At 37.6% G+C, this 144,179-nt stretch overlaps 1 protein-coding gene across 5 annotated transcripts; it reads left to right on the top strand.

The window, feature by feature from the left end:
• Positions 1–33,634: 33,634 nt before the first annotated feature.
• LRCH2 (leucine rich repeats and calponin homology domain containing 2) lies at positions 33,635–112,578 on the top strand. 5 transcript variants are annotated; one of them, XM_074278069.1, is made up of 22 exons: positions 33,635–34,179; positions 55,659–55,803; positions 59,421–59,547; positions 63,869–63,974; positions 64,056–64,192; positions 75,241–75,374; positions 75,954–76,041; positions 78,112–78,223; positions 78,395–78,492; positions 78,616–78,674; positions 82,606–82,713; positions 88,274–88,351; positions 90,401–90,469; positions 94,579–94,627; positions 94,707–94,823; positions 103,282–103,326; positions 104,963–105,013; positions 106,714–106,771; positions 107,589–107,701; positions 107,904–108,041; positions 108,222–108,299; positions 112,251–112,578. In XM_074278069.1, exons 1-22 carry the CDS (start codon positions 33,864–33,866, stop codon positions 112,368–112,370), a joined length of 2,346 nt encoding a protein of 781 aa, XP_074134170.1. In that variant the 5' UTR covers positions 33,635–33,863; the 3' UTR covers positions 112,371–112,578. The 5 variants fall into 5 exon arrangements, with proteins under 5 accessions (XP_074134170.1, XP_074134172.1, XP_074134171.1 ...); XM_074278071.1 differs by lacking the exon at positions 88,274–88,351; XM_074278070.1 differs by lacking the exon at positions 104,963–105,013.
• Positions 112,579–144,179: the final 31,601 nt, after the last annotated feature.

The raw sequence follows: 144,179 nt of genomic DNA, 5'->3' as shown, positions 1-144,179 counted from the left end.
GAAATGGGCGGCAGAGGGAAAGGAAGAGGGAGAATTGGTTGTTATAAGGAAGCATTTGAAAATAAGCATTTGAAAAAATGTAACAACTATAGTACAACTTTCAGGTAAAAATTAAAAGTAATGAAAGGAGGGGAGAGTAGGAAGCGAAGAGGGAGACTTGGTTGTTGTAAGGAAGCATTTGAAAAAATGTTCCAACCACAGGACAACTTTCAAGTACAAAGTTAAAAGTAATGAAATGGGGGGCAGAGGGAAAGGAAGAGGGACACTTGCATGTTGTATACAAGAACCTGAAATTAATCAATTTTTAAAAAAAGGTTCCAACCATATGACAACTTTCAGGTAAAAATTAAAAGTAATGAAATGAGCTGATGAAGGGAAAGGAAGAGGCAGACTTGGATGTTGTAAGGAAGCATTTGGAAAGAGAAATTGAAAAAATGTTCCAACCATAGGATAACTTTTAGGTAAAGAATTAAAAGTAATGAAATGGGGGGCAGAGGGAAAGGAAGAGGGACATTTGGATGTTGTATACAAGAACCTGAAATTAAGCAATTTTTAAAAAAGGTTTAAACCATAGGACAACTTTCAGGTAAAAATTAAAAGTAATGAAATGAGCTGATGAAGGGAAAGGAAGAGGCAGACTTGGTTGTTGTAAGGAAGCATTTGGAAAAGGGAATTTGAAAAAATGTTCCAACCATAGGACAACTTTCAGGTACAAAGTTAAAAGTAATGAAATGAGCTGATGAAGGGAAAGGAAGAGGGACACTTGGATGTTGTATACAAGAACATGAAATTAAGCAATTTTATTTTATTTTATTTTTTATTAATTTTTATAATTATAACATTTTCTTTGACAGTAAATATGCATAGGTAATTTTTTTACATTATCCCTTGTACTCCCTTCTGTTCAAAGTTTTTCCCCTCCTTCCCTCCACCCTCTCCCCTAGATGGCAGGCATTCCCATACATATTAAATATCTTATAGTATATCCTAGGTAAATATATATGTGCAGAACCGGATTTTGTTGTTGTTGTTGTTGCAAAGGAAGAATTGTATTCGGAAGGTAAAAATAATCTGGGAAGAAAAACAAAACAAAACAAAACAACCAAAAAAAAAAACATAAACAGTGCTCTCAGTTGACACTCATTTCCCAGTGTTCCTTTTCTGGATGTAGCTGATTCTGTCCATCATTGATCAATTGGAATTGGATTAGCTCTTCTCTATGTTGAAGATATCCACTTCCATCAGCATACATCCTCATACAGTATCATTGTTGAAGTGTATAATGATCTCCTGATTCTGCTCATTTCACTCAGCATCAATTGATGCAAGTCTCTCCAAGCCTCTCTGTATTCCTCCTGCTGGTCATTTCTTACAGAACAATAATATTCCATAACCTTCATATACCATAATTTACCCAGCCATTCTCCAATTGATGGACATCCATTCAACTTCCAGTTTCTAGCCACTACAAAAAGAGCTGCCACAAACATTTTGGCACAGACAGCTCCCTTTCCCTTCTTTAGCATTTCCTTGGGATATAAGCCCAGTAGTAGTACAGCTGGGTCAAAGGGTATGCACAGTTTGATCACTTTTTGGGCATAATTCCAGATTGCTCTCCAGAATGGTTGGATTCTTTCACAACTCCACCAACAATGCATTAGTGTCCCAGTTTTCCCACAGCCCCTCCAACATTCATCATTATTTGTTCCTGTCATCTTAGCCAATCTGACAGGTGTGTAATGATATCTCAGAGCTGTCTTAGAAATTAAGCAATTAAAAAAAGGTCCCAACCATATGACAATTTTCAGGTAAAAATTAAAAGTAATGAAATAAGCTGATGAAGGGAAAGGAAGAGGGAGTCTTGGATGTTGTAAGGAAGCATTTGGAAAGAGAAATTTGAAAAAATGTTCCAACCATAGGACAACTTTCAGGTAAAAATTAAAAGTAATGAAATGGGGGGCAGAGGGAAAGGAAGAGGCAGACTTGGATGTTGTATACAAGAACCTGAAATTAAGCAATTTTAAAAAAAGGTTCCAACCATAGGACAACTTTCAGGTACAAAGTTAAAAGTAATGAAATAAGCTGATGAAGGGAAAGGAAGAGGGAGTCTTGGATGTTGTCAGGAAGCATTTGGAAAAGGGAATTTGAAAAAATGTTCCAACCATAGAACAACTTTCATGTAAAGAATTAAAAGTAATGAAATGGGGGGCAGAGGGAAAGGAAGAGGGAGACTTGGATGTTGTATACAAGAACCTGAAATTAAGCAATTTTTAAAAAAGGTTCCAACCATAGAACAACTTTCAGGTAAAAATTAAAAGTAATGAAATAAGCTGATGAAGGGAAATGAAGAGGGAGTCTTGGATGTTGTAAGGAAGCATTTGGAAAGAGAAATTTTAAAAAAAGGTTCCAACCATAGGACAACTTTCAGGTAAAAATTAAAAGTAATGAAATGGGGGGCAGAGGGAAAGGAAGAGGCAGACTTGGATGTTGTATACAAGAACCTGAAATTAAGCAATTTTAAAAAAAGGTTCCAACCATATGACAACTTTCAGGTAAAAATTAAAAGTAATGAAATGGGGGGCAGAGGGAAAGGAAGAGGGCGACTTGGATGTTTCAAGGAACCATTTGAAAATAAGCATTTGAAAACATGATAACTTTTAGGTAAAGAATTAAAAGTAATGAAATGGGGGGCAGAGGGAAAGGAAGATTGTGTGTTGGATGTTGTAAGGAAGCATTTTTTAAAATGTTCCAACCATAGGACAACTTTCAGGTACAAAGTTAAAAGTAAGGAAATAAGCTGATGAAGGGAAAGGAAGAGGGAGACTTGGATGTTGTAAGGAAGCATTTGAAAATAAGCATTTGAAAAAATGTTCCAACCACATGACAACTTTCAGCTACAAAATTAAGTCATGAAATGGGGACAGAGGCAAAGGAAGAGGGAGACTTGGTTGTTGTAAATTTGAACAATCTTTATGAATTTTTTTATGGATACCTGACAGTAAACAATCATAATTTACCATCAACCCCCTATCAAAATCATACCCATTGACCCAACAATTTAACCACTAGAGATATATATTCCTTGAAAGTTTTATCAGGAAGCAAAGCAATGAAAGATCTGCAAATTCAAAACTTTTTAAATAGAATTATTGTTTATAATAGCAATGCCCAGGAAGAAACTTTAATATTTAACATTGATGGGAATAATTGAATAAGTTCTGAAAAAGTGAGTGGGAATGAACCAAGAACCCTGCTAGAGACATCAAAAAGTTAAGTTATTTATGGGGTAAAAATTCTTTTCTTTAAATTGAGTCTCAATTATATCTAAATGCTGTATGGATGCTTAATAGTAAAATCTCCATAATTCATTTAATGGAAAGAGGAACTAACAACATTCTGAAGCTTCCCCACTTCCTGCCCTGGTGACTTGTATATGGTTTGGATTTGTTATCTTGTGCTGAAAGGGGGCAGAAAAGAAACCACCTGCTGTGATTTCTCCTGTGTTTTCTCATCATTGCTCACATTAGCACTTATTTGAGATAATCATTGGAGGGGACAAGTAGGCCTCTTTGCCTTTTGGTGCTCTCCTAACTTGTCCACTCTCCCCAAAAGATTTTTAATGGAACATATAAGTTGATGATTCAGACTACTCTCTCCCTGGGCCCTTGAGAAGTTAAGAATCATCCCTTTTCTATCCCCATCCTCTGCATGGATTTCAGGTCTAAGGAAGCTCATCTACCTTTTTTAGGATGGTTCTTATTTCTTTCTATAGCCCTTGGCTTAAAGGACATTTGCCCAAAGCCTTCTTCTTGATGGAGATTGATTATTTGCTGCTTCATGCTTTTATAAGCAAGGAGTTGACAAGAGCTTGGGACAAGAGAGAGCCCCTGGACTTCTGGCTTTTAGCCTCCATAAGAGACTTAGGTTCTGATTCTTCTCAGGTCCCTGAAGGGAAACACTGAGAAGAAGCCCAAATGGAAGGGGCCAGCACCGTATCTCGGCTTTCTACATTAGACTTAAGGGGACTCACGGAACTGTCAGGTATGTTCCGTTCTGTATCCCTCTTCTGATTTCTGTTTATCGTGGACTTGGATAAATGGATAATTTGCTTCTCAGTCCAGGTGTTCATTTTTGAATTGGCATTTGTTGGGAAAGAAAGAAATAAGCATTTATTAAATGCTAAGCCTTTTACAAATACTATCTCATCTTATCCTTACAACAGCTCTGGGAAGTAGGTGCTATTATTATCACTAGTTTACAGTTGAGGAAACTGAGGCAGATAGCCCAGGTTCATGTAGAGAATATCTGAGGCCTTCCTCTGGGAATCCTTGGATCTATACTTTGGGGCACTCTTTCTTCACTAAGAGGAAGCAATCAGGAGCTCAGCCAGAGCCTGGAAATTATCTTCCATAGACTAAAAATATTTGGGAGTTTGGCTGGAGTAGAGAAATATGATTACAACCCAGTGTAATTTATCTGAGGAGAAAGGAGGCCTTTGGCCCCATCTCCTGCTTCCCTTTGTCACAGTAATAAAAGTCTCCCTTGGAGAACTGTGAGCAGAGGCTAAAGAGAACTAGTCATAATTCACTGCAAATTTCATCTAGTTCTAAACAGACTCATTTGGACACCCATAACCTATAGCAGACATGTTGCACATTGCAGATTTATGGTGAGAGTGTTGGACCTGGAGGCAGGAACATCTGACTGCAAATTTGGCCTCAGACCCTTAATAGCCGTGTAATCCTGGACAAGTCACTTGACTGCGGCCCACCCTCAGTTTCCCCATCTGTAAAATGGGGACAACAACCCAACTCCCAGAGGGGTTGTGAGGATCAAATGGGATCATATTTTTAAGTGCTTAGCATAGTAGTATGCTGATACATAGTAGGCTGTCATTGTCCAGTCATTTGTTTCCAGCCTATATCCCCTCTGAGTTTTGTTCTGTTTAATTTTGCAAATTTTTGTTGATTGACTAGTAAAAATTCTGGTAATGATTATTGAATTCTCCATAAATATTGGTATTGGGGGCAGCTAGGTGGCGCAGTGGATAGAGCACCAGCCCTGAATTCAGGAGGACCTGAGTTCAAATCTAGTCTCAACCACTTAACACTTCCTAGCTGTGTGACCTTGGGCAAGTCACTTAACCCCAGCCTCCAAAAAAAAATATATATATATATATATGTATTGAATTTAGCATAAGAAGGCTGTAATTGTAGTCATTTGTTTCCATTTTGTTGATTGACTAGTAAAAACACTGGTAATGATTATTGAATTCTCCATAAATATTGGTATTGAATTTAGCATAAGAAGGCTGTAATTGTACAGTCATTTGTTTCCATTTTGTTGATTGACTAGTAAAAATACTGATAATTATTATTGAATTCTCCATAAATATTGGCATTGAATTTGGCATGAGAAGGCTGTAATTATACAATCATTTTTTGTATTTTTTATTTTATTTTATTTTTTGCTGAGGCCATTGGAGTTGTGACTTGCCCAGGGTCACACAGCTAGGAAGTGTTAAGTGTGTGAGGTCAGATTTGAACTCAGGTCTCCTGATTTCAGGACTGGTACTCTAACCACTGTACTAGTTACCCCTATTCAGTCATTTTTTCCCCCAACATATATTCCTTCTATATTTTGTTCTGTTTATTTAATTTTGCAAATTTTTGTTGATTGGTTACTAAAAATCCTGATTATTATTGAATTCTCCATAAATATTGGTATTACGTTTAGTGTGAGAAATCTAGATCTTAAATCAGTAGAATGCTGCTACCTAGTAGAAATGTTTATATTTTTCTTTTTCATTTAAACAGAGCTAGACTACAGGTCTTTTTGTGAGAACAAAGTGCCTTATAATTTCTCACTCCCTCTAGCTCCTGTTCCACCCATTAAGACAAGCAATAGGATTCCCATTATACATGGGAAGTTATACAAAGCATATTTCCATATTACCATGTTGGAGGTTTCTCTTTTTATTTTTATTTGTTTTTTTTTTAAATTTTATTATAGCTTTTTATTTACAAAACATATGCATGGGTAATTTTTCAACACTGACCCTTGCAAAACTTTCTGTTCCAAATTATCCCCTCCCCCCCAATGGCAAGTAGCCTAATACATGTTAAATATGTTAACTCTATGTTAAATACAATATATGTATACATAGTTGTCCAGTTATCTTGCTGCATTGTATGTTTCTTTTAAAAGAAGAAAAATAAAGTGGGAAAACTATGATTCCTTCTACAGCCAGAATTTCTCATTTCTCTCTCTGCGGTCTTTTGGATCTTCTTCAGGATCATATTGATCAGAGTAGCTAAATCTTTCAGAGTTGATTATTATTTCAATATTGCCATTACATTCTTGATTCTGCTCACTTTGCTTTGCATCAGTTCTTCTAAGTCCAGGTTTCTTTGGAATCATTTCCTTCATCATTTCTTATAGCACAATAGCCTTCGATTATAATTGTATGCCATATGTTCAGGTGTTCCCTGTGTGATGGACGTCCCTTCAGTTTCCAGTTCTTTGCCTTCCCAAAGAAAGAGGCTACACGTATTTTAGAACTTTTGCGTTCTTTTCCTTTTCCCCCCGATCATCTTGGGAAACAGACCTAAAAGTGGCTCTGCTGAGTCAAAGGGTATATACCGTTTTCTAACTGGGCATAATTTCAAATTACTCTTCAAAATTGTTGGATCAGTTCAGAGTTTTAACAATTAATGAATGGATCCTGACTTTTTCACATCCCCTCCAACATTTGTCATTTTCCTCTTCTATCACTTTAGTTAATCTGTTGTTAAATGGGAGACGCTATCTCAACATGACATTTCTTTAATCAATAATGCTTTAGCATTTTTTCATAGGACTATATACAGCTTTGATTTCTTCATCTAAAAACTGCCTCTTTACATATTTTGACCTGGTCTCCAATAAGGGGTAGTAAAAATATGTGCTCAGTAGATGATGAATCATATCTTTATTCTCCACATACAAAAGAAATACCCAAAGACTCGGTGTGAACTGGCAGAATGACCTAAATGGGACCCAGCAATTTGATTTCTAACTTATGTTCTACCAGGAAGTTACTGAATCACAAACATCCCAACATCAGGTTGTGGACCTGATGAAGAAGCACGGTCATATTTCACCTCTTTTCGTCACTGTCAGTACAGTTCCCAGAATCCTCTCCCCAGGGGTCATCTTCTTGGATGAAGAAACTTTGCTTAGAGTTTATCAGCTTCATCTAAGGGAATTCATAACAACACCTGCTAGCCTGGATGTGTTTCTCTGGAAAACACTGTTTAGTCAGTTTAGTCAGTTAGATCAGATGGCCTGGGTGAGTCCGTGCTGAAGTGGACAGAACGTGGGAGAGAAGAAGGAAGAAAAATAGCCAGAGACTGAGTCTACTTGGAAACTTATACTCTCCCTGCTATGTATGGGAAGGCTCCAGGGACCACCCAGAATTTGCTACACTCATACCAAACAAACTTCTAAGGTTTTTCAGCAGGAGCAGGATAAAGTATTGGCCAGAAGAGGCTTCTAATCCTCAAAACACTAAGAGCCCTGAGCACTGAGTCACAAACATGGTCAGCCAGAAGTAGGATACCTGCTCAACCTTCTTCTTATTATAGGCCTTTGATATATAGATAGATAGATATAGTTTTGTGAGTTTACAATTCCTCTTAAGCACCTTTTAAATTCTGACAAGTAAGTCAACTTAATACTTATATATCTATATCTATATCTATCTATCTATATATATAGATATAGATAGATCGATATAGATAGATATCTATATCTATCTATCTATCTATCTATATCTATATCTATCTATCTATATCTATCTATCTATCTATCTATATATATATATATATATATATATATATATATATATATATATGGAGAGAGAGAGATACACACACACACACACACACACACACACACACACACACACACACAAACCATCTCCTGTTAATATATCTTTGACTAAACCATTCCCCACCCCCCCCACCTATGGATCCTTTCTTGGGTTTCCCTCTTACAATCCCTACTAGCTGCCTTCAAGGAGTTTCTGGGACTTCCTACATGAAGCATTTCCTGATGCTCCCAGTTGTTAGTACTCTCTTGTATTTATCTGTGTCCATTATGTATTTCCCTCTCCACCAACCCCCCCACCCCAAATAAAATGTAATAAATAGACACCTGGGTCCTGTGTTTTGAAGCAGTTAGACCAAATCCCCCCCCCCAGACTGCTTTGGTTTCCCTTTTTATCCCCATGGACTAGCACTGCACCCTGTACACAGTAAGCGATTAATAAATGTTTGTTGAATCTAATTAAATGAAGAAAAACGGTTTACTGAAGTAACAGGGAATTTTAAAATGAAATTAATGAAAACCTTTCAAGTTAAAAATAGTTTGTTCTTTTTCTAGTTATTACTTCTTGACTTGCTTTAAAAATTAGTTTCCTTATTACTGATCCAGGAATATAATTTTCTCTAATTGCACAGACTGCATTGATCGGTCTATAAATAGATCGGTTTCTGAATCTAGGCTTTGACATCAACGTGAAATTTTGAAATTCAGATTTCACCACTGTAGCTGGCATCTTTCTAAGCCTTAAGGTTTTCAGTGGGAGCTAGGGAACATGATTATCTATTGGTATAAGTATTTTGTGATTTTCACTATTAATTAGAGAAATGGAAATTAAAACACCTGTCAGATTGGCTAATATGGCAGAAAAGGAAAATGATAAGTGGTGGAGAGGATACAGGAAAATTGAAACACTAACGCATTGTTGGTGGAGTTGTGAAGTGATCCAACCATTCTGGAGAGCAACATGGAACTATGCCCAAAGGGGTGGAAAACTGCATACTCTCTGAACCAGCAATACCTCTACTAGGCTTGTATCCCAAAGAGATCATAAAGATGGAAAAGGATCCACATTTACAAAAATATTTGTAGCAGTTCTCTTTGTGGTGGCAAAGAATTGGAAATTGAGGGGATGCTCATCATTTGGGGAATGGTTAAATAAATTGGGGCATATAAATGTATTGGAATACTGTTGTTTCATAAGAAATAATGGGGCAGCTAGTGGACCTGAATTCAAATCTGATCTCACACACTTCCTAGCTATGTGACCCCAATTGCCTCAGCAAAAAAAAAAAAAAAAAAAAAAAAAAAAAGAAAGAAAGAGCAGGCAGGTTTCAGAAAAATCTGGCAAGACTTACATGAACTGATGCTGAGCAAAGTGAGCAGAAGCAGTACACGTAACAGCAAGACTGTGTGATGATCAACTTTGATCCACTTGGCTCTTCTCAGCAATACAATGATCTAAGACAAATCCAAAAGATCCATGATGGAAATGCTATCCACATCCCAGAGAAAGAACTATGGAGTCTGAATGCAGAATAAAGCAGACTATTCTGGCTTTCTTTTCCTTTCTTGTGGTTTTTCCCTTTTGTTCCAATTCTTCTTTCACAACATGACTAATGTGGGAATGTGTTTAATGGGATTGTACATGTATAAGCTATGTCAGATTGCCCTCTTGGGAGGAAAGAGAGAGGAAGGGAGAAAATGGCAATCAAAATCTCATAAAAGTAAATGTCAAAAACTAATAAATAAGTTTTAAAAAGAGTTTTGTGATTTTACAATTCCTCTTAAGCACCTTTTAAATTTTGACAAGTAAGTTAACTCAACAAACACTTATTAAGTGCTTACTACAGCCCATAGAGGGTGCAGCTGAATTAGAAGTGCATGGAGGGAGGAGAAGAATAGGAAAGATGTAGGAAGGGACTGGGGTGACTCGAAGAGGATTTTATATTCGATTACCAGAGCTAAGGGGAAGCCACTGGAGCAACTATTTTATGGGGAAGCAGTGTGTGACATGGTCAAATTTACTGGTTAAAAAAAGCCATCTGCCAGTTGAGCGTGCAGTGGACCACGGCAGAAAGACAAGGCAGGGAAAATAATTTTGTGGTTATTGCCGTAGTCTAGGGGAGAGGTGACAGGGGTCTGAACTCTGGTAGCGGTTTTGCCAATGGAGAAAAGGGAACATTATAGAGGCGTGAAATAAGATTTGGCTGAAGAAATGCTGTGTGGGACAAGTGAAAGGGGAGGGTGGTCACAGATGACACTGAGCTTGGGAGTCTAGGAGGATGGCAATTGGGAAATTCAAAAGTGGGAGGTTTGGGAGGGGAAGAGAATGACTTTTACTCTGGACACGGTAAGTTTCAGGTGTCTATGGGACATCGGGACGTACAAAACTCAACGGGTGATGTGGAAGTAGGGTAAGAGGTTAGTGCTTCATAGCTACATCTGGGAATCATCTACATAGAGGTGCTAACTGAGCCCGTGGGAGCTGGTCAGAGAAGTGAGAGTGAGTGTAGAGAAAAGAGGAAGACTTTTTGGGGACATGCATGGTGAGCAAGCGTGGCACACGGAGGGAAATGCCACAAAGGAGACACAGAGAAGCAGTGATCAGACAGGTAGAAAACTCAGGAGATCATAGTGTTATTAAAACTTAGAGAGAAAAATATCCAGGCAAAGGTGGTCTGAGAAATGAACAAAAGATAGATCTCGGGGCAGCTAGGTGGCACAGCGTATAGAGCATCAGCTCTGAAGTCAGGAGGATCTGAATTCAAAAGTGGCCTCAGACACTTCACACTTCCTGGCTGTGTGACCCTGGGCAAGTCACTTAACCCCAATGGTCTCAGAAAAAAAAAATAGAATTTCCGCCATGCTATCTCACTCCCAAAGAGTTCATCTACTTCTGGGGATTCTTGAACCCGTTGGAATCTGTAGAACTTTTCCAACTTCTATTTACTGCTGACTTAAATAGCTGATGTCCCTTGTATAACTAGCCTTTGGTAGGAAGGAGCTTGTTAACAAACTAAAGATTATTCTCCCTTGAAAGCATCTGGATGTTTATCTGGGCTCTAAAGTGTCTTGTACCTAAGTTATCAACATTTGAAGGGTGGTAGATAAATGGAATTGATTTCAATACTTCCCTTTGACTAATCAGTTAGGCAAAGAGCAAGTTCCTAGCTCCCACCCTCCTCCTGTTCTCCCAAAAGGCAGAAATTTCCAAAATACTGCAGCCCAGATAAGATAAGGTTGACTTTCTGCAGATAAGGAAATTGAGCCTGCTAGGTAAGAGAAAGAGAAGTGCTACATAGCTAATAAATGATAGTCAGGATTTGATCCCCAATTGTCTGGGCAGCAGGCCAGAGGGCTATTCAGTACACATGCAGGATTTTCTTAATCAGTGCCTTGTAGCAAAGGAGTTTGTTTGGTAAAGAGATTTTTTTTTTTTTTTAGGAAATCAGGGTTAAGGGACTTGCCCAGGGTCTCACAGCTAGGAAGTGTTAAGTGTCTGAGGTCATATTTGAACTCAGGTCCTTCTGAATTCAGGGCTGGTGCTCCATCCACTGCACTACCTCGCTGCCCCAAGAGAATTTTTTAAGTGCTGCTAAATAAGAAATAGATAAAACGATTCCCATGAAGAAGTGCCAGTCATCAGATACTGTCTCATCTTATTCCCTAACTCAACCTATATTGAAAAGGATAGATTTTAAAAGTGTGGTTTTAGGAGCAACTAGGTGGTGCAGTGGATAGAGCACCAGCCCTGAATTCAGGAGGACCTGAGTTCAAATCTGGTCTCAGACACTTAACGCTTCCTAGCTGTGTGACCCTGGGCAAGTCACTTAACCCCAGCCTTAGGGGGAAAATCAAGTGTGGTTTTATTAGACCATCACTAAGGAAGAAGCTGGGTATATTGAAATGGCATATATAGCTGAGAGAAGGCTTTACCTGGAGTTCAGATTCTTCCCTAGGCACTTTTTAATGCTGTGATCCTGAGCAAGCACTTTCCTTTCTCTGAGACTCAGTTTCCCCATCTGTAAAATGAAGATTTCACCTCTCAGGATTGTTGTGAGTATCAAATTAGATAGTGTCTGTAAAGCTTAATGCAAATGTCAGTTATTGCTGTTTTGTTTCAGGAGGGGAAAAAAAAAGAACATTTTTGTAGTCAGATTTGGTTACTCTGACTCTTAAGTTGTTAGGTCAGCCGACAGATGTGATGCTTTTCTCCCTTTAATCTGATGTAAGAAATAAAAAAATGCTCTCCCTTTTGGCATCAGTAAGGCTGGCTATGGACTTCGAATCATCTTAAGTACTGACTTGGCTTCAGATGTCATAATGGATCTTATCCAGAGGGAGTGACCGATATATTCAGTGAATGGTGAAATCAAAGAAACTTTAAAACCTTTTAGGCTCTCGTGCCCTTGCAAACCAAATTATAGCGGACTGTTTTCTAGACAGTGAAAATCAGCCTAGAAAGATTTGCCCAAAAAACAAAAATGTGACTTTAGGATTTTTTTCATAGAATACTTTAAAAGTAATTTTTAAAATTTAAATTCAATTTAATTTAAAAGTAAAATTTGAAATTGTCAGTAGACCACAGAAACTTCCTTTGCAGCCAAGCTACTGTCAGTCTTTCCTAGTAAAACCTGTTCAGTGGGAGCACTTGGGTAATTAGAGATTCTGTCTTTCCATTTGGATTGAGTAGCCCCAAACAAAATATGGATCTTTCCCCTTAAATCAGAACTTTCAAATCATAGCAGAAGGAATCTTCTCAATAGTCTAAATCTAGCTGCCCAGCCTCTGGGAAACTGAGTTTGGACATGGGAAAGGCCTTGACCAGAGTTCTTTCCAGTTAGGACTGGATTGGGGTGATTTGGGACTAGAACTCACAGCTTTGGTACAGAGCTCTTTGCATTTGCTGATGCTGCTACAATGATCAAATGGCCTTTCTGAGCACAGGGGCAAGAGAAATTGGGCTCAGACTCCACAAACCAGGTTTTGATGGTCTTACTAACCAGCATGGGGGACACATGTAATATATAACACAGTTTTCGCTTCTTGATCCAAGCCCTTATCTGTTCCCAAACAAACGGGAGGAGAAAAGCAACGTCATAGTTTTATTTCTGGAAAATTATTTGGAAAAATGCTTCTTCCTTTTAAAAAATGTTTCATTACATATACTTAACATGTATGGGCCTCCCTGCCATCTAGAGGAGGGGGTGGGGAGAAAGGGGAAAACTTGGAACAGAAGATTTTGCAAGGGTCAGTGCTGAAAAGTTACCCACACATATGTTTTGTATATAAAAAGCTATAATAAAAAAAACAAAAGATATTTCATTAAAAATTGAACCCTAAACTAAAGCAACTAAACTTGCTTTGCAACTATCGTGTATAAAACATTCTAGTTATTGTGTAGGCATTGCTTCTTAGGCTTTATGAGGATTCTTTGTCTAATCATTCTTATTCACTTTTCTTCTTGTATGATCATCATAATATGAACTCTACTTTTCATTTTTGGCTTTAAAAACAAAAACAAAAAAAAAAAAAAAAAAAAAACTTTGCTTATTTCCTAAAAGTGTTTCCAGATTTCTTCACATTTATCAACTTGTTGATCTTAATGACATTGTAATATTCAACGATGTTAACGGGTTGCTCTTTATTGAATTGTAGCCCATATAAAAACTGGGGTCCTTCTCTGAACTTTCCTTCAGGCTGATGAGTTAGGTCCCTCACGGCAAGGCTACATCTCCCTTCAGGGTTCTAGGGGTACCTTGAAGAATTGAGAGATATTTTTAATAAGGTTAGAAGTAGTATTATATTAATTCTGTTATTATATTAATATACTGACTGTATATTAATACTGTCAAGTTCCTGTTCTCTCCACTAATCACAAGTGATTAGCACCCCATTTGCACTTAACCAATTACTATGTCTTGGCTTTCACCAAGGAACATTTATTGGGTAGATACAGTAAGAATAGAAGTACAAATCATACCCCAATGCACAGAGCAGTTATGTCCCCTCTATCATCTCAGTCTCTGGGGAGAATGGACTTGGTCTTAAAGCAGTTGCTGCAAAGCATTCACACTAATAACTTCACTTTATCAATGTGACATAGCCAGCAGATTAATCGCCGTTGCTTGCCCTTAGTTGCCTTGGTGCTGCGCTAAGTCTAAGAGGTTATTTGGGCCTTCACTTCTTTCTGGGTTCAGCTGTCCTCAAAATCTGGTTTTCCCCTAAGCTCCTAAATCTCTGGTAGCTGGTCCTCCTGCCCTTTTGAAGCTCACTGAGTCATGGCCTGATGGGATAATTCTTCATTTAAGAGCAAGAAAGAGCAAATGCAAAGTGGTGAAAACCAGAAATATTTACATTCTAAATGTGGGAAGGGCCTGTGTGGGAGGCGGAGACTCTTGCCAATAATTCCAGAGCCTTGGGAATAAATGTAGTAAAAAGGAAAGTATTAACTTTCTAAAGAAAGGACACTCTGAATACCAGAGGTAGTGTCAACAGAGATGTGTACGTGTGTGTTCAGGAAAGCAGATGATATTGGCCCTAACTGCAAACTTCCTATATCTTGTCTTGTAAATCAAATTGTTGGTGACAGCTAAAGTACATCCTGATTAAAACTTAAAAGTTATGGAAACCTCTGGACTAGAAGGGAAGAGGTCATTGCCAAACAATCTGGTGAGACACGTCATGAAAAACATTGCTTTCTTTGCTTTGGGGCTGGGGTAGATTTCTGCCTATAGACCCTTTGCATCTGCTGGTTCTCAGGAGGTCAGGATATCTTGGGCCCAGGTAGCAGGGCCATATAATACCCCAATCATTTGCATCCCCGGTAATTGGAGTAGGTAACCCTTCACAAATAAAAACACTAATCACAAAAGTCAGAAACAACAGAAATGCTAAAAGAAACAGCCAGCCATATGAATTTAGCAACAGATAGATAACTAGGCCAAATATTCACTTATCCACTTATTTAAGCTATAATGACCACGTATTTTCAGATTGAAAACTGCAAGATCTTACATATTTAAATGGCGGTCATATCTTTTACTGACTACTTATTCTGATTATAGAAATCTGCTACAAAAGAACAGGGACGTGATTATAATGACATTAAAATTGGTCCTTTGGGCCTCATCCTGAGAGCCCGTCCATGACAGTATAAAGCATCCTTAGCTCAGTTTGACTTCAGATAATTATCACAGTTTTAAACCAGTAAACAATTCCATCTTATAGCCAGACTCAGAAATAATCAGGTGGGTTCCTATTCAAAGAAACACCAAGGGGAGACTGAGTCAGGATGCTCCCACCTTAAGCAGAGGTCAAGGTTGTCCTCCCACCTCTTGTCTAGCTACAAACCTCCACCCGTAACCGTTCAGAATCACCTTCCGCTGAGTAACTTGTTACATATTTCTCTCAGATGGTGGGCCACTGGCTTGATGATCCAGCAGACAATTCTACCTGAATTCAAAACTCCAAATAATATAAGCCCCAATCCCAGGAAATTTTCTCTCCAAAGCAAGTCTCATTAACCAAAGCTCCAGGTGAATTTGGCTCTCAAGAATTGCATATCCTAAATACGTATTGACTATAATCTTATGCTGATATCAGTAAGACATTCATCCTAGAAAGTTCACAGTTTATCTTTCATATCTAAGTAGTTGGTTTTAAGTTCAATATTACCACAAATCATTTTGCTTTTAAGATGCTCAATAACCAATGACCACAGACTGAAGTTTGAGAAATAAACAATCCTAAATTTCATATTGTCTTTGGCAAAAACATGTTTGGTCATTTAACCGTGTTCGAAGGGACAAAGGTGTAGACTCCTATTTTCAGAATACCTTTAAATAATGGATATAGCTTTAAGATGGCTCAATACAACCAACTAAACAAACTTTACTAAACCATACCTACATAAGAGCATTCACTTGACATCTTGGACTTCCTCCCCTTCTTTTTCATTTCCTTTCTTGAGCTTAAATTCATTCTGGTCTTAGAGGTAAGCAATCCAAAATCATTTCCATATAACAAACTTGTAGATTATCAAGAAACCCACTCCTTGTTTGGAGATTGTGAAACCCAAACACATTCCTTTCCCAGGGATGATAAGATGATTTCAAGAAACAGAGTAATCTTTTAAATGAGGGGCATCAATAGGGTGTTCAAGAAGAAGGACTGAACTGGATGCTCTTGCCTGTCTACCCAGCTCTCCTCCAAACACAATTTATCCCCTCTCCCATTAAAATATTAATTTCCCTGGTGCAAAGTCAATTTTAGAGGTTATAAACTGTCCTTAAAAATCCTTTCTTGAGATTCCTTCCCAGCTCCTTTAGCCCAGATTACACCAGGGCTAAAGGTAATGATTACACTCATTACATGAGTCTTCTCAGCCTCCGGACCTCGGTCTCACTTGTCAGTAACATCTGACACTGAGCCTTCCAGGACTTAAAAGACACCCAGTCTTCTGGAATTACAAACCCCAAAGGTGTCATCTAGACCGGCAGTCCTTGTTTCCCAAGGACTGAAAAGGATAAGAACCCTGCTGGGATATAATTCTTTACAAACTTATTCTTTGTTTCAAAACAAGGTATTTCCCTTTCCCTCCTTTATAAGGTTAACTAGACAACAACATCTCCTATGGGGAAAGCTCCAGATGTCTTCTGGGAGCAGTTCTAATTCTATAACAAAGCAGAAAGCAACCATTTGGTCCAAGGGAATTTAGTATCTGATATCATTTAGTGTCTTAAGAGTCTGATTCATTCTTTTCACTTTCCTTGATGAGGGCAGATGCAGTCAATTCGCAACGCCCAGCACTGATTTCTTATAAAACCTTAGAAGTAAAGAATGATTTCTTATCATAACTCAATAGTCCCTGTCAATCCATATCTAGTTCTAATTTATTCCAGCGTTATTTTACTACTAACCCCTCTTGAGGTAGCAGAGCTGGGGAGGGGAACATCTACCTGTCCTATCAGATGGTCCACTATAATCACAATTCCTCAGTTTCCCTACTAGTGTCATTTCAGTAAAATCTGCCTCAAATATTCCCTCTGGAGGGGCACCTCCTCGATACTTTCTGATTTGTCATTAGACACATGGAATACCTTTCCAATATTTGTGTTGCAAATGAATATATCCCAATCCAGCCAGATTTTCTCAAAAAGCCATCACATGTTGCTGGAGCACTCCTATGGCTTCCTTAATACAACACAGTTAAAATTTCCCCACTCAAGGCCTCATTTAACATTTTCCTCCCATCAGGTAATTGCCAATATCCTTCGGGGAGTTTTTATTGCTCTGGTATCTTCCAACCTCTTCTCCTCCTCTTTCAAACATATTGGAGCTGCCTCTATTTTAGACAGAGTGGGATAAAGACAAACATCTGTTCCCCACTCCTCCCTCTACAGAGCCACTTCCTTTAAACATTTTCCTCCTCACTTAAACAGTTCCCCACTACCTTATTCTCTTCTGATGCTCTATAACATGTTGCTAAAATTTTTCCTGCCCCAAGGTCTTGTATTAATCCGTAAGTCTCATGTGATATTTAAGGGGGCAAAATAGGGGTGTCGGAAAGGCACATGCAAAGTTCTAGTAGTCCATTCCTTCACAAGGCCGCAATCTTATTAATTTTTGCTGAGGCAATTGGGGTTAAGTGACTTGCCCAGAGTCATACAGTTAGGATGCGTTAAGTGTCTGAGGTCACATTTGAACTCAGATCCTCATGACTTCTTATTTTTCCCTCCATTGATACAGAGTATTGTTTAACACCCATACCATATCATCTGGATTTTTCAGGTTGATTTTAAGTGGGGAATTTTTAAACCTCCCCTGTTTCTGCCATATTTTAAATACAAATTAAATAAATTTTAAATAAACACCTTTAATTTCAATCCCCATGGTATAATCCAGTCTCTGCCTAAGACATCATTCCCCACCTGTGGGATTTACCTCTACCCTTTAAGTTTTCCCATGTACAGGAGTGACTTCTCTAATACACAGAAATCTTTTCCTTTACTCCCATTCCTTACCAATCCCTGAAATTCCCTGACTAACTTATAAAGCCAGGATCGCTCCACTCCAGTAACTACTGCATCTTCTCCTTTTTTCCTCTTGTTTTACACACACAGTAATTACCAACTGCAGGTTTGAACATAATGGATAATATTAGGATTTTCATAAGTAACAACCCAATGGTCTTAGCTCAATTTCCTCAACTCACAAGCAAAGGCAGAAATACTCAATCTCCTAAATGACATTTACTGAGTTAGCGAGGCTCATAATAACAACAGATTCTTGAACACATTTTCCACCTCCTGTTAGTTTTTCAGTTTATATTCTACTAACGTTCAGGGTACTCGATAACAAACCCAATCTGGGTTCTACAATCTCAGAAAGAACTCATTACTTCTCAGTTCAGGTAGAACAGAATCGATCACAATCAATTAGGTTTTTAATTTTATTTTATTTTAATCTATTTTATGAAAGCTTTTTATTTTTCAAAACATATGCGTGGACAATTTTTTCAACATGAACCCTTGCAAAACCTTATGTCCTAATCCCCCTCTTTTCCCCGCCACCTCCCGTAGATGGCAAGTAGTCCAATATATGTTAAACATGGGAGAAATATACGTTAAATCCATTACATGCATGCATATTTATACAATTATCGTGCTGCACGAGAAAAACCCAATCAATAGGTTTCCAATTTTAACACATATACCAATTTAAAGATAATTTTAAAATGAACCAATATTTGAGTTTGTGAGCTTCCCAAAATCTACCTAGATGTTCCATTCCAGCAAAATTACCTTTTAGTTGTTGTCCCATTTAAACCTGCTTCTCTTTTTGTAAGCCAGAAAGCGAAATGCCCAATTTTGCCTGATAGGGCTTTTCCCCTTGAGATTCTTCCTGGAATGGTTCTGGAAACTGAGTTTTGATAACAAAGTTACAAGCTCTTGGCTTGCAGGAGTTTTTAAAGTGGTAGCATACTGCTTTTCCCTTTGCCCCAGAGTTCCTGAGCTCTCTAATCCTTTTCGGTCTATGCTCTTCTCATTGCGACATGCTTCAACTTTCTCATTTACCTTTCTATATATGTCTCATTTCTTTCTCACTCTGATTACCCCCTTCCACTTGCTTTTACCATGTTTACTGTATTTTTTACATATATATATATATATATATATATATATATATATATATATATATATATATATATATATATATATATATACATGTGTATGTATGTATGTGTATCTATGTATGTGTTGTATATGTATATGTGTGTTGTGTGTGTCTCTCTGTGTGTGTGTCTGTGTGTGTGTGTGTGTGTGTGTGTGTGTGTGTGTGTGTATGTTTTTTCTCCTTCTCTTCCCCTGTTCTGCAAAGCTGCTGCAATCAGCCAGGGACAGAGAAAGAGAACATAATTCTCTTTGCTCGCACTATCCCACTTCCTAAGGAGCCCAGAATTAGCTGCCAAATGACCTTACCATGATCAAAGACCACTGCACTCACCCATCTAAAATGACTTCAGTTTCATATAGTCTACAGTCAGCTTTCTGTTTCAATTGAAGCAGAAGCTCAAAGTTGTCTCTCTGTGGGAAAAGATCCCCTCTCCTTCCATGAAATGGGAGAGACGCCCAACCTGCTCATTCTTATCCCCTCTCCTTCCATGAAACAGGAGAGACACCCAACCTGCTCATTCTTACACTAAAAGAGCAGGCTCCCCTTCCCAGAGTTATCTGACATTCCCATCAATTCTGCTACATTCCCTTGCTCTCCTGCATTTCCCAAAGTTAGGGGGGTTTCCAATTTAAAGGGAATTCAGAAAGTCACACAAAGTTTGCTGAGGAGGAATTTAGGACCCTGAGTCAAGGATCAGGAGCCCTATCACTGGAGCCACTGGATGGTCTGAAAGGTCTTCTCCATGAAAAATAAAAGATCTTACCAGGAGCCACTCTGAAAGAATGACCTCTCTGAAATAAGCCCCCCCGCCCCCCGTTCAGCCTGATATTTCTCCAAGCCAGCAACACAGAGGCTGAATTCTGATCTCTCACAAACTTGCTAATTTGAAATATGGAACACACAGTGCAAAGTAGACAGACACACACAGACACACACGCAGATTTAAGCCTGATGGACCCAGTTACTCCTGGGAGCATCCTCCCATTTTCTTCCCTTTATATTTTGGTACTTCATCTCAATCACTAAGTTTGAACCCCAAAGGGCTACCAGCTTGTTCTTCTGGTAACAATTCATTTTCCCTCAACTTTAAATTACCTTTCCAATTCCTTACAGACTCTAACTACTTAGGAGGGCCTCCTTATGAACTCTAACCACTTAGGAGGGCCACCTTATGGACTCTAACCACTTAGGAGGGCCTCCTTATGAACTCTAACCACTTAGGAGGGCCACCTTATGGACTCTAACCACTTAGGAGGGCCTCCTTATGGACTAACTGCTCAGGTTGACTCACTAGACACCTTAGAGAAAGGGGGTTCCATTTTACTACCCTGAGATCTTTTCTTTTTGGGTTTTTCTCTCTTTCAAGGGAGAGTCCCAAATCCCAGGCCAAAACATGAAAGCCACCAGGAGTTCTGGCATGGTGCCTACTTTTGGATTCCAGTCGGGGGACCCCCAAGGATGGAGTCGAAAATCCCAGAGAAGCCCTCAGCTATGTGGGACACAAAGACCTTTACCAGTAATTCCAGAACTTCAGGGTAAGTGTAGTACAAAAGAAAATTTATTAGCTTTCTAGGGAAAGGACGCTCTCCAAACCCCAAACAGAAAAGTGAGCATGTATATTCAGCAAAGCAGATAATATAGACCCTAACCACAAATTCCCCTTCCCTTCTTCCCCTTTAACCCATCTGCTGTGTCTCAGGAGCTACAATCTATTCATGGAAATCTACCCAGAGTAAAAGCAAAGAAAACAATGTTTTTCATAACGTCTCACCAGATGGTGAAGGACGACCCCTTCCCTTCTAGTCTAGAGGTTTCCATAAATTTTTAGTTTTGGTCAGGATGTACTTTAGTTGTCACAAACAATTTGATTTACAAGGCAAGATACAGGATATTCTGGATCCTTCAGGATGAGATACTTTCCTAGCATAAACATGTCTATAACCTTGGGAGGACTTCATTATCGCAGGCTCAAGGCCTCTCCCAACCCAGAGGCTGGAATCTCCTTTTCCTCATGGAAAAAGCAGTCAACAAGCCTAGAAGAGAAAGAGAGGGGAATTAATTATCCAGCCAGTCCTTTTGGTAAACATTCCCCCTTTGGCTCAATAGCCAATGGAAATATTCTTGTTTTTCGCATGGCAAGCAGACCAAAAACTTTACCTGTGCATCCAAGTCCATATGGATATTGTATCAGCAGAACACACTACATATATGTTCCTAAAGCCTAGGCCCATGGTCACTTTTCCCTTTAGACAACAAATCCTCTTTTGTTGGGTAGATAATTTCTAGGGATTTTTTTTTTTAGTTACTTATGATTGTGAAAACTTTCTACAGATAATTCTTTCTGGTTGTTTTTGATAGCACTTTCATGGCATAGTACAAAAAATTGTGTGGGAGAAACAATATTAATACTAATACAGAATTTGGCATTTTTAGGGCCAGGTCTACAGGGAATACTGTTTATTTGATTCATCAATACTATATATATATATATATATATATATATATATATATATATATATATATATATATATATATATATATATATATGCATATTCAATGGGGAACTGAGTGTGGATCACAATACAGCCTTTTCACTCTCTTTGTTGTTTGCTCGCATTTTGTTTTCTCTCATTTTTTGTGCTTCCACAACTCCCCTTCTATAAAAATGTAAAGCATCATCTATATTAATTCTGAGATCTGTTTTGGATCTGCCATTCAATAGCAAGATAACATTACAAAATATAGAGTTCTCTGCTTTACTTATTTTTATTGTTGTTCAATCATATCCAATTCTTTGTAACCCCATTTGAAGTTTTCTTAGCAAATACTATTACATATGTATACGTATATATATGTAGGTCTAATGTTATAAATATACTAGAGCAGTTTGTAATTTCCTTCTCCAGCTCATTTTGCAGATGAGGAGGAAACTGAGGTAAGCAAGATGGAAGTGACTTGCTCAGGGTCACTCATAGGAAGTGACCTTTGAAAGATGAGTTTTCCTGATTCTACCCTCAGGGCTCTATCTACTGGACCTCATATAGAGCTGCTCCTTTGAATGCAGCAAAATAGTAAGATGCCAAGTTTTATCCTAAATGCAATACAAAGTATACCCAGTGACATAACAGGATTATGGCATTACCTTGATTTGGTATATAGAAAGTAGTGCAATGGGTAGCGACAAACACAGTAGTCAAATGTGCAGTGAGTTACAGCCATCATCTGTAACAATAGCCAGGAGATTGTACAACTTAAGAAAGCTGTTTAGGGACTCCGTGGTCTAGTTAAAGACAATTGGAACTTTCTCCTGCTCCTGAGTGGGTAATCTGATCTCTTTAGTCATAGCCCTTCAAACATAGATATTCTGAGTCTAGATGCTGATTCTTCCCATAGATCTCTGGTCCTCATCTGGAGAGTGACATCACTTCCTGCCATTACATCTGTAGCTCCAAAATTTGCTCACCCTGCAATCGGACAGTTGGGAAGATAGGTTGGTCGGCTCACTCATTTCCTGTTCCATACCAGCTATTTGTCTTTATTCCAAGAAGTCTTACTCTAAACTGACTCTGTTCCTCTGGGGGTTTGAGTTTTCATACATCATCCTGGACTCTTTTATGGTCATTCCCAAGACATTCTGAGATTGTACTTCTGAAAAATCCCTCTGCTTCATTCAGTCTGTGAAAACACAAAGATCCCCAAGTTTATTCTTTACTGGGAGTTCTGATTTTGCTTTTTACTCTTAAAAAACCAGTGAAGAAGTGAGAAGGAGGGGGCTGAAAAGTCAAGAGAATGGCAGGGATGAGGAGTGGGAGATGGCGGAGAATGGTGTCTGTAGACAATCACAAGAGGCTATATTAGATCCCGTTGCAGACATCCTCTGATAAATGTTTAACCATCCCAAAGGGAAGATGAGGATCATTTGACCGGGTCAAGGCAGTTGTTTGGTTTTTCTATGATTTGATAGCTTTTCCAACTTCCTCAAGTCTGCTCCCCTGTTTACCAAATTAAATTGGATACTTTGCCAAATCCACAGAATCCACAGTGGAATACTTGAGATAGTCATTAACTTCTGGAAGAGCTGAGGAAACCTTGGGACTATATCATAGTCCTAATTCCTAAAACAGAATCTGATCAAGGAGGATCAAACTTCCAAGTGTCGCCAACAACCGCTGCCAAGGAATGACATTCTAGGCACCCTTCTCACATTAACCACGCTTCTAGCCAGTGATTTCCCAGAATCACCTTGTTGAAACTTATAAATCACACGAACATAAAACCTCAGGGACTTAAAAGAACACTTACTGGCATTCAAATAACAGGAATCCAGTTGAATGATTCTCCAGATCAGCTACATGAAAAAAAAAAAAAACCCTCCAATTCAGCTACCAATTTGGGCATTCTACACCAGTTGTATTCAGAAGCCATTTTAGAGTAGATTTCACTTTTTATTCTCAGTTACAAAAGGGTGGCAACCAGCAATTAATATTCAAGGCACAGATCAAATAGGCAGGGAAAATGAATTGTCCCCCAATTAATTTATCAAGCCCAATGTAAGTTTGGAGGGAATAAGCATTTATTAGGCACCTATTACATGCCATTTTACATACGTTATCCATCTTGGAAGGTAGGCGCCATTTTATAGTTGAGAAAACTGAGGTAGAGATGAACTGACTTGTCTAAGGTCACATAACTAGTAAATGTCTGACGCTAGATTTCAAGTCAGACCCTAGGCCCAGTGCCCTATCCACTAGCTGCCTCATGATGAAAGACAGCTACATGATTCTTCCTATTTTTCCACACCCACAAGGATAGCAAAATCTGTGAAGTTAACTTTGGAAATCATTAGCAAAAACTAACTCCAATTCTCTGAAGAGGAAAATAAACATTTTCTCAAATACAGTTTTACAGTATTGCAGGCAGGACAATCTTTCCCCAGCTTGCTACTTCTCTGTTTATTTCAATGGTGTTAAAAAGTTCCTTAAACTTCCATTGCTGCCTCTTCTTTCTTCTCTTCTTCTTCCTCCTCCTCTTTTTTCTCTTTCCCCATCTATTTCTCTTTCTCTATGTCTGTCTCTGCCTCTGTTTATCTTTCTGCCTCTCTGTCTTTATGTGTCTCTGTCTTTGTCTCTGGCTATGTGTCTGTCTCTGTCTCTCTCTCTGTCTCTGTCTCCTCTCTTTCTGAACTGGTTTTTGTTAGCGGTTATAACAGTTAGCAAAAAAAGTCCTTATTTAAGTGAAAAAAAAATTACCACTATTTTCTTGCTCTTGTGGAATCAGAAACTGAAGTCACTCCTCAGGACTCTAGGGTATACGGAGTTGCATTTTTTTCTTTGAAGAGAACCTCCATATACTTCTTATTGCCTTTTACTAGAACTTCAGTCAATACTGTATCAGTGTAAACTATCTTGAATTTTCTGTAGTTCTTTTTTTTTTTTTTTTCCATTTACTGACCCTGACAATTCTAAACTGATCTCTTCTTTTTTTTTGGCATTTAAACCTTTTTAATTCATTTTTAATACTTTTGATTTTCAAAACACATGCATAGTTTTCAACATTTACCCCTTTTTATTTTAATAGTTTTTATTTATCAGATATATGCAGGGGTAATTTTACAACATTGACAACTGCCAAACCTTTTGTTCTCCTCCTCCCTCCCCCCCAAGATGGCAGGTTGACCAATACGTGTTAAATACACTTACCCTTGCAAAACCTTATGCTCCAAATTTTTTTTCTCCCTCCCTTCCTGTCACCCCCTCTCTTAGATGGCAAATGTAGCTTAATCATGTCTTTATTTTTCCACAATTATGCTGCACAAGAAAAATCAGATCAAAAAGGGGAAAAAAGAAAGAAAACAAAAAGCAAGCAAACAATAACAAAGGTAAAAATACTATGGTGTGATCCACCCTCAGTCCCCACAGTCCTCTCTCTGGGTGCAGAAGACTCTCCATCCCAAGTCTTTTGGAACTGGCCTGAATCACCTTATTGATGAAAAGAGCCATGTCCATCAGAGTTGATCATCACATCATCTTGCTGTTGCCATGTACAATATTTTCTTGTTTCTATTCACTTCACTTAGCATCAGTTCAATGTTTTTATAAGTAAAATGAGATTGCTAGTGGAAAGAATGGAAAAGAAGGCAAAGTGGAAAGAAAAAGAGTTCATTAAGCATCTCCTGGGGGAAAAAAACAACCCAAAATAAAAATGCTCAGTAACATCATAGCCAAAATCCAGAGCTTCCAGGTTTGAAGTATGAAGGAGCCACATCAGAATCACATTCAGTTTAGCAGAGAGCTTGGGATAGGATATTCCAGAAGACAAAGAATATAGGTTTACAGCTAATAATAATTTAAGCAGAAAACTAAGTATAATGCTATAGGTCAAAAAGTGGGTTTTAATGAAATGAAGGACTTCCAAATGTTCCTAAAGAAAAGACAAGAGCTATGTAGGAACTTTGAAGTTCAAGCACAGAAGCTAAGAGATGTTAAAAAAAAAAAAAAAAAAAAAAAAAAAAAAAAGCTAAAAAGGAAGAACAATGATAATGAGGGACGAAGCTCTGGGAATGGTTCTATTTTGTCATGATTATCTTAAAAGAAAAATGGAGGGGGCAGCAAGGTGGCGCAGTGGATAGAGCACCAGCACTGAATTCAGGAGGACCTGAGTTCAAATCTAATCTCAGACACTTTAACACATCCTAGCTGTGTGACCCTGGGCAAGTCACTTAACCCCAGCCACAAAGGGGGAACAAAATGGAAAGGGAAGATAAATTATTTTACATAATTGAGGTATGCAAGTAGAAAATTAGACAAAAAAAGGAATCAGGAATCAAGGGGAGGAGCTGATACTTGAACCTCATACTCATAGGTAAAAGGAAGGAAGAATACATAGATACACACAGAGTTCCTTTAATAGGGAAATAGGAGGGGGAGATCCAGGCATCTCTAATTGTCCTGATCTGTATCTTGCCACTGGAGTGGGATGGCTCCAGAGGAGAGAGTGAGGTTTCTGATAAAGGTCTCCTTTCCAAAAAATAGAGAGAAATGAATCAAATTTATAAGAATACAAGTCATTCTCCAAATGATAAATGGTCAAATAAAGTTTTCAAATAAAGAAATCAGAGCTATCTATAGGCCGAAGAATAAGCATTCTAAATAACTTTTGATTAGAGAAATGCAAATTAAAACAAATTAAAACCACCTCACACCTTTCAGATTGGCTAATATGACAGAAAAGGAAACTGATCAAGGTTGAATGTAGATCGAAGCAGACTATTTTCACTTTTTTTTTTCTTGTGGTTTTTCCCTTTTGTTCTGATTTTTCTTTCACAACATGACTAATGTGGAACTATGTTTAATATAATTGTACATGTCTAACTTATATAAGATTGCTTGCTCTCTGGGGCAGGGATAAGGGGAGGAAGGGAAAAATTGAAATCGAAATCTTATAAATGTTGAAAACTAAAAAAATGAAAAAAGAATTGGAAAAAAAAACCTCAAAGAAGCCTACTTGAGGCGGAACAAGCTATATTGTGATATACATAGTCCCTTTAAGCAACAAGTTGATGGTAATAATGGAAACTTTGAGATGATTGTCAAGTTTCTCAAGTACCAAGCTCATGTAAGAATAATCAAAAAGCAATAATAAATTCTAATGTCATGGAACAAAAAAAAAATTCCCCAAGTCATAAACATAGAGAAAAATGGTCTCAGGCAGAACTCTCACCTGATAAGTCTCCATCCTGCTATTGAGCCTGCTTTGTGAGCTCTTTAGCAAGATTCTGAAAAATGACTAGGCCATTTAGTCAAATGAACATGATATATTAGCAGACATCCTTGGATATGACAACATTTACTCATCTCTCTCTACGTGTTGTTGTTTGTGGGTCAGTTTACTTCATGGAGTTTATTATTCCATTTCCTGTGGGTAGTTAGATCCTCCAGATGTTCTTCTTTATGGATTCTGTACATATGTGATAATTGCATTGAACCCCACCCTCTCCCACCATTCCTATTGGATCATCTCTGTGATTTTCATATTCATTCAGAACTAATTTTCTTTCTTTCTTTCTTTCTTTTTTTTTTTTTTTTTTTTTGAGGCTGGGGTTAAGTGACTTGCCCAGGGTCACACAGCTAGGAAGCATTAAGTGTCTGAGACCAGATTTGAACTCGGGTCCTCCTGAATTCAAGGCTGGTGCTCTATCCACTGCGCCACCTAGCTGCCCCCCAGAACTAATTTTCTATACAGGAAAAATCAATATAGAATATTCATAACCCAGATTAGGACACAAAACTGAATGAATTGTCCATTCAATTAGACTACGTGTTTTAGACAAGTACCGCATATACCTAGTGAGCTGCTTTCTCAGCTGAAGAGGAAGAGGCAAATGAACGTGTTACGTCAGATCGGGAATTGCTTTGTTTGTAGCTTTGTCCCGTATTTAATATAGGGCCCTGCCTATAGTTTATGTCCACTAAATGTTGAATTCAAGTTAAATGAATGGAAGGTGGGCTGAATAGTATATAGGGAAATTTAGTGATGCAAGTTACTCCCTGCTATTAGAAGTTATTTTTCTACACCCGTATTCTCTCGGTGATGTTATATGATTGACAATCATAGAATATCAGGATGTCTGAAAAATCAACATTAGAAATAACCTAAAGGGCACTAGAGAAGGGCAAAGTGAGCTTAAATAGACTATATCCCTTAATAGTAATGATGTGTAGAAGTAGTGAGAAAGCGATCATCAGAGACAAGCATGACTGCAATAGGAGATGGGTCGCATATGGTCCTGCTGGCTGGCAGATTCACTACTGAGAATGCCCTCTTTATACCTCCCACCTCTTTTAGCCTTTTCTCCTGCTGTGGCTGCTCGTATGATTTGGATAAGAGAGGATTTACTAGCCCTTCCTGTGAGATGAAGGGCCACCAGTTCTTAGCATTTACCCCATCACTGCCTCCTAAAGTCCTCCAAGCCTTCCCAACCTGACTCCATGGCCTTCAGCTCCCTGGCGCTGTCATCTGACCCAAAGGCATAAGGTAAGGATCCTTTGGACCTTTTCAATCTAGCACTTCCAGATTTTATCATTCATCTTCCCTGCATCAGAATTCTCTTTTATATGTTATGTCCCCCAAGTAAAATGTGAACTCCTCAAAAGCAGGGACTGCTCTATTTTTTTCTCTTGTATTTCCAGTGCTTGGCATATAATAAGCATTTAATAAGTGGGGTTTTTCCACTCATTTACTCATAAATTGCAGCAAGGCATGATAGATTGAAGTGCTACACTGCTACCTTGTGTTTATGGAAGGCCATGGACAAGAATGACAAAGGAGAAAAAGGCATTAATAGGTTGAGATCTGTGAGATCAAGAATCCATCAAAGCAGTGTGTGCTAATCCTGTAGCAAATATGGGGGATAATCAATGGATGGTCCAACTGTTGTACCCATAGTTCAGAACTTCATGGATCTGGGGATCACATTTTTTTTTCATAATAGCTTTTTATTTTTCTAAATACATGCAAAGATAGTTTTTGACATTCACCTTTTCAACATTTTATGTTCTAATTTTTTCTCCCTCCCTGGAGACAGCAAGTAATCCAATATAGGTTAAATATGTACAATTCTTCTAAATATATTTCCGTATTCATCAAGCTGCACAAAAACAAAACAAAACAAACAAAAAGACCAGATCAAAATGTAGGAAAGAAAACAAGAAAGACAAAAATTCAAACAAACAAAAACAACAAAAAGGTGAAATACCATGCTTTGGTCTACATTCAGTCTCCATAGGTCCTCTCTCTGGACGTGGATGGTGTTTGCCATCCCATGTCCATTAGAATTGCCTTGAATCCATCTTCTTGTTGAAAAGAATCAAGTCAGGGCAGCTAGGTAGGTGGCTCAGTGGATAGAACACCAGTCTTGAAGTCAGGAGGACCCGAGTTCAAATTTGACCTCAGACACTTAACACTTCCTAGTTCTACGACCCTAGGTAAGTCACTTAACCCCAATTGCCTCAGAAAATAAAAAAAAGAGTCAAGTCTAGGGATCCCACTGATGGGAACACTCTCTCTCTCCATTACTTCTAGCTATCAGTCATCTACTTTTCCTTATTTAGTGGAAGTTGTGTCCATGTTTCTCTGTGGATACTCCACAAGAGTTTCACAAAGAGTGTTCATGAGCTGTTAGAATAATCTAACACTCTGATTAGATCTGCTGTGGATTACACTAATTTTTTTCCCTTTTTAATTTTAATTTTAATTTTAATTTTTTTATTATTTATTTTTTAATAATATTATCCCTTGTATTCATTTTTCCAAATTATCCCCTCCCTCCCTCCACTCCCTCCCCCCGATGGCAGGCAATCCCATACATTTTACATGTGTTACAATATAACCTAGATACAATATATGTGTGTAAATCCCATTTTCTTGTTGCACATTAAGTATTAGCTTCCGAAGGTATAAGTAACCTGGGTAGATAGACATACACTAATTTTTTAAAAATTTTTTTGAATAATATTTTTCCAATTATATCTAAAACTAATTTTAATATTTATTTTTTCAAGTCTTGAAAACTAAATTGTCTTCCTCTCTTCCCCTTCCTCATTCCGTGAGATGGTATGCAATTTTATAAACTTATACATTTAAAAAATGCAAACATATTTCTGGATTACATTATTGAGATCACAGATCCTTTGAACTGTCAAAGAACTGTAGAGAGCAGTGAACTTGGGTTCTGAAAATGTGTAGTTTTAATATTTTAATAAGTGCATTTCAGTATCATTGATATTCTTCAGAATCATGTATTTTATGCATTTAAAAACTTTATTCTGAGAAAGGGTCCCCAGACTTCCCCAGGCTGCCTTCCCAAAGGGTCCCACACAATACAAAAAAGGAGGAAGATGCTCTGCTTTGGAGACATCTCCTTTTGCACAAAAGACAGATGGCTTAAAAATGACTTGATTTTTTTTGGGAGGATGGCAAAAGGAAACACATCTTAAAAACACTAAGGAAACTCATTAAAGGGACTTTCTGGTAAATCGATTTACGAAGCCAGAATTATTGTACAGTGAAAATATTTCCTAATTTGTTGGTTTTGTAAGTGCTGATCTCCCCATGTTGGATCAGGTTTTCTTAAAGCAAGATTCACCTGTAGTGTATGAGTTTTTCTGCTTAAGTGTAATGACTCCCTCCCACATCCCCACCCCGGGACCTTTTCTTCTTCTCTCTCCATGCTTGTTTTACGTGCAGACTTCAGCTCTCACATTAATTTATTATCTCTATGATACATATTCATCCTTAGTCTTTCTCCCAGTCACTAATCCCCTCCGGCTGATGGGATATTTCAATCTGGATGTCCTACAGACATCTTAAACTCATTCTAGATACAAAACTAAACTTAGAATTCCTCCTTCCATTACTCTTGAGAGCATCATCACCCTCCCAGTCCCTCAGATTCACAACCTGGGTGTTATTCTGGGCTCCTCAGCATCTCTCACCCTCTATGTCCAATTGGTTGTCAAAGTTACCGATTTGACCTTTGCACCATCTCTCAAATACTCCCCCCCTTTTCTCTTCTGACATCGTCCCCATCCTGGTGCTGGTCATCTTCACCTCTCTCATGGCCTATTGCAATAAGTGCTGGAGACGTGGGCCTGACTCAAGTCTCTCCCCAGTCCAAACCATCCTCCACTCAGTTGCCAGAGATTATCCTAAATACAGATTCTACCATGTCACCCTCCCCTACTCCGTACACTCCAATGGCTCCCTATTCTTCCAGGATTAAATAATGACAGCTAACATTTATGTGGCACCTTCTGCATGCCAGGCACAACAGTAAGTGCTTTACAAAGAGAATTCCTTTTTTTTTTTTTTTTTTTTTTTTTTTTTTTTTACAAAGATAATTTCACTGGTTCCTCACAAGTACCTGGGAGGTAGGTGATCCTATTATACCCACTTTCCAAATGAGGAAACTGAGGCAAATAGCCATTAAGTGAATTGCCTAGAGTGAAATAACTAGTAGGTATCTGAGGCCAAATTTGAATACAGGGTCTTCCTCACTCCAGGCCAGGGGCTCTACCCACTGTGCCACCCAGCTCCCCTAAATCTAAAGTCCTTTGGCTTGTAATGCCCTTTCTAAGCTACCCCCTTCCTCCATTTACAACCTTTTTACTCCCTCTTTGCCCCCTGGATTCTTGCTGACTTCCTTGCTGTTCTATCTCCTGACTCTGCCTTTTTCATGGGCAATTCCCCTGCCCAGGATGTCCGCCCTTTGCCCGCTCTCCTTCCATTTACCTGCCCATGTGACTTTGGGAAACCCATCAGGGAAGTAAACGGTGAAGGTGGTGTGTGAAAAACAACGCCCCCCCCCAACCCTAACATAGAGCTATTTGCCACTTCTGCCAATGAGCCAGCTTCTCTGGGACCTCTGGGCCGGCTCAGGGAAGAGAGATCTTGCTGGCTCCATTGCTCTGGCCCCCTTTTCGCTAGATCTAATTTGCCCACGCTAATAGTACGCTACAGGCCGGCCGTGTCTACGGGAGTCCCCCTGGGCTGTGGGGCCTTGTTCCTTAAGGTCGGTGACTCAGGGGCCCCTCGGCCGCCTGCCTGTGGCAGAATCACTAAGACCCCGGCAAGCACCTCGGACATCCGACCGGGCAAATCCCATTTTCGAGCTATTCCTACATAAGTGCCAGTCCATGAAGGATGCCTTATTTGTTAAACACATCCCCTGGCCCAAGGAAGGGCCGGGAATCCCTTCTAGGCCTCGTTCTGTTTGCTTGGAGGCATCTGCACTTTGGACCACGCTTGGGAGGCCTTCCGGCGCTATTCAAATCAGCCCAAGAAGCAGAAGGAAAAGTCCTGTGCCTCCGTGGCTCGGGCTCTCGGTAGGTAGCATTCCATTAAATGTATGTAATGTAGCGAAAGGCGGTTTCCCGTTGCATTTCAGCCGGCCAGCTCCGTGACAGATTCTATAGATTTAGGTCACTGGCTCCGCATTTCGCCTCCATTGACCAAGACTATTATGCTTTCCTCACTCCGGGAAAAGCCCCACAGACACTGGGGGGAGGCAGGCAGACAGCTGGCAGACGGCCTCATTGCCGGCCTGAGGGCTATAAAAAGCAATTCGCCAAATCTGTCTTGCCCCACTTCATTTCACATCATTTTTTTCAAGACTTCTCCCTTTGCCCTCAGGATTTCAGCCCGTCTGCTGACGAGAGAGCAGCCGAAATGGCTCATTCGTCACCATCTATTTGCATATTCTTTGGCAGGGCTTTTGGCCACTGGCTTCTTAACACTTTGGAGGGGTCTTTCTCTACAGTCGCCCCCCTCCCCTTCCTCCCCCCCCTCTCTCCATATAGTTTCAAGCGAGACGGGAGGATCAGAGATAGAAGGGACTTCAAGGAGAGTGTCTCCTAGGCCACCTCCTCCTCCAAGTTACGGAGGGAGAAACGGAAGCGCCGGGATTTAACATCTTTGCTAAGAACTCGCCTAAGGTCACGCCCGAAGTCCTCTCCTTCGGAAGGCCGGGCCTCTCTCCCGGGTACCAAAAGGCCTCCGCCGGCACTTTCCCTTTAAACGTGCCGCGTGCGGCTTGATTAATTGGCTCCGGAGTGAGGGAAGGAGGGATAATGGGATTCCGAGTAGCCTCAGTAAAAGGGGGGAGGAGGCAGGGGAGGGGGGATTACAAAAGGAAGGGAACGGGCATATTCATGTGCTAGGTGCCAGGCACCGTGCCGTTGCCAACAGCCCGTTGCAAACGGGGACTCTCTCCTCCGCGGCTCTTGCCATAGACGGCATCTCTGTGCCCACAATAGAGAACGACTCGCTGGGATCCGGGCTGGTCCCGGTCCAAGGCGTGCTCGGGGAGGGTGGGGAGTGCGGCCCCGGGACGCTGAACTTTCCGTGGGAACGCAGCTCGGGGGGGGGGGGGGGGGGCAGGGCAAGAGGAGACAGACGCCTTTCTTTCTCGGGGCCGTCGAGCAGACGGTGCCAGGGGGCAGCAGGTGCCGGGGCCCCCACACTTGGCAGCGAGCTCTTGCTTTCATCAGCCGGACGAGTCGGCAGTTTGAGAGAGGAGAGAAGGCGACTTGGGAGGGGGCGACCGGATCAGTTGGCCGCGGCGATCAGGGCTTTTCTGGCCGCGCTGCGCTTTTTGCCTTTCCCCTTCCCCGAGCCCCCCCCCGCCCCCGCTTTAGACCTCCGGCTCGCAGCTGTCATTTGCCTTTCCTGCCTGGGCCTCCCCCTCGAGCTTCCCCCGCTACCAGCGGCCAGAAGTGGGCCGGAGGGCGCAGCTCCCCCCCGCGGCGCCAGGAGCCTGCCGCCGCTCCCTCTGCCTGATGGGGGTCGGTGCCCACCTCGAGCCGCCGTGCCCAGCCTTCGAATCCCTCCCCGCAGGAGCCCCGACCTGCCCGCACCGAGGCGGGTTCCTCCGGGGCACCCTCCCCTTCCCCTCCCGTGCCCGGCCACAGGAACGGCCCCGCCCCCTCAGCCCTGCTCCCCACGGCCCCCTCCCCTCGGCCTCTCTCCTGCTGCGCTCCGCCCCGCCTCTCGCGCCCCCCGCCCGCCGGCTCCCATTCGGCGCATGCGCACCCCCCGCGCTCCACACCCCACAGCCCCCGCTCGGCCAGGAGTATTGTAGCGGGGTCTTGTCGCTGTCGCCCCGTGTCTCTCTGTTTCTCTCTTCCCTTTCTTTCTCTGCTGTCTGTCCGTCGGTCTGTCTGTCTCTTTCTTTGCTCTCTCGCTCTCGCTCTCTCGCTCTCTCCCCACTCCCCACACAGGCACGCACACACACGGGCGACACTCGCCCGCTCGCTCCCAGGAACATGGCGGCGAGTCAGGGCAGCGGCGGCGGCGGCGGCAGCGGCGGCGGTGGCGGCGGGGGTAGTCCGGCTCCGGGGCCCGCGGGGTCGGGGGCGGGCCCGGGGGCGGGCCCGGGCCCGGGCCCGACGCTCTTCAGCCAGCCCTTCTCGGGCGGGCCGCAGTGGCCCCCGGGGAGTCTGCAGCCCCCGCCGGCCGCCGGCCGAAGCCTGGACCGGGCCCTGGAAGAGGCGGGCACGTCGGGCATCCTGAGCCTCAGCGGCCGCAAGCTCCGCGACTTCCCGGGCTGCGGCTACGACCTCACGGACACCACGCAAGCAGGTGCCAGGGGCCGGCCCGGGGGCGGAGAGGCGGCCGGGCGCCCTGGGCGTGGCGGGGGCCCGAGATGCGGGCGGGGCGCGGCTGCGGATTCCGGGAGGGGGTCCCCAGGCTGGCACTTAGGTGCCAAAGTCCGCTCCTGCCGTCCCCTTCCCCTCTGTGCCGGGGCAGGCCGGCACCCGCGCCCCGGGCAGGGCACAGCCCTTTGCTTTTCGCCAGTTGCCCCGGATTTCGTTTGTTAGCCCGGGATGAAGCGGGGGACGGTTTCTTCATTGTCCCGGGAGCGGAGGGGGTGCTGGGAGCTAGTGGGACTGCGAGGTCGGATCCTGGGGAGCTTGCTTATTTGGGGTTAAACCGGAACCTTACGATTAAACCAAAGCAAACCTGGCAAAATTTCTAAGGGAAAAACTGCTTCCCCCCCCCAAAAAAAAGTTACCCTGGAATCAGATTACAAATAGGATGTTAAATCTCTCAGGCAATATTGTTTAAGTGAGTGCCTACTGTGTGTCAGGCCCGTTGCTAATTGTTTTCCCGACCTCAAATTGAGGCTCTAAATATTAGGTATATGATTATCACTTTGACTGAGAAAGTGGTCATTATGTTGTTCCCAGTTAGCAGTGCCCACCCAGTGTCCTTCGAATTCCTCAAATACTTATTTTCTGCTAACCTCTGTGGTGTATTGCATTTTCTCTTATGAGCACATCCCTCCCCCCCCCCCCCCCTTCTTTCTTCCCGGCTAGGGTTGATTATTTTTGAGTGTGTGATGAAAAGGTCATTTTGCTTGTTCTTTAATTCTGTGCTCTCTTCCATTTTCTATGGGGAGTTAAATCACAGATGAAATTGCTTTAATTGTTTTGAAATAGATCTGGTGATTCTAAAGCTTTTAGGCTTCGCTGTGAATTTGATGTTAATGAGAGAGAATAAAAGACCATTTATATGTAGAGCAAGATTTCTGCAAGCTGAATTTGCAGCAAAAACAAAAACCGGGGTGTAATATTAGCTTACCTTCTCTTGCCTTTACATTTTGTCTTCCAGACATAGACAGATAGCAAGAGAGCCATTTCCCTGATTTTACAGAGGCCCAGGAACCTTATTTTTGTCCAAAGTTATGTTAGGATTTGAATCCGGATCAGTGGAGATAGAATATGGGGACCAGCCTTAGATACTTACAGGCCATGTGACCCTGGCTATGTCACTTTACCCTGTTGGAGTCAGTTTCCTCATCTGTGAATGAGTTGGAGCAGGAAATGGCAAACCACTCCAGTATCTCGGCCAAGAAACCCCCACCCCTCAAAGGGATCCCAAAGATGACTTAACTAGAACTTTTGAGTTCAAGTCCACAGCTATTGCTGCTCCATGATGGTGCAGACGTGGTCATTATGGAGAGAAAACAAAGCAGAAGTGACCTTTTTTTTTTTTTTTTTTTTTTTTCCTTTTTAGCCCTTTAATTTGTGATTAATCTCCTTTCAAATACAGGCTACTTTGAATTCATTCTTGGAACAAACATTTGTGATTGAAAGGTCCCCCTGTGCAATACATCCTAAGTTCTGGTTCCAGCTCTCAGTGATCCTAAAACCTAATGGATATCAGAAGATATGTACACAGATATAACACAGATTGGATTAATTAGAGATATATAAGGAAAAGAAAAAGTCCTTTGAGCTCACATAAGGAAAGATACTTTCAAACGTGGGGGAATCAGGGAATCTGCCTTCAACAAATGTTTGTTGTTAAATTGCTATTTCGGTATGAATATGTAATTTGTGAAGGTTGCTAAATGTTCTTTCTCTCGCGATAACTATGTCGCCAAAACAACACAAACAGATATTTAAGCAACTTTTTTGTTAGAATGTTCTTTGTATTTGCTTCTCTCTTAAGGATGTTTGTGAAAGGGATTGTTCTGTACTCCTTTGTTACACAGAATTGAAAGTATTTATTCTTGATTAACTTTCAGTGGTTCCCCATTTACCTATATGATAAAAGTCAAACTTAGCCTGCTTATCATGGACCTGAACATTGCAGGCTTATCTTCCTTAATTGGGCCTCTCTAGAAAATTGTTCTCTTTTCTGTTCCTCCCTATTGTCCATGTATTTTATTTGTTCACACATTTGACCAAATTTAGCTTGTTTGTGAAATCATTCTTGAGCATTCTGGCCCATAGTGAACTTTTCCTCATTTGGTCTCTTGTATCGTTTTATATTATTTCTTTTTTGCTTTTTTATTTTACATAAAGTCACAGAATCGAGGTCTTTTAGCTCTAGAAGAGAACTCAGAGATCAGCTAATACTGGCTTTTGTGTTTGGTTCCCTTGACTAGGTTGCCTAGTCCCTGAAAAGTACTTAATCTTCCACTTGATATTCCCCCCCCTTGCCCAGAACCTAGTGCTGTCCTTTGCTCACAATAGGCAGTAGATAAATATTTATGCAGTGATTGGCCCGACGTGTGTTCATTTAGGAATTCCTGGAGTTATACATACATTTAGTAAACCAGTTTACTATTTCAAATTGAGGAGCTTCCAAGATCCTGTTGTGGACTCCTTTCCAGGTAGTCATTTCCCTAGATTTATCAGAGAATTTAAAAAGTCAAAATTAGGGATAGTAAACTTTAACTCTAGTCCAACCATCCTTGGAAGCTATTGGCCACTCTGAAACATCTAATACAAAGCCATTTGAATCTGCTTGAAGACCCCTATGGAAAGGGAAACAAATTCTCTTTCAAGATACTTGGGAACAGCTCTGAGAGTTTACAAATTTTTTCTCCAGCCATCAAGCTCAAATTGATCCTTTATAACTGCCCTCCACCCCCCAGTTTCTCTTGGTTCTAATGTCTGCTGCCAAACAGAACAAATTGAGTTCTAGCCCCTCTGATATTTGAATCTCAGGTAACTCTTTTTTTCCTTCTCTTCTTCTGGAAATATATCCCTAGTTCCTGGAGATGCTTCTCCTGCACCATGGATACCTTCTTCTGGATGTTCTTTAGCTTTTCGATATCTTTCTTAATCTGTGGTATCCCCAAATTGCCCAGATGAGGTCTAAAGGCAGAAATCCTCTGAAATTCTTCTCTTCGTTAATTTGATTTTAAATTTTGGTTAATGTAAATCTTTAATATTACACAAGAAGTATTTTGTTGCTGATATTTTTCTTCTCTCTTGAACTTTCTAAAACTCTTAGACTGTTGCCTATCCCCTTGAGCTACGGCTCTCTCCTGGTTCTCTTAGCTGTCTGGTCTCAAGACACTGGGCTTTTGTGACCCAGGAAAATCATTTAACCCCTGTTTGCCTCAGTTTCCTCATCAGAATGGGGGTACTAACAACACTTACCTCCCAAGGTTATTGTAAGGCTCAGTGAGATAGATGTAAAGTATAAATGTTAATTATTATTATTGTTATTGTTGCTGCTGCTGCTACTACTAAACACCAATGTCCTAAGTTCTGTCCTACCCTCTCACCCTCCAGCTCTTCTCTTCTCTCCCTACATTGTCTCCCATTGCACTTCCATCTATGCCCAGGACTGTGATTACCACACTATTTAGATGGATCCCAAATTCCAGCCTGAACTTTAACCTGAACGTCCACTTCCACATTTTTACCTGCCTGCTTCAAACATGTCCAAAACATTCTCTTCCCCTAACACTATTCCTTCCTTTCATCTTCCTAATTTCTCTTGACAGCTGCTCTCCCATCCTTCCTGCCACCTCTGCTTCAAGTCTCTGGATCATCTCCAACTCTTTCCTTCATGTCCTGCATCCTGTGATTATTTGACTGACTGTCTATCCTTTCTCCCCAATTTCTCTCCCATCTTTCTGCTTTCCACCTATTTCCAGAGTTTCTAGCCCCATTTCAGACCTTTTCCCCTTTTCTTCAACTGTCTTCTTGCTCTATCGTCCTTAACAAAACTACCAAAATCATGCTAGTAGTGCACAAATCAGACCATAACACTCAGCTGCCCCAAACACTTCAGTGATTTCCTTTCATGTCTAGGATAGATAAAATACAAATTCAGCCTGGCTTTTAATGCCCTTCACAAATTTATTCTGCTATAACCTCCCAGCTTACTTTCACACTAGATCTTTTTTTGTGTTTTAGCCATTATCTGATCTTGTCTTTAGGGATGGCCATTCCCCATACCTTGAACATATGCTTTCTGCTTCCTTGCCTAGAAAATAAGCTTCCTTCAAGGCCCAACAAGTTAGCATCTCTTTCTCAAGCCTTCCCTTATCTCAACTGAATTGGATCTTCCCATTTTCAGATTTTCAAAGCTGTTACATTGCCTTGAATTGTGCTGCTTTGTATATCTCTTATCTCCTCCCTTATATTTCATTCAATTTTGTTTTATTTTTTTCAGTTCTGAATTCTAACCTACCCTCTTCCCCAACCTATTGAGAAGGTCCTTCCTTCTTTCCTTCCTTCCTTCCTTCCTTCCTTCCTTCCTTCCTTCCTTCCTTCCTTCCTTCCTTCCTTCCTTCCTTCCTTCCTTCCTACCTTCTTTTCCTTCCTTCCTTCCTTTTTTCCTTCCTTCCTTCCATCTTTCCGCCTTTCCTCCTTCCTTCCCTTTTTCCCTCCTTCCTCCCTCCCTCCTGCCCTTGTTCCTTCTCACCCTCCTTCTCTCCTTCCTTCCCTTTTTCTTTCTTTCCTTCTTCCCTCCCTTCCTCTCTCCCTCCTTCCTTTCCCATTGATAGACCTAATTATGGTACTTTGACCTACTGTTTTTTTCTGACTTGACTAGGTTCGCCCCCATTTAAGCAGTCTGGTAACCTTACTGAATTGTTAGTATTAGGGTTGGACTTTAAAATGCTCTACATATATTATCTCATTTAACCCTCAAAACAACTCTGTGATGGAAGTATTCTCCCCATTTTACAGACAAAGAACTGAGGCTTAGAGGCAAAGTCTTTTAGGGTCTCACAGAATTAATGGTTGTCAAAATGTAGAATTTGAGATCAGTTCCTTCCTGATTCAGATCTAATCCTCTGTTATACTACTCTATAAAAAATTCTCAGATAAGATTTAAAAGCCTACTTCAATTTTCTGTAATTTTTTGTGTATTATATTCTCAAGTAGTTCTGCCTTATACCCAACTTCTTTTTTTGCTATAATTTAAAACTCTTTTCTCTAGTTTGGGCATGCACACATCCTGCGCAAGTCATTTATAGCCTTCATATATTTGGCTATAGTTAATTTGCTCCACAATTTGCCTTGAGAATAAATAGATCTGATTTTTTAAGCTGTTTTTACAGGACTTGTTTTCAAATCCATTATTCTCTTCTAGACCACTTGTTCTGAAGATATGCTTACCAAAGTGTTAATTGAATGGTGTAATAAAACAACTGAGATCAATTCTAAAGATAAGCAAGGAAGAATGATTTTGATAGAATGTCAAAATCTTGCCCAGATCTCCTTGGCTTAGATTTTAACTTGTGGTTTCCTGTTACCTCCCCAGCTCTTTTATGATATACTTACCTCAGTTGTGTTGCCTTTAATTTATTTTTATTCAACTCTACTATTTTTTACATTGTTCTTTTAGCTTATGTGCCTTTTTGTAGGCCATCTGTCTAAATTATTGGAGCTGTTTTCAATTTGAAATTTTTGCAGTTCTTTCTTTTAGTAATCTCCTTAACCCCTCCACCCACATCCCCAATTCTCCCCCAAGGACGAACAATATTCCATCAGCAAAGGTACTCATTGCAATGTCACTCTGGCAAAACTCAGGAAATTCTGACATTGCACTGTTCATCCTTCCAGTTTAACAACCGGCATTGTAGTCGGGGAACCCCCTCTACTTATCAGCCAATGAAATGTAATTGTATTTAGGCCATGTCTTCTCATCTTTTTTTCAAAATAATATTAATGTAGGGCACAGAGTAGGGCCTCAGATATTTTTGACTTGGATTGAAGCAGCCAGTTTGCCTGTGAATTATAATTCTCCTCTTCCTCTCAACTGATAAATTCCCTTTACCTAACAAATGCTCTCTTGTCTCTTTTCCCCATCCATTACAGCAGCTTGCTCACTTCTTATATTGAGCCAAAATCTACCTCCCTGTAACTTCTTCACACTGATCCCATTGGGTAAAGTGAATCCTATTCACTTGACAGCACTTCCCCTATGTGAAGACACGATCATGTCCCCTTCCAACTTTCCTTGTTTGTATAAATGGAACAATAATAGTAACTAACATTTGAGTAGGGCGTACATTTGCATGCTTTATTTCATTTGATCTTCACAACAGCCTTGTGAGATTAGATAATACAAATTTTATTATTCCCATTTGACAAATTAAGAAACTGAAGCACATTCAAAGTAAGTGATTCATAGAGCTGGAAGTTGGTGATAGACTGGTTAGTCTCTCTCACACTGCATGTGCATCCTGTTACTTCAGCATTGTCTCATATGAAATGGTTTTGAGTCGCCTTAACCATCCTGCTGGCTTTTCTCAGGATATGTTTCAGCTTGTCAGCATCCCCCTTAAAATGTGGCTTGTAAGTCCTGCCTTTGACACCACGGACTGTGTGATGCTGGACATGTCACTTCAACTTTCTTTGCTGAAGACTACTCTCTTATGGCTACAAATTGCAGAACAGATAGCAATCTGTATTGGTAGGGGGAAGATTCCCTACCAGGAAGTTCCTACACCTAAATCACAGGTCCAGACAAAAAGAAAAAACCCTTAGGGTGAAATTAACATTTCTGGCTGATTCACATGGCTGATTAATAATTCATCTATAGTTACTACAGCTATATATCTATGTCTGTCTGTCTGTCTACTTATCTACACATACATACACACATCTCATTTCTCCTTTGGGGATAAAAAATTTGAGAATGTACGTCAGCATATAACATGTATATATTTAATAAGAATAGCCAGCAATTGCAGCATTTTGTAAAGCATTTTACAGATATCATCTGTATACAGTTTGACTGTTTTAAGATACCTGTTCTTTTTGCTTTTGCTGACTTTGGTAGCCTATATATATATATATATATATATATATATATATAGTTAGTTAGTTAGTTAGTTAGTTCATGTGAGAGATTCATTCTTTTTTTTTTTTCCAGTTTTCTATAGTTTTTGTTCCAGGGTATAGAAATTAATTGAATTTTATTTGATGTCTACTTTGTTAACAATATTTGTGATGATGACCAAAATATACTTTTGAAGATTTTTTTATTTGTATGTTGTCAGTGCAAAAGAATTTTTGCTAAAAAAATTGGCTTTTGATTTCTTTTGTGTATATGTATATGTATTTTAAAGAACTAATTGTTACTTCTTGTTCACTTCTTTACTTGGCCTTAATTTTATGTGTATATGTGCCTTTGACATGTAGCATGATCAGGATGACAGGAGGTTTATGTGACCAGGATCAGAAATCATAGTCATCCTTTATTTCAGGGTGGGGGTGAGGGTGTTGACCAGTTGGAGCCTGCAAGCTGTGACTGGAGGGCCAAAAACATGTGGCAACAACTTTTGGTGACTAAGAATAGTTTTTATATTTTTTACAATAAAACTTGATTTTAAAATGTAAAAACTCTTTTTACCTCTAGAGACAAACAAAAACAGGTGGTGTCTAGACATATTTTGCTGACCCCTCCTCTACATAAAAGAAAAAAAAATAAGATTTCAGCCCAATAAGTGCAAATAAGCTACAGACAGGATAAATTTGAAATAATCAGTAGTGGGAAGATGCTAAGGGCTTGGATCTCTCCTTCCAACTCACCAAAGGAGGACTTTTCAGGGGAGGGGGGGTCAGACAGTTAAGTAACCATATGATTTAGTGAACCAGTCCAACATGAATGAATGAATGAATGAATAAAACATGTATTGAGCATTTTTTCTTTTCAGAAATCACTGTACTAAGAACTGGGGCTACAAACAGAAGTCTGCCAGTCCCCGCTTTCAAGAACACATGGGGAAGGTTTCTGCCGCCAGGCAGATGGAAATCGAGGTCCCTCTTTGTTTGTACAACTAATTCTATTCCCTCACTTGAGTGACTACAATTGTCTAGATTTGGATGTTCATTGACACAAATAGGCATCTCTTTTTGAGCCTTTCCATCCACCTGATGGCCTTGCTAGGAAAGAATGTCACTAGAAGTTGTTGGACAGCTTAGTGCCAATTTGGGAACACTATATGTTTCCCATCCCTTAAATGATTTATGTGAATGAATTATTCAGAGATAATTTTCCTTGAGACTGATAACCTTCAAAATTTTACCATTTTTCATAAAGAATTGTGTGGTTTTTAAAAACCCAATGTGAAATGATAGTTGTTAAAAATTATTTGAGAAAAGGAGTACTACATAAATGGCGCGAGGGGTGTCTGTGTGCAGAGTGTTCATGTTCTCCAGAAGCAAGAGCAGTGGACTGGGAATCTGGCCTCATGTTCCCACTCAAGTAGCTTACTTTGTCCCTCTGAGTTGCATGGCCTCCTTGGAGGAAGGGTAAAGGACTTAGATGAGGTTCTCTCCAAGGGACATTTTTATAGTTCCTGACTCTGCCCCACTCCTGCTTGGCACTTGGGTTGCATAGTCGATAGTGAGTTAGGAAGATCTAAGTTCAAATCCTGCTTTAGCTGGCTGTCAAGCTGGCTAACCTGAGCAAATCACAGAATCTCTATCAACCTGTGTTTTCTCATCTGTAAAATGAGGGGATCGACTTTGACGTCCTCTACAGTCGCTTCTAGCTTTAAATCTATGATCCCCCTTCTAGCCATTTTAGGAATTCCTCCTTTTTAGGAGCTTTCTAGTTGACTGTATTCCCTAACCCTACAAAATTGAGTGTGACTTAGAACATTTTGTCTTCCTGCTGTACCTTCTTGCTGCATTCCCATCATTTTGGATGGTGTGATCCTTGTACTATCCTCCCAAGTCTGAAATTGGGAATGCTTTTTGATAACTCATCTTTCTTCCCTAGAGGGCCCAGACAATTGGCTGCTTCTTGTCAGTTCTGGATAACATATTTTAACGGTATTCCAGTTGTCAGCCATTCTGGAATCTCCTGTATATTGCAACGAAAATAATTTCTTAATGTCCACTATTTCATTTAGTTAGATTAGAGTTCTCTAATTCAGGGAACTTAGTTATTTAGTCTCCTAGCTAGAGGCAGCCAGTAGGCACAGGGAATAAAGTGTTATACTTAGTTAGGAAGAAAGACGTGAATTCACATTTGGCCCCAGACACCAACTTTGGCCCTAGATGCTTACAAACTGCGTGTGAGATCAAGTACATTGCTTAACCTCTGTTTGCTTCAGCTTTCTCAACTGTGAAATGGGGATGAGAATAGCACCTGCCTTCTAGGGTTATGATGAGGTGACATGATATTTATAAAGTGCTTAGCACCATGTGCAGCAAATAGTAAGTACTTAATAAATAAATCCTGCCCCTTTTCCTTGCCTGTCCTTACATTCATCTTATTAGAAAGAATATGTTAAGAGAGCAAGTAGTTGCTAGAGAGAGGTCCTCCAGCACCATAAAGCAATGCCAGCTGCTGGGAGAGGCCTAGAAGTTCCAAAACAAGCTCCTGATAAAAGGCCCCAGTCTTAACTCTTTGGGGTCACTTTGCATACAAGTAGCCAGTTTTACATTCCTCCATAGGGCATCACAACATGGTAATCAGGATTTAGAATTATTGAGAGTCATCAAGCAGAGGCTAAATTGATTGGTATAGTCAGTTTTCCTATTTGTAAAATGTCTCCAAATGGAAGCACAGAAAGTTAGACTTGACTTAAATAACTAATAATACGCACTGAGAATGTTAAACATCATTCCTAACTAGTGCTACAGAACTAAGCAGAAAAGACTCCCCTAGAGAGTTCCCCCTTAGGAGCCAGGGTTTCATGTCCCTAACTGAGCTTTCACCTTCCTATCCCCCACCAACCCCACTCTTATCCCCCAGGCTCAGCAAACTCCAATCCATCCTTGCTTGAGTCAGGAACACTTACAAAGGGGCTTCCTGGTAGCAGGAATTCTTGGTCTGTTATCCTTGAATTTGTTTTTTAAAAATATTTTGAGGACTGTATAGGAATGTAACTTGCTTTCCAAAATATTCATGCACATGATTATTATCTATTGTAATGTATAACACGTATACATGTGTATATAAATATGTTGAATATGCACATGTGTGTATACATATACATATGCACAAATACATGCAGACGTGGGGATTCTGAATAGGACTCCAAAAGCTTCACCTTTAAGTTAAGGGGAAGTATCAGCAGCTCATGGCATGCAAGGCAAAGTTATTTCAATGTAAATAACTGTTCCAGGGTATGCCATTGTTCATTTCAGGCAGAATAATGAGGTCTTGAAGTCTTTTTGCTTTCCTGTGCCCTTATTCCCTTTCTTCTTTTGTTTTCTCCTGGATTCACCTCCAGTTTTCCAGAATTCTTTATCATCACCCTTCATCCAAGCTTGCCTTCTTCATGTTCCCCAGTCATAAATCCCATGTCCTCCACTGAATGACAGAAAAAGGCAGTCCGATTATGCCATTTAAAGGGTTTCACATCTGTGCCTCTTGCCTTTGCCCTGCACTTTTTCCTTCCCCACCAGGACAGAAGAACGGGAAGCAACAAATTGGCACCACACCAATTTCTGAAAGATTGCTTAATCCTTGTGGAAAGGTGTCTTTTGGACCGCCTTCAGCCAAATGTCCTCGAAAGCAGAGTCTTATGCATCTGGTCATTATCTTGTGCTGATTTATTGACCTCACATCCAGGCTCATCCAGCAAGCATTTATTAAGTGCTTATTACTATGGTCAAGGGTATCATGCTAAATGCTGGGGATACAAAAACAAAACACAGTATAGCTCCTTCCCTCAAATAATTTATACTCTCTTAGGGCAAAAGCTCTTAGCCTGATAGCCATGAATAGATTTTAAGGGCTCCATGAACTTGAATCAGAAAAAAAAGTAACCTCTTTATTTTTATTCATTTCTAACTAAAATTTAACAATACTGTCAATTATGAACAGCATTAATAAATCACAGGAGAATTGACAGCTGTTGATTATGTCACCAGTTGAAGTGGCAGATATTTTCATATTGCATTATAGTTGTAATATATACCTCCTAATGCTGGAATCACTGCAGTTGTTAGCCTTTCAGCTGGATTGCATGTGGTCCCAGTCTTCCTCCCCTCAGACAGCTTCTGGAATGGAGCTGGCCACTTTTGGGAATCCCCAAGTTTTATTTGATTGCTAAAGAGATCCCTGACACCAAAAAGGTTAAGAACAAGAACCATTGTCTTAGGAGGGTAAATATATATATATATATATCCACACAATTTAAGAATGGGGCAGGGTCAGAAAAGACACATGATGTGAGACTTTATGCTAGGGAGAGGTGGAAATGAGGAGTGGGGCCACACCCAGATGGGAGAAGGAATGCTGCATCTAGGGAATAGCTAACTGGTAGGCAGATTTGGCCAGAGCATCGAGTGTTTGAAGGAAAATAATTTGTGTGGGCTAAGTCTGGAAAGATTGACTGGACCAGATCAGAAAGGGCTTCAAAAGGGAAGCTGAAAAGTTTGCATTTTCTTTTAGAGGCGGTAAGAAACCAATAATGGCTCTTAAACAGGGAAGCGATATGGTCAGACTTGTGCTTCAGGAACAATCAATTTGGCAGCTGTGCTGGAATCCAGTCCAGTTAGGAATTCCTTGTAATAGTATAAGCCAGACGTCTTAATGGCCCAAACTTAGCGATGGCCATCTGATCAGAGAGAAGGGCAAGAGATACTGTGGAGGCACATTTGACCAAACTGCAACTGATTTGATATGGGGCTGGGGGACAGGAAAGATTGAAGGGTGTTTTTAAGGTTGTCTCCTTTGGTGACTAAAAGGATAGTAGCATTCTCAATAGAGTTAGGAATACTCTGAGGGGAAAATGGGGCTGGGGGGAAGATAATGAAGTGTATTTGGAGATGCCCAACAAGACATTGGGCAGCGTGGTGGTGAGGTGTTCCAGAAAAGAACATGTCCACTTGGTGGGGAGGAGGAAATCCTACCCTGGGATTTAGCAAATTTTAAAAAAAAATATTGTGAATAACTAAACTTCAATATAATTTTTATATAATTCATTGTAATTTGTTTTATGAATTTAAAATATTCTGAGAAAGACCCACTAGGCTTTGCCAACCTGTCAGGGGCGTCTCTGACATACAGAAAGTTAAGAACTCTTAATAGAGAACAGTTGTAGAGTTTGGGGTCCTAAGCTATTCTATGCAGTGGTCCCAAATTGGTACAGTTCTCTTGGTGTCACCTCAGGCTCCTTAAAGCATTTCCATATAGTTCTACTTTTTAGTCTCAATCTTGTTGTAGGCCTTCATGAACTACATGTTTTCTTGTTAAAAATATAAAAAAAAAGCAAGCCAGTGTTTTTTTCCTACGTGTGTTGGCTTACCTCTACATATGTGGGTCATGTATGCATTTGATCAGTAAGTCAAGGCAGCAGAGACCCAACGGTTGACCTATGTCCTCTGAAACCTAAGTCCATCTAGTATATGATTTGGTCACATGACCTATCTGTCCCTTCCCCAGCCTCAGCATTAGGAAGAGCTACCACCACAGAAAGGTGAGTTTGGTTTGCGGATGGTGAGGGTGTCTGTCAGTGCTCTGAGCTGATTTATTAGGGTTTCGAGGTGGAAAGGAAAAGCTGCCGGAATTGCTGACAGACAGTTGTCAGGCCTCGGACAACCAGGTTCTGCATCTTTTTTCCTCAATGTAGAGATCCCTCCTTTGATGGAGCCTGATGGCTACAAGACCATTCATACTGCTAGATAATCCTCTTCATCTACATTCAAAGTTGGGCCTTTTGCTTTTAATGTCAGTTTGTGTTTTTGTTTTATTTTTTTGCTATTCAGGCCGTTTTTGTTTTCTCAAAATGGGCACCCCATCATCCATCGCTACAATTCAGAGAGATCTTTTCATTTTATTTTTTTTATAGTTTTTTATTTACAAGATATATGCATGGGTAATTTTTCAGCATTGACAATTGCAAAACCTTCTGTTCCAACTTTTCCCCTCCTTCCCCCAAATGGCAGGTTGACCAATATATGTTAAAGTATAAGTGAAATACAATATATTTATATATGCCCAAACAGTTGTTTTGCTGAACAAAAAGAATCGGACTTTGAAATAGTGCATAATTAGCCTGTGAAGGAAATCCAAAATGCAGGTGGACAAAAACAGAGGAATTGGGAATTCTATGTAGTGGTTCATAGTCATCTCCCAGAGTTCTTTCACTGAGCGTAGCTGGTTCAGGTCATTACTGCTCTATAGGAACTGATTTGGTTCATCTCATTGCTGGAAAGAGCCTCGTCCATCAGAAGTGATCACCATATAGTATTGTTTGTTGAAGTATATAATGATCTTCTGGTCCTGCAGAGAGGTCTTTTTGCTGTTGCTTTCCATAATTGGTAGTTGTACCACTTATTTCAGCGTGCAATGGGAAAGTTTCTTTACTCCATGATGTCTCCATCATTGATTAAGTTCTTTGGGAGTATCTTAGAAATTTGGTGACTATGCATTTTATTTATTCCTATGAGCCTTCAGTGTCATGGACTGACTTTATTCATTTGTCCTGATTGATAGTATCATGATTTCTTGAGAGTACTTAGTTCAGAAGTCACCTGTCCATATAGGGCATCTGTTGAAAGCAGATGCCAAAGCCATGAGATTGTCATTTCCCATCAGGCTCCAGCACCAGTCGTCATTCCTTCAAAGATAATCTCAATCTCAACGGCAGTATCCATAACTCTAGCTACTGTCTCCTCTTTGCTGTTCCTCTTGATAGTTCTTTTAGATGGGAAAATATAGAAGGAAGTAAGACTTGAGAGGATATTAATTATATACAGTAACTGCTTTATATTGTCAAGTCTTATAAGACTTTTTTTTTAATTTTGACACTGAAGAGCTGAACATGTGCTGAGGGCTAAGTTACGTCTTTTCTTAAATATTTTATAAAATGTATATAAAATTCTAATGATACATACACAAGACCATACTGTATACAGTCCTGTTTAATAAACAAAACCATTGTCCTTGTCATGAGAACAAAGCATACATTTTTCTAGCATTTTTAAAAATTATGTATGTGGTGATAATCCATTTCTTGGATTGTTGTTATGTTTTTTCCTGGTACAAAGTTCAGAATGTTTCATAGCTAGTTTCCAACATCCTAGAATGGTATTAGTGAGAATAGGGAAGATGGTAATAATCATAACATGTTCAAAATTTAATAACTAGCGATGGAGACAAAATTGGGATTTAAGTATATACTTCAATGCTTCATTCATCTGCTAGGCCAGAATTTCCCACATGTTATCAGTCAATACCTAAGAACTTTTGGAAACAGGCCCATGAGAAGAGAGTGTTAAAAATGCCATTCTCTTGATAAGTTGTTTAATGCTAGATTAAAAATGTTAACTAATCTTAGAATTTCACTAGAGCCATGCATGTACTCAATGGCATTGTTTTTCAAACATTTTTCTCCCCCTTTTGTTGGTGTGATTCATCTAGGTTGGGGTACTAAGGAGGGGAAGAAACTAGGGTTACTCTAGAATTGGAAAGACAGGCACAAGGTCTTGGGAAATTTGGGAGTGACACTTGAGGAGTTTTTGCTGGAATTCGAATTCGCTTATGTACCTTCTAGTCTCTAAATGTATCTAAAGAGGAAGGCTTTTTTTGGAGTTTACAATCCAGTCTCTGCGTCAGATTGCCTATCTTTCTTGAGCCAGATCACCAAATTGTAGATCCCAAGGATTTGTTGAAGGATAGTTGTTGATCACAATACTTAACCATGTAATGGCTTAATTTTTTTCTTCCTTACTGCATACTATCATTAATTACATATAATCTTCTTTAACTACATATTATTTTTGTGATATTCAGAATCAGTTAAATATAATCAATAGAGGAAAGACACTGGCATTAAGTAGGGAATCAGGAAAAGTTTCTTGTAGAAGGTGGGATTTTACCTGGGACTTGAAGAAAATCCGAAGGCATAGATGAGGAGAAAGAGGATTCCAGTCCTGGATGAGAGATCAGAATGTCTTGTTCACGGAACCAGAAGCGTTGATATGGTCAGCGGGAGTGAGTGAGGTATGAGGAGACTGATAAGGTATGAGGGGGCCAGAGGAGAAAGGGTTCAAACCCAAATGACAGACTTTATATTTAATCCTGAAGGTGGTGAGAAGCCACTGAAATTTATTGGGGGGGGGTGGCAGGAAATATGGCCAGATCTGTACTTTATGAGGAATAATCTGATACCTGAGTGGAGAATGGGCTGCAGTGGGAAGAAAGGCAGACAGACCCACCAGCAGACTATTGTAGTAGTCCAGTTGTGACATGATGAGGACTTCCCCAAAGATGGCAGCAGTGTCATAGGTGAGGAGTATATGTGAAAGATGTTACAAAGGTAAAATGAATAGAACTATTTGGATGTGCCTTATGAGAATAAAGAGTCAGGAATCCCACCTGCATTGTGAGCCTGGGTAATTGGGAGGACAGAGATGTTCTTGAATAAGAGAGAAATTAGGAAGAGGGTTTTGGAGAAAAGATAATTCAGTTTTGGGCAGGTTGAGAGATGTCTCTGGAATATCAGTTTGAGATATCCATTAGGCAATTGAAGTACATCAGGACATAGGTCAGGGCTGAATAAATAGCTCTGAGAATCATGAGTAGAAAAATAATTGAATCTATGGGAGGTGATGAGATTACCAGATGAAATAATGTGGGGGGAAAAGAGAAGAGGAAATGGGACAGAATCCTGTGGGACATCTACTATTAATTGAAATGATCTAGACTAGGGATTCTTAAACTTTCTCCTCTCACAACCCATTTCTGCCTGACCCTGGGTATATAAGTATATACAAGAGGGATACAGATCAAACTTTTACTGAGAATACATTTTAATTTTGGGATCCCCACATTCAGTTATAGAACCCCATAGGGGGTTGCATCCCAGAATTCAGGAAGCTAGACTAAATAAAGTCTAGCAAAAGAGGCTGAGAAGCAGTCGGATAGGAGGAGGACCGGGCTAGAGGAGTGTGTGGAAAGATTAGAGACAAGAATATCAAGGAGAAAAGGCTGATTGACAGTGTCAAAGCCTACAGAGGTTGGAAGCATGAAGACAATACAGTGATGTTAAAAATCTTTGATAACCTTTGGAGAGAGCAGAGTCAGTTGAATGATATTAGAAGAGTTAAGAAGACTGAGAGGTGGGGCAGCTAGGTGGTGCAATGGCTAGAGTACCAGTCCTGGAGTCAGGAGGACTTGAGTTCAAATGTGTTCTCAGACACTTAACGCTTCCTGGCTGTGTGACTCTGGGCAAGTCACTTAACACCAATTGCTGCCGCCCCCCCCCCCCAAAAAAAAAAAAGAAAGAAAGAAAGGATAGGAAAGGAAAGAAAGAAAAAGAAGAGTAAGAGGAAAAGAATTAAGAGATTCCATTGTAGATGATCTTCTCAAGGAGTTTAATCTAAAGAGGAAAAATACGGAATGATAGCTAGTGAGGAGGTTTTTTTTTAAAGATGGGGGACACATGGGCACATTTGGAGTTGGCAGAGAAGCAGCCATTAGACAGGGAAAGACTGAAGATGAGTGGAAATGATAAAGGGGAAAATCTATTGGTGAAGAAAGGAATGGAATGAGATGATTTGTGCATGTGAAGGAGTTTGCCCTGGCAAGGAGATGATCTACCTCATTATGTGAGACAGGGAATATAACATGAGGAAGGGAGAAGAGGGAGCCCCCAGCTAATGGCCCTCAATTCTTTTCAATGAAATATGAGACTAGTTTCCTAGCTGAAAGTATGGAAAGTTTGAGGAGGGATAAAAAGATTAGAACCGTTTCTATGGTCAATGGGCTAGTGAATTAATTCGGACGGTATAAAAGGATTACCTTGTGGCACTGAGGGCCCACTTGAGCTTGTATAACACAGATTTGTAGCAGACCCAATCCGCAGGAATTTGTAACTTTTTCTCCATTTTTGTTGAGCAGCAGGTATGTAGAAGTGACGGCAGAGAGTAGTGGTTGAGGGAGTTTGCCCTACACCAGTGAAATCATACATTTGGATCATAATAGTATAAGATAGTTTTATTTGTGATAAAACGTCAGTTACAAATCCTGATTTTTTTGTTCATTTAAAATCGGAAAATATGGTTCTTCTGGCAAACTTGGAACTTTATTGTAAGATATAAAGATAATTCAGGAAGCATAGCAGCAGTTCATTCTATAGAAACACAAAAAGAGGTACAAATAAATATGGCTAAATATTTAAATCCTAATTTTAAAAAATTGAATATGATAGAAAACAAAATATTCATCATAATATCAACTTAATGAATAGAAGGAACCCATAATGCCTTGAGATAAAAATCTGTACCACAGCTTTTAAAGCAATCAATTAGTAAGTATTAAGTGCCTTTCTTGTGCCAGAAACTGGTCCTGGCAATCCAGATACAGAAAAGAAAATGAGCTCTATTGTCAAGGTGCTTGCATCCTGTTGGGGGAGATAACATCTAATTACATAAAGAAGAGGGATTATGTGAGCTTATAGTCTATCCCAGAGGCAGTAGGGATACACTGGAGTTTAGTGTATAGAGAACTAATGTGGTCATATCAGCAATTAGGGAAATTCCCTTTGATGGCTGTATGCCAGATAGATTAGAGTGAGGAGACACCTATTAGGATGTCATGACAATAGGCCAGGTGAGAGTGGTGAGGGCTTGCACTTCAACAGATGGTCTGTATCTGACTCATGCATGCCACACATTGTTCTTCTTGTTGACATCTTCCTCATTTTCTAGGTTTTGAAGCTCTAAGTGGTGTAAAGCAAAACTTGTACCAAATTGCTTTAAATTATTCATCTAGTATCAATCCAAGCAAGCTTTCAGCAGTTTCACACACTTTTTATTTTATTTTTTAAATCTCTGTTTCTTTTTTTATTAAAGCTTTTTTTTTATTTTCAAAATATATACATGAATAGATTTCAGCATACACCCTTACAAAATCTTGTGTTCTAAATGTTTTTTCCTTCCCCTAGATGGCAAGTAATCTAATCTATGTTAAATGTGCAGTTCTTCTATACGTATTTCCATAAATCAGATCAAGAAAGAAAACAAAAAGCAAGCAAATAATAACAAAAAGAGTGAAAATGCTATGTTGTGATTTCTACTCAGTCCCCACAGCCCTCTCTCTGGGGGCAGATGGCTCTCTTCATCACAAGACCATTGGAAGTAGCCTGAATCATCTCACTGTTGAAAAGAGCCATGTCCATCAGAAGTGATCATTGTAGTCTTGTTGCCATGTACAATGATTTCCTGGTTCTGCTCATTTCACTTACCATCAATTCATGTAAGTCTCTTTAGGCCTCTCTGAAATCATCCTGCTGATTGTTTCTTATAAAATACTAATATTTCATAACCTTCATATATCATAATTTGTTTAGCTATTCCCCAACTGATGGGCATCCACTCAGTTTCCAGCTTCTGGCCACTACAAAAAGGGTTTCCACAAACACTTGTGTACATGTGAGTCAGACCCACTTTTTGGAAGAAAAAGTAGATAGCAATATATTTCTTGTCAGTCCACTGCTCACATTGTTTCTAGTGATTTATGAAGATTTTTTTTTAGTACTGTTGTGTTAAGGAAGAAGCATTATTTCTGATGGAGTCATGGAAATAGCTTTTACTACTCAGAAAGTACAATGAAATTAAACATTTAAGGAATGTTGCAAAGATTAATTTATTAATCCTCAGACCAAACTCTTGGAAAAATGTGGTTTACTTGAGCATCTCTTCCTGCATGAAAAGCAGCCTCATATACATGGTACCCACTTTAATGTGGTCACGGTCCAGTTAGATACCAAAATCTTATTTTTTTTTAATTTCAAATTTCAAGTCAGCTTTTACACTCCTCTTTTATTCTTATCAAGAGACTTCTTAATTCTTCTTCATTTAGATATATTTGGTTGCTGAGACTATGCACAAAATCTTTTTAGTTGTAATCCACTGTGGCAACTTTTGAGAATTCAGGCTCACCTCCCCAGAGCAATGAGGAAGGCAGCTTTGGTGGAAAAACATGTAAAAGTTTATTATTGGGTTTTTTTGAGAGGGAGAACACAGTTGGTGGGCATAAGGTGACAGTATTGTGAAATATTTCAAGAATGTGAGCAAATAAGTCTGTTTGCTGCTTTCTCACCTCCCCTTATTCTGTGGATCTACTTTCTTGCTCTTCTTTTAGCAGATTTAGTTGTGCTCCACAAAGGATGTTTTTGCTCTTTCAAAATCTGAGGAAAATTGGAAGTAGACTTTGTTAATTAGAGGGTTGGTAATTAGCTAGTATTTTTATTTTGACTATAATATGTATTATCTTCTTTGGCTCCACGAAATTAGACTAATTCTGCAATTTTAAAGTCATGTTTACAAAGTAAATAGAAAACCTCCTGCAGAATTTGGTTGAGCACATTCATTAGGTGGCCTGGTGAAGCCTGGAAGCAGCAAAATCTGAAGGAAGTTGCAAAATTCTTTTGGATGAGATAATGAAATGCACTTTTTGGTGAGGCTGTTCCAGAGAGGGATAAGGACTTGCTTGGGCTTTTCATCCTCCTTCAGTATAGGACAGTGAAGGGTAGACCTTTTGTCCCACTGACAGACTTGGAGTATTGCCTGGGTACTGACAGGGGAAGTGACTTGCTCAGAGGGTCATATAGCCTATAGCCTCTATGTTTATGTACATACTGTTTATGGACATACATGCAGACGTATATGTCCACATGCATGGTGTATATACAGTGCAGTTTGTTTATCATAATGCATATTTGTATGTGTATACTGTGCATATCTGTGTGTATGTACTTATGTGTCAGGTAAGTCTTCCTGGTCCTGAAGGCCATTCTCTTTATACTTCCAAATGCTAACTCTGATTGACAAAAGTTGATATTTTCATAAACAATGCTTTATATGTTTTTGTTTATTAAAATATCCATTCCCCACTGTCAATATCATTGTAATAAGAATGACAATAAGAGCTTTTTAGGTAGTGATTTTAAGGTTTTTGTTGTTCAATATTTTTCAGTCGTTTCCCACTCTCTAACCCCATTGAGGTTTTCTTTGCAAAGGTACTGTTGTGGTTTGCCACTTTTTTTCTCCAACTGATTTTACAGGTAAGGACACTGAGGCAAACAGGCTGAAGGGACTTAACCAGGGTCACACAGCCAGTAAGTCTGAAGTTGGACTTGAATTCTTGCCTCTTTCTTCTATTCCTGCACAGCTGCCTCAGAGATTTACAAATGAAGGGGACCTCAGTCCAATCCCCTTGGATTATATTTGGATTAATGATGAAGCAACTGAAGTCTCCTTTCTACTTGCATTGGGCATACATTTGGAAATGGGGTGACTCATATTAAGGAGGACTCTGCAGCAAAGGAACTTAGCTTTGACTGATGACCTAGTTGAGTGGATGGAATCTGGGATGTGAAGTTAGAAGAATATATGACCTTGAATCAGTCAGTGCCTCTTTGAACCTCAGATTCTTCATCTTTGAAATGATGGTCACCAATGACCCTTCAACTCCAAATTGGTTTTCCAGGAGGGATAGTTTATGTTCAAAGTAGTGACGAGGAGAAAAAGGAATATAGATGGAGGGTTCAGCTTGAGAAGCCATTGAAATAAATCAGGGTTGAGAGGAAAGTCTGAAAGAGGAAGATAGCAGTAAGAGTAGAGACTAAAGGATGGACAATGAAGAGGAAATTACAGCAATGATTAGGAGCCTAATCTAAACGAAATGGATGAATACTTACAAAAAAGTAAAAATTAACCAAAGAGGAGGTGAATTACTTAAATAGTCCCATTTTTATAAAAAGAAATTGAACAAGTCTATGGAGTAGATCTTGGAGATATTTTGAAGGAAGTTGACCCCATTTCATTGGATTCGGAGATATTGGCTGTTCAAGTAGTACCAAATGAGATATGTCTGCCTTGACTGTCTCCTCCTTTCTCCACCCAAAAATGAACTTGCATTTTGCATATTTCCACTTGGCTTGGCTCTTTGCATTTTTTCTTTGTCTTCTTCATCATCGTTATTTAAATAATTGTCCCTTTCCCTGTTACACTCTGAAAGCATGCTCTGTCCTATACAAACTTTTTTGTTCCTGTTATCTAGCACATTCAGTACTTTGTACATAATAAGCACGTAGCACAAGCAAGAATGTTTCATCTATCTTATTTATTTGACGCACGCTGGAATGCAATACTCATATCAAATCCAGAATGCCAATAAAAATTCCTCTCCTGAGTGTGGTTTGGAAAGTTATTTTTTTTTCTTGTCTTCTAGGTCACAGTGGAATGTTTTATATTTCATGTGTCTATGAATAACTTTGAACATTCTTATTCTACATGACTCATTACATATGAAAACAATACTGTTGATTACCAAAGCTATAGGTTCTTGGTTCTAACATTCAAATAAAGACAAATTTTCATTTTCAGATCTTTCAAGAAACCGATTTACAGAGATTCCTTCTGATGTCTGGTTATTTGCACCACTCGAGACCTTAAATTTATATCATAATTGCATCAAAGCTATTCCTGAAACCATAAAAAACCTGCAGATGTTAACGTACCTTAACATTAGGTAAGCACACCTTTTTTTCCCCCATGGTTCTCAGATTGTTATCCATTATACTAGCTAGGGAATGTTTGGTTCCAGTTGACACAGAATTTTGCTTATGTTCTATGTATTTTTTCTGGTTTTCCTTATTAATAATGATAAAAGAAGGATCGAGTTGGGAATTGGAGGGTGGCAATTTGACAAACCCTAATGGGTTAATCTTGAACCTATCCAAGGAAAATAGATCACATTGCTGCTATAATTTAATGGTTCTAGTGTGAATACCTCTTAGAATTTATTTCTTGTTGGGTTAATTTAAGTTTGGGATAGCCATTTTCCTTCTAATTATTTCATTTATTTAGCTGGAATTCAGGCAATGTGATCGGTACCATTTTTCCTTTTAGTGTGATCTCTCAGTTGTTATACACAAGTTCTTACTCAGAAGTATTTTTGAATGAATTATCCTTTGCTGTGTTTTTGAACAAGAAAGTAATGCTCACAAAAGCAAAAAGCAAAACAAAACAACCACAAAAAAACCCCAAGAGTAAATGTAGCAGCTGATGCCTGAGTTTTGTACTTGAACCTCATATTACATGATTAGACAGTCCAAAGTGGAGAACCTTTGAGTTTGATCTTTAATCCTCATTAACTTCTTTGTCTCTTTTTCCATTCCACATGGTATAGGTCATGTTGGCAAGAAGTTCTGACAGAATCTTTATGTTTTTTTTGAATTTAGAATATTAATTCAATTTCTACTCTGGATCTAAGATTTATTTAAGAAAAGGGAAGTTTAATATTAAAAGCTTTCTGGTTATAAGATAGAATCTTTTTATAATTAGGATTGGCAGAGCTCTTTTTGCTACTTTTTTTTTGAGTAAAAGAAAATTCCAAGGAGAACTTTCCCCATCAGAGTGGTAGTAGTTTGGACATATTAAATTGTCACATTTTATGTTGGAAATTTTAGTTTGTGTTGCCTATGGGCCCTGTAATGTTGGCCCTTAGGTTTAAGTTGTAGGGACTTTTATGACTTGTTCAAGATCACATGGCTAGGAGGTATAGGAGCCAGGATTTGAACCTAGCTCCTTGACTATAAATCTATTATTCATTGAATAGCATCAAGACAATTAAATAATGTATTCTGAAACAACTTATAAAGTACCTGGAAAATGAAGTAAACCTACAGTCTTCTCTCTCAGTAAAGAAGGCAGGACCAAGGTCTTCCTGGAGTTGAACAGGGAAATGGTGAAGAACTTCACCTACATGGCATCTACGTCTCTGGGAAGATCATTCATTAGTTACTGTTTGGATATTTGTCTATGTCCAGTTTCAGTCAGACTGCTTCCCAGCCTTCCTAACCTTTTTAACCAGATAATGCATTTTAGTCCCCCAAATCTTAAATCTTTACATTTCTCAAGCACAAAGTTACTATAATCATTTGCTACTCTGTATTGTTGGTCTAATTTGTTCCACTGATCCAGTTTTCTCTTTCTTAGCCAGTACCAGATAGTTTTGATAATCATTGCCATGTAGTGTGCTTTTAAGATCTGGTACTTCTAAACCTCCTTCCTTTACATTTTTTCATTCATTCCTTTGATATTCTTGATCTTTTGTTCTTCCAAATGAATGTGTTTTTATTTTGTTTTAGTTCAGTAAAATAAATTTTTGGTAATTTAATTGAAAAGGCATTGAATACATTAGTTTAGGTAAAACTGACATTTTTATTATATTGGCTTTACCTTCTCATGAATAATTAATATTTCTCAAATTATTTATTATATCTGACTTTATTTGTATTAAATGTTTTATAATTATGTTCATGTAGTTCCTGATGTTGTTTTGGTAACTATACTCCCAAATATTTTATATTGTCTACAGTTATTTTAAATGGTATATCTCTATTTCTTCTTGTAGGGTTTTATTGGTAATATATAAAAATGCTGATCATTTATGTGACATTATTTTATATCCTGCTAAAATTATCGTTTCAACTAACTAGTTGAACTTCTAGGATATTACAAGTATATCATATCAGCAAAAAGAGATAGTTTTATTACCTCATTGCCTATTCCGATTCCTTCATTTTTTTTTCTTATTGCTTTTCCTAGTATGAATAATATTGATGATAATGGGCATTCTTGTTTTACTACTGCTCTTATTGGGAAAGCTTTAAGTTCATCTTCATTACAAATAATGTTTGCTAGTGGTTTTAGGTAGATGCTTATTATCATTTTAAGGAAAAATCCATTCATATCTATGATTTCAAGGGTTTTTAATAGAAATGAGTGTTGTATTTTATCAAAGCTATTTCTGCATCTACTGATATAATCATATGAATTTTTATTACTTTTGTTATTGATATAATCCAATTATGTTAATAGTTTTCCTTGTACCATCCTTGCTTTCCCAGTGTAAATCCCACTTGATCACATTATATAGTATTGTTGTAGCCTCCTAACTAGTATTTTATTCAGTTTTTTTTATATTTCTTAAGATGCATTATTTATAACTATTGTAGAAACTAAATAGTTGACTAGTAAGTCTCTACCAAATATTTCTTTAAATTTCTAAAACTTGATCTCTGGTTTTCATTTCAGATTTTTGGAACATATTAAAGAATGTCATCTAGTTCTGATTTTTTTTACCAGTTTCCCAAGTATACAGTGAAAAGAAGTGGTCAAATATATTTTCCTTTTTGTGTATAGGCAACTTTAGTAAAGGAGGTTAACGATCCTAGATTCCATGATCTGTTTACAAAGAGAAAGGCTTGATAAATCATTAGAATGGAACATGACTCGAGTATTGGCACTCATATCTTATTTATCATGTGGCCTACAGATTTAATCTGTTCATCTTTGTATGAGTTTTTATATACCACAGGTAGATTTTCACTAGTCTGAAAATTATATAGAAAGTAATTAATACAGTCAGATCATATCAAAAGAAGATGAGGAAGAGAGAAAAAAAAAACATTGCCTTTCCTTTCGTGAAATGGATAGAAGGAAATTGTTGCTTCCTCCTAAGAAGAAGGAAGTTTAACAGAGTTTTCTGCTAGGGTTTTTGACATTTTCAGAGAGAGAAGATGGGCAGGCTGCACCAAGATTGCTAAAGATGCTGAGTATATTGCCTTCTGAAATCCAAACTAGTACTTCCAATGAGATCAAGAACAGCTCGACAAGCCAAGAATAGGGGGCAACAGATACCAACAGGGGCAGTTTTCCAAACAATGATACTGAGATTGTCTATTTTGAAAGCTTCAGATTCCTCACTCCTTACCTGCCATGGTGGTTGCAGAGAGAAAAAGACACAGCTCTGACAAAGCTATTAGTCTTTTGGATGAATTCATTTCTCAGGCTGTTATTCATAGGCACAGAGAGTGGACAGATACTTTTTGGCCTGGGGAAGGTGTACTGATATTATTTTTGTTGCCTTATTTATTTTTGTACTGCTTAAATATCTTATATAAAAAATATAATGGATTTTGATACCTAGCTTGGGAGACTCATGCTAGGTATTTGAGAATCAGTAGTTCATCTTCTTTGTCAGAGTTATGCTATTGACTTCTAAAGTGAAATGCTTTTTCCTTGGCAACGTCATGTATCGTTTCAGAGACATTTCTGACAATTTTTCTGTTTTTTTTTCAGTCGAAATCTTTTATCAACATTGCCAAAATATCTGTTTGATCTACCGCTAAAAGTTTTGGTTGTCAGTAATAATAAACTGGTATCCATTCCTGAAGAAATAGGGAAATTAAAAGACTTGATGGAATTGGTGAGTAAATAATTGCTCATTATATTTCATGTGAACAATATATTCTATCAGTTATATAGTTATCCCTTCTTAAGGCATAGACAGGATCTCAGGATAATGCAATTTTTAACAAAATTGCCTTGACATATATTCTTTTGTTTATTTTAATGGCATTTTGAGGTTGGCTTTTCCTGGTATCTAATAATCACCAAAGTAGGAAGAAATCTGATAAGGAGTCACTCTCCTTTAATAATCCCAAACTGACTTTTAAGGTGAGAAAGCTTATGAAAAGACCTAAGATGCTATCATATGTTTTAAACATAAATAATAGAGATCCAGCAGAATTTCCAAGTTATATTCCCTAGTAGGTTGTAGCTTTAAAATTGTGGAGCTAATGAAAGTTGCAAAGAATACAAGATCAGCTGTATTTATTGCTATTTATAATAGCACTTCATTTGATCAAGTAAAATGCCACCTTGTAGGTGTTCTTTCAACAATGGGGCTCTTATCCATATATCAAAATAATTTAAGATTCCTTGAAAGATAAAATAACAGAGGTTACCTTAGTCTTTGCACTGGGCATAAATTTGAATTGAAACATGTGTTTGGGAGATGCTTGTTGTGTTTACCATCATCATGGAAGAAATCTAGCATAAAGCCCAGTTTGAAGGAGTATTTGCTGTGGCTGGCCAGGTCCTTCAGATGCTTCTTTTATGTGGATGAAATGGTTTTCTTTGCATCCTTTTGGAACAGTGCTAAGCCTCTTAGAAGAGATGTAGATTACCTTCTAAGAGTTCGGAAAAACTAAATAGCTGCATAATAAAGTCTATTATCAACATTATGATATGTGCTCAGATGACACAGAATTCATTAGTATATTATCTTCAATGGTTAATGAAAATGGACAAGTTAGTCCCAGCATGAAACTGCAAGAGGAGGTTCACAAGCTAGATTGCCTTCAGAATATTGTAAAGCTTCTTCAGTGATTCCAAACATCTCCCAGAAATAAAGGCCTATTTAAAAAATAACATCCAATCAGTGTACATTTATTAAGTACTTACTGTGTGCCAGCACTGGGTTTACAAAGAAAAAAAAATCTCTTCCTTCAAGGAACTTCTATTCTAATAGGAGAGACAGCAGAAATCAGAATAGTTGGAAGATAATCCTAGAGGTGATGGAACTAGTAGCTAGGGGAACCAGGCAAAGGCTTTTGGCAGAGTTGGCTTTTGGTCTGAGTCTTAAAGGAAACCAAATATTATGAGAGCTAGAGGTTAAGAAAGAGAACATCCTAAATATGAGGAACATTAAGTATGGGGACAGTGGTGTTTTTGTGAGGCAAGACCTTGGAGTACATAGGAGCTTGGACAATGTAAGAAGGTTGGAAAGGTAGGAATGGGCCAGTGCATTTCTACTTGGTTCTGGAGGTAATAGGGAGCCACTGGGATTTACTGAAGTGGGAAAGATGAAATGATGTGTTGTCAGCAAAATACTTTGGCTGCTACATGGAGGATGGCTTGGAGAGATTGGAATCAAGGAAACCAGTGAGATGACTGCTGAAATAGCTGAAGTGAATGATAATAAAAACGTGGACTAGGGTGGTGTCTGTGTCAAGAGAAGAGGGGACATTTGTGCTATTGTAGAGAAAGGAATTATAAGCCTTAACAGCAGATTGGCTATGTGCAGTGGAAGGAGTGTGAGGAGTTGAGGGGGACATTAGGTGATAGTAGTCCCCTTGAAGTTGGTAGAAGTTCAGGAGAAGGGAGTTGGGGGGGAAAGATTAGTTTTGTTTTGAACAGTGAGTATGAGTTGATTTTGGATTTCTGTGGAACATCAAGTTGGAAATGTCCAACAAGCCGTTGTTGATGTGAGCTTAGAGTTCGGGAGATAGACTAAGGCTATATAAGGAGATTTAGGTACCATCTATGGGAGGAAATGAGATCAGCAAGCAAGAGTACAGAGGGAAAAGACAAGAGGGACGGGGTAGACCTTTGGGAAACATACACAAGAGAATAATCTGAATGAAGATCCATCAGGAGTGACTAAAACAAGAGGAAGAACCAAGGGGGCAATCATGAAAATTCAAAGAGAATTTGGTATGTAGGAGAAAAAGGTATTTTTCAGATACAAATGTTGGGTGGTACAGAAAAGTCAAGAAGGATGAGGATTCAGAAGAGGTCATTTGATTGGGCAAAAAAGAGCTTATTGAAGAGTGCAGTTTCAATTGAATGAGATTGGAAGTTAATTTGGGAAAGTTTAAAAGACAAACTGGTGACATTGACGATTTTTTCAAATTTAAGAAGCTGAGGAGAGGTATAAGACTAGCTGGCAAGCTTGGGAGAATCTAAGTGTGGGAGACTGTGGTGTTTGTAGGCAGCAAGGAAGGAGCTAGTATATAGGGGAAGGGCTGAAGATTAGAGAGACAATGGGGGTGATGGTGAGAGTGTGCTGGAGAAGACAGGAGGGGGTGGTAGCTCGAGTGGTTGTAAAAGGATTGGCCTGAGCAAAGGCCACTTTCGCATCAGAGGCTTTAGGAAGGAGGAGATAATAAGAGGAAGATCTACATCAGGCATGAGAGATGAAGAGGAGGTGGCAGAAGAGAGGGCTCTTGGTGAATAGCCTATGTTTCAGTTAAAGAGGGGGGAAAGGAGGCATTCTACCCACATTATTATGTGACCTCCATCCTCTGGGTTGGGGTAGATGTAGCTCCTGAAGTGCCTTGTACTGTTTCCTTGTCATTTCTACCTGCTGCTTCTCATTATGTGCTCTGGCCTTGACTTTGCAGATATTGGAAGACAAACTTCATCCTGTCTTATTCCCCACACACTCAACACACACACACACACACACACACACACACACACACACACACAAAATTTTCTTCCTTATGCTAAACCTCCCCAGGTGTGTGTGTGTGTGTGTGTGTGTGTGCGCGCAGTATAAAGTCACCTCCACTGATCTCCATACTTCGAATTTTAAACACATGTGAATGTTAAAACTCTTAGTTTTTTTGTTAGTCGTTTTTAGGCAAGTATTAGGCATGTGAAAAAACATGAAAAAAAAAAACTCTTGTTAGTATCATCACTGATTTTCTTATGGTTCCATTCCATCTCTTACCTTCAGGCCTTTGCACAGTGTCCCCGGGAAGGGGATTGTTCTCCTTCCTCAGCTCTGCCTCTTGGAATTCTTAGCTCCACTTTGGGCACAGCTCATGTGCCACCTCCTACATGATCATGTTTTTTCTTATTTCCTTAAGTGTTAATGCTTCTCCACCAATTATTTATTTACCACATTGCTTTTGGTGAACTTAGCTGTGACATGTTGATTCCCTCAAGTAGAACATCTGCTCTTGGCCGACAAGAACCGTTTTCATTTGTCTTTTTCTGTATTGTCTAGCACAGTACTGGACACATAGGAGCCACTTAATCAGTTCTTGTTAAATGCTGTTAAATTAAATATTGACAATTAGCTTGACATTAGTTTTAATCTTTTCATGACTCTTTTTATTCATGGGTAAATTATATGTAAGTACGAAGGAGAGAGCTGGCTAAGCCCTTTTCTTTATTCAGCTGTTATGTAAAGCCATGTATAGTAAGTTATATGTGGTAACTAACTAAGCTTAGAGAAATTTCCAGGTCAATGCCTTGGAAGAGCAGGCTGGGGATGTGAACCCTCAAACCGAACATCCTCTAATTTCCAACATAGTCACTTCTTTTGGACAAAGAGAGATGTATTACCTTCCTATTAATAGGGTCATAGATTTAGAGATGGAAGGGACATGTAGAAGTCGTGTAGCCCACCTCATCCATTTTAAAGATGTGGAAACTGAAGTAGAGAAAGGATAACTGACTTGCTCAATATCCAAACCCAGGTCATGTGATCCCAAAGCCTGTCCTCTTTGCATTACACAAGCTGCTCAGACCTTTTCTCCACTTTCCCCTTTTCTCCTAGTCCTCTTCACGGCCTCAATTTTTCTGCCTTCCTTCAGTAAGTACCCCATCATAGCTGTCATTAGGGACTTAAAGGTTCCCAGTGTTTATTATTTTCTTTTACTTCTGGCTAGGCAGCAACTGTATTTTGGGCATTGCTTATTTTCCTGCATTGCCGGGTTAATAGTGAATGTTCAATTGAAGTTTGCAAGCAGGACACATGAACTTCTCTATGAAAAGCCTTTTGGTCAAGCATCATGATATGGTAACAGATAAATAGATTTTTTTTTAGAGAAATCACATTATCAGGATGTAATATTTTCTTGGGTAAGTAATCAGGTGCTATGTGAATAATTTAGTTGTGATATTTCCCAATTTGATAAAATTACTAATTCTGTTTTGTGTTTTTCATATAGGATATTAGCTGCAATGAAATTCAAGTCCTTCCCCAACAAATAGGCAAATTACATTCACTTAGAGAACTAAATATAAGAAGAAACAATCTTCATATATTGCCAGATGGTAAGAAGCTCAATGTTCTTTACTTAACATGAACAACAGATTAAAGAGGTTTAAAATTTAACTATTTTTCTCTCTTGACAGAATTGGGAGATCTTCCCCTAGTTAAGCTGGATTTTTCTTGTAACAAAGTGACAGAAATTCCAGTTTGTTATAGAAAACTCCGCAATTTACAAGTGATAATTTTGGATAACAATCCAATGCAGATACCACCAGCACAGGTTTGTATCAGAAATTTAATCTTTCTTTCTGGCCTCCCATATCCAGTTGCTTCTGTCTCTCTTACTTCTTAAGAAACAACTGAATGGGAGCTAAATTTGTTGTATATCTGTATCTGAATATCATTGGCTTCCTTCTTTGCCTGGGAGGGAAATTGTTGGCTTTATGAAGAAACCCCAGCTCAGGTAGCCAGGTAGAGGCTCATCCTTCACTTGTCCATGAAATTGGTATGGGTAAGCAGGGTCCTTCCATGCCTTGTAATCACTAATTTACTAATTAGTATTCCAATATTATCTTCACTGAGATAATTGTAAAGCATTTAGTACAGTATCTGAAATATAGTAAGCACTATATAAATGTTATGTATTATTATTGTTGTCATTATTAACCCAAAGGCTTTCATTTTCATTTCATTTCCCTCCCAAATGCATATAGTTTTTCAGTGCAGTGATTGATTAGATCCAGCGTCCTGTGGTGTAATTGGGACAGAGAGGGAATTTTTTCCTTTTTCACTTGATATTTTTCTTTCATGTAGTCACTTTTTCTGTAGATTAGTATCATACATGTTGTTTCTATAGAAACACAGGATATGAACACTGGTAGCTAGATTCCAGATATTTCCTTGAACTCTTAAATAGAAAAATCAACAAGTACTTATTGGGAAGCCTTTTGAGATTGCTATTGAAGTTAGCATTTTCTCCTACTGAGGATTGTTACTATACCAGATCATGCATATTTAAAAAATAGCTTATATATATATATATATATATATATATATATATATATATATATATATATATATATATATATATATATATACATATATATATATATGTGTGTGTGTGTATATATATATATATATATATATATATATATATATATATATATATATATATATATACACACACTCTCTCAGGTAGTGGGGATACAGAGATGAAAAAGAGCATAGGCCTTGCTATCAAGAAGCTTATGATCTAGTAGGGAAGGTAAGGCAGACCCAGCTAGCACATGACACATGTAGACCGGAAAGTTCTGTACTGTTGAATATTTTTATCACTGATACAGAGAACATTGTAGATAAATTAATTACCAAGCCTTTATGAAGTCCATGACATGTTCCAGGTACTGTGCTTTGTGCTGGAGTATGTGTTCTCTTGGGAGACACTAAGTATATACAAAGAAAAGAAAGTAATTTTGGGACGAAGAGGCTGAGGGAGATCAGCAAGGTTTATCAACTTAATGTAAAAACTAATAGTGAATTGTGAATATCTAATACTGAATTGCTAAGAATGACTTAATTTTACATGCCAGTTACAGGATTGGGGCTGCTTCTGTTAGAAAGTTATTTTACTTATATTCAATCCCATATTATATGATATGCTTATAAAATTTTCTGAGATGCAAATATGGGGGGCAGCTAGGTGGCGCAGTGGATAGAGCACCAGCCCTGAATTCAGGAGAACCCGAGTTCAAATCTGGTCTCAGATACTTAACACTTCCTAGCTGTGTGACCCTGGGCAAGTCACTTAACCCCAGCCTCAAAAAAAAAAAAAAAAAAAAAAAAAAAAAAAAAGGAAAGAAAGAAAGAAAGAGAGATGCAAATCTGGGAGGGACAATTTTTGTCAGATTTTGGAGTCAGGATCCAAAAGAGATTTTGATGCACTAGACCATTGGACCAAACATTAGAAAATTTACCATAAAGAGGAGAAATGTCTTATACTTGGATTCATCAAGAGGTAGGAGGAAGGCAGCACAAGAGGACATCTTGTTTGAAAAATCTCAAGGGCTAGGTTTTAATGAACTTCCAGGAGCCACGAAGTAACCTGCTCAAGCTCATCCAGGCCATTGAGCATGGCAAAGCTGGGATCCCAACCGAGGCATCTGACTTTCTCCAGAATTTCCTTGAGTCACCTGGGTAAGAGCATATGCAGGGTACACCTGAGAGTTCTTTTCAGGTATTGAAGAGAAATTGCACTTGTTTTTGCCTGACCCTGGAGGGCAGAGCCAGAAGCAATGAATCAGTAGAATTTATAGAGAGATGACAATTTAGGCTGGATATTAGGGGGAAATTTCCTAATCATGAGAAGGGACTGACTCAAGAGCTAGTTTTTAAAAATAGTACTTTTTCAGCACTTCCTTTGATTTTCACAATAATCCTGAGAGGGAAGGGAGGGAAAGAGAAAGCTGAACTGGGCAGAAGTTAAATGACTTACCTAGAAGCACAGAGGCTTTTCCTGACTCCAAGGCTCACACTTTGTCTACCCAGTAGCCTTTAGATAGATGTTTCCTTTCACTCCATGTCCTTTGGCAAAACCTGGATGCCTACTTGTCCGTGTCGGTATATGTATATGTAGATAGCACTTTCAGACAGAGATTGGATGTTTCCAGCTTTGTTCTTTGTAATTCTGAAGTTTTCTGTTTCTGAATCTGCTCAGTTATAGCTTTGCTGCTCATTGTTACATCCTCAGGAATGCTGTTCAACCATTCTGAGTGTCTCAGAATCACAGAAAAGGTGAATGTTGGAGGCAGGGAGATTTAGGCCTGATGTAAAGAAAGCTCAGGTTCCTTATTTGTAAATGACTCCTAAGATTAGATGACATTTGCCACCCCTTTTAGCTTTTAATCCTATGATCTGACATCACATTACAAGTTTAGGAAATTAGTAAATACCTAGGAGAGTTCTGAGTGACCTTATATTGTGGGTGAAAGATGAAATGACTGAGAAAACAAAGATCTGAGCTTCTGAGCATTTCATTTTATTTAGCAATGAATGCATGCCAGTTACCCAGCAAACTGGGACCAGACTTCCTCAGTTTAGGTCTGGCCCCTAAATACATATGGAAACAGGTTTTTATGTATTAAAAACAATTAATATTTTGGTGTATATGGGGATTTCATTATTAATGGCCTCCTTTAGGTTCCTGATCTCTGGGTTGTATGAACATTTATTCACTTTATTCACATAATTACAGATTGCTTTTCAAAGTGGCTTAACTGATTTATAGCTTCACCAACTATTCACTTGCCACATCTGTTGCCCCCCATTTTCTCTTTGGAGAGGATGGAAATGAGTTTAATTTTTTGTCCTTTGGAGCAAGACTGGTCATTGTAATGACTTAAAGAGAAGATTTTGTGAGGATACGCTTGACCCACATGCATTTGTTAGAGTATAAGGAAGGAGACAGTATATAAAGAAAGACTGAAGTGGAGGAAGGGAGGGATATAGACGAGAGATAGATAAAGACAGAGAAACAGGGAGAGACAGACACAGAAGATGGAAGAGGAGAAAGAAGGAGGTTTGAATCAAAGTATTTGAAGTTTGGGAAGGGTAGGAGAAGATTGTGGAACTTCAAGGTTTAGGACTCAATGGAATTCCCAGATTATAATGCCAGCAGGTTTAATAAAAGAAGGATTGACTTCTATTGAAGTCCTGTGCTCTCCTCTCGCTTAGGAAAGTCAGTGCCATGGAGCTCTTTCCATATTCCCATTCAGTCTATCACATTGAACTCCTTCTCACCACTTGATTATTTAATAGAAGGTTCGGTACTCAGTCCCCTTGCCTAGAAGAAGCATCCAAGACAGGCAGAGCTCTGAATTTGTTGTGCTTCAGCTAAGGTAAAAAAGACAAGCCTAACAGTTATGATCTCCAAAGAGAAAATAGATTGTCTTGAGTAAAATTCAACAAAAGATAGACTGAGGCATATTCTCTCCTAGCAAAATAACATTTTTATTAACAAGGACACTATAACCACAGACCTTAAATAGGGACTCAGCTCCTTTTTTATAAACATTGAATAAAGATCAGAATAGGGTAGGTGAGGTAATAATAAACTTGTTTATAGGTTGGTAACATCATGGGAATGATGAATCATATTGATTATGTAGATGAGGTGTGGGAAATTTATGTATGATTTGCTGGAAGTTGGAAATGAGGGGTTAGCAATAACTTTCTCTTTCCCTCCTGTGACTAAGAAATAAATATTCATTGTTTGAGTCCATCTGCAAAGTTAAAGATAGTAGATCAGATTTCTTTGGATAGCAAACCAGAAATCCTTGATAGCTTGGTGGTGTAAAGATAGTAGATCAAACTCCCTGGTGTGTCCCATTGCATTCTTCAAGCACAGCAGATTTCCATGAGGCAAGAATAGAATATCATTTAGCAGGAGAGCTGTTTCTCTAAACTTAACTCTATCTGAATTTCTGCACTACGTTAAGAGACAAAGAATCTTGACTTAGCCAGTAAAAAAGACAGTATCAGTTAGGGGTAAATAGGATCCCTGAAAATTGCTCCAATTATCACTTTTAATTAGATCTTCAAGATTTAATTAAAAGATATTCAGAAAAATTACCTTCTGCTGAATGATAGTATAGAAAATGACAGAATATTAAAAGTGATCATATATGCAGCAAATGGTATAGCATCCAAATTCTAGAAGGAAAAAAAAAGTTATGTGAGGAAGTAGATAGTAGAAGTATAATATTGAAGTAACCTCAATTTACCCTTCTCAGATCTATATAAATCTGATCATGTAATAAAACAAGAAAGAAATTAAAGTGAGAGAGAGAATTTTAGTAAAGTTAGATATGATAGACTTCAGAAAAGTATTGGAAGAGAAAAGAGGATATTCCTTTTTCAGGTATGCATAGCACTTTTACAAAAGCAAACCATGTTTTAGGGCATAAAAAATTCACCAACAAAAACAGAAAAGTGGAAATATTAAATGTATCCTTTTGGGAACATCATATAATAAAATAATATTCAATAAGGGACCTTTGAAGCATAGATGCAAAATTAATTACATATCTAATCTTAAAGAATGAGTGGGTCCAAGAGCAAATCTTAGAAAGTTTCAATAATTTAATTAAAGATAATGACAACATTGAAACAGTCTAAAATTTGTGGAGTATAGCTAAAGTAGTAATTAAAGGAAATTTTATATTATTTCTAAACACTTGTATCAACAAAAGAGAGAGAGCAGATAAATATATTACATATGTAACTACAGAAAAAAACTAGAAATAGGACAAAATAAAAATCCCTCAATTAACCACGACAGTAGAAATGTTGAAAATCAAAAGAGAAATTATTAAAAATGAAGCAATTAATAAATAAAGTTGAGTTAGTTTTATTTAAAAATCCAGTAAAATTGGTAAATAATTGATTAATTTGATTAAGGAGAGAGAAGAAAACCAAATTAAAAGTTTCAAAAAAGTAAATGTGTAAATGCACAGCAAATGATAGCAAAATAAAAGTATTAGGTGCTATTTTGCCTAACTATAGGCCAATAAAACTGACAACTTATCTGAAATGGAATAATATTTATAAAAATATAAGTTACCTAGACCAACAGAAGAGAAAATTGAATACTTAAATAACCCTATCTTAGAAAAAAGAAATTGAGCAAGATTTAAATGTACTCCCTAAGAAAAATATGCAGAACCAGAGGAATTTACAAATAAATTGTACTAAACATTTAAAGAACAATTCATTCTAGTACTGTATAAAGTATTTGAAAAAATAGGTAAAGGAGTCCTACCAAATTCCTCCTATGATTCAGATATGGTTTTTATACCTACATCAGTTAGAACAAAACTAGAGAAATAAAGCTATAGATCAGTTTCTCTGATGAATGTTGGATGCACACTTTTTAAACAAAACACTATCAAGGAGATTACAGCAATATATCATAAAAAATCACATACCATGAACCAGGATGGATTTACATAAGAATGTAGAGATGGTTCAATGTTAATAATCCTATGTATTATTGACCATATCTATAAAAACAGCAAAAATTATATGACTATTTCAATAGATGCAATTTTTAAAAATAAACTACAACAGCCATTCCTATTAAAAATAATAAAAAGCATTGGTATAAATGGAACTTTAAAAAAACTGGTAAGTAATATTTTTCTAAAGCCAAGCATAAGCATTACATATAAGAAGGATAAGATGAAGGCCTTTCCAATAAGATCAGGATGAACCCGGGATTTCCATTATAATCATTGTCATTTGGTTTTGTACTAGATATGCTAGCTGTAGCAATGAACCAAGAAAAAGAAATTAAAGGAATAAGCATAGGGAATTAGGAAACTATAATATCACTTTTGGCAAATGATAGCATCATATATTTAGAGAACCCTCCAGAATCAGCTAAAAAGCTAGTCAAAACAATTAACAGTTTCAGCAAAGTTACAGGATGTAAAATAGATCCATAGAAATCATCAGCATTTCTGTATGTTACTAGTAGCGTCCAGCAGGAAGAGATAAATTCCATTTAAAATACCTATAGACAGTTAAATACTGTCACAGGACTTTATATACACAATTACAAAACACTCATCATACAAATAAAAATTATATAGTCCTGATGGTAGAGAATCTAGAGTTACAACCAAAAAGCACCTACCCAGCAAAATTGAGTGTAATCCTTCAGGGAAAAAAATAGTGAAGGACTTTCAGATGTTCCTAATGAGCTAAATAGAAAATTTAACATTCGAACAAGACTCAATAGAAGCACTCAATAAAGTCAAACTGTTTACTTTTTGGGAGGGTGATATATATATATACTCCTACGAACTTTATTAGGGAAGTTAAAAGTTTATATAGACAGGGGGCATGACTGTGAGTTGATTATGTTGGAATCATTCCCAAAAAAGTAAGAAAGAAAGATGCATTGGGAGAAGGAGAAAGGGAGAGGTAGAATGAGGTAAATTTTGTCACAAAAAGCTATACGAGGATGGGCTTTTACAATGGAGAGGAAAATGGAAGGGGGGACATGACAAGTGGTGGTGCTTTAACCTCACTCTCATCAGAATTAATCCAAAGGGGGATGTATTTATGTTTAGGTGTCTGTATCTAGATATCTATATCTACATACAGAATTTATATATTGTATGTAAGGTTCTGGTTAGCTTTTCTGGAGGTCTTTGGGACCAGCCTTGTTTTCAGCAGAATAGTCAGGGATAAAGTCCAGAAGTCTTTATTATCTCCTTCACAGTCTGTCTCCTTTGCCTGAGGCTGGCTAGCTTTCTGGAGGCCCTCTGGAATGGGTCTTGGTTTCAGGGCAGGAGAGCCTCCATGAAGGTCTCTATCTAGAAGCCTGTCTCTGGATGAGTTTGTCCCAGTTTATAAACTCTATTACAATTACATCATTACAGTATACTGAGTATAAACCAGTCATGATATCACTAGGTAACCATAATTTGTTGTAAGATTAAATCAATCATACTGAACTAGAGAACAAAGCACATGTTAAACTAGATAACCATTGTCTTATCAATTCCATTGAGTTAACACCTTGTTTAAATCAGTCATACTGAGCCTTAAGAATATTTTCCAAAGTTCCTGCCCTTTACAATTATATGCAAGTAGATACACACATATGCATATGCATTGAGTTATGTATAGAAATGTAACTTATCCAATAGGGAAATCATGAAGAGGGTGGAAAAAAGAAAGTGGAGGGGGATGATGTAAGAAAAGGAAGATTAAGGGAGGCAGTGCTTAAAAGCACAATAGGCTTTTGAGGAGGGATAGGATAAAAAGAGAGGAAGAAACAGAAGAAAATGGGATAGAGGGAAATAAACAGTAATCATAACTGTAAATGTGAGTTGGATGAGCTCATCCATAAAATATTAGCAGATAACAGAATGGATTAGAAAACAGAATCCAACAATGTATTGTTTACAAGAGATATTTGAAAGGGAAACACAGAGTTAAAATAAAAGCCTGGATCTGAATCTAATATGCTTTAGCTGAAATAAAAAGGCTGTGATTGCAATCATAATCTCTGATAAAGCAAGAGCCAAAATAGACCTAATTAAAAGAGATAATCAGTGTAATTACATTTTGCTAAAAGATACCATGGGCAATGAAAAATATTTTTAAAAATCACAGCAAGCTTGTCTAATAAAGGTCTCATTTCTTAAATATAAGAAGTGAGTTGAATTTTTTAAAAAATAGTTATTCTTCAAAATGTAAAGCAGATAATGTTAAAAATAATTAAATAATGAAGAAATGCATTCATTTCAGTAAGGAAAGTGGTCATGAAAGGGAAGAGAGCAAGAGAGACGCTCAAGCAAAGCAAATTTTGCCTTTAAAGGGTAGATTATAGAGGGAAACAAAAAAACTGAGAAATTGCTGAATAAGTTGTGGTATGTGAATGTATTAGACTGTTATTCTACCTTAAGATAAAAGGGATGGATTTAGAGAAACCTAGAAAGACTTATATGATATGATTTAGAATGATGTGTACCGAACTACAATTTCCACCTAGAATTCTGTTCTAGAAGATTTTTGTCCTTTTGTTCCCCCTTCCCTGTTTACCATAGGTTTAGGGATAATCATCGGACCTGCAGTTTCATTGGTATAGGGAACTCTTCCGGGTGAGGAAATTCCCCCCATCAATATGACTTGGCACCTTCTCTGCAATTTATAGTCACTGTTCTACTACTGTTGTTCCATTTGCCTTTGTACCTACCAGTAAATATCAAGATGTATATCTGTATGTAAATGGTTGTTTGCATATTGTGTCCCTCATCAGAGAATGAGCTCCTTAAGGTCAGGTTTTGTTTTCCCAGGTTTTGGCATATGTGTTCAATAAATACTGACTGCTAAGTAATAATAAAAGATTAAGTGACCATTACCTATATGATCTTGGGCAAGGTCACTTTTGTACTCCCTTGTCTTTGGGTCCTTTTTGCCACTGCAACCATGAGCTTGTGACACCTGAGGATTTGACTTTGCATTACCAAGTCACCAAGCAGTCCTTCGAGAGCTAATATAATTCGTGACATATAGAATTCGATTCTCTGTAATTATCTTTTTGCTTTTTCTCTCTTTTTCATTAGACTGAACTCTTTGAGGGTTGGTGCTTTCTTTGTATCTTCAGTGCGTGGCACATAGCAGTTGCTTAATAAATATTTGTTGACTTGTCTATAGATTCAGATCAGAGATCCTGTTTTACGGGTTTTGAGGATCCTTATGAACTTTATGTCCATTGTCACCTCACCTCATATTAATGGGAGTTAAAATTGAAGACAAAGGGGTAGATGAAGTCTTCAAGGTAGGTAGTGTGGGCATGAAAGAGGAAGAACAAGTTTAGGTGGGAAGGAGAAGAGGAAGCTGTATGGAAAGGCTCTATTAAGGAACTAGCAAGAGGCTTAGGAGAGGATACATAGACCCTTTAATAAGCACTGACTCTAGAGTGGGCACTGCCTTAAGTACAGACAATACAAATATAGGCAGTCAAGACAGTGCCTATTCTAAAAGGGGAAGAAAATAAGTGCAGGTGTGTTGGAAAGCAGGGTGTTTATGGGAGGGAAACCTATAGGATGAGGCAGACTTGGAGAAAGAGTAGGCTGAAGAGAGTCCAAGCAAGACTGAGATGAAATGGTGGCCACAGGAAAGACTCACCAATGAGAGGGACCAGTTGTAGGCCAAGATATGTCAGGGGTGGCAGTGTTGGAGGTAAAAAAGGAAGAGGAAGAGTCTGGAGAGGATCTAGATAATGTCTTGAATAGGCTCACCGAAGTCAGGGAGAAAATTCAGCATTACCATGAGTATTCAATAAGAGGAAGCTCTCTGTTTTTGTGGACAGCAGATAAGGAGCCAGTAGATAAATTGAAAAAAGACCCTTGGATTTGGCAATTAAGAGATGATTGGAGGGGCAGCTAGATGGCTCAGTGGGTAAAGTACCAGCCCTGAAGTCTTGAAGACCTAATAAGTTCACATCTGACCTCAGACACTTAACACTGCCTGGCTTTGTGACTCTGGGCAAGTCATTTAACCTTAGTTGCTTCAGCAAACAAGAAAGAAAGAAAGATCATTGGAGATGATAATTTAAAATAGAATGAAGACAAATCAAATTTATAGTGACTTGGGGTATGATTAGGGTGGTAAAGTAATAGAGATTGTAAGTGTAAACTTCTCTTTCTAAAAGTTTATAAGTAGAAGACAAAGATAGGACAATAGCTCGGGGATACAGTAGGGGCCCTGGAAGGTTTCATTTTGTTTTGAAAAACAGGGGGAGAGAATACGTTTACTGTTTTCTTCCTCTTTGTCTACAGAGAAGGAGAGATTGAAGATGGAATAGCATTTTGGAGGAGACTAGAAGGGATGGATCAGAAGAACAAATGAAAAGTGTAGCTATGGCCAATTATGGTCAGAAGACAGGCGTCAAGGTCATGTGTTGTGAGGAATGTGATAGAAAATCATTAAGCTAGAAAGGATCGAAATTTTGTAAGGAGGGTGTACTTGAACTTAGGTACTATCAATTTGCAGTGGACATAGAGAATCAGGATTATCCAGTGATAGAACGCTGACCAAAGGATCAAAGAACACAAGGGAAAAGGAGGGCCGTGTTGAAATGGCTAGCCATCAGGTCAAGACCACAAAGAGTAGGAAGGCTGTGAATCAAGAACAAGAAAGGAGGGATAAAGCAATCAGGGTAATAGGGAGGGTAAAGAACAAATGAAGGAAGAATCTAGGAGGGGGAGAGATTGTGATCATAGAATGAAATTTCAGAGTTCAAGATCCTAGAGTTGGTTTTGGTGATTATGAAGTAAAGCATAAACCTTCCAGTGGATGGCAGAAGTAAGACTATTTTATCTCTACATTTTTCAACATATTCATGTTGAATTTTAAAGGATTTTTAAAAAACAATCTTCCCCTTTAATTGTAATAGTGTAGGTAGTGTTTTTGAATCCTCAAATGTTTCCATGGTTTTAAATTCTTATGGCTCTGTTATTTCAAGAAGGAAATTTGGTGAAACAGATGGGAAAATGTTTAAGCTTCTGTTTTCTTTTCTCCAAGAACAGGAGGTATCAATAAAACTTAACAGTTGGTTGTACTAAGGGAATCAAAATTTCATTTATGATAATAAAGTACAAAATATTGAAATATACAAAAAATCTATTTTGATACACTGATATGCCCACGTGATTTTAGAAGGAAAACAAAACAAATTTATTAAAACTCTGGGAAGTGTTGGTTCCCCTTTGGGACTCTGGAGTTAGATCCATTATCTCTTGTGTTCCCTGACAGATATGTTTAAAGGGTAAAGTACACATATTTAAATTCTTAAATATCCGAGCATGTTGCAGAATAGAGAAAAAGCCAGACTCCTTGGATCTTCCTTCATTAAGTAAAAGAATTCCATCCCAGCCTCTCACAGACAGGTAAGTTGGTATCAATAATGGCAGGACTGTGTGATATTTAAACTATATACATATATATATATGTATATATATATATATACACATATATATATGTATACAGTTTTTTTAATTTGAAAAATCTATTATAAATCCCAACTCTGATATTTTCAGTATAACTACTTGAAGGAATGTTGAGAACAACATTAACAAACATTAAAATGGTTTCTTTCCAGTTCTAAAACCACACAAGTTTTTTCTTTTGTCCAAAACCCATCCTGTTGTGCTTTGTTCTTTGTGAAATTGGGTGATTGGCGCAGTTCAGCAAGCATTTATGGAGTGCCTAATATGTACTGAGGGCTGGGGTTCCTTATGCACACAAAAGGAAAGAAAGCTGTTACATGGGGCTTAGGAAAAGGTTTTGGAAGAAGAAGCACAATTTTTCCTTTTTGAAATTCAGGGGATTTGGGGCTTTTTCAGAAAAGAAGGGTATGTTACTGGGGAAAGATTTTTTCTTTATGTTTTAGATGTAGCAGATAGAACTACACATTGAGGAAAAATGCTCTAATTAATGCTTTAAAAATTAAAATCATATTTTTATAGCATGGAAGATTTCTATCCAAATAAAAACCATGGTCCTGACTCTGGTATTGGAAGTGATAATGGAGAGAAACGATTATCTACAACTGAAGTAAGCCTTGTTTTTTTCTTCTGAGAAAATGTATTTTAAAATTGTCCTTAGAGTTTGAAATAATCACATGGCAAGAGGTATGTATATACTTGGATTTTTCTTTCATTTAATTTATTTTAAAAAACTTTTATTCATTTTGAACTTTTTAAATGTTCTTAAAAGAGGATTCAATATAAAACCATGAATTTCCATTTCATACTTTATTTTTTTGAAAAAAAATGTAATAAATATTACACATCATTTTTGGAACTACCCTGCTGTTCTGTTCTTCCTTCTATGTTTGCTTTTGTTCTCAACTGGGCCCTTTTTATTTTTTTCTCCCTCCCTCCCTAGCCTACTTTTTTTTAATAACAGATTTTAATTTTTCCAAATATATGCAAAGATAGTTTTCAATATTCACTTTTGCTAAACCATTTGTGTGTGTGTAAAATATTATACATTTTCCTATTAATCACTTCTTTCTCTGGAGGTGGATAGCATCCTCCTTTGATAGGTCCTTTGTAGTTGATTTGAGTAATTATAACACTCAAAATGACTTAGTTATTCTTAAAAAATATTGCCATTACTTTGTACAGTTTTTGAATTCTTCTCATTTCAATCAAATCTTTCCATGTTTTTCTAAAATCAACTTGCTCATCATTTCTTACAGCACAAATAGTATTCACAATCTTTTACCACAACTTGTTTAGCCATTACTCAACTGACAAGTATCCCCTTAATTTTCAGTTATTTCGCCATCACAAAGAGAAATGCTACAAATATTTTAAAATAGTAGGTTCTTTTCCTTTTCTCCCAATCACCTTGGGGGAAATGCCTAATAGTGGTATTACTGGATCTTTGGGCATTATTTGAGATTGTTCTCCAAAATGGGATCAGTTTACAGTTCCCCTAACAATGTAGTAATGTCCCAGTTTTTCCACATTTCCTCCAACATTTGTCATTTTCTCCTTGTATCATTTTAGCCAAATTGAGATGTCTGAGATGTCATCTCAGAGTTGTTTTAATTTTCATATCTCTATTCAGTAGTGATTTTTAATATGATTTCTTCATTGAAAAATTGTCTATTCATATTCTTTGACCACTTATCAATTGGGGAATGATTTGTATTCTTATAAATTTGATGAAGTTCTTTATATATTTGAGATATGAGACCTTTAAGAAACAGAATATAAAAAATTTCTCCCAATTTTCTTTTTTCTTTCTAATCTTGGCTTTATTGGTTTTATTTGTACAAAACCCTTTTTTATTTTATGTAATCAAAATTATCCATTTTATACCTCACAATGGTCTTCAACTATTATTGATTCATAAATTGTTCTCATTCATAAATCTGATAGATAACATGTTCCATGTTCTCCTGGTTTTCATGTGATATCTCCATTTATATATAGCTCACATATCCATTTTGACTTCATCTTGGTAAATGGTGTAAGGTATTGCTCTATGCCCAGTTTCTTGCAGACTACTTTCCAAATTTCCAAATAACTTTTTACTAAATAATGAATTCTTATACCAGAAGCTTAAATCAAGATTAATATAATCATTTGCTGTTGTGTATTTTAGCCTCCTTAGCCAGTACCAGATTGTTTTGGTAATTACTACTTTATAGTGTAATTTAAGATCTGGTATTGTTAAACCTGAATTTATATTTTTGTTCCATTAAACTCTTTTAATATTTTTGATCCTTTTGTTCTTCTAAATGTGTTTTGTTAATTATACTTTCCATCTCAGTAAAATCATTTTTGGGTAATTTAATTGGGATGAAATTGAATTAAATAAGTAAATAAAATGGTTATTTTTATTGTATTGGGTCTGCCTAACCATGAATCATTTCATTTTTTAAAAAAAGGATGTCAGTACTAATTTGGTATAGGATTTCAAGAGGTTAAATTTATTTACAATTTTAAAAATAGACTAATGTATCTTTCAGAATTGTACTTTTTGTCAGAAACTAGACATAAAAAAATTCTGATATTTATTTTGTTAATAATGATGCAATTTAACTAAAATTTGTTGCAACTTAATTTTTGTGCTGTTTTCCTAATGTTGTTACTCTCTTATTTCTCACAGCCATCAGATGATGATACTATCAGCCTTCACTCTCAAGTATCAGAATCAACCAGAGACCAGACTCTAAGAAATGACAATCACTTGATGGGAAGCAAAGTTGATTCTCATAAAGGTAGTTCATTGATGGGGTATTTCCTATTTTGGGTGCCGATTCCTTAGCATTGATCTGGGCTCAAAAGCCAGGTTTAAATGTAATGACTGCCTGTATTCCGTATTATGATGGATATAAAGCAGAATGATGGCATAATATTCTTATTTTCTAATGCATGTAAACCTGTACTAGACCAGGAGGTGTATGATTACATTGACCCCAACCCAGAGGATGTAGCAGTTCCTGAGCAAGGAGATGTGCATATTGGATCATTTGTCTCTTTTCTGAAGGTAAGAATATTGTTTTTGCATTACTGTGAATGAATTTTTCCTTTGATCTCACAAAAAAATGGACTGAATATTTGAGTTTGGCCTAATTACACATATAAAAATTGTATTTTTTTTTTACTTAAGGGGCGAGAAAAATATTCTGAGAAATCTCAGAAAAATGAAGAATGGGGAGATGAGAAAAGGTAAGCACATGATACCTATATAATTCAAAAAACAATTATATGTTAGATATTTGTCAAATATTCTAATTGGAATGTTTATTTGAAAGAATTGAGGTGTAATTATTTGCTCTGTATGACACATCTGTGTGTCCTTTTTTGATTAAATTTGGCTTTTTATTACTTCACATACTTGTGGGACATAGTAAATGGCTGAAAACACAGTAAGCTAATATCTGGACAGAGCAGAGCATTTATTGAATACTTGTCATGTTGCAGGCACTGTGCTAAGTAATGGGGACAGAGCTTACATTCTACTGAAGGAAGACAATGTAAGTGCAGGGAGATGGCAGGCTCGAGATCTGCACCCAATGATATGGACATAGTTGGGAAGGGCAATGGCCACTGGGCCTAGACAAGAAAAGAGAAAGCCTTGCCCATCTGCTCCACAGTGTGAGCATTTCTTTTTGAAACATGATAATATACCTTTTAACATTATATTCATGGCAGAGGCAAATGCTGATGAGCTTGGAGTCTTGAGAGATTAGATTTTGCGTCTCATCTCTAACTCATTGATTGTGACTGTGAGCAACTCATTTCCTTTCTCTAAGCTCCACTCTCTGTGTTCTCCATGTGATGCTCATCCAGCAAGTGTTTATTACTTTGTAAGCCTTAGTGCCAAATAGTGATCTAAGTTATTTATGTTTGGTGCTCCAGGTCCCTTCTTTCTGTTCTCTTTACAGATCCCTGCCCTTTGGCTCCTGCCCTCCCCCATCTTGCCCTCTTTAAAGTTACTGATGAGCTCGTAATGGACATATTCTCATTCCTAAACCTTCTGATCACTTGGCATTATTTGATATCATTGACCATCGTTTCCTTCTGGATCTTTTCTCCTTAGTGGGTTTTTGTGACTGCTTGCTCCCTATTCTCCTCCTACTTTTTCTAGACTGATCCTTCTCAACCTCCTTTGTTAGATTTTCACGTCTTGTAATGTCCGGGCTAGCTTTCTTGAGGTCCTCCGGATGGGCCTTGGTCTCAGCCGGATAGACACCACAAGAATAGTCAGGAATAGAGTCTTAAGTCTTTATTCTCTCAGTCTGTCTCCTTCACAGTCTGTGTCTGTCAAGTCTAACCCAGTCTTGATCTTAGTGCAGGAAGCAGGAGAGCTACCAGGAGGATGGTCAAAGATGGAATGTTCTAATCCTAACACTTCTCAGCCCTTATATACCTTGGTATGGTTATATCATTACACTAAACTAATGTATGTGGGAACTAGAGAACCATTACATCACCATACTAAGTGCTAAGTATATATAAACTAGAGAACCATCATCTCATCAATCACACTGAGGTAACACCCTGTTGTAAGTATCCTTGTTTCAAATATACTTCTTCAGAGTTCCGGCCCTCTATAACGTCTCTCATGCCCCTCACTGTGTCCTCTGAGGCTCTGGCCTGCATCTTCTTCTCTCATCAACTCCTATTATAAGTGCAATGACCTCTCTTCAGATTATCCCCAGTTCTATATATTCATCTCCAATCTGCAACACCACTAATTGCCTATTTGGATGTCCTGAAAACAGCCTGAGACAACTCTTAGTACAGTGATTGGACTTAGAAATGAGAAGCTATAAGTTCAAATGCTTTCTTATACAGTAGCACATAACACTGAACAATTCAGTTGACCTCCGCCTGCTTCAGTTTCCTTATTTGTAAAAGGCAGATGATAGTAGCACTTACTTCCAGAATTATTGTGAGGACAAAATGAGATATTTGTGTGTGTGTGTGTGTGTGTGTGTGTGTGTGTGTGTGTGTGTGTGTGTGTTTGTTTTGTTTTTGTTTTTTGCTGAAGCAATTGGTGTTAAGTGACTTGCCCAGGGTCATACAGCTATTAAGTGTCTGAGGTCCAATTTGAACTAGTGTCCTCTTGACTTCAGGGCCAGCACTCTATCCACTGCGCTATCTAGCTGCCCCAAAATGAGATATACAAATAAGCTTTTTGCAGACCTTAAAGCACTATATTAATGCTCTTATTATTTATTTCAAATCTGGCATGGTCAAAACAAAAATCATCGTCTTTTTCCTCCCAAAGCCACTGCCGTCTGAAGTTCCTATTTCAGTCTCTCTGGTTTGCGAGCCACCCTCAACTCCTTACACACTTCTTCCCACACTCCCAGATTGTTGCCAGCTCACCTCATTTCTTTCTCCACGTTATCACTGCCCTCCATTCATACAGTCATCAGCCTACTTTCTATCCAGCTATACCACAGATTCCTTGTTTGTATCTGGCTGCAAGTCTCTTCCTGTTCTAGCTGAGAAAGTGTAGGTTGGACGACACCATCTCAGAACTCGGGAAACTCCAGGGTTTCCCTTTTACCTTTAGGATCCCATAGTGACTCCACTGGTTGCCATTTCAAATTCTTTACAACTGGCTGCACACCTGTCTTTCCATCCTTTTTGTATGTGACTAAGCTTCATGTTCTCACTCTGTGACATCCCATATCCTGACTCTGCTTTTGCATAGGCCTATTGTCCCCAGTGCTTGGAATGGTCTTCCTCATCCCCTCCATCTTTTAGAATCTCTGGCTTTTGTTCAGACTCAGTAGAAAGATCACTTTCTGTAGGAGGCCTTTCCCTTTGTAAACGTGAAAGCGCTATATAAATGCTAGCTATTATTCTTAATAACACCAATTGTTATGATTTCTTTATCTTATATATATTTATTTCTTTATCTTTATATTATCTTTATCTTTTCCTTTATCTTATATATATTTATTTTAATAACTGATGGCATGTTATTAATCATATCCAATCACAGTGATTATTTATTATTCATAATAATAATATATTAGTTATACTATATTAGAATCCATCAATACAATTATAATATTTATTCATCACTTTATTAATTATAAATATTTTGTTATATTTTGATCCTACTCATTAGCAGTGACATTTATTAATTGTGTATCCAGACAACATTCATTATAAAATATTTATTTATTATTATTGAAAAACAAGACATATTTCTTTCTCTTCCCACACTTCTTTTTCTGTGGAACACATTACCATTCTTCCTGGCACCAAAGCTTTTCACTGTCTTTGTCACTGCCCATTTGCAATTAAACACAATAGCCTGCTGATTTTACTTTCTCCGTATCTTTTGGATTTAATGTCTCAGTCTTAGATTCCAGAGAGGACCAATAGTGACTTGACAGGTATAGAAGACACAGTTAGACAGGTCTTCTCATGTTGTAATTTCATCTACTCTCAAGGTTTTTAAGGTGTTGCTAACTGCTTCTTGGATGAGTTTTGCTGTGGTTGTGATAGCTGGAAAAGGAAGGAGAGAGGCATCTTCTTTTACTTGGGTATTTACCCTTTATGAATAATATCAATGGCTTTTTGATTTGATTTGACCTTTCTTGAAAGTTTTGCTGATCTTATTTGAAAGTTATATTTGGTATTTCTTATAGTTTTGAAACCTTTTTATATTTTCCTTGCCATTTTTTCTTGTTTAACAGAAGTCGATGAGTGAAATTTTTCTTGTCAAGAGGGAATGTTTATAGTGCTTGAGCTATTTCAGTTGCTTAATATGGAAATTCTCAGTGTTTCTTACAAGAGTTGGAGTGAGGGCTTTGGAAATGTCTGTGACTGACTCCTGCCTAATTCCTGTGGCCCTTCATTTATTACGTGTGTGGAAGCTACAACACAATAGACTATTAAGTTGCTAGCCAAGACTCTCTTTAAATAGCCATCAGGTCACATTTCAAATTAAAGCCCACTAAACTGTCAGCTCTATGAGAGCCCATCCAGGTTAGTGTTCAGAGCGTAGACATTTGTTTAAAGGAGAATTAAAATGGTCTTTATTTCCCAAAGTGGGTAGAATGACCTCTTTTTGGCCTGTTTTAACCTCTCTATCCACTGGGGAATAACAGCATTTGTCTCCTCTTTTTAGGATTCAGAAAGAGCAATTCCTTGCAGAAGAAGAGGATGATGATTTGAAGGAAGTTACTGATTTAAGGAAAATAGCTGCTCAGTTATTGCAGCAGGAGCAGAAGAACAGGTATTTAATGAAATCGTCAGATTGAAATAGGAAGCTTATGTTAAGCACGTTATTAGAAGTTAAAGTATATTAGATTTATAGTAAACATTGGACCCTCTTTGGAGGATTTTCAAGGGCATAACTACTGAAAATGTAATGGGAAATATTTAGGCAAATGTATGCTTATGTGTGTGTATATGATTATAGCTTAGAAATGTGAATATATTTTAGAGAAAAACTTTATAAGGCAGGAATTTTTAAAATAATCTTTAGTTTATTTCAGATTCCTTGGGTGACTTCTCCCTAAGTGATAAATTTATTTTAATATATACACATATTTTGTGTGTGTGTATGTGTGTGTATATGTGTGTGTGTGTTGTGTGTGTGTGTGTGTTTGTATGTGTTTGTACAAATATACGATGTCCAGTGCAGTTTTAAGCGTTGATTGTTTTTGGAAGCATAAATGCTACAAACTTACCCAAAACATCATTTGAAAGTCTAAGTATTTAAGTGTTATTTACACTTACTTAGTTTTGTGAATTTTGAATGAGAAAAAATTTTAATTATAATAAGAAGTAACACCTTGTCATTGTGCATTGCAGCTATGACAATTTTTAACATTTTCTGAGATCAGTGAATCTGTAGAGGAAGTTCAAAGTTTGAAAATCAACTAAAGCAGTGTATTGCTCAAAGTTGGAGTCTAATAAGAAACCAAGCAGTATTTCAAACACTGAAATAACTAACTTTTCAAATATTGTTTTTTTTTTGTTTTTTGTTTTTGTTTTTGTTTTTTTTTGTAACTGTAGCATTTATTCTTCTGAAGCTATTAAAGCTTCAACCTGCATGAAGACTTGGAACAGCCTCTGTGAGTGTGTGTATATAACATTATAACACACCTGTATATGTATATATATGTATGTGCACATATACACATAAACATCTTGTTTGCATGCATGTTTGAATATTAGATAAGAAACATTTAATAGTTTTGTGTTTGCTTAAAATAAATATTTGAATAATTATCATGTGCCTTTAAAAAAAAAACCTAAAATGAATATTAAGACTCTTTGGGGCACCTATGAATCATATAGCTGATATAACTTTGTGCTAAAGAATTCAAGCTGATAGGCTCCCGTTGCTTTTTTTCACAATCTGTATATTGCATATGCCCAGCCATGGGCAGCTCTGAGGTCCTGGGAATGTGAATCAGTGCAAAGCTTTCCTAATTATTGGCAAAAAGGAGTGAAATCCCCTACTTTACCAAGATTAGGCTCATTATAGCATCTCTTTATTCAAAGAAATTACATGCTGTAGGTGGCAACATAGCAGTGAAATCGCTGACATCTTAAGATTTTTAATGGTACAGATGTGGAGTAGCCATGATTATTGGGCTCTTGTATCCTCATAGGAGTGTAACACAGGAACTCTCAAAGCGACAGGTCTTTTTTTTGATTGTTGTTTTTATTAACATGAGAGGCAGTGTTGCCTAGTGGACAGAGATCCAGCATTGAAGCCAGGAAGCTTCAGGTTTGACCTTTGACAAATGCCAGCTGTGTGACCCTGAGCAAAACACTTAATCTCTCAAGATAATTTCTTCCTTAGGAAACTCTTTAAGATTATAAAGTTTTGAGGTGTCAATGTGCATTGATAGAATTCTCTTTGTCAATGAAATCACAAGTCCAATCCCCAAAATATGTTACCATCTTTTTGGAATGGTGCAACTGAAGTGAAGATAGCTTTATGCTATCGTGTATACACTTTTCAGAGGTCATTGTGATCTTTTATTCACAGGTAGGTTGTTTAAAAATTTTTTTTTGGATAGTCAGTGAATGGTACTTGTATATTGCCAATATATGAGATGTCCTTTAGTATTCTTCTATGGAAAGGCCTAGACTAAAATATTAAGAAACTTATTAGAATATTAACCTTAGAATAGTAGCTTAATAACTGGCTCGTGCCCTTTCTCCATGTCTGATGTGCCTTCTTTCTTAGTGATTTTATGTCTTTTGTATCATTCATGTCTCCATTTTCTGGGATGCCTTTATTTCTTCATCTTGAATCCTGTGATTACTCTCCATTGGGCTTTCTGTACACTCTCCATCTGTTAGCTTTTTTCTTAATTTCAGAGATGAAGATGGAGGAGGTCAGCCCAGTTTTGCCTCATTTGACTACTCCCTGGGCTTAAAGTAGTTTGGTTCCTATTTTATCATCTAGTGGCAAGACAGTTTTATTTTCTTTTTTTGTTTGTTTTTGTTTTTGTTTGTTTTTTTGTTTTTTTTTTTTAAACTAAGGGACTTAAGAATGCAGCTAAGTGAGAAACGGAGCTAGTTAAGGAAACCCGTGACAAGAGCTGTGTCCAGTTGTCTGAATGATTTGAGGGGCAATTTCCCAAGCAACGCTAAAAAGCACAATGTGCTGTGAGATACTTTGGGCATCCCCATTAAGTATTTGAGCTTTACAATAGAAATGTCCATAGTGAATCTTTTTAAAGCACCGTATCAATTAATTGATCATTTATCTCTTTCTCCTCACATGAACTGTTTTTTAATACTGTAGGTATTGTACAGGGACTGCATGGCAATTTTATAGTAATTTTTCTCTGAGAGTTAATACAAAGCCAACACTTGGGAAGGTACCTTACATGTGGCAATCAGCATATGCTCAGTTAATTGGAAAATAAATCAAAGCTTATAGATCTCCTTATCTGAAAATTACCTTTATTTGTCAAATAGCTATTTAAAAGAAATGACTTGGGCTATTTGCAAGATGACTGAAAAAGTTAATTTTTTTTCTTGGATATTTCTCTTATTAAGTTTCCTTTTCCCCTATAAAACATTCAATTATAAGATCTTTTCAGGTCTTTTACTAAATGTTGAAAGTTAATTATAGTATTTTCGAACAAAATTCAAAATATTTAAAGGCATTGACAGGCAAAAAACCTCAACAACTTAGTGAGATAAGTGAGAAAGCTGGCTAATTTTGTACCATTTACAATGTATTTAGAAGGTTAACTAGACTTTAAGAGAAGCAGTGAAGTGGAGTAGCAAGAAACCTCTCAGTTAGGAAGCCCTAGTTTGACTCACACCAGCCATATGACCCTGGTAAGTCACTGACATGCTGCTCAGCAGCTCTGCATGGATATAAGTTGTAGAGCTGGCAGTGATCCCAAGTGGCTGAAGAAGTTTTTTGTACCAGTGAAATCACAGGCCCATCTCTTCCCCTTCCCAAAAAGTGAGTTAAATTGTCCTGACACTTGTTCTTAGCCAATATTGAGGCAGAGTTTGGGAGATCATATCTGGATTCTGGTGCTTTATTGACTAGATTGCATTCCTCTTCTTCCAATAATCAACGATGCTTAAAATTTCTGGTGGATGCTCATATTCTTGGCTTCTTTTTGACAGTTGGCTGTAATTGCAGAAGCTTAAATTGAGCATGATTATTAAGAACAGATTGTTCTGCAGAGACATTGGTATAGTCTTTGCCCTCTCTATCATACCCTCTAGAATTTCTGTTTTACCTTCCAGTTTTCCCCTCTATGGGTCCAGAGTTCTTTTTTTAAACAGTAGAAATGATTTTAATGACTTCCCAAGCTGCTTTTCTTTTCAAATCTCATTGTTTTTGTCATGTTTGTATATGATTAGAAAGAAACCTTCCTCCTAGAGGTTATCCTTGACTACCGGAGTACATTAGCTATCTTTACTTTTAATGTTGGTTACCTTGAATAATCACTTAACTATTCACTTACCACTCACTTAGTTAATAGGGAAAATCAAGACATACTGTCAATTTATTAGTGAAGGGGATATTGGTGTAGCTAGTTCCAAAGAGCACAGAATGACAAAGGTGTTGGTATTGAAGAAGATATCATAGACAATTTTCTTTTGTTCAGAGTGCATTTTAAAATTAGACAGGGGCAGCACAGTGGACAGAGTATCAGCCCTTAGGTTAGTAAGACCTGATTTCAAATGTGGCCTCAGATAATACTTCCTATCTGTGTGACCCTGGGCAAGTCATTTAACCCCAATTTACTAAGAAAAATAATTGGACAGTTAGGTGATGCAGTGGACATAGTCCTGGCCCTGGAGTTAGGAAGAGTCATCATCGTGAGTTCGAATTCAGCATCAAACACTTTGATCCTGGGTAAATAACCTAGCCATGTGGGTCTCAGTTTCCTTTTCTATAAAATGAGATGGAGAAGGAAATGGCAAATTACTTCAGTATCTTTGCCTAGAAAAGCTCAGATGAGGTTATGAAGAATTAAACACAACTGAACAATAACAAAATATTTGGAAATTATTTTTCTTTTATTTTCTGAGCATTCACCACCTAGTTGATTCCTGAAGGCATCCGGAGGGGTCTTGACTAACATGGAGATTCTGGCAAACAATCAACATTTTTTCATTAGATAAACCATTGAGTGGACATTTTGTAATTGAATATTAGTAGGAAAAGATTTTAAGTAATCAAAATCTGAACACTTCCCTTCCCTTCCAGCCCAGCCCATCGCAAACCCAAGAGGCATAAAATAGTTTCTGAATTTTCTTCATGGATTGATTTTATGTTCTATTGACTACTTCGGCATATTTTTCTCCTAAAAATATACATTGTCTAATCCCTTTTTAAAAAAAATTCTCTGCCTATTCTAAATTCTTATTACATCTACATTTGATCATATTGATGTCCATTTAAACCTTGTTCTTGCATGTATTTGAAACAGTCATTTTAAAAACATTGACTTTTTCCTTGAGAATATTTTGGATGATAAAGTGCAACCTTTATAAGAACATTTTCAGGCTTTATTAAAAATTATTTAGTTTGCAGACATTTTAAACAACCTATCAAAAATTCCCCAACCTTACTCCCACTTACCATTATAAGAAAAGTGATGCATTATCCAAGGATCGTCAGCAAAAGCGGAACTGATAGTAATAGCTGCTGCTTGTCTTTTTGTGTCTTTTAAAAGCATGCCGCCTGTCTCCTTAATTGATTTGATGCTCCTAGCATGTAGACTTGTTGGATTTCATTTGCCTGTTTTAAAGGAATGCTTCTCATACATTTGGGTCTGTGCGTTGCATCATTTCACTTGGCCGGCCTTATTCCAGGGCATTTTCTGTCATGTCAATTTACTCAGTACCATAGTAATTCTTTTATATGTCTCTTTTTGGCATCTCTTTATTTGCTTTTAGACAGCATGAAAATGTTGACTTGTTTTGAAAAGGAGGTGGTACTAAGTATTGTGTGAAATAACTCACCTAACAAAAATCAGGAGTCACAGAGATCAATTGAACTTCATTCACTGTTTAAATTGACTAAGCAATATTGTTTTTGATTTTGGGTTAGAGTGGTGATGTGTGCATAGCTATTTTATGTGGCTTTGAGAAACTCTTGTGAAAATTTCAATTTGAGGGCCATCAGATTAACTTCTGCCTTGCTATAACTAATCACTCAGTTCTTTCTACTCTTGAAATCTCTCCATTCTTCTTTCCTTGCTGTACTAATGACTTCCCTGTCCTCTCCCATCAATATCTCCTTACTTCTTCCATCTTTGGGTTTGGTTGATGTGCGGGAAATGTGAATACAGACGGAGACCTTTAAGTTATAGAACATCATTCAGTGAAAAACTCTTCCAGAGGACCAGAGCAGCAGGACGTGCATCAAGGTATCTCAAGTTGGTGAAGTATTAAAGGGCCATTTTCACACAACTGATTGTAAAAACTTTTGGAAGTACGCTTTAGCTTGGAACACTGCTATTAATTGTGTCTGGATTAGTGACATTTTGAGTGAGTGGCATAAGATCATAGGAGTTTATCAGCGTGTAGTGCCACAGGTTTCTAAAGATGACATTATCAAGGAAATTAGAATGTTAAACAGAGCGAGTTATGTTTTCCTGAGAAATTTAGAGTTCACTATTTTTATATTTCTTTATTTACATCGCCAAATGTCACATAGCCTGATTGCATTGCTATTGCATGAGCAGTCAGCTCTAAATTATACATTTCTAGAAGAGAACAGAGGTATGGCTAAGACCTAATATGTAGACAACAGACATGTCACATATGTTACTGTTTATCTCAGCAATATAGTTAGACTTATATGGATATGCCTAGACAGCCAGATATTTAGCTTCCATATCCCAAGCATAACCTCTCCTCGCTATGGTTGGGTTTCATTTGGGTAGATGGCAGTGGATAACAGAACCGTGCTTTTCTGTATATTGTCACTTAATAATGGGACAATATTGCCCATTCACCCTTAGCTACTTGCTCACTACCTGATGCTTATCCTCCCAAATTACCAAAGGAGCCTAAGAAGAAAGTGAACCCATGTTTCTTCATGAAGTGGAGAAGGGAGGCAGCTGTTTCCCCAATTTCCTGATGAAAGAAAGAACTGTGAACTAGGAGTTAGGATAAATTGTGTGATTAGTCTCGAGCTGGTTCTACCGCTAGCCTTCATTCTGGGCCTCAGTTTCCCAGTGTGTAAAATGAAGGGGTTAAGTGATCTTTGATAGCACTAGCATTTGGCTATTCTAAATTGCCTGAATGGGCTTTTCTATGTGGGGTTATATCAAAGGGATGTCCACCATGTGGATTAGTTATTGGATTGCTTATCACCTAGTTTGTTCTAGAAATAGAGTACCATTTTAGATAAATTCTAATTAAGGAATTTCAAGGGCCCTTAAAATTAATGTTTTAATAAATGGCTTATCCGGTAATTTTGACATCTATGAAATCACTCTGATGTCATCCGGTAAAAACTTGGGAATTTTTGTGAAGGGGTTGCACTTGAAAATGATCTTGCTGGGAAATAATTTCCCTGACATTCCTCTCCCAACTAGCAGCTACATTCAAGGCCTTTTGTGACTTTGTGCCCTGTAAGGCTCATCGTCATGACCTCCCTGTTTTTAGCTCATGGCTCACTGTCTCCAAATTGCAGCTAGTTTTCTTAATTTTACTTTTCTGAACTCTTGGAGATTCAACGGTCAAATTTCTACAAATCCTTGCTGTTTTACTAACCTTATCGGTACTGGAACAAGGAATTGTCATTGAAGGTAACAGCTTTAGAGTCAAGGATTCAAGCACTAAGCTCCAGGTAGAGACTGCTGGGAATCCAAAAAGGATTTTCCAAGTGAGGGTAAAGATTGTGGGATTATCATTTTCTTCTTTGAACTCTATCCCTATCATATTCTGTTTAAAATTTAAAATGTATAAATTAGTGTTGAGAATTAAGCTTGAGTGTGTTAAAGCTGCCATAAGTGGAAGGGCTTATTAGTTTGCTGTCAGCATTTTTGACTGTGTTATGATCTCTTTTGGTTGTCAGATACATATACTGTGCTTTCCTTTATATTAAAATACATTCTAAATCAGTCATGCTAGGACCTAAAACATGTTTTCCTGTCTTTTTTTGTGTCTTGGAAAAATTGGCTTTCTCAGCTGGAATTGGTAGGTATACATGGGCATCATGGCTAGAAGATGCCTCAGGCTTAAAAGAAGAGCCTTGTTTCTGCAGAGGTGCTTGAAAGGCTCCTTGAGCTCTATTCCTATTAAAAGTTGCCACTTTCATTAGAAGCCACTGTTCTAAATGGTTTTTCCCAACTTGTTTCCCAGCAATTTTCTTTTTGACTTCACTGTAACTTAAAAGATATTATTGATGAGTTTGTACTCTAGTTATTATAAATAAATGTTGATTTCTTGATTTGTTTTGTTTCTAGGCTTCTTAATCATTCATCTTCAGTAAACCCAAGAAACAGACCTAAGCAAACTGTGGAATTTGAAAAAAGGTATACAAAGATATGTAACCATGTTAATGCTTATTTGTTTATGGTCACTTTTTTTTCTGTTTGCCTGTCACTCAGGGGCAAGCCTAAATGCAGGGAAGCTTGTTTGCAGACCCTCTGCCAAGAGATAGTCTTTTTGGTCACAGCCTGGCTCCAAAGCACAGGTAGGGGGAGCCACCCCCAGGACACTCTCAGATCCTGGGAGTAGTGAGTGAACTCTTCTTGGTTGGCTCTTATGTGACTTGCTTGCTTCCCTATAAATGGTTCACAGACTGGTCCAGCAGATGAAGAAGAAAAAGCAAATATGGCATATACTCGATAAAAATGCTTTGTGATTGAGCAAAACAAACAAAAGAGGACTTGATTTGTTCTCCAGCTGGGTTCATATGTGCCTTTTGACTACATAAATGATAATTTCAAGTAGACAGTGTCAGTTTTCCTCCTTGTAAGCTATGTTCATTCTTATAGTTGCATGTAGATCTGGATAGCAAGAATAGCTAGCATTTTGATATCGCTTGTAGATTCACAAAGCATTTTATATATTTTATCTCACGTTACTCTCAGAAATCCTGTGTTACTTTTCTTGTTTTATGGATAAGGAAACTGAGATCAGGAGAGGCTAAATGATTTCCTCAGGGTCACATATCTAGATAGTCTCTGGAGCTATCTGGAAGACTCTGGATAGTCTTCCCGACTTTGAGTCCAACACTCAGCACCTCTGCCCTTTTAAAATAGTTTTTAAAATAGTTTAAAATTTTTTAAAATAGTTTTGCTGAGTCCCTTTATCGGCACATGTAGTCTCGGTGGCTATGAGTACAATGCAGCTGAAGCCCAGAAGACACATGGAAGCTGGGACCCTGAGGGTTTGGCCTGAGGGTGTATAACTTATTGTCCTGACTGGTAGAAATTAGGGAGTCCAAACTGCTGAAGGGAGAGAAGATGAAAAGCCATGGAGATGAATGTGAGGGTGGAGAACATTCTGGGTCCAGAATCTGCCTCATAGAAAAGAGTCACTTAGAAAGAAAGGATAGATGTCTCCCTCACTGTTCATGCAAAAATCATCACAAAAAACACAAACCGATCTTTGGAAGTCTCCCAGACTTATCTGTACTCACCACAAAATTAATTTATATTTTCTTACTTTCACTTAGTCATAGGATAATTTTCAACTTGTATATTATGTGTACATAATTACAGCATTGTATACTGGATGCAAGACTTTTGGGGTTTGTTTATTATAAGACAAAAATCACTTGATCTTTGCCCTTCTCAGTTCTCTTCGTTGTAAAAGAAAGGGCTAGGATTGCATAGGCTCATAGGTCCCAGAATCCAGAGCTGGAAACCCTTAAGAGGCTTCTAGCCCAATCTTTAGGTCATTGAAGTAATTTTCTGTCTCCAGAGCCTGTACTCTTTCCATGCTATCTGTGCTGAATTTGGTAACTTTTAAAGACACTTGCAGCTTTCAAATCCCTTTTCCTTAATGGTAACAATGGAAAGAAAGAATTCTTTATGAATATTGGTGAAAGGAAGTAAATAAAACAAGATTTGTACTCTTTGAGAATTTTGAAAATTATGTTCATCAATGAAAATACATGAGAATCTTTTTTATTAGATATTTTTGATAGTTTGTATATAAAACACTTGTGTGTATGTGTCCTGGACCTCTTTGTTAGTCTGATGAAGCCTTTGGAATTCTTTTTTTTTTTTTAATAATAGTTTTTATTTACCAGATATATGCATAGGTAATTTTACAACATTGACAATTGCCAAGCCTTTTGTTCTAATTTTTCCTCTCCTTCCCCCCCCCCCATGGCAGGTTGACCAATACATGTTAAATATGTTAAAGTATAAATTAAATATAATATATGTATAGATGTCCAAACAGTTGTTTTGCTGTACAAAAAGAATCGGACTTTGAGATAGTGTACAATTAGCCTGTGAAGGAAATCCAAAATGCAGGCGGACAAAAATAGAGGGATTGGAAATTCTATGTAGTGGTTCATAATCATCTCCCAGAGTTCTTTCACTGGGCGTAGCTGGTTCAGTTCATTACTTGGAATCCTTTTCAGAATATTTTTATGTGAATAAAATCAAGGACATGAAAAGAAAGAAATTATACTGAAATATAGTTATTAAAATACTTTGAAAAAATTCCTGGACCTTAGTTGAAGAACTCCTGTTGTAGGTGAGGAGAGGTGAACATTTATATAGTTATTATAATTTATTAGGTAGTAAAAATTAATTTTATTTTACCTTGAATTTTCAGAATGCAAATCATTATAATATCCAGCCAAGATCTTTGCCACCATTTGTTTTAATGTGGTTTTGATCACTGTGAAAGTTTAGCCTTTGTGAGTAAGTGCTTTTGGGTTTGATGCTCAAGTTTACCAAATTGAGTTTACAGTGAGACAGTAGGAGATGCCTTGATGAAGCCAGTTTACTAATGGATGAGTGTCCAGTGAGACTTTTCTCCCCTTACTCAGTGATTCTCCATTGTTCCTCCTTTGCTACCTGAGAGTTTGTACCATCATAATAGCTGTGCATGCCCAGTTATGAGTTACAAACATTGCTATTCAAAGAGCAAGAGGTGGGTGTGTTCTTAATGCAGACAAGGTGTGCTTCAAGAAACCACCTTGGACCTGTTTGTTAGGCAGTCTCCTATTTTAAGTAGTAATAATAACAATAGCTAGCATTTATATAGCACCTACTGTGTGCCAGATCCTATGCTAAAGAAGCACTGCACACATCTTATCTCATTTGATCCTCACACAGCCAGGAGAGGTAGGTGGGCGCTATTATAATCCTCATTTTACAGATGAGAAAGATAAGGTCAACAGGTGGAGTGACTTGTCCAGGGTCATCTAACTATATCAGAGACCTATAAAATTCCATTTAGAACACTATCTTACAAAGATGTGGAAGCTATTTTCATTTTCTTTAAAAAGGAAGGATTCCCTCCTTTCCTAAATTTTCACTTGAGGGCCTAAAGCCCCAGAATGTAATTTGTTGGTTTTTTTACTTTTTACTTTTTTATTTTAGTAGCATTTAGAGTTAGTACAGTCAGTTACACCCTTTCTTTCAAAATACTGCATAAGGAGCAGCCACATTTTTTCCCCTTCCCTTCTCTCTTTTCCATATTCTTCCAAAGTCTATACTTTCTTCCAAACTTCACCTCTTCCCAAATGCACAGGATACTCTCCTTTTCTTGGAACCTCTCCCTCCAAAAAATCCCTCTTAAGCCCTCCCCTTCAATACAAATGTTTTTTTTTTCCTTTGACGAATTTGTTTTAACCTGTGTAGACATTGTGACAGAATACAAATATTAGGAAATGTGGCCTTGGCTAAAACCAAAACACTTCAGCAGTGCAATAGAAAAGCAGTTATTCAGCTAAATTAATATGTAGAGCAGTTTAATGATTGACCAATTTAAGACTTTTTAATTATTTCAGTGTCATGAAAACAGAGCTGAAAATGATCTCTTTTCTTTCATTGTGAGTCTTTGTCACTTTTTTTTTCCCATAAGAGAATATTTTCCTGGGGATAGAAGTATTTGAATTTCTGTCTCCAGTTCTCAGGTGCCTAGAGTAATGCTTGGCATATGGGGCTTTTTCTGAGTGGTCTGGTCAAAATGGTCCTGTGATGTTATCGCTGCAAGTTAGCAACTGCTGTGTAAGTTTCGGCTTCAAAAGTTGTTCAAGGCACTGAGAGCTTGAGCCCCATAGTCCAGCATCTGTTTGGGATCTGTTCAGAGTTGCTTAACTTAGTGCCTCTCAAGCTGATTGGTGGAAGAATCTGAATCCAGTTCTTCCTGCCTGGTTCTTTCTCTGCTTTGCCTCTGTGTCACTTCAGAGAGCTCTTTCTTTGTAAATGCTCATACACAATGGGCTGGTTTCTGTAGAGCATCATTTATTTCAAACTCTTGAGGTTGTACAGATTTTAGCAAATGAAATAAAAGGGTAGGCCCTAGTAAATTTATCAAAGAATTTATTTAACAAAAGAGAATTCCTATTATAAAAATGGTGACTTAATAATGAAACATGCTTTTTAACCAGATGTACTCTTAAAGATCTTTCCAAGGATTTTAACAAATCAAGATGTGTTTAATTTTTTAGTGTCTTGGCAGATGAAGTAAATTCAGCATTGTCACCCTTCATGTGGCAGGTAAAGATGAACTTTAATTGCTGTTATGTTCTTCACTGTGTACTAATTTGCATAGTTAAAAGAAATTATTTTATTACAGCCTTTAGGAAATCAAAAGGATCCAATTGATGAACAGCAGTGGCCTGAAACTCAACCTGTAATCTGGCAGAATGAAGAAAGGAGGCGAAGCAAGCAAATTAGAAAAGAATATTTCAAGGTATCTAGGTTTTTTTTAATGTGCTATGTTCTTGTTCGTCTTGTTACTTTTATTGTAAATGTCTTTGTCTTACAATAGAACATATTGACCAAATTAAATGTTAGAACATGTAGTGTCGATATATGATCTAGTAATGTCTGATAAGAGAAAGTAATTTAAAATGAGTCATGTCATGGTAAGAGAACCACAGTTTGCAAACTTTAGGAACAGGTCAGATGGAGGATCTTTATTGTTATAAGCTAGGGTAGGGAGAGATCACTTGATTAATAGCCTTTCCCCATTCCCCACCCCACCACTGGAAAAAGACAAAAGGGTCTTAGGAGTTTGACATGACTTGGGTTTCAGATTGGGCCACTTCCCTAGAGGGTGGGGCCATGTTGCTGAAATGATCTCTATCAGAGCCTTCTCCCTGCCTGCCTCAGGGATTACTTTTTATCATTACTCACCACACCTAACCTTGAAGACATCAATACTACAGTCTCCATTATTAATTTTTTTTTAAGTTTTCAACTAAAAGTCCAGTAAAATATTTCTAGAAACAGTTGAACAAAAAAAGATTTTATGTGAAACCATAAATTTCCATTTTGTATGACTTGTTTTTTTTAAGTACACAATAAATTATATACATAATTTTCCAAACTGTCCTAGTTGTCTTATCTTCCATTTTCTTCTGTGCATTTGAAAAAAATTTCAGTGTCCCATCTCTCCTTTTTTGATTATAAACCCAGTTCTCCCCCTAATTAAAAAGGGAGAGCAGAGGGAGTGGGGAGAAATTCTTTCACACATAAACATTGTCACAAAGCAAATTCCCACAGTGGTCGCATCTAAAAAAATACATTTCTTTTTGTATCTTGAGCCTATCACTTTTCTGTTCAGGTAAAGATTTCATCATTAATGTGGCTGGTAATTTTGTTGACGACAGCACATAAGGCTTTCTTTAAAAGCTGGTTTTTGACAGGGTTTTTTTTTTTTTAATATTTGTGTTAACTGTGTATAAAAAACATTTTTTAAAAAATTCAGTCAGTTCAGAACTTCCAGGATTCTCTGCAATAGTCTCTTATCATTTCTTAAAATGCAAAAACATTTAGTAATATTCACATATTACTGTTTGATCATTTCCTAATTGGTGGATAGCTCCTTAAGATTCTGGCTCTTTTTAATCACTTCTGGATCACGAAATTTGTTTTGCTTCTAGCTATTCCCTTCGTGCTGTTATCCTTTCTCTTAATGTACTACCACTCTCCAGTCTTGCTTGTTGAGTTTGATCTATTTCTACAAGAAAATCTGGGAGTACGGATATGTGTGTTAAGATTGGTTAAGACTAAAGTTCATCTATCTTTTCTGGCTCCTTTCCTTCATGTTTGTATGTTCTTTTTAACAGCCTTAATTTGAGAAATAGCAAGTTCTACTCCCGCCTTCCTTTCTATGTTAGTGTATTCATTTGGCTCTTCCTTCTTTTCCCCATTAAAAATCCTCAGAAGAGACGCAGTTACTTCTATTTGTCTTATTTAACTCCCTTAGGACCCTTTGAGGTCATTAAGGTCCTGTAAGAATCCTTATTCTCTTCTCCTCCCTGCCTCCTACAAACTTAATGCTACAAAATCATGCAGTCTCCTCTAAAAACTCAAGTAAATTAGCCCTTCTCTTAATTCCTGTGTTGATATTTCAAAGTTCCTATCCTTTTCTTGTCTTTTCATCAAAAATGTTGAAAAGTCTGTTTTTCTTTTATAGCCCCATCCCTTTTTTACTTTATAGGATTACACTCACGTTATCAGATTCCCAGTGAATGGAGGCCAAATGTAGAGGTTTGATTGTATTTGTTGGTTAGTAGAGAAATCTGCAATGTTTCTTCCTAGTCACAAGATGTCACTGTGAGCACATTTCACAGACAGCCCTGGAATTCACAGCCTTTATTCTAAATTAATTCAGAACTATTATTCAGAAGTGATACTTTTTCATAGTTAAAATGCTTTGTAGTTATTCATTGCCTTTCTGTCAAAGAAAAGGACAAAGATAGACATTCTCTTTCTTCTTCAGTTGCCTGAGAATTAAAAGATCTTTCACAGGATCTGTTATTGAACTTAATTTGAACTTGAATTTCTTTAAACAGTGAATTTTGATTCTCTAAAGAGAAAATTTGGATCTAAGAGAAGCTTCATTTAACATGCTGAGAGTAGTGACACCTCGGTTGGAGTTATTTCATTCCTGTAACTTTATGTAATGTATCTGGAAGTTTCTTTTTGTCTGATCAAGTTAAATACTGATAGACCACGAGAGCTTTATCGTTTTCCAATCTGTAAGCAAGCGTTAGTAAAGTTATTCTTCTACGGGAGTTTTCAGTAAGTGACTGAATCTGCCAGTTTTGTGGGCAAGTGATGGATAAACTTTTTCAAAGGAGTTCTGGAAGCAATGAAGTTGCCATCAAATAATGCTACATTAGATGAGGAAATCAGCTCTCCTGGCACTGCTTTACGTGTTTTGAGGTGACTTCTTAGTGTTTCCCAGGACTATTGAGCCTAATTCGGCCTCAGTGCATTTGGTGGCATCCTGGAGTGATCAGAACAATTGGATTCAACTTCAAGTATGAAGGGGTTAATTTTCTTCTAAAATGTAATCCAGGAAATGATTTGATATCAGGATGTCAGCCAAACCTGCTGATCCTTTTTGCTAGTAACATTTGCTATTTGGTGCTGATCAGAAGTTCGTCCCTCTGATGACAGGTGTGTGTGTGTGTGTGTGTGTGTGTGTGTGTGTGTGTGTGATAGAACTTGAGAGCAATCTTCCTCTGTTACAATGGAAAGAATGGTAGACTTATACTCAGAGGATCTGAGTTCAAATTTATGCATCTACTGGCATGCTGGGATTTCAGGCAAGTTTCTGCTCTTCCTTTTCATGGTCTCTCAATTGAGAAAGTTAGAATCCTTGAAGCTCTAATTCTTTGATCCTGTGACTTCTTTGTAAGGGATTGGTCAGATTGTGCAAATGGTTCTAGATGCTCTGGTTCCTATCACTATTCCATAGACTGTGGTGTAATGAAACCTCCAAAATGCATTTCATTTTTATCAGAATGATGCTGCTTTTCAGCACTGTGGTTCAAATCAGCCAACTTTGTCAGGTACCTCTTAAAGTGAAGTGTTTTCTGACTTAGCCTTCTCCACATCCCTTTTATTAAACTTTCTTTTTCTTGCCTTCTTGTGGTACAACCTGACTAATGGGGAAGTTTATTTTACATGACTTTACATGTATAATGGGTATCATATTTCTTGCCTTCTCAGTGGATGGGGAGGGGCAAAGGTGGAAGAGAATTTGGAATTCAAAATGACAACTGAATCTCAAAAGAGATTACAAAAACAGCCCAAATGGCACCAAAACTCCTACAAGTACTCTAGTGCTTTTCCTCAAGGTGCTTGCACTCTTTTGGAAGAAATTTTACATTTTCAAACTGGTTAGTGTAGGTCCGATTTAGTTCCTTTCTTATACATTAATGTAGGCTTAAGCTGCCTGTCCACCTGACAACCTACATGTTGTTGTAACCCCTGAGTCCACAAAACCAAAAGTTCACATTTCATACTAGGTAGAGTGTGTGAACCTAGAATTATTGAAATATCTGATTTAGATTTTTAAACATTAACATCTATCTCATCTTAATATTTTAGAGCCTTTTATTGATTTTCAGGCATGAAATATTTACTAGCTCAAATGTATAATTCAAAATTAGCATGATAATTGCTGGAATCACCTCCATTCCAGGTGATATTATTAAGGGAATGACCTAATCATAGATTAAGAGCTAGAAAGCACCTTTGAAGGGGTCTAGTTCAATACCCTCCCCTCCATTTAAAGATGAGGAATTGGAAGGCCTGTGAGACTCAGTGATGTGCCTGAGGTTACCCAATTCATAAATGACAGAAGTGGTTTGGGAACTTAGGACCTCCAACTTATGTCTGCCTTATCTAGAGTTTGGTCTGAGGGGAAAAAAAAGATGTATTTGGGGGTTTATTCCTTGGAAGAAAGCTGACATGTACATGTGGGTAATTGGCAGCACAGTTAGAACTGAGCTCAGGGTGAGCATGAGAAGCAGGAATTAAAGAGACAAAAAGCACGAGGTGGGGTGTGTTCATCTAGCGGTCCGATCAGGTTATTTCTGGGCAGGAGGCATATCCTGGCCATATCAGGTTTGTCCCTTGGGGTGACATCTACACAAACGCGTCTGAGTTAGCTCTCTAGCATAGTAGGGGAATTCCAGGTGCAGCAAGCGAACACTGCAAGGAATTTCTGACATGTCCAGCTTGAGGAATGCTGTCTGTCTCCTGCGTGGTTGATTCTGATTTCCAGGACAGTCTGGCCTCCTCTGAAGAGTAGGGGAACTTGAGCAAATCAAGGTGGTTAGTCAAAATCGTGAACTGCCTCAGTTTCACACCCAAAATTCAGTGTTTTCTATGTGATTGATCTATGAAGTGGAGTTTGGCCCCAAATGATGGTAGCCACTAAAATTGGGGTTTGGTCATGTGGAGAGTTCACAATGGCCATTTTTCTTGGCAAAAGATAGATTTATTTAGGGGCATTAAGTTACAGACAAAATGAAGGGATATAATAGGCACCGGGAATGTAAATATGAAGTAGAGTGGGAGAGCATATAAAAGACAAGTTCCTCAGTGGAACCTCCAATTACCCAATGGAAAGGAAGGCCCCCCCCCATGAGGTTGGGGCATGCCCTCAACTTGCAGGCTAAATCCCAAAAGGGACCCTAAAAACCACTAAAAGAGTTAGTTAGCTATAAGGAGGAGAAGGGTTGGGAAGCAGAGTGAAGTTAGGGGAGATACCATGTGGCATAGGGGAGGCTGAAGAGAAAGACATAAGTAGTTTTTATAGGGAAAATGTAACCTCAGGGACGTGAGTGGGATTTCTGACAGAACATGACAAAGTGAGACTGCTCAAGGCCTCTAGAGGCAGGTCTCAGGGGATTGACATGACTTGGGTTTCAGGCTGGGTTACCTCCCTAGAAGGTGGGACCATGGAGCTGAATGGATCTCTGTCAGAGCCTTCCCCCTGCCTGCCTCAGGGACCAATTTTTTATCAATTCTTCTACTAAACACACCTAACCTTGAAGACCCCTGCACTGTGATTCCTTTCCTTTTCTCTAACTGAAATTTCTGATCACCTGATGAATAGTCATTTATGCCTATTATTTTTAAGTAAAAATGTTATAATAGCCCTCTCACCTATGGGACACTCAAAATAGCTATTCCAAATTCATGGTACTCTGTGGCTATCCCTCCAGTCAGTACTGATGAGATCTAGAATTAAATGAAATTAGGGTTAATTGAGGGCTAGTGGCAGGTTCAGGGTACAGGAAGTCAAATGGAGCTCCCCTGCAACCCCTTTGGATTCGGCACAAGGATACAGAGTTAAATGAGGTCTAGTAGTGGCGCAAGAGTCCCCTGTAAAGGAATTTACAGGCCCGAAAACCTAGATTGATAAAAGAGGCTTATTATGGGGTTTGGAAGTAAAGTCTAGTTAATAAAAGGTGTTAGGTAAAGAGAGGAGGACACCAGAAGCTCAGGTGGACAGAGAGTTGACATGTTTCCACCCTCTGCAAAGAGATGATTCCAGCTTGGCTCTTTTATAAGGAGAGATTTAGCTAAAGGGGCCTATGGGTGGAGTCCCAGATTGGCCAGATTTCCCTGCTCTTCCTCTGGTTAAGTTACTGACCTTACCTTGATGCTTCTCAGGGAAGCTGGCTTACTTACAGTAGACCAAAACTGAACCCCAAACCTCAAAGGAACATGACAGCCCTGTACATAATCACCATCTGAGTTTTTTCCTAGTCAGGAAATTGTTAATCTGCTCATCATCTGGACCTTCCCAACTGGGTTATTATGTCTCTACCCCTCCTCAGTTCCTTCTTTCTAACTCATTTAAAACCGACATAGAAAGCACTTTACATTCTATAAACCCCTATTTGCTACTAGCTGTCCCTTTGAAAAAGCTTTTCATAAGGGAGCCAAATCTTTTTCCTTTTGAACATTTATTTTGAACTCAATAGAAAGACTCTGAACTACCTTTTCTTCACTAGGGTACTTTATAATGCAAATTCATCCCATGTTTACCTATTTTTTTTTATTTTTTTTAATTTTTTTATATCCAGAGGATTGTATTAACAACCACAACAACAAAAGGCTAGAATTTGAGACCTGTGCCTCAAAGGAATTTTCATACCAGTTAGGAAATTCCAAGCCTTGATGGTAGTGATTAGCATATGAAAGCCATTCCCAGCTCCCTGAAGCTTTTTTATTTTAGAGAAAACACTTCAGTGTGAGAATCTTTTTGGTCCCTTTAGCATTCCTCACCTATGATTTTACCCACAAAGTTATAATAAATCTGGCTTCTTGGAAGAGTCCAATTACTTCAGTGCTTGTAGCAAATTGGGATTGTAAATGGGTCCTTCTGTGGTGCTTTCCTAAGAACATAGCTGATGATAGTTTTTTTTTTTTTGTTTTGTTTTTGTTTTTTTAATAATAGCTTTATTTTCGAAATAAATGCAAAGATAATTTTCAACATTTACCCTTGCAAAACTTTGTATTCCATATTTTTTCTCCCTTCCCCCACCCTCTCCCCTAAATGGCAGGTAATCTAATATATGTTAAACATATGCAGTTTTTCCTATACATATTTCCACAAATATCATGCCACTTGAGAAAAATCAGATCAAAAAGGAAAAAAATGAGAAAGAATAAAACAAGCAAGCAAACAACAACAACAAAAAGGTGAAGATACTATGTTGTGATACACTCAGTTCCCATAATCCTTTCTCTCAGATGTTCTCTTACTTCTGTTCATCTTGTCCATTTTTTTCCCTGCAGTCCTAATTTGTACCTTTCCTGAAAAAGAGATCTGCTTGGCATAGGTCAATTTCAATCTGGATCTTATAGAAGATTATACTAGATTTTGGATTATTCAAGTCTTGATAATAAGGTTTTATTGTATTTTAAATATTGGCCAATTCATTCAGATTGGGTTTTGGGGGACATGTCCTGTGTCCTGAACTCTGATAGTTGTTTGGTGGAGTCACTGTTGCTGCCTTCTAGGACCTTGGCTTCTTGAGGAAAGAACCTGAAACAAAGAAAGAATAATGCAAAGCCCTATCTGTGATGTTGCCAAATTGGCTGTATTCAGCTGCTCCCAAGGGAGGGAACAGCCCATAGAGAAGGAAAGGGGAGAGCAGCATTGGCAGGGGCACACGAGAAACACTGAGCAGAGGCAGCAGCCTAGTTTGGAACAGTTGATGGATCATGGAAGGTGGAGGCCACAGCTTGAGCAGAGGTCCATAGTCTGGGAAAAATGAATTATATGATTAATTTGGAAGGAATTTGATTTTCTAGAAAGAAAAGAAGAAGATTCTGTGTTGCTTTAAGGTTTACAATATTATATTTGAGCCTCACAACAATTCATTGAGGTTGATATTGCAGGTATTATGAACCACATTTTTACAGATGAAGAAACTAAGGCTCAAAGAAGTTAAATGATTTGTTTGGACTTGTATATATACATTGTATTTAATTTATACTTTAACATATTTAACATGTATTGGTCAACCTGCCATCTGGGGGAAGGGGTGGAGGAAGGAGGGGAAAATTGGAACAAAAGGTTTGGCAATTGTCAATGCTGTAAAATTACCCAAGCATATATCTGGTAAATAAAAACTATAATTAATAATTTAAAAAAAGAATTATTGAATCAGTTTACAACTCCACCAACAAAATGAATGAATGAATAAATGAATGAATGAAAAAGAAGCTAAATGATTTGTTTATAACCACAGTAACCGTCTCAAATAGGATTTGACCCCAGGTCTTCATTATTATGAGTCTAGCCTTCTGATAAACCATGCTAGCTCTCTAGAACCTGCCACTGAACTGCAGAATGAATTGGTCATGGGAAAAGCTGGAATTAGGTAGATCACTTAAGAGAAAGGTATTACAGCCCTGCTGTAGTGAAGTTCTGAGATATGGTCATGGCCGTGTGAATGAAGGGGAAGATCCATATCTGAGAGAGAATTCCCAGAAGAACGGACAGGTCTAGGCCAGAAATTGGACCTGAGGGATGAAGAAAAGAGAGGAGTTGTGATTGAGTTCATGGTCTCAAGCTTAGGTAATGAAGACTGTTGATATGATTGATGCCAAAGGAAGCATTGGGTTGGTTTAAGAGACAGGTAGCCACTGAAAAATTAGTTTCAGAATTTCAGCTATTTTTATAACCCACCACACTTGACTGCTTGCACTTTGTGGAAGCACCAAAATATAAATAATTCTCTTGGTCATAAAATTTCAGTAGTCTGGAGAAAGTAAGAAGTATGAGTTCTGCGGTACTTTAATCTTCAAATTTTATTGAATTTGATTTGAATTGAATGGTCTGGTAGATGGGGAAAAATCACTTTTGCTTTCCAAATGTTTTGCAGTATAAATCCTCAAGGAAGAATTCAAGTGGAAATGAACATGAGGAGGTAAGAAGATAATTACCAATATTGGAATTATTTAGTCTTGCTGTCTCTTATCTCTCTAATGCTTATAGCCTCTTTCCTATCCCCTTTTTTCTTGTGGGGGCAAATTTGTGATGTGGAAAACTCCTGGTTTGATTACTTCCTTCACCTCTGTCCATAACTTAGTGTAGGAAGTCTCAACCTGGTCTGTAGATAAATTCAGGGGGTCCTGATACTTGGATGGAAAAAAATTACATTTATATTTACATTGACTTCTTGCTGAAATTCAGCATTTCCTTCCCTTATGACTATGTGGGAAACCCATTATTCTGCACTGAGGTCTGTAGGCTTCACAAGGTTGCCTAAAAGGCCTATGGCATCAGAAAGGTAAAGAATCTCTGACTTTGACTGCAGAGTCACCTTCACTGAAAGGTGAAGTGAATTTTTTCCATGGTCACACAGCTAGTATGTTCTGGCAACACTTGAACCCGGGTCATACTGACGAAGCTGTCTCCAGGTACCGCATTGCGTTGGCCGGCTCTGTGGACTTTTTAGTCCCTAATAAACATTTTTAACATCGATGGCACTCTGATTTATTTTATCATGTAACTTCATAATACACATTAGCCCAAACTGGAGAGTCCATCATATTGTCAATAGTGTTAGCAGCATGTGTTTTTTGTCACCTTCATATGTTAATTTTGAATTTTAGCCTTATCTTCCTTTATCTTCTAGACCATGATTTAAATCTCAGGTTCTCATTGATAAATCAAAAAGATAAGAAGCTGATTTATAAATCCTGAGACTTAAGTTGGCCTGTTCCCCACATTCTCATTGGCTAGAACCACAATGTAGTTAAAGTAACAGACAGACTTAAGAATAAACTCAAATAATAAATAGTTTGAATTCATAAGTGGTGACTGGGAGTAGGAGGGAGGGACACAAACAGATAGTTCATGTGACTGGGAATGCTGTTATTGCTGCCCCAAACTCTTGTGTTTAGGAAGTAGAACCAGAGATGGGAGAAGCCAGGAATTGGCCCAATAGTCAGATTTTACTTTTAGCAGCCTAGGCCCTGATTACTCCCTATGACCTCTCTGGAAAATTTTTTAGCAGGAGAAACAATGGATGATGTCGCCCTAAGCAGCCAGTCATGATTGTGGGAAAATGGTCCTGAGCTACCTGTGGGGAATAAAGCATCACTGCATGCTTTACATGCATCACAGGCCTTCTGTTCTTAGCAGTAAGGTTCACTTCAATACTGAACTGAGTGGTTCTAAGTTAGACAGGCCCAAAATGTAGGGAAGTTAACATTTTAGATGAGTGCTTGCTGAGCAATCCTGCTAACACAAGCCCGTTATTGGATATGCTCGGACGTCTGCTGGCCTTCCATAACTATCCCAGGACAAATGTGATATTCCATCATTGTCTGGCATCAGAAAGTAATCTTAGCAATGACTATTTTTCCACAGGCACATTTTAAAGAGTTCTCATATGTGGTGTTTAGAAGTGGTCCCCCACACATGACCTGTACTAGAAGAGAAATTTCAATGTCATATTTAGTTGTTTGAAGCAATTTTTAGTTTCTTGTATGTCTCCCTAGATCATCATTCACATGTTTTAATTTCTTCTGTTTCATATTTTTTATCTCTTATTTTAGCCAGACAGTGATAATGCTAATGTGTCCCCACAGTCTCCAGTATCATCTGAGGTACATGTTCTGTTTTTGTGTGTGTGTGTAAAAAAGAGAAAGAGATAGAGTAAGTATGTGTGTGTGTGCACATTCCCCCTCCTGCTCCTAACATCTTCACTCCATCATCATATTTTGTACACTCTCCTTGCTTAAAACTGTTTTGGTTGTTTTTTTCTTGGGGGGGTGGGTTGGTCCATGGGAAGTAATAGATATTTCCTTTGGCAAATACACTATAAGTCAGTGACACTACCTTTTATGTGCACATTCTCTTTTACTGAGGCCGGTCTTTGAGTTTGATACCCATGCATTATTATTGATATTTATTATTAAAGAACTTATATACATATTTACTACATAAAATAATGTACCACCTAAGTGACTTTTTCCAGTTCGTCATTATTTGCAAATAAATAATGACTTTTAAGGCTGAATTAGCATCCTTAAACTCACATTCTAATGGTTACTTCTCACTTGGACTTGTGTGAGCATTATACAGCTGTACCCAACCATACGTATAGAGTAAGGAGATGATCAGGAGGTAGCACAGCATGCTACTCTTCAAGTCAAGTCCCAGATCTGCTAATCTCTGTGTGGCTTGACCAAGGCCTTTTCTCTCTCTGTGTTCTCTCAGTATATTCTTCTGTTAAGTGAGAGGTTTGGACTGGATGGCCTCTGAACTTTTTCCCAGATCAAGTTCTAGATATCTGATTCTTCAGTTTTCTAGAGCAGTCAGAGATGAGCCAGATGAGCCACATTCACTGGATTAGGGTGTAGGCTTCTTCGCCTTGTTTCAATAAATGAGTATATTAATTTAAATATGTGTGCCTGAGAGGATTTTTTTTTTAACTTAAAAAAGGCAGCCTTTTTCTTTCTGTTATATTTGTTTCATTACTTAAGGTTTTAATATTTTACTAAAGATTTTCAATGCAATTGGGGGAATCATTGGGTAAATATGTATGGAGAAATAATATGCATAATTTTCAGAAAATTTTTAGATTTGGATCACTGACATAACATGTCTGGGATTCCACTCATTGATTCTGCATTTATTGCTGCATCAACATCTTTAGCATTGACTATCTGAGGAAGAGACTTCTCTTATGGAGGAGACTTGAATGTTTAAAAGTTAATGGAGAATTCTGAATGCTTCATGAACCGTTTATGTGTTCTACCTACCCGATGCATTTGTTACGATAATCAAATGAGATGTGCAGAGAAGGGCTTTGAAACATGAAGTTCACCCATAGGTCTGAGAATGGATTCATATTTGCCCTGCAGATCCTACTTGTGAGAATTTGAAAATTTGCCGAGCATAAGCTGCCACCCTCGTATAAATTCTTCACCTAGTAGATAATCAGTAAATGTTGCTGGCCAGTTAATATTTCTGTTGAATTGTTGTTGAGTCTCAATGCAGAGCTGACTTGATTTTTTTTCTTTTTAATTATTTCCCCAAATCCTATCTTTTATGATTATTGTTTCTGCCCTTTCTTCAAATTAAGTGTGATGAGATACACACGAAGACTTGTGTCTAGTAAGTTAGAAAATAAATAGTGATTGTTAAATGTTTTATCCACTTTGTTTGAAGCACAAATCTCTCCGATATAGAAGGGAATTACTTAGGGGGAGAATGAGTATGGCAAAAGAAGGGTGCAGATGTGAACAACTAGCTTGGTGATTGTGAAAGCCAATAGGTTATATCGGTTTGTTCTCATTTGTAGGATTATGACAGAACTGACAGTTATTCACACGGTCCATTTGGCTTGAAGCCTAGATCAGGTAAAATATGTTCTCTAAATTTAATGTCTCCGAGGTTATATGTAAACTCGAGTTTCCAGATGAAATGGCACTCAATCCATAGCTGTTAGCTATATGTAGTTTGTTTCTCCTCTCCTACAAAAGAGTTTTTTGTTATTATTATTTGTCTTTCCAGTTTCTCTTCTCCTTTTCTTTCTTCCAACTCTTCACCATCAAGCTCCCAAAGACTTCAGCTTTTTGTATTTGAGGTACTAGAGTCTTATTTCTATTCTACTGGGTCTGCTCTTAAAATGATCACTCCTGCCAACAGACCCAAACCTATCTAAAATGATAGTATGCCATTTTGGCAGCTTTCAAAAAGAGAGATTTTTTTTTGCATTTGGCAAGCCCAAAAGAAAATGTATCCAGGTGCCTTGGCGAGGTATTAAATCACAGTCCTTGTTTCTGAATAAGTATACTGATCTTCAAGAATAATAATTTCCTTTTGCTCTACAGAGAATAAAAGTCTGAATTATATTCAGTCAACATTTTTTAAAGCTAGGTAGTAAAATTCTAACAACTTAATTTCAGATCAGAACACATGCAGGGATCCAAAAACGCTTGCATGCTTGCTCTAGTTCTGTTCTCAGTTATGCAGACGAGTATGTTTTTACTCTGTTGTGTGAGTGTGTTTTAAAATGTTTTGATGTAGTGGTGAGGAAACTGAAACACACATGTCACTTAATTTTGCACAGATTCCTCTTTATTATGCCTCTTTCACCGATGTTTGGTCGGTGTTCTTCTCTTTCACCATTTTCACTGCCTTTGTTAAAAGTAAACAAATATTTGGTTTTCATAGCTTTCAGCCGTTCATCTCGCCAGGAATATGGGACAGCAGATCCTGGATTTACGATGAGAAGAAAGATGGAGCATTTAAGGGAGGAGAGGGAGCAAATACGACAACTTCGTAACGTGAGTTAAATTGCTAGTTTTGATTTGCTGTGCAGAAATGGAATCGTATTTCAATTGCTGATTGGGAAAATGAGATTAATTTTGCTTTCAAAGGAGTGCTCTTAAAATATATTGATTGTATAATGAATTGTAGTATAAGTACCAGTTGCTTTTAAAGATATGAACTATTTGCAACTCACATCCTGTCTCTTTTTTAAACTAGAATCTTGAATCGAGGTTAAAAGTAATTTTGCCTGATGATATTGGAGCAGCATTAATGGATGGAGTAGTTCTTTGCCATTTAGCCAATCATATAAGGCCACGCTCTGTAGCTAGTATTCATGTACCATCACCAGCAGTGGTAAGTGCCTTATGTACAGAATGAATTTTGTCAAGTAGCTTGTACATTTAGAAGTTCATTGCTCTGGAATAATAAACTTTAATACATTTAGTTTCTAGTTAGGCTCTTTTCTTTTATAAAGTTGATGATGACCTCTAGCTAAGGAATATTTAATGACTCATGAAATTTTTCTCTTTACAGCCTAAACTAAGCATGGCAAAATGTCGAAGAAATGTAGAAAACTTTCTTGATGCTTGTAAAAAACTGGGTGTCTCACAGGTAATAAGAAGTTGTTTTAAATGTTGTCCCTAAAGTCCTCTCATGCCCATTCACTGTAGTCCTCTTCTTGGTGTAAAGGTACCCATGGTATTCAAAGGCAGATCGTAATCCCTTGTGTGGGGCATCCTATCAAACTGGAAACGCCTGGCAGTGTATTTGAGGAGTAAGCCAGCTAAATCTGTACAGGTTCCTCATCAAAGAGTGGCCACAAAGTAGTATGTTTATTTATTTTGGCCACAAAACTTTTGTAGACAGTCTTTCTGAGGCTCAGAATGCTTGTGGTCTGTGTCATTGAAAGGTAATCACATCTTCTTGAAGTCCTGAAGGTTATGTGTAGGTACCTTCTCTTAATAACTTTTCTTGATTCCCAGGTTGAGTTTTGGCTGCTGTTTAAGTTAATGTGATCAGGCTTTTTCTGACCAACTTTAGAAGCTGTTACATTGCAGTGGATTTGACCAAATACCTGGTGACATAGGCCGGACAGCCATGAGCACTTGGGTCTTCCGTCGTTTTACTCCTCAGGAGACCTTGTTTCCTAATCCTTTGTAGGCCTATGGAAGAAGTCTGGGCTGGAGATTCAAGTCTGTGTAAACAGTCCTATCTAGTATATTACCTAGTTTATTTTCCTCATTCCTTGAAAACTTTAGTAGCAGTATGTGACCATTTCTGAACCAGTCTAACTTTTTACAATTAGCAGTGATTCTGCTCACCTTTCACAGTATCTTCACTACTCGCAAATGAAGGATTTAAAAATTAAAACACAACCATATCAAATTGTTCTTGTAAACACAGGTGCAATTGACTGAGTGTCAAAAGGCCTGACTGTATGCCTGGACCAGTAGACTAATAGATGTAAGTCAGGGGAACTGTCTGCCCATTGAAGTTTACAGAAAATGTGGGCCTTGGCTCTGAGTTTTGTGTCTTCAATGAAATTGAATTGGAAAGATCCCCCTTTTCTAAGAAAAGAGATGTAAATTTAAGTTATCATCATGTCTACATGTATAAAAATGTTTATAATGGCTCTCTTCACAGGGCAAAGGATTGGAAATTGAGGGGATTCTTATCACTTGGGTAATGACTAAATAAATTGTGGTGTATGATTGTCCTGAAATATTATTGTTCTGTGGAAAGTGATGAGCAGAATGCTCTTAGAAAAAAAAAAGTCTTCCAGGAACTCAAGCAAAGTGAAATGTACTGAGATACAAAGTAAAAGTGATATTCTGGAATGACCAGCTATAAATGACTTGGCTATTCTCAGCAGTACAATGATCTATGACTACTCTGAAGGACTTATAATGAAAAATCCTAGCAATATCCAGAGAAGAAACTTGTTGTGTCTGAATACAGATTGAATCATATCATAAAAAAAAAAAAGTTTTTTTCATGGCAACATTGAATCATAGCTCTAGAGTTAGAGAGGACTTCAGAGGCTGCCTGGTTCAATCTCTTCTTTTTACAGATGGGGAAGCACGGGTCCAGAGAGTTGCTTGCTCCAGATCACAGAGTACTATATAAATTAAGGATTTATGTACTCAGATCTTCTTGCCTCAGATTGAGTACACATTCCATAGAACTGTATTGTTCCCCAGTTTTTCAATTATTCTTAATTTTTAACTTTAAAATCTTTTTTCTAATATGTCCTATATATGATAAACTTGAAATTCTAAGAGTGGTAGCAAGAAATTTTGGTTTTTCTCTTCATTGCCTAATACCTATTTATGTATAAGATTTGTATTGTTTTAAAGATGCATTTCCTAATTTCTCAACAGAACATTTTTCTAACCCATTATTTTATTCTTTACTTTGTCCCTCTCTGCCATTTTTATTTTGATACTTTCATTTTCATTTTAAAACAAAGACCACCCAATTTATTTTGAAAACATTGGATTTTTCCTTAGCGATTCTTACTGAAAGAATTAATTTGAAAACATGAAAATGGTATATTTTATTTAACAAAATACTCTCAGTATGTTAAATGACAAATATATATTTTTAACTGGGTTAGGCTGGGCTGGAATATGCCTTTTGTAAATTCTTGTTTCTTATTTCAAGGTCAAAGATTTTTTTTTTAGCCTTTTATTTTTCCAAAATTCATGCAAAGATAATTTTCAGCATTTACCCTTGAAAAACCTTATGTTCCAAGTTTTTCTCCCTTGCTCCTCCCTCCCCTAGATAACACTTAATCCAATATATGTTAGATATGTGCAGTTCTTCTAAACATATTTCCACATTTATCATGCTGCACAAGAAAATCAGCTCAAAAGGGAAAAAATGAGAAAAAAATAAACAAGCAAGAAAACAGCAATAGAAACAAATACGGTGAAAATGCTGTGTTGTGATCTGTATTCAGTCGCCATAATCCTCTCTCTGGATGCAGATGGCCCTCTCCATCACATTGTCTTTTGGGGTTGATCTGAATTGCCTTATTGTTGAAAAGAGCCAGGTCATCAGAGTTGATCATCATATAATCTTGTTGTTGCTGTGTACAGTGTTCTTTTGGTTCTACTCATTTCACTCAGCATTAGTTCATGTAAGTCTCTCCAGGCCTTTCTGAAATCATCCTGCTGATCATTTTTTATAGAACAATAATATTCCATTACATTCACATGCCATAACTTATTCAGCCATTCCCTACTTGATGGGTATCCACTTAGTTTTCAGTTCCTTGCCACTACAAAAAAGGCTGCCACAGACATTTTTGTACATGTGGATCCTTTTCTCTTTTTTATGATCTCTTTGGGATACAGACCCATTAGACACACTGCTGGATCAAAGGGCATACACAGTTTTGTAGTCCTTTGGGCATAGTTCCAAAATGCTCTCCGGAATGGTTGGATCACTTCATAACTCCCTTAACAATGTGTTAGTGTCCCAGTTTTCCCACATCCCCTCCAACATTTATCATCTTTTTTGTCATATTAGCCAGTCTGAGAATTGTAAAGTGGTACTTCAGAGTTGTGTTAATTCTCACTTCTCTTTTCAATAGTAATTTAGAGTATTTTTTCATGTGACTAAAATGGCTTTAATTTCTTCATCTGAAAATTCTCTGTTCTTATCTTTTCACTATCATTTGGAGATGGCTTGTATTCTTATAAATTTGAGTCAAATCTCGATATATTTTAGAAGTAAAACCTTTATCAGAAACCTTGGGTGTAAAAATTTTTTTCCTCAGTTTTCTTCTTCCCTTCTAATCTTGGCTGGATTGGTTTTGTTTAAAACCTTTTAAATTTAATATAATCAATGTTATCCATTTTATATTTCATAATGTTCTCTAGTTCTTCTTTGACCATAAATTCCTTCCTTCTCCATAGATCTGAGAAGTACACTACCTAGCCCTTATTCTCCTAATTTGCTTATAGTATCATCCTTCATGTCTAAATCATGAACCCATTTCAACCTTATCTTGATATAGAGTGTTAGCTGTTGGTCTGTGCCTAGTTTCTGCCATACTATTTTCCAGTTTTCCCAGCGATAGTGAGTTCTTATCCCAGAAGCTGGGGTCTTTGGGTTTATCAAACTAACTACATTACTGTAGTCATTGACTATAGTCAAAGGGAACCTAACCTATTCCACCAATCCACTACTTTTATTCTTAGCCAGTACCAAATGTTTTTGATGAAAGTCAAAGATTTGTAAAGGAATTACTTAAGTTACTTAAAAGAGTAAACATGCCCAATACTTCCCAACACACATGTGTTAAGCTTTATTGATCATCATTTATCCGTTTTGTCATCATTTATTAAAGCCAGTTTCCTAATAATGTTTCATAGACAAAAGCCTTCACCGAGTCCGTTGTTTATATACTTTTTTCAGAAAAAGTAAATGGATCTTAAAACAAATGATCTCTTAATCAACCTATCACTCATTAATTCATACTGCTCTCTTGGTGAGTTACTGTATTACTCAAAAACCACCACTTAGAAATCATGACTTGTCCTTTTTGTTTTCCAGGAAAGACTCTGTTTGCCGCACCATATTTTGGAAGAAAGAGGCCTGGTGAAAGTTGGTGTCACAGTTCAGGCTCTCCTGGAGCTGCCCACTACTAAGGCATCTCAGCTGTCAGCAGCTTGACATAACTGGAAGCAATTATGCAAAAAATTCTAGTTTTATTTATTTATACTCATTTTAAGCACCTCAGCTTTCTGAATGAGAATGGCCAATCAAAAAGTTTTTGTCTAGAACAGTGTCTTTGTTTTATTATGTAGATAACATTGAAGTCAAATCAAAGCTTATGTAATTAAGCTCCTTTCAAAATGAGATTCACAAAGTTTCTCATGTACTCAAATTCTTTTTACTGAGTCAATCAATAATGCTTGGTTATTTTTTTGGAAAAACTAGATTATTGGTAAATCGAAAATGTGGCTTGCCTATTTTTGAAGCTCACCATAATGGTAGATATCAGATAAATGAATCCATTTTTACTACTAATTCCAAATAGTCTTATATTTGAGTTTTTAATTACACTCAAATATAATTCTCCAGTCTTTAGGGAGTAAAATACCTACACAGAACAAAGAGTCGGCAAAAAAGGCTTCTACTCCGATTCTTTTCGTCTGCTAGGTCGGTGCCAACACAGTTTCAGTTGTGCTGGAGACTGTTTACATGGGAAGTGCCTGTGTAATTGATGACTCTTAGAGTCTTAAACCTTTTTGGAATTTTTCTGTGTATGGATGTGTTCATTCGAACTTTGCTGATATTTTCCTAGTTTTCTGTCAGGCCAGTGATGGGTGAGGATTGAAATGCGCCTCACGATGTTTTATTGCACACTATTTTTTAGTTATTTCATGTTGTCAAAAAATAATGTGTGATTTATTTATACTATTTAATTTTACAAAACTTAATCATCTTTCAAAATGTATGATTACTTGAGTTGTATTTTATTTCATATTATAGTGAAACGAGGATACGTAGAATAGTGAGGTATTTGAGAACTAGGGAAATACTTATCATCAGCCATTTTTTAATACAGCTGCCAAAATCTCAGGTTTACATCTTCACTTTCACACTTGTAATCACATCCTTCCTGCCTTCATGTTACATCTGCATAGCAGCAGCAATCTCCATATAGAATTTAAAATACAGGACAGCAGTAGCAGTTCGCTGAGCCACCATTTGAGCTTATTCATGTTCATACATTGTGCTATAGAGATGGCCTGCTTCTGGGTCCCACAGTTGCCATTGAAGCCAGCAGGCCATATGGAAATACACAGCTTGAAGTCTCTCATGAGTTTATAGTAAAAAAAAATATTTGATTTAGAGGTGGCAGATTTTGAGGAGACAGCAGTCAGAGAGAGCTCAAAAATTTGCCTCGTTTGGCCTTTTTCCCCCTAGAAAACTCTGGCTGGTTACTTTTGAGGTAACCATGCCAAGTACTTTGTCTTATATCCTTCTTATTATTATTTGCACTTGTTACCTCTTAACACATATGCAATTTGATTTAAAATTTTGGCCTGGGTATTTCAAAGAGTTCTAAGTTTGGTGGGAGAGGATGGGGTGAGTGAAGGGGGGAAAGGACGTCCAAGTTTCATTCTCTAAATGGATAAAACCTGTGAAACTAAATAGTGTTGTACTAAGAGTTGATTCAGGAGCAGTTCTGATTTTTTTTTCCCCCACTTGGTGAGTAGTCGTGCCATTTATCATTGAATTTTGGCTTTAGGATAAACGATAGTCTTTACATTTCTCCAGTAGCAAATTGGTGCTCTTCAGGAAGTATGTCTCCTGGTGGCTGTAAGATTTATAGAATTAATTCTATTTAGTTTATTTTTCAAAATATCTTGAAATAATTTGAAGCAATGTTTACTTTGAAGACAGCTCAGTGAGGTAACCAATCACTGCCTTCCTTGTGAAGTACCATGAATTTGTGTAAGAAATGCTGAGAAGCCATTTTTTAAAAACAGAAATTTGACAGTATTCCAGTATTAGTATCATTAAAATGCAATGTCTTAACTCTTTTATCATATCATTCCCTTTGTGATCCAGTTATGACAATATTTTGACAAATATTTTTATGTTCCACATGAGTACACTTCAGTGGAACTCCAGGAATGTTATTCACCCTGAATTAGGCTAGTACCTTATTACATATAATTGACTGAGTAATTATTTATTACTTTACAAAATAGGCTAGATCCTCAGTAAAATATTCTTTGTTGAAAGGCAGAATTCAGTATGAGGTGGGAGCTTCCCATCATAATCCATGGGGGTTTACATAATTGCCTACATATACCACAAGGTCCTTTGTCCTGGAAGATGGCCCTGTGGCATAGTCCCCTAGGATAGCGATAGAGCAAGGCTCCAATGTATTTCTCTTAGTAGGTTTTCATTGTTGAAACTTGGTGTTGGTGTTTTTGGTGATGTTTTCTATTATGATATATTTATTTCAGCAGTTGCTGGATTAAGAATGATTCATTTACACTATAGAAATTGGATTTGCTGTTACCTGGGGGATAGATTATCGAGCTTAAATATTTTCATGCGTCCTAAAATAACAGTATAGTAGATTGCTACTTCTGTAAGATTTGATGACTTTGTGGCACAAGGAAGCGTAAATGTTAGCTATGTTAGAATGGAAACAGAGTAAAAATGTATTAATGTTTGGTTAATCATTATCTTTAAATACTGTTAAGTTAGTGAGCTTTTTTCGACTTGAGTCCTTTGGAAGCTTCAGAAATGTGTACTAGATCCTAGCTCTGCCATAATCCATTTTCATATGCATTGAGAATCTGTTAAAGTGCTCATTGTAAATTACCCATGCTAACCGTGGGTGGAGAAAATGGAATGAAAGAATAAAAGTCTGGGACAGCAGTTTTTATCTTTCTTTTTCTAATATCAGATCCTCCATTTCTTTTCATGTAGTTGAAAGTTTAAAGTCTGTGCCCCCACGGTGTGTATGTATAACTTTGACCACACAGAAAGCATTCACACGAGAAGCATTTCAGTGACAAATGTCTGTATATGTGTATGTTCATATGTTATCTCAAAAAATAGCTCAAACTGCTTTTGTATTCCCGATGATAAGTAGATCTTTTTACACAAAATGAATTTAACTGTATATATTCTAATATGCAATTGGTTGACAGTGGTTTCGTATGCATGGAGAGTAAAGCTGATATAAATTTTGCTGATTAAAAGAAGCAGCCTCGTATAGTCAGAGGTCCAGTCCCTAACCTTAGCGCTTCTTAAATACTTTTGTCTGAGGTACTTGATTGGATGAACCCCACGATAGGGAATAAAACTTTCATCCTTTTTGTTTTCACATAATTCTACTTGAAAGCAAAAAATCTCTGCTCATACTGCCTCCCCTTCCTGGACAGGAAGGCCCTTGATGGCAACAGCTAGGACTTGGTTTCATTCTTGTTTCACTACTGCCTACAAATGTGTTTTGTGAATACCATGTGGCCAATAAAGGTTTATTGACTTGAATTTAATTTCCAGGATCAATCACAAGCTTTTAAGATGATCTTAATTGAATTTTGGATAAAAAGCGCATTGTTGTCCAGGGAAATTATTTCAATTTATCCTGTTACTTAGCAGCTTAATCTTCAGTTTCAAATTTAGGAAATTGCTTAACTGGTGAACAGTTTTTGTCATCGTTGTTGCTCAATTTGTTCAGTTTAGTTCAATTCTTTGTGATCCCATTTGGGATTTTCTTGGCAAAGATGCTAGAGTGGCTTGCCATTTCCTTCTCCAGTCCATTTTACAGATGAACAACAAACAAACAAAAAGAGTGAAGTGACTTTTGTATGTATGTATGACGGGGTCATACAACTAGGAAGTGTCTGAGGCTATATTTGAACTGAGGAAGAGGAGTCTTCCCAATGTCAGCCCTGGTGCTCTGTGTACCATGATGCCACCTAGCTGCACTACTGAACAGATTTGATATTTATTAAACGAATGTTAAAAGTTGACAGAATTTTAATGTACACCAGTTGTATTCCTTGCTTTCGTAGCTTAATAACTAGCTTTTTGTGTCAAATGGGGAAAGGATGTTCTGGAACTCTGGCCCATGGTGAAAAGTCCTGGAGCCTGGGCTGCCTTTGGCCTATTCTCCATCTAGAACGTCAAACATTTCCAATACCCTCTGGAAATGTCCTGGGGTGCAAAATGAATTAAGTTCAGGAAATTACAAGTTAATCATCTGTTCACAGTTACATTTGAAGTTGGCTTATTATAGTATCTTAAAGTTTCTCCCTGTTTCATTTCTTTGTAAAATCTGCTATAGCCAGTTTAATACTGATCACTCATATGGGAAAGAAGAGTTCAAAAACTTATGTCATTTATGCTGGTGCAGTGCAAAGAGAGAAGTCTTTGAGGGAGCTCTTCATTCTCAGCAAAATCTAAAGGCCCAAGGTTCTTATCGATTGCATTGTTGGTTTTGTAATACAAAAAAAAATGTATTGATGAAAAGCTTGCTTTCTCTATTTATAATTGAGATAACCTTGTCATTTCTAGTTGGGAATAAATGTGTTTTAATCAAGTCCATCATCCGGATGAAAAGTGTGTAGGGTGTGTGTGCAAATGAAAACATGTGCATGGAATTAGATTTTTAAATGTTTATATTGGACTTTAAAAAAAAAACGATCCTCTGATATTTGTAATAAAAATGTCATAACTCCAAATGCTTCCTGAAATGATAGTTGACTAGTTTCACGTCACTTTCAGCCACATGGATAGTTGAAGTCATGTTATTCGGAATTGGGGCATTAATTTCATATAAACTATTTCACCAATTTTTCCCTCTAATTTTTCTATTTCAAAATGTTTTCTTACTACTTTTAAGGACTTTGATATTTTCCTAAAATTGCAAATGGTATGGCTTAATGCTCTGGGGAGTTGTTATATATTTTTAATACACATATGAAATATAATTTTAAAGTTCATAAAGTTTAAAGTTTAAATCTAGTTCTAAGCAAGATAGAATATATTACCATGAAAATTATTAGTATAAACAAGAACTGATCAAGGAGGATCCAGTCCTTGGAATACATGTTTGGTGAGCTTGCTTCTGGAGGTTCCTGATGCTGTGGGATGGTGGGGCCCAGCTCTCTACTTTGGAGTGTGTTGCATGTATGAGCTACTGCATAGTAGTGTTTCCTGCTGAGCCAGAACTGAGTGTGCATATGAAAAGCTCTGAATAGCCAAAAAAGAGCTTTCTCCATGGCTACCTTCAAGTAAAGGTTGCACGCTGCGGGAGGGGGGGGTGGTTTGGGAAAAAGAAGACCCCTGGAACCTTGGGTACCAGCTCAACAGCAAGCATATGGTATGGCTGTTTTCCTGTCTCTTTCCTGTCTTTTTTTTTCTCTTTCTTAGGTGAAGGATTATTGCCTTAAACTAAGACTTTGTGAGTTTCAAGATGTTGGAAGAAAGTGCCCAGACAGTCCAAGAACTCGAGTCCTTACCAAAGTTTATTGGCAGCTGAGCAGTGCAGTCGTAGCTCAGAAGGAACAGTCTACAAACCCATTAATGCATCAATCTGTTAGCTGAGATACTTTGTCTTTCAGCAAGGGAGCAGCCTCATTTATCGGTGATGCATTTGGAAATGAATTTCATTGGGTGATTGCTTTGTAACAGCCCTATTAAATTGGAAGCTATTTATCCCTAGGGACTGAAGAGGTAGAGAGCAAGTGTACCTCATTCAGGGGGGGCAGTTTGGTCCATATTTGAACCTTGTACTGTATTTTCAGGTAAATATCCCTTTGTAAAAACAAATTGATATTAATTGGTTAAATTTGTAGTAGGGGGGCAGCTAGGTGGCTCAGTGCATAGAGCACAGCCTTGAATTCAGGAGGACTTGAGTTCAAATCCAGTCTCAGACACTTAACACTTCCTAGCTGTGTGACCCTGGGCAAGTCACTTAACCCCAGCCTAAAAAATAAATAAACAAATGAAGAAATAAATTAGTAGTAGGGCTCTTAATTATTGGTATTGATGATAATGAGGAGAAACATATTAATTGGTACTGTTGAGTGATAGTAGGGGAAAACAGCAGGATTGGGACTGAAGCTGATGACAGCAAAGAAACCTCCAGAATCATGGGGGAATACAGCTAGCTACCCTCTGGGGAGCCTTCTTGCCTGTGTAAATAGAAGTTGGGATGAGGATTCCCAGAGTCTGTATGGGTCATCTACATTAGAAGTATTCAGGTAAGTTAGAATGAGTACTCGGTGGAAAAATAGAAATAATGATAATCCTTCCTTAGACTGAGTCTTAAAACTACTAAATTCTAAAACTGAATTAATTGGTCAGTCTATCAGTTAAACATTCATTAAACTCCCACCACATTTGGCAGGGCCTGTGCTAAACTCTAGGGATATAGAAAGAGGCAAAAAATAGTTGCTACCCCTTAATGGGGGAACATTGAATGCAAAGTAATGCACACCAAGCCAACAAATATAGACGGGCCAAATAGGAAATAATTAACAGAGGAAAATTAATTATTGGAATTAAGAGGGGTTAGGGAGTGTGATTTGGAGGATAATTAGCAACAGAGACAGAAGTTACAGTCAAAGAGGCAAAATGAAAACCAGAATTGAGTGGTGTCTAAGAAACCAAGAGAGAAGAGAATATTGAGGAGAGTGTGAAAGGCTGCAGAAAACTCGAGGAGAATAAGGTTTGAGAAGAGGTCATTGGATTTGGTAATTAAGACATCATTGATGATCACAACGAGCAGTTTTGGTAGAATGATGAAGTTGGAAGCCAGCTTTTAAGGAGTTAAGAAGTGAGAGGAGAGAAAGTGGTAGCAGCCTTTTCCAGGAGTTTAGCCACAAAGGACAGACCAATTAAAGGATGATACCATGGATAGAAGAATTAAATGAAATTTTTTTTTCAGGATGGGGAAACCTGGGCACTCTTGTGATTGTTGTTCAGTTATTTTTCAGTCATATCCAGCTCTTTGTGACCCCTTTTGGGGTTTTCTTGGCAAAAATACAGGAGTGGTTCCCCATTTCTTTTTCCAGCTCATTTGAAGATGGAGAAACTAGGCAGACAGGGTTTAGTGACTTGGCCAGGGTCACACAGCTAGGAAGTGTCTGAGGCCAGATTTAAACTCAGGAAGGTGAGTCTCTAGACCCAGTCTCTATGCATTGAGCCACCTAGCTACCCTGGAGGAAAACATACTTATAAACAGTAGAAAATGAGGTTGTAGAGAGGGAGAGTTTGAAGATAAATAAGAGTGGGGATGGCAGAGGGAGCAGTCTAGTGTATTGGAAGAGATGGAATGGAATGGAATTTCTTGAGCAGGTGGAGCACTTGGCCTTGGTCAGGAGTAAGGTCACTTTATCATTTGAGAAGAGTGGCAGAAGGAATAGGGGATGAGGAAGGGGGGCAGGAGAGGGAGTTTGTGGAGAATAAAACTTAGTATTTTCAGTAAAGTAGGAGACAGTTCTCAGAAGAGGGAGTTGGGACAGAGGGGGAGCCATAGGAGGTTTGAGAGAGAAAGTTTGGAAGAGCTGCTGGGGACAATGGGATAGGGAGGTGATGAGGTGCATTTAGAAAGATTACACCATTTTCTTTTCTGCAAATTATTACCAAGAAACTGCTTAGCAAATCAGCACATTCGAAAGAAATATGAAACGGCTGTTAGATTTGGATAGGATCATTCCTAATAATAATTATAGCTAGCACTTAAATAGCATTTTAAAGTTTGCAAAGCACTTTATAGATGTTAACTCATTTAATTGTCACTACAACTCTGTGAGATAGGTGCTGTTATTATTCCTCTTTTACTGATGAGGAAACTGAGGCAAAAGTTAGGAATTTGTCCATGATTGTTGAGCTCATTAAATGTTTCAGGATGGATTCAGACTTTGATATTCCTGACCAGGATCTCAGGCTTTTATCCGTACTTTGCAGGAGGCCCATACTTTGTACAGAGTTATTTGTTGACAATAAGTCCTTAGTGCAGATTTCTCCAGATTTCCGTTTCCTTCCCTGGAAAACGTAGAGGGGGTGTAGCAGATGGCCTCTAAAACACCAGCTGTGACATCATCTGAGTCTGTTACTTTACTCCATGACTGCATGTGCCTGGTCATTAGTTGGTCAGGATATGACAGTTTGATATGTCCCTGGACCTCTGGGAAGTAGAGTTAGGCTTGTCAGTGGGGGAACTCATCAGCCAAAAGCTGCTCAGAATTATTCCATACACGTTGGGTTCCCATTTGCCATTAAGTTTGAAATACATGGTTTAAAACTGGAATTTAAAATCAAAGCTCCTTTCTCCCTTTGCCTCAAGTATATAGAATAAAATGAGGTGAGCTATTTGTTAAATGTCTGGTGAGGAAAAGTTTTCTTGTCAAACCATTTGGATCATTTTGGAAAACTTGCTCACTCAGGAATCTAGCCAAAGTAATGGAAACTTCACTGGTTTGAAAGACAGTTTGTCAAAGCTTAATTGATATTCATTCTTGCCTTTGAAATATGTTGGATCTTTAAAATTTTAAACATTAGTTTTTAAGAGTAGAATAGAATATGGGAGAGGCAATATTTTGATTTTTCTTCTGCAGGATCTTTAAAATTTTAAACATTAGTTTTAAGACTAGAATAGAATATGGGAGAGGCAATATTTTGATTTTTCTTCTGCAGCATAATAAATATGGAAATATATCTAGAAAAATTGAACATGTTTAATCTATATCAGATTGATTGCTGTCTGGGGGAGGGGAAGAGGAGAGGGAGAAAAAAATTGGAACTCAAAATCTTTCAAAAATGAATGTTAAAAGCTATCTTTACATGGAAAAATAAAATACTACAAAAAAAAGAAAAATGAAGTAAAAATAGACAAAGTACAAAACAAAAAAAAAAAAAAAAAGAAAGACAGCTTGTTGTCCAGCCTGAACCTGCATTCTTACGTTGTGTCCATAATAACCTCTGTTCATAAAAATAAGAGTCAAAGAAATTTTGTAATTAAAATACAGTATGTTTTGGTCAACAGCCTAGTCTGCAAAACACTGAACCTCCTCTGATCCCAGATACTCTAGTTATCACTGAATTATAACATGTAACACTGTTCCTGAAGTATTATACGGTATTGGTATTTATATTATATTTTCTTTGTTTTAGCCTCCTCCTTCATTTTAAAAATGGGGAAGCAATGATCAGAAAGCTAGGTTGGAAACAATGAGGCTTTGAGATCTTGTCCATTTAAGAACATTGGCTGGGGGAGATTTTCTGTTTTCTTGGAGGAATCCCAGCATTTCTCTGTGCACATAGTTACAGATGAAGACCTTTCTTTCCCTTTCTGAAAAGGGGAACAGTTTCTAAGTGAGTTTCTATGTACAAAGACATAGAAGATAAAATCACATTTTACTCTGCACCATCCCATGTGGCATATTATCTTTGACATATATTGTTTGTTGACAACCCTCCCAAGCTGGTCGTGTCTTCCCCCCAAAAAAGTTTGATAAAAGGAAAAATATTTATTTTAATAGATTTATTAAATAATATGTATTGTTATTAAAATAACATTTATTAAATTAAACTTATTAAAATAAATCAGTAGATTTGTTCATTTAAATTCAGAATTAAAGGCATCAATCCATTGGTTTCACAGAAAGATAATGAAAAGCTGAAGATGCTTGGTGTTTAATACCTTGGCGTAGAGTGAGAGAGACATCAGAAGGATTCCAATCAGTTCCTCTGATCTTCTAAGTTAGACCTTGCTTCCTCTTTTGTTTTTCTAGCTTCTGTAGTCAGCTTTGGTACTGATAAATCCAAAGGAACAAAGGTAGATGGGAAAGAGTAGAAATTTCTTGGTCTCAAGGAGATATTTTGACATTGCTTCAAGGAATATAGAAGTTGGCACTAATTGAAATAATTCAAATTTCTTGATTGCCCAAGATACCAAATAACTTAGATTTTTGTACTGGTAAAACACACACACACACACACACACACACACACACAAAACGTGTGCGTGGACATAGAAAAGTCAATTATTGGAGCAGATTGAGGTCATGACTAACAGAAGAGGGAAGAGAAAAGAATAAGTATTTATATAATTGTGATACAGGAGCCACCTGGCATGGTTCTTAACATGTAATGCCAGCTACTGTGCTAAGTTCCTTTTATAAATATCACATTTGATTCTCATAGCCACCCTTGAAAGCATATAGTTACTTAGGTATCAGTGGAGTCCACCAGCAGTTGAGGTGATTTTTTAAATTGATTTTTTATGGCTTTTTATATACAAAACATATGCATGGGTAATTTTTCAACATTGACCTTTGCAAAAACTTGTGTTTTAACTTTTCCACATCCTCCCCTAGATGGCAGGCAGTCCCATCCATGTTAAATTTGTTAATGTATATGTTAAATACAATATGTGTATACATATTTATACAGTTATCTTGTTGCACAAGAAAGATCAGATTTAGAAAGGAGGTAAAAATAACCTGAGAAGAAAAAACAAAAATGCAAGCAAACAATAACAGAAAGAGTGGACGTGTCATGTTGTAGTTCATACTCATTTCCCAGTATTCTTTCTCTGAGTGTAGCTGGTTCTATTCATTCTTGAACAAATGGAACTGATTTGGTTCATCTCATTGTTGAAGAAAGCCACGTTCATCGGAATTGATCATCACATATAGTGTTGTTGTTGAAGTATATAATGATCTTTCTGCTCATTTCACTCAGCATCAGTTGATGTAAGTCTCTCCAAGCCTCTCTGTATTCATCCTGCTGCTCATTTCCTACAGAACAATAATATTCCATAACCTTCATATACCACAATTTACCCAATCATTCCCCAACTGATGGGCATCCACTCAGTTTCCAGTTTCTAGACACTACAAAGAGGGCTGCCACAAACATTTTTGCACATGTGGGTCCCTTTCCCTTCTTTAAGATCTCTTTGGGATATAATAAGCCCAGTAGTTAACACTGTTGGATCAAAGGGTATGCACAGTTTGATAACTTTTTGAACATAGTTCCAAATTGCTCTCCAGAATGATTGGATCTGTTCACAACTCCAAGTTGAGGTGATTCTTGTTCAAATATTGATTGGACTAGATGTAGATGGCTTTAGGGCCTTCCAGTTCTGAGTCTGTGAGCCATGTGTTTTTGGTTTTTTTTGAATGTATTTGTTTTTCTGTGCTATTTGCTATAAACAGTTTTGCTGAAATGTCTTATTTGAATGTAACCTCATGTCAAGATATTAGGAGATAACTTGTTTTCCAGAGCTAAGGCACAACTAGCAAGCTGTACTTCGAGTTTGGTGTAACAACAATTGTTTGAGTTCACGCTCTGGAAAATCTTACCCTCTGGCAAAATCATATAATTATTTGTAGTTGACCAGTACCAGGTGTTCTGTGAGCTTGGACAAGTACCTCAGTCCCAGTCAGGAAGGCCTAATGGCAATCAAACTTGTCTCGTTGTTGCTGTTACCCTTCATTGTCAGGGCTATAGCTCACTGTAACCATTGGTAGAAAGAGTGAGATCTCCACATCCTGCCTCAGGAGCCCCCAGCAGGAGCAGGTCCCTGACACATGTGTCCTTGCAAGTTTCCCTCACTTTGAAATTATATTTTTGTTTGATTACTGACTCTTCTGTCTCTATCCTGCTCTGTTCAGTATTGGCCACCCACAGGTTGGCGCCCAGTTCCATGTGGTTGACATTATATAAGACCTTCTATGTGCCAGAGGCAAAATGAAAATGAGCACTAAGGGAAGATGAGCCACAAAATGGGTCTGAACAGCTGGCTGTATTCTAATAGTCAACTTCCAAGAAAAATCTGGGTTCCTCAGAATTTTCTTAAATTATGATCATGGTGTGTGTCTTCCAACAATTCTTTAACCAAAGCAGATTACAAATGGAAATACATTTTAGTGCCAGTGAAGAGGGTTTTTATTTCTTAGGGCTCATCATCATACTTGCAAATTGTGATTTGTAATCCATTTTGAAAATGAACAGATTTTCTATTTTTCATATTATTTGAACTGAAGAATAAAAATTTGATTAAAAATCCACAAACTTCTATTGAGCACATTGAAAATATGTATAAGAAGATACTGGTGATTGCTGGAGAAAGCTGCTTAAGAGGTTCAGATTTTTTTTTTAATGAACTAGCCTAAGATCCACCACCTCTAAATACTCTATTGCTTTTCCTTGTGGGAGTTGTGACATCTTTCATCCTGAGCAGCCTTGGTAGTTTTGAGCATGAACTCTTGACCATCTTTTTTCCTTTTAAATCAGTTTTCAGTGTATTTTTGGCTAAGACCATAACTGTCAGATTCTGGGATAGCAAAAGGCAATTGAGAGGGAAAGGTAGAGATATGAGAATGAGCTTTTGTTGCTTAATTCTATTTCTTCCATGTTGGTTGACTCTTATGTCAAGATCTTTTCTTTAGTATGTCTAGAAGTTTTCCTCCATAGTGCACTAACCTCTAATAAGTTGAGTTAATGTAGTCTCATTAAAGTAGGGGAGAGAGAGTGATGGTGGCCCCATTCAGATAAGTTAACCATTCAAGTCTGTATGGTTTACTCCTAGAACAAATGTGGGAACACGGAAATATGGCAAGTCTTATTGCCTTCACAAATGGCGTCTAGCTGGAACCTAGGCCCTTTTCCAGGAAATCATGGTATCACATCTGTCATCCAGGCATGAAAATAAGTCTTGGCTTTGGCCTGAGGAGAAGTGGGCATTGCGCCTAATCAGACATTTACCATAGCTGTTCTTTCTCTAATTCCTTTTGCTTTTCTTCCCAGCAAACATCTTTGGAGATTAGTTTGTTTGTAGAAGGCAGATACTTCAATTTCAGCATTCTAGGGAGATGTAAAAGGAGGCACAGGTGGTTTTGAAATATGTAGGATGATCCAAAAAAATTGGTTTCCAGGTCTAATGGAAATTTTTTGCAAGGCCCCCTGGGTCTGATATCTGGCTTGCCAATAAAAAAAAGTCCATTGGTGCCAGACCATGAAGAACAATCTGTTTGGTTTGTATTTCTTCTGAGATTGTTTTGAGGAAAACAAGTTAAACTGAAGAAAAAGGCAGTTTTAAGAACCAAATGAGATAATAAATTGGAAGTTCATTATGCAGAGAAAACCATGCCAGAAGTAAGCAACACATCCTTTGTGTCCTGTAGATTTTCATCTGATGTTACTTTTCATGGGATGTTTTGTTGAATTGTTCCAGACTTCGTGCAAATGTTTCTTGCCTTTGAGTCTGGATTGGATTCTGAGAGCTTTTTCAGGCTTCTGCCTCTTCTCTTGTTCCTCCTCTTAGACTATATCGAGGGCATATGTGCTCTCCTGGACCTTTTGCTGTGAACTCTGGGTTTCCTGTGGCTAGCACTTTACCAGAAGGTTGCTAGTTTCCTCCTGGGCCTTTTAAGATACATTGTTCTAGGAAGCTAGGTGGTGCAGTGGCTTGGCCACTGGGCCTGAAGTCAGAAAGATCCGAGTTCAAATTTGGCTTCAGCTACTTAGCAGTTTTGTGACCCTGGGCAAGGCACTGTCAGCTGTAAAATGGGGATGATAATAGCACAAATTGATACAAAGATAAAATGAAATTATTTGTGAAGTGCTTAGCATAGTGCCTACTAGTAGACACTTGACAAATGTTTGTTACTTACCCTTCTCCCCACATTGTTACTTTGGTTATGGCTTGATCTCCCCAAAGGAGAACAGCTGTATAAACATAAAGAATGATCAAGACAGGCTTGTGGAATTGTAGTAGACAGAGATGGTTGACCATTAGTGGGGAAGAAGATCAAGCTGGACCAGATTATGGCAGAACTTTTAAAACCAGGCAAAGGCAATATAAATCGGGAGAGAACACCTTCTCTGACTACCAGATTCCGTTCATCCACACAAAGCCACTCCTCTTCTGCAAACTTCTTTTTAGCCACTCCAGTGTACAGTGATCTTTATCTCCTCTGAACTTCACTGGCATTTACTCAGTATAAACACACTGTGCTCTGTTCATGTGTTCACCAACTTAACTGGAAACTCCTTGAGGGAAAGATCCAGTCATAGTCAGTTCTGTATTTTCCTCATTGTCAGTGTTGAGTGAGTGAAGCAATTGCCAGCCCATTAACAAAGGTTTTGCAAAGTATTTTAAAGGAAGAAACATGGTGTGCTTTTCCCCATTTCTGGATAATTATACCCAGTTCCAAAAAACAGAAGTAAAAGATGTCATCATGGAATTAAATGATACAAAGAGAAGATGAACTGAGCACGTGGCAAGACTGAGGGATGGCTGACAGCCAGAATGGTCAACTGGTAACTTTACAATGTAGGGAAAATGAGATGAAAGGCCCACAACAGATAAACCCTATCTGATGAACACGTAAAAGGATATGGACGAGAGTCCCACGAGCCATCGTCAAGGGGGAGGAATTTGTTCTCCTCTGCCAAAACCAATTACTGACCAGCTTCCAGTGATGGGCAAGGAAGCCTGAAGACCCTGAGTGGAACACATAGCTATGTGACCTGGCAACTGCTTTCTCAGCAGCCACAGCTTCTGACGATGCAGAAAAGAAAATTGTCATCAAAGTCTTTGCCACTATCACATGGCTTGATAGGAGAAAAGGATATGGTTTTATTCATGGAAATGACCCTATAGAAGAGGCATTTGCTGTTGTTCTTTTAAGGATGAAACCTCCCATATATGTTGTCTCCCTCTTTTACGATGTGAATTTCTTGAGGTCAGTGACTGCCTGGCTCTTCAGTTTGTATCTTCACTGCTTAGCACACAGTAAACAATTTGTTCAATTCATTCATTATAGATGAACAGACATGGACGGTTTGCAGTCATATCCCTGAGTCAATGAGATCACAGATCCATTTTAAGTCTTGATTGTTCTATTTTAACTACCTATCATCAAGTCTCTTGCTCTGTTGTTAGTGCTTTTGGACATGCTAGTCATTTAAAAATTATTTTATGAAAAAATGGTTATTTCTTTTTTTTTCTGTTCTATTTTCTTTTTTTTAAATTTTTTTATTTTTTTTTTATTCATTTTTCCAAATTCTCCCCCCCCTCCCTCCACTCCCTCCCCTAGATGACAGGTAATCCCATACATTTTACATGTGTTACACTATAACCTAGATACAATATATGTGTGTAAATACCATTTTCTTGTTGCACATTAATTATTAGCTTCCGAAGGTAGAAGTAACCTGGGTAGATAGACAGTAGTGCTAACAGTTTACATTCGCTTCCCAGTGTTCCTTCTCTGGGTATAGTTATTTCTGTCCATCATTGATCAGCTGGAAGTGAGTTGGATCTTCTTTATGTTGAAGATTTCCACTTCCATCAGAATACATCCTCATACAGTGTTGTTGTTGAAGTGTACAGCGATCTTCTGGTTCTGCTCATTTCACTCAGCATCAGTTGATGTAAGTCTCTCCAGGCCTCTCTGTATTCCTCCTGCTGGTCATTTCTTACAGAGCAATAATATTCCATAACCTTCATATACCATAATTTACCCAACCATTCTCCAACTGATGGGCGTCCATTCAACTTCCAGTTTCTAGCTACAACAAAAAGGGCTGCCACAAACATTTTGGCACATACAGGTCCCTTTCCCTTCTTTAGTATTTCCTTGGGATATAAGCCCAGTAGTAGCACTGCTGGGTCAAAGGGTATGCACAGTTTGACAACTTTTTGGGCATAGTTCCAAATTGCTCTCCAGAATGGCTGGATTCTTTCACAACTCCACCAACAATGCATCAGTGTCCCAGTTTTCCCACACCCCCTCCAACACTCATCATTATTTGTTCCTGTCATCTTAGCCAATCTGACAGGTGTGTAGTGGTATCTCAGAGTTGTCTTAATTTGCAAAAAAATGGTTATTTCAAGCCCAGACTTGTATACTTTAAAATGGATGGCTTAGGTAAGCAGTCTTTTTTATTGCCTTTTTTATTAAAGCTTTTTATTTTCAAAATATATGCATAAGTAATTTTCAATATTCACCCTTGCAAAATCTTGTGTTCCAAATTTGTTCCCTCTTTCCTCTTCCCCCCCCCAAGATGGCAAGTAATTCAATATATGTCAAACATGTGCAATTCTCATATACAAATTTCCAAAGTTGCCATGTTACACAAGAAAAATCAAATCAAAAAGGGGAAAAATGGGAAAGAAAACAAAAATCAAGCAAACAATAACAACAACAAAAACAAAAATAAAAACAAAAACAAAAACAAAACAAAACAAAAAAACACAGCCCTCTGGGTGCAGATGGCTCTCTTCATTACAAGACCTTTGGAAATGACCTGAGGCACCTCATTGTTGAAAAGAGTCATGTCATAGATAAGCACTATTGAAAAAAATTGAGATTCAGGCAAATTCCATTTATTTGGAATTCATTAAGTAAGTTCATGAATGAGTTCAGGGGAGTGGTTTAGGCTTAGCTAACTCAGCATGTTACACAATAGTTCCTCAGGTCATAATATTTCACCACATTTCCTCATTTCTTATGGCCAACTTAACGAGAATTGCAGAAGACAAATACTAATAAACTGTACATGGAATATTAGAATGAATCTGTACTTGCTCTTGTATCTTGTGAAATGGATTTTGTTTTATTCTTTTTTAAAGATGATACATATAATATCAGATTGCTTGTTGTCTTGGGGAGAAAGGAAGTAAGGGAGTGAGGGAAAATTTTGGATCAGAAAATTTTACAAAATGATTTTGGAAACTATTTCGAAAAATAAAGTATTATTGAGAAAAAAGAAAAAAATGCTGTCTACATCTAGATAAAGAACTGATTTGGAGTCTGAATGTAGATCAAAGCATACTATTTTCTTTTTTTATTATAGCTTTTTATTTACAAGATATATGCATGGGTAAATTTTTTGCATTGACAATTGCAAGATCTTTTGTTCCAACTTTTCCCCTCCTTCCCTCTACCCCTTCCCCCAGATGGCAGGTTGACCAATACATGTTAAATATGTTAAAGTATAAGTTAATTACAATATCTGTATGCATGTCCATAGTTATTTTGCTGTACAAAAAGAATCAGACTTTGAAATAGTGTACAATTAGCCTGTGAAGGAAATCAAAAATGCAGGTGGACAAAAATAGAGGGATGGGGAATTCTATGTAGTGATTCATACTCATTTCCCAGAGTTCTTTCAAAACATGCTACTTTAAAAAAAATAAGGTACATAATATTGAATTATTAGCTTTCTTGTTATTTGCCTTTTCCTCAAGTTAGAAGCCCTACTCTTATCATTTGTTTATTTAGGATCCTAGATAATGAGGATTTTTACTATATTGATACAAATAGTAGTACCAGTTTTGTGTTATGGAAAAACCAAAATGAGATTCCCCAAACAAAAGGAAACAACATCAATTTTGAAAACAGAAGGGCAATTATAATCCTGTTTGAAATCTGAGGTAATACAAAATTCAATAAACTCTAAAAAACTTACTATAAGCATTACGCTTGAGATGAAAAAAGCACTTTATTTGAATTATTAAAGGGCATATTTCAGTGATGTTTTTTTTAACTTAGAATTTCTATTCGATTGTCTTAATTTTGAAAACCAAAATGGCATAGTGGATACAGCACTGGACTTGGGATTGGGAAGACAGGAGTTAGGGAATGTGTTGACTCACATTGTTACAGGAGGTCCTTTTAGCAAGGAAATCAGTGATCCAGCCCATATCCCTAGCCTTGACCTTTAGCAAATCATTTTCATATTGGGCCCATGGTTCTTTTCCTTTCTGTAAAATGTGCAGCTGTGTGTGTGAATAGACTCAATGATCTCTAAGATCACTTAGTTCTGACTTTCTAGCACTTTGAAAGTGGAGACTATGTCTTCTGTCCCCTTAAGCTGGTCTTAATTCCTCAGTTAGGTTAGATCTTTCATAACACGTGTACTTCCCTGGTTCTGAATACTCTCATCATTCCTTTAACATTACATTAAACACAAAAATTCATAGCCAGCTCATAGTGATGGGCTATATTTTCTTTAAAAGGAGAAAGGAAGGGAACAAACTTATATCATCTACTATGTGCCAGATACTGTGTTAACTACTGGGAAATAGTTTTTTTTTTTAGTTACCCTGTTGTTGATGTAAATTTTAAACATAAAGTATACCTTTGCCATGTAAAAAAACAAACAAACAAACAAACAATTTGTCCATGTTGAGTTCCTGTTAGGATTACAAGGTAAGAACTCAGGTTGTCTGGACAGTGACAAGGTGAGAACTCAGGTTGTCTGGACAGTAACAAGGTGAGAACTCAGGTTGTCTGGACAATTACAAGATGAGAACTCAGGTTGACTTGACAGTCCTCTGGCTCAGACCTTTGGTTCGGGCTTTTAAAGGGAGTTTACACCTTAGGGATTCTAAGAGGAGCAAGTTCATTGGTGGAAGTATTTCCCCATGCCCCAATGAGTTCTCACATGCCTATTCTCTGGGAGGATAAAAGAAGGGCAGCATTAGGTCTGAGAGAATCGAGTCTGGGATAGAGTTTTGACGCCAGGCAGGTTGAAAGGAGACCAGTATGATTTGAGGAAGGACAAGAGTTGGAGGAGATTCAGAGCTCCTGAGAAACATGTGCACAGAGGAAAAGATTTTACAGATCTCCTCCCAGAGAAGGATTATAATTGAGCAGACGACCAGTCCCTCACAATTCAAGAACTTTACAAGTTCCTTAAAATTGATCTTTGATATTGGCTCTTATATGTTAAGTTTTCTGTTAAGTTCGGGTTTGATTGATAGAAAGTCTTGAAAATCTGCAAGTTCATTGAATGTCCATTTTTTTCTCATCCAAAATTATAGATAATTTTGCTGGATATGATATTTTTGGACTCAGGCCTAGTTTTTTTTTTTTTTTTTGTCTATAGATATGATTCCAAGACCTGTAGGCTTTTACTGTAACTGCTGATAAGTCTTGTATAATTCTAACTGTAGCTCCAATGTATTTGAATTGCTTTTTTCTTGTTGCAAAATTTTCTCTTTGATGTAGAGGTTTTGAAATTTGACAATATTATTCCTGTGTGTTTTCCACAAAGAATCTCTTTGAGGTGGTGATAGGTGTATTTTTTTTCTATTTCTACTTTCCCCTCATGTTCTATCACTTCAGGAAAATTTTCTAGGATTATTTCCTGCATCATTTTGTCAAAGTTCTCTTTTTGGTCACAACTTCCTGGCAGTCCAATTATTCTTACATTTTTTTCTTCTTGATCTGTTCTCCAGATCTGTCGTTTTTCTTATAAGATGCTTCACATTCTGTTTTATTTCCTCATTATTATAATCTATTTTGTTATTTCTTGGTGTCTTGTAGTTTCACTGGCTTCCCCTTGCCCAATTCTAATTTTCAAAGAGTTATTTTCATCTTTGACACTCTATACCTCCTTTTCTAATTGGCTAACTTTTCCCCTGTAATCTTGTTTTTCTTGGATGGTTTTAATTTTTCTTTAGTTTTTCCTCACTGTCTCTCATTTGATTTTGGAATTCTTTTTTGAGATCTATAAATTCTCTCTGGGCAGGGAGCCATTTTACATTACTTTTTGGGGTCGAAGCTTTTTTTTTTTTTTTTTTTTAAACTAAAGTGTCTTCTTCTGAAGATGAATCCCAGGCTTCCCTGTTTCCATAATATGTTTCAGTGGTGGGATTTTTTCTTCTTTTGCTGGTTCATTTTTTAAAAAATTAGCAGTATTAGTGTAAGCACTCCTAATCTTGGGATGGGAAGATGATGCCTCAAGCTTTCCTTAAACTCTCCACTCTGACCTGAAACCCCAAACCAAGAGCTCTACCTTCCTGCAAGTGCCCACAGCCAGCAGTGTCCCTGCACCACTGCCTCTGCACTCACAACCTTCTGGTTCCTATTTGCCCAGGACTGCTTCTCAGTAGCACAGCTCAGGGGGCATTCCCAATCAGCCGAGGTTCATTCTGTCTTTCTGGACAAACAGTAGGGGAGATGAAAGTCTCTATGGTTTCTGCTGAGAATCCTTCTACACTCAGCTAGCCTGAGGGGTCACCCCTTGAGGTATCTAAGGAGCTACCCTGGAGGTGTTTGCACTTCAGATAGGCTAATCCCAGCCAGGGTTCTTTGTTCAGATCTCTGTTTGTATCTGGAGGACCCCTATTCTGCCCCAAATCTTCTAAATCTTCTTGATTTTTCACCAGTATATGTTCTCTGTGAGGCACAAATTTGTTCTGTTTGTGAGGGAAATACAGAAGAGCTTGAATTTTACTAGCCTACTCTACCATCTTCCCAAAATCCTCCCTAGGAAAAATATTGTTTACCAAATTTGCTTGAAAAATTCGCTTGACAATTTCATAGAAAAGAAGTTTGAATCTACATTGTTTACATCAGTTGTATATATAAACCAGTAAATGAGAAATTCATATATATATATTATAGCTTTTTATTTACAAAACATATACATGGGTAATTTTCCCCCTCCTTCTCCCCCTCCCCTATATGGCAGGTATTCCAATACATGTCAAAATATATGTTAAATCCAATATATATATATATATATATATATATATATATATATATATACATATCCATACAGTTATCTTGCTGCACAAAAAAAAAAAATCTAAAAAGAAAAAAAAACGTGAGAAGGAAAATAAAAATGCAAGTAAACAACATCAGAAAAATAAAAATGCTATGTTGTAGTCCTCACTCAGTTCCCACAGTCCTCTCCCTGAGGATAGATGGCTCTCTTCATTACTGAACAATTGTAATTAGTCTGAATCAGTTCATTGTTGGAGAGAGCCACAACCATCAGAATTGATCATAGTATAGTTTTATTGCCATGGTCATGTTGCCTGGTTCTGCTCACTTCCCCTTAGCACCAGTTCATGCAAGTCTCTCCAGGTCTCTCTGAAATCATCCTGCTGATGAATAATAATAATCCATAACATTTATATAACACAATTTATTTAGCAATTCTCTAATTGATGGGCAGCCACTCACTTTCCAGTCTCTAGCCACTACAAATAGGGCTGTCACAAAAATTTTTGCACATGTGGGTCCCTTTCCCTCCTTTAGGATCTCATTGGGATACAAGCCCAGTAGAAACAGTGCTGAGTCAAAAGGTATGTATGCATAGTTTGATAACTTTTTGAGCATAGTTCCAAACTGCTCTCTAGAATGGTTGGAGCCACTCACAGTTCCACCAACAATGTATCAGTGTCCCAGTTTCCCCACATCCCCTCCAACATTGGTCATTATCTTTTCCTGTCATCTTAGCCAATCTGAGAGGTATATAGTGGTATCTCAGAGTTGCTTTAATTTGCATTTCTTTGATCAATAGTGATTTGGAGCATATTTTCATATGACTAGAAATAGTTTCACTTTCTTCATCTGAAAATAGTCTGCTCATATCTTTTGATAATTTATCAACTGGAGAAGGGCTTGATTTCTTATAAATTTGAGTCAATTCTCTATATATTTTGGAAATGAGGCCTTCATCAGAACCTTTGAATGTAAAAATGTTTTCCCAGTTTATTGCTTTCCTTCTAATCTTGTCTGTATTAGTTTTGTTTGTTAAAAAAAAAAACACAACTTTTAAACTTAATAGAATCAAAATTACCTATTTTGTGATCAATAATGATCTTTAGTTCTTCTTTGGTCACAAATTCCTTCCTCCTCCACAGGTCTGAGAGGTAAACTATCCTATGTTCTTCTAATTTATTTATAATCTCATTCTTTATGCCTAGATCACGAACCCATTTTGACCTTATCTTGGTATATGATGTTAAGCGTGGATCATTGCCTAGTTTTCAATTTTTCCAGCAGTTTTTATCAAATACTGAATCCTTATCCCAAAAGTTGGAGACCTTGGGTTTGTCAAACACTAGTTATTGACTATTTTTTCCTGTGAATCTAACCTATTCCACTGATCAACTAGTCTATTTCTTAGCGAGTACTAAATAGTTTTGGTGACCACTGTTTTATAATATAGTTTTAGATCAGGTATAGCTAGGCCACCTTCATGTGATTTTTTTTCACTAGTTCCCTTGAAATTTTTGACCTTTTATTCTTCCAGATGAATTTTGTTATTTTTTCTAGGTCAGTAAAATAGTTTCTTGGGAGTCTGATTGGTATAGCACTAAATAAATAGATTAGTTTAGGGAGTATTGTCATTTTTATTATATTCTCTCAACCTATCCAAGAGCATTTGATATTTTTCCAATTGTTTAAATCTGACTTTATTTGTGTGGAAAGTGTTTTGTAGTTGTGCTCAAATAGTTCCTGACTTTCCCTTGGCAGATAGATTCCTAAATAAATGAGAACTTTTTAATGAAAAATTATTCTATTTTGTTTTCAGTCTCACTTCTCTCCCTCATATCCACTTTCTCCATCCATTGAGAAGACAAGGAAAATAAAAACCATGGCAAATATGTATAGACATGCAAAATAAATGTCCATGTTAGCCATGTTTCAAAGGGAGAAAAGAGTAATAAAAAGAAATAGAAGAAAATACATTTCATTCTGTACTGAGAGTGATGTAGATAGCACGTATCATCATGAATCCTTTTGACTTGTTGGTCACTGTCTTGATGAGAGTTAAGTCTTTCAGTTGACTAGCTTTACAATGTTGCTATTACTGTATACAGTGTTCTCCTACTTCTGTTCCCTTCACTTTGCATCAATTCATATAAATCTTCCCAGATTTTTCTCTGTATTTCTTTTAAAGAGCTCACCAAGGATGAGAGGATCACTAAAGAGAAGCCAGTTGTCTCCTTTTTCTCTTGGGCTTTGAAACACTACTTTTCCTTCTGCCTGATCTCAAGACTTAACCATAGTAGCATTGTGTTGGATTTTAACATTTTCTTCTTAATTTTGTCTACTTGTTTGGACAAGTGATGGATAAAGTGGTAGAAAATGTACTCCCATCAGTAAAAGGATATGATAGAAATATGATGACTCTGGACGATAAAGAAATTTGGCCCAAGACCCTTACTGTAATGCCTAGATATAAAGGGATTTTTATAATTCCCAGGCCAGTAGGTAGTATATTCAAGGAGGGAATAAGTTAAGTATTTTGCACTGATCAAATTTCAAATCATCTTTAGAGAAAGCTGCTCTTTTGTTATTCATTTAGCTTTATCTCCTCTGCCAATTCCCTTTCTTTTCCAAATCTTACATTACCCTCTTTCTACCTTTAGTCAATAGATGTGCCAATCATCACTTTTCTGAGCTGAGTTCAGATATTACTTTATTTTCCCCACTTAATAGTATTTTATTTTTAATTCATGTAAAAATCATTTCTGACATTGTTTTGTAAGATTTTGAGTTGCAATTTTTTTTTGTCCCTACCTCTCTACCTTAATCCCTCCTCAAGAAAGCAAGCAATCTGATGCAGGTTATATATGTGTAGTCCTTTTAAACATATTTCCATATTTGTCATGCTGTGCAAGAAAAATCAAACCAAAAGGAAAAAAAATCACAAGAGAAAAACAAACTAACAAACAAAAAGATGAAAATACTATTCTTCGATCCACATTCAATCTGCATAGTTCGCTCTCTGGATATGATTGTCATTTTCCATCCCAAGTCTATTGGAATTACCTTGAGTCACCACACTGTTGTGAAGAGCTGAGTTGTTGTGGTTGATTATCATATAATCTTATTGTTACACAATGTTCTCTTGGTTCTGCTCACTTCACTTAGAATCAGTTCATTGTAGGTCTTTCCAGGCTTTTCTGAAATCAGCCTGCTCATCATTTTGCAGAGAAAAATACCATTCCATTATTTTTACATACCGTAACTGCCATTCCACAACTTATGGGCATCCATTCAATTTCCAATTCCTTGACAATACAAAAAGAGCTGCTATACACATTTTGGCATTTGTGGGTTCATTTCTTTCTTTTATAATCTCTTTGGGATAGAGACCCAGTAGTGACACTGCTGGATCAAAAGATATGTCTAGTTTTATAGCCCTATGATATTATTTTAGAGAAATGATATCAAATTCAAATATATCCTTCCAGACCTCATATTGACTCAAAAAACTACATTAATATTATATTGTATTTTCTTTTTATAAACATTTCTCAGTTACATTTTAATTTGATTCCTCCGCATTTGGCACTTCTCTTTTAGAGAATATATATAGTGACTTTGTGGAAGATGTGTGGCTATATGGTTGATTGGATTATCAATTCAGAGATGGTAAAGCACCTGAGAGGTAATTTCACCTTTCCTCTAATTAGAGTACCATAGTGAGGGCAGAGTGCCCAGAGAGGGCAAGTGAATGAATTTGATGTGATGCTTAAGAATTGACATTAGGCTATGCCCAATTCCATGATTTCTCAGCCATAGTATTATTCTCTTTCCCACTTACTTATGTTTACTTTTTCTTAGCCCTTACCCTAACACACTGGTTGAGGGGGAAAGTTGGAGAAATTCAAAGCCTAGGATTCAGTGGTTTATTGCCATGCCAACCTCTGCTCGGAGGTTGTTGCTCCTGGGCTCCATCTAGGTTATCCCTAACCCTTCCTGAACCTACAAAAATGACAAAGAGAGCCCTAAACTACAGCCACCTTTGCAGCAACATTTACCAGCAGTCCTTTCTTACCCCTTCCCTTAATCTCATCAGAATATTGCGATCTTGAGACCTATCTCCAGTTACTCTGATAGTCATCCTTTCTAATATGTTCTAAGATGCTTATGGATTAATGTGCCTTCCTTCTCAAGTAAAATGGGATTTTTTTCAGGTGATTTCTAGAGATTATACCTTAATGCAGTGGAATTAGCTTATTGGAATGACTTATCGTAATTTCTGAAACGCCACCATATAAGTGGTCTGCAGTCCAATATGATTGTTTGTTAAATTAGAATGAAATTCAGAACATTTGGTGCCTTACTTGGCTCAATATAAAGCTTCAGAATAAAAGAAAACTCCTTAAAACATGTTCTCATGTCATTGCCTAATAATAAGCAGAATCTCAATTCTGGCATTTTCTGATTGGAGATATATTTCACCAGATATTGAGAGATCAAAAATCCCTGGGAATGAAGTGTACTTCTCCACTGAATCCTGCTGGCCAAGCAAAAAGCATTCTCAAAGTAAGGACACTCATTTTGTGTGTTGCCAAAGAATAAAAAGAAAGGGGCAGCCAAGAATCACATCACCATTCTGGCTGCATTATTCCCCACACTCTAAACATTTAATTCTTAAGAAATACCATTGGAATAGTTTCTGATTGTGCCTTGCACAAAATAGTCCAAGTCTGAGGCCTGATTTCTGGAAGCAAGCATTTGGCTTTAAGCCTTATACTTCTATTTTGTGCATCCTGGTGAGGCATTTATCCTAAATGATTTTAGTACTGTTTAATTTTCTTTCTTTCTTTCTTTTTTTTTCCTGAGGTTGGGGTTAAGTGACTTGCCCAAGGTCACACAGCTAGGAAGTGTTAAGTGTCTGAGACCAGATTTGAACTCGGGTCCTCCTGAATTCAAGGCTGGTACTCTTTAATTTTATTTCAAGAGAACAAGTTTTGGGCAAAAAACAAATTCTATAAATGTCAGAGGTCTTTACTGAAGTAACCAATAAAAGACTACCACAGTTCATTCTCAATGAGATTTCAGTTTTTACATAAGCTGAATCAGAGTCTATGAATGAAAACTGTGGTTACTATCCCATTTTCCGTGTACACTTCTATTGTGGCTGGTACTGGGCTCCTTAGCTAGAAAGACGGAAATGGACAAAATAGTACATGTTGACTAGAAAAAGGTAAAGAAATTTCAATAAAAAGTCACAAAGATAGCTAAATAGAAAATATAAATTTTAAAGGAAGGTAAAGGGAACTGGATGTTGTGCCACTTATCAGTAACAGTCAAAAGATGGCTAAACTTTATAACTTTATTGCTCCAAAAACTGCAGAATCTTTTTTTTTTAATTTTATAATTATAAAATTTTTTGACAGTATATATGCATGAGTAATTTTTTTTATAACATTATCCCTTGTATTCATTTTTCCAAATTTTCCCCTCCCTCCCCTAGATGACAGGCAATCCCATACATTTTAATGTGTTACAGTATAACCTAGATATAATATATGTGTGTAAATACCATTTTCTTGTTGCACATTAAGTATTAGATTCCGAAGGTAAAAGTAACCTGGGTAGATAGACAGTAGTGCTAACAATTTACATTCACTTCCCAGTGTTCCTTCTCTGTGTGTAGTTGTTTCTGTCCATCATTGATCAACTGGAAGTGAGCTGGATCTTCTTTATGTTGAAGATATCCACTTCCATCAGAATACATCTTCATACAGCATTGAAGTGTACAGAGATCTTCTGGTTCTGCTCATTTCACTCAGCATCAGTTGATGTAAGTCTCTCCAAGCCTCTATGTATTCCTCCTGCTGGTCATTTCTTACAGAGCAATAATATTCCATAATCTTCATATACCATAATTTACCCAACCATTCTCCAATGGATGGACATCCATTCATCTTCCAAAAACTGCAGAATCTTAAATGGTACCAAATACTAAGGAACTCAATGGAAATAAAACTCCTATGATATACATTTGGTACTGAGAAGAATTGTGAGAGAACTGGGCTGGAATTAGAACCTGGATTCAAATTTTACCTCAAATACTTTTTAGTTTTATTACTCTGGGCATATCATTAAACTACTCTGAACCTCAGTTTCCTCTTGTGCAAAACTGGGATAATAATAGAAACTATCCTGGGATCATTGTCAAGGTCTAAGCCTTGAAGTATTAGAGAAATGGTTGCTGTTTTTATATCATAGCATAAGAAAAGAAAGCACTGGTTTTGTAGTAAGATGTTTTGGTTTCAAGTCCTTGCTCTGCTTCTTAGAACTGTGTGGTTTTTTCCTCTCTAAACCTTCATTTCCTCATTTGTACTATGAATGAGGTTGGACTGGATGATCTTGAAGCTCTTTTCCAGTTTCAAATCTTATTAAGAAGCCTAGGAATTTTGTAATAGCTAAATAGCTTTCTTTCAGAAAGAAGAGGAAGGATTGAGGTAAAACATAAGGAAATGATTACTGCTGATAGAGGTAATGAAATATTAGCATGTGGAGTGGAGATCTATTGTTTTTTAGCCTCTCTGATCCTAAGATTCCTGACACAAAATGGGGATAATAACTGACTTGTCTGTTCCACTAGGTTGGTGGTGTAAGAGCACTTTTCTTACACTTACAGGGAGACGTATAAGGAAAAATAGAGGAAGGCTCCCATTGTACTCGCTGTAAAGTATACGTAGGAAGAAATGGATAAGTTGTCCAAAATAAGTATGAAGGAATCATGTTATATCCCATTGGAGTATTGCTTTCCCAGTTATATAAATGAGGACATTGAGGCTTAGAGAGGTTTAAAATAGCATATACAAGGATCTGTGATTTCACTGATACAGAGAACTCCTTCCACCAACAGAAATTGCAACCCATATATCTAAAGGCATTTAGAAAATTGTCTTACTTTTATGGAAATTTCTTTTGCATATCCATATTTGTAATAGGTTTGATTTTCCTTGCCTTCTTAATGAGTAGGGGAGGGAAAACATTTAGAGCTGAAGATAAAATAAAATTGAACTACAAAAACCCCCTACCAAAAAACCCAAAAAGTTGCCTGAGTCCAGAGTGGGTATGAATTTGCCTATGATTACATGACCAGTAAATATCAGACTACATTTGAATTCCAGGTCTTTGTGATTCAGAGATCAGTATTCCGTGTTCTGTGCCTTGCAACCTCTCTTTGAATAGGCATAGTAAATAATCAGGCTAAACTCTTTTGACTGAATCCATTTGTTATTTATGAGGCTCTGTAATTATTCTGGGCTGATATAATGACTACAATATCATATCTAAATAAGAGTATCAGGAGGACTTTGACATCTAAAGGAAGCAGCTCTTCCATTTGGACTGAATAGTCATTGTTCTCTATGACAGTGCCAAATGCATTCAGTGAGGATTTTTGAGGATGTATGATATTAATAATAATAATGATAATCAGATAATTAATAGACAGTGTGATAGTTTGTCAATATCTGCTCTTTTATCCATTTACCATTTTTCAGTGTCAATAGATTTGTTTAGTTTTGAGTTAGAGCTGTTTTTCTTATAAATCATTTTTTTAAAAAATTTATTCTTATTCGCTATTACATTGGATTTTTTTATAATTAGTTTTTTTTTATCATTAGTTGACAATATATGGCCATTGTAGTGCTTATCAGTGATGTTAACATCTTTCTTGTATAGTTCTTTGGTATATTCTTGCCTCCTCTTGTTAATCTTTTATATTTCTGTTACATGCTTACTATTTTTGATTTTTATTATGCCCATTTTTGCATGAAATGTTCCCTTGATATCTCTAATTTTTTTGAAGAGATCTCGTCTTTCCCATTGTGTTTTTTTATTTCCTTGCATTGCTTATTTAAGAAGATATTATCTCTCGCTGCTATTCTCTGACATTCACTTGGGTATATCTTTCCCTTTCCTTCTTTCCTCAGCTATGTGTAAAGCCTCATCAGACAGCCATCACTTCCACTAGCCTTATAATTGTTATCATGCTTCCTAAGGCCCATTTGACTTCATTCTCCAGGATGTCTGGCTCTAGATCAGTAACCACATGATCATGGTTATTGATAATATTAAGATCTTTCTTGTGTAGTTTGTATATTCCTCCCCCTTCTGTATTTCTTCTGCTTCTGTAAATTTCCTACCACTTTTGTCTTTTATTATGCCCATTTTTTTCATGAAATATTCCCCTGATATTTCTAATTTTCTTGCCTGAATAACTATGAACAGAGATTCACACTATCATACAGGAGGCAGCAACAAAAAAACTTCCAGAGCAAGAAAGCAAAATGGAGGTCTGATAAGGCTTTATAAATAGCTGAGGAAAGAAGGAGAGCAAAAGGGAAAGGAGAAAGGGAAAGATATACATTACATTGTCACCTTATTTATTTAACTTAAATGCAAAGTACATCATACAAAATTCCTGGCTGGATGAATCAAAAGCCAGAATTAAGTTTGATGGGAGAAATCCCAATCGTCTCAGAGATATAGACAAACTCACTTTAATGGCAGAAAGTGAAAAAGAAGCCTCTTGATGAGAAGAGTGAAAAAGCTAGTTTGAAGATATGATCTTGAAAACTGGTCCCATCCCTTCCTAGCAAAATAGAGGAAGAAGAAGAGATGGGAGCAATGTCAAATTTTATATTCTTGTGCTCCAAGATCATTGCAGAAAATGACTGAAGCCATGAAAATGCTTGTTCTTTCAAAGGAAAGCTCTGGCAAATCTAGCCAGCATATTAAAGAGCAGAAACAACATGTTGTTGATAAAGGTCCGTGAAGTCAAAGCTATGATTTTTCCAGTAATAATGTATGGCTGTGACAGTTGGGCTGCAAAGGAAAGCTGAGTACAATAGAATCAACATTTTGGAATTGTGGTACTAGGAAAAAAGTCTTGAGAGTCTCTTGGACAACAAAGAGATCAAATAGTCAATGCTTAAAGAAATTAATTCAAACTCTTCACTGGAAGGTCAAATACTGAAGATGAAGCTTAAATACTCTGGCTACATAATGAGAAGACAGGACTCACTGGTAAAGACCCTGATGTTGGGAAGAGTCCAAAGGCAAAAAAGGAAAGGGGATGACAGAGCAGGAGATGGATAGATGGTATCATGGAAACAGCGAATATAAAATTAAACAGACTTCAAGAGAAAATTAAAGGTAGAGGGGCCTGATATGCCCTGCAGTCCATGGGGTCACAAAGAATAAAATATGACTGAATGACTGAACAACAAAAACAACAAAGGGAAAAGTATCTTCTAATTAGAGCTGTCTAAAAATGGAAGGAGTTGTAGTGTCTCCAGAAGTAATGAATTTTCCCTAGAGGTCTCCAAGCAGAGACTAGATGGCTACTTGTGAAGGAGCATAGGATCATATATTTAGAGCTGAAAAGCATCTTGGAAACAGGAAGTGACTTGTCTAAGGATACCCAGGTAGTTAAGTGGTAGAGGCAGGATTCAACTTTGGGTTCCCTGATCTGGGATCCAGTATTCTTACTGTCCAAGGAAGGCAAATTGTGAAGGTATTTAAATGGGAGGCTAACTATGATATATATTTTAATCCTAAAGACAGTAGGGTGCTATTTAAGAATTTTGAATAGGAAAGTGTCACAATCAGATCTCTTTTAGTAATATCAGTTTAGTAGCTGAATTTGGAGGTCAGATTTGAAGGAGAATGACTCAATGCAGAGAAAGTAATTGGAAAGCTATTTTAAAAGCGTCCAGGTGAACAATAATGAAGGTCTGAATTTGGATAGTGTCTGTGTAAAAGGAGAAAAATAGGAGATAGAATTGGTGGGATTTGGCAATTCATTAGACATGGGAAGTAAAAGAGTCAAAGTTAGTATCAATGTTTTGAACCTAGTGGTTGGTAAGAATGGCAGGAAGATTTTGAAAGTAATATGGATTGGGGGGAAGTATAATAAGTTGATTTTGGACATACTGAGTTGATTGAGGACATCAGGTGGAAATGTCTATCAGTCAGCCTGAGTAATCTAGGGTTTGGGCTTGGCAAGGTGTGATTTGTTGATATGACAATGGAGGGGACAAGGGACTTAAGGATAACTGATGGTATGATTGAACTGATCAATCAGAAGATCAGAAGGAAGACCAGACCAGGTATAATGAACTGTTTGAACAGGGAAAGAAAGAGGGAGTAAAGATCTTAATGGGAATGAAAAATATGTTTAAGAGGAATAAGGCAGAAGGAGATATTGATGGTATAGGAGAGCAATATCCTATACAAACTGACTTTCTCTCAACCATGTAAGTTAGACTAGTTTTCCTTTAAAATGTACTGAAACTGGCCTTGAAATTGACTCAGGGAACTAAAACTCAGCCTTGGACATAATTTCTTGGTCATTTGAATATTAAACAATTAGGATTTGAGGGGTTGGAGTCCCTCCCTGAGGTTTTAGATGATAGAGTGACAGCTTAAATAACACTGAGGAGGAAGCAAAGCAAGGTCACATTTCCCAACATCTAGCCCAGAATGCAAAGGAAAAATTATGATGTTACCAAAAGGAGAACCTACAATTTTGCTACTCTGTGTCAACAGAGCTTTCTAGAACCTGAGGGAGGTGGAGTTCAGCAAGAATTTACTCTTGCTTACACCCGAACCCAGAACAAGAATTTTCAGACCTCAGACCAAGGGAACAGCAAGCAGAATTTGTCCTGGATCAAAGCACTTTCACAACACTGAAAACTTGCAGGACCCCATTGAAACAACTCAATCAAACCTGAGATCCTAGAATAACAAATGCTCAGTATCCCAAGAAGGCAGCAACACAACCAGCCCAGGCATTTCCTTCAGAAATACCACAGAACCTAGCCCTTGTATCAAACTCCAGAGTCAGGAAGTATAATTTTTAAAAATGGGCAAATAAAAAAAAAATTCTAATGAGATTATAGTGGTAGGGATGCTCAGAACTCAGAATGATTTAATTTTTATAATCAATACCTCAGAGAAAAGCAAAGTTTGGTCACAAACTCAAACTAGAATTTCTGGAATTTTTTTTAAGATTTATAAATGTTTTTATAAATGGAATGAAAGCTTATAAGGAAAATTGTAAAAGAAATGAGAGTTATAGAAGAAAGGGAATTAAGAGTTTGGCAAGGAGGTACAAAACCTTCCCTAAGCGGCAAACTGTGAAAATTAGAAAAAATCAAATAGAAGTCAATGACTGAGACAACATGAAACATTAAAATAAAGTCAAAAGACTAAAAAAATAGAAGAAAATATAAGGTATCTTGTAACAAAAATAACTGACTTGGAATGCAGATCAAAGAAAAATAATTTAAGAATCAGTGAATCATCTGAACATTATTACCAAAAAAGAGAGCCCAGACATCCGGTGTCTAAAAGAAAACTACTCAAATCTCTTAGAACCAGACGGCAAAGTAGAAATAAGAAGAATGTCCCA

Source organism: Sminthopsis crassicaudata, chromosome X (assembly GCF_048593235.1).
Source record: "Sminthopsis crassicaudata isolate SCR6 chromosome X, ASM4859323v1, whole genome shotgun sequence".
In the NCBI taxonomy this organism is placed as follows: Eukaryota; Metazoa; Chordata; class Mammalia; order Dasyuromorphia; family Dasyuridae; genus Sminthopsis; species Sminthopsis crassicaudata.
Note: the sequence above shows the minus strand (reverse complement) of the source record. Positions and strands in the feature narration are given on the sequence as shown.

Coding starts and splice junctions, on each gene's coding strand:
- LRCH2 (XM_074278069.1), top strand. CDS start 33,864: ATGGCGGCGAGTCAGGGCAGCGGCGGCGGCGGCGGCAGCGGCGGCGGT. Junction 94,628..94,706: donor TGTCACCCTTCATGTGGCAG/GTAAAGATGAAC, acceptor ATTTTATTACAG/CCTTTAGGAAATCAAAAGGA. Junction 105,014..106,713: donor AGTCTCCAGTATCATCTGAG/GTACATGTTCTG, acceptor TCTCATTTGTAG/GATTATGACAGAACTGACAG.